Source organism: Sminthopsis crassicaudata, chromosome 3 (genome assembly GCF_048593235.1).
Source record: "Sminthopsis crassicaudata isolate SCR6 chromosome 3, ASM4859323v1, whole genome shotgun sequence".
Taxonomy (NCBI): Eukaryota; Metazoa; Chordata; class Mammalia; order Dasyuromorphia; family Dasyuridae; genus Sminthopsis; species Sminthopsis crassicaudata.
In genome coordinates, this window is record NC_133619.1 from 646,985,727 (window position 1) to 647,129,905 (window position 144,179).

A 144,179-nucleotide genomic window follows, 5' to 3' on the forward strand; every position below is an offset into this window, starting at 1 on the left:
CTCTCTCTCTCTCTCTCTCTCTTTCTCTCTCTCTCTCTCTCATTATTCCTCACCTGATCTTGGTTTCCTGTCACCTAGTCCCCCAGCCCTTCCCCCAATAAGGTCTAGAAGCTCACAAGCTGCTGGGCTGCTAAGGCTGGATGAGCCACAACATGACTGTTTCTAAGATAAACAACTGAATTCATGTTATTTGCTAATTTTCTCTCTTGTTTCAAATACATTCATGCCACTATTTTTATCCTGATTTTTCTCATTTTGGAATTTAGGGGAAAATATTTTCTCAGAAAAACTATTATTGCAAAAAATAATTTCTAGGGGATTATGTAAATGTGCCCCTAGAAAATGAACTGTTCTCCTCATCTGGACTCTAAAATTAACATGAAAAATTGTAGCTAGACTATTTGAAAACTTACCTGTTTAGCATATTTTCCTTTGAAATGAATATTAAAAATTTTAACCAAATAATAATTTCTTATCCCCAAGTCTTTACTTTTTATATTTGTCAAATACAAGGTTGGAATTTGTTTGATATCTGACACTAGCCTCCCAATCTTTCATATAAACCCATTCCACTTAACAGTAACTATACATTACAAAGCTTTCTGATGTAGCAAATTTGTTTGTGCAAGACTAAGCAAGGTATAAGGGGAAGAGTTTTCCTGGAAATGTAGCCTAAACTGTGGCACTCTTCTGGGGGTCAGACTTCTGAAAAGACCTCACATCTGATCCAACTCACTCAACATAATTTAGCAAGATAAGTCAAAATGGAGACCTAAGCCACAAATATTTTAAAAGAAAATTAGAACATGTAACATATAACTTATTACACAGATGGAAAGTCAAAGAATTTAGGAATAAACAAGAGAATGAAGAGGAAAATTAAGTCATAAAAACAATTTAAAATCAGATTTTAAAATCTCTTAATTATTGATAGAGAAAAGAGATTAAAACAATTGGTTCCCCCCATTATAAAGACCCTTCTCTGGATACCAATATTGGGATTTCAGAGAAAAACTCAAATCTTTTTTCTGATCTTTATACACAGTATAAAATTTAAATGTCTAATGAGATCTATGCTGTAGGAAGAGGCCTTCCCTTCTTCATTATATTCACATTTCATCTGCAGCAAGATTTGTACACAAAGGATAAGATCCAGCCTTTCTGCAAATCCCTTTCTCCCCCTGTATCTGACCAGACCTTTGGGGGATGTATAAAGGAAGAACAAGGGCCCACTTGCAGTACTGGGAATGTATGAGTTCCAGGGGCAGTGAGGTAAAAATGCAATTTTTTTTAACCTAAAAGAACAGTGCAAAGACAAAGTGGTTCCCCCCCACAAGGAAGAGGTTCCTTCGCCTATCCCATGTTCAGTGAAAAGAGGCAGGACCAGTTTTCAGAAGGTTTGCAAACACAACTGCCGGGTTCTCATCCTACAATGCAAAGACCACTCATAGAAGAACCAGGAAGCAGGAGGACTCTGTCTCTTGGGGACAGAAGGCAACCCTTGGGCCTTTCTAAGAACTGATAAAAGCCTGAAACTCTGAACCCTAGGGAGGGGACTATGACATTCCTTTTGATGGCAGTTCCAGAGTTCCAAGGGAAGCACTCCTTACCCAGGGAGAGCAAGTTCTCAACATTCTCCAGCATGACCTCCTTGTGCAGCTCTTTTTGATCCAGGTCCAACAGATCCCACTCCTCCAGGCTAAAGTCCACAGCTAGATCCTTGAAGGTCATCAACTCCTAAAACACCAAGATCCAAAGGACTTCAGAGTTGAAGTACACTTCATAACTGGCCTAATTCAATGCTCCTCAATTTAGAGAAGGGACCTGAAGCATGGAGGAGGAATCTGCCCAAGGTGACAGCCCTTACAGATTCAGAGCCAGAACTGAAATCAAAGTTCCCCAAAGACCAGTGGAATATAGAGAAACACATTTTATATGTTCAGTTGGAATAAAATGGAGAAATGCCTTACTAGGAAATTACTGCCTGTGGAATCGGGAAAGTTATGGCTTCTATCAGAGAGAGATGGGGATTTTTGAAGGTGAAATCAGACAGTGCTATGTTAAGAAAATGGCATCAAGTGTTTGTGTGAAGCTAGCAAGTATTATGTGTTGTACAGCTAAAACATTTCCATGATCACTGAGGAGAAAAAAATATCCTGTGAATTTTCCAAAGGCCAGAAATTAAGTCTTATCCCAGATGAAAACACTATCCTTCCCCCCCACCAATAATATTTTATTTTTCCAAATGCAAGTACAGATAGTTTTCAACACTCATTTTTGTAAGATTTTTTTGTTCCAAATTTCAGAATCATACACTTCTTAATGGATCTGGCCCAATGGTCATCAATTTTAAAAAGCAAACTGAAGCAGAGAGAAGGGATTTACCCAAAGGTCACATCCTGTATGAGAACACTTGGAAGCACAGTCATGCAAAGTGTTACACCCCTATGGACTATTCTAACCTGGTAGCTCCCCTTAGAGTTACACTTAATCCCATCTGTGGACGGCACGGCTAGGCTTTGGGCACCAACCTGGATCCCATAGAGACAGACCACTAGGAGGCAGGGGTGAAGTGAAAGAGAACTTTATTCTTAGATAGCATATATTTATACCCTCCTGAGGATGTGAAGGAAGGGGGAGGTTCTCTAGGAACCTGGCATGGTGGGATTGGCCCAAGAAGAAGACGGGAGGCATGCTAGGCTTTGAGAGCACTAAGGAGAGAGGCGTGGTACCTGGAATCAGACACTGCCTCTTGGGGCTATGCCCCACCTCCATGTAGGACTCACCTTCGACTCAGAACCTCTCATTCCTCAGGTCCTCCCACATGTCTTGAACTGCATTCCTTCCTTCTAGAGGCTTTTTAATCCTTACATCTCCCCCTCTTTTATTAATAAGACAGAGTGTTCCCATGTTGACAAATGAGAAGCTCTTCCATAAGTACCTCTAAAGAATTTTTTTTTTTAAAGAATACGCATCCTAGCAAAGTAGGCAAAAGCAAAAGAAACAACAATACAAAAATGGCTATATAGAGCCCATGGGATACAATAGAAGGGGTTGGGAAAGGAAGTATGTTGGATCCAATCATTAAACTGGTCCTGGCAAGGGTAGTCATCTCTCTGTTATGGAGCTGTTTTGGGCATCTCCTGGGTAGTGAAGATCAGATCCTGCATTATTTGTAGAAGGAATGGTAAAAGCAAATTTTTTTCTTATCCTCTGAGGCCAGAGGGATGGAGAAGAAACTATCTTGTATGTCTATTACTGTAACTAGCCAGCTGGTGGGTATAGATTAGGAGATGGGCATGCCAGTCTGTAGGGCTCCCTTAGGTTCAATAGTAGCATTAATAACCCTAAGGTCACTAGCATTATGAATTTTCCAGATTTTTTCTTCATAATAAATACAAGGCTATTCCATGGGCTAGACATTGATTCTATATGTTAGCCTCCAACTGTTGTTTTATAATTTCACATAATTTCACCTTCCCTCTGTTTGCTTTCTCCTCCCTCTGTTTTATCATTGTCCTTTACTTTAAGGTCATAAGTCTCTCTGTTTATTTTCTCATTACTCATCTTATCCCTGCCCCCTCCCCCTCTGTCATATCCACTTCCTGCTTCTTCCTTTCTACTTCTTCCTGTAATGTCACATGCACCTCCTTCATCTTCCTGTTTATTTCCTGATTCTTGCCCATAGCTAATTTCCACCGGCTCTATTTTATGGGCATTTAGGGTTGGTCCAGGTGAGTGCTGGTTTACTACCCTCATTTGTTTTATAACTTTCATTTGTTTTATGACTCTCCCTTTGCACTTCATTATCTACTTTTAATGGATTGCGGCTTGCACCTCTTAAAGTGCCCCCAATCACTTGATGCCATTCCAGGATGGCTTCTGGAGTTTTCTTATCATAGGAAGCCATCTGACTACCTATTATCTCCCACTTTTTAAAATTCATTTCCAATTCTGCTTGCTTTACTATTCTATAAGCTTCTTTCCCTGGTACTTCCTGCTTTGGGACCCTCATAATAATCTGTCCTATTTTCCTAACTTTCTACTCACTTTAGAGTAGAGTTCTGTCTCTCTTCCCACTTGTAGGCCTGCTACAAGGTGAGGTCCTAGCCAAAATTGTCCCTGTTCAGACACCACTGGTTGCACCCCTATGGACTACTCTAACCTGGTAGCTCCCCTTAGAGCTACTCTTAATGCTTAAAGGCACGGCTAGGCCACGCTTACTCATCTTTGGGCACCAACCCAGATCCCATAGAGACAGACTACCAGGAGGTAGGGGTAAAGCGAAAGAAAACTTTATTCTTTGAGATAATAAATAGATTAGAGAAACAGAAAATAGTCTACCTCTCAGACCTGTGAAGGAGGAAGGAATTTATGACCAGAGGAGAACTAGAGATCATATTGATCACAAAATAGAAGATTTTGATTACATCAAACTAAAAAGTTTCTGTACAAACAATACTAACGCAAACAAGATTAGAAGGGAAGTAACAAATTGGGAAAATATTTTTAAAATTAAAGGTTCTGACAAAGGTCTCATTTCCAAAATATATAGAGAACTGACCCTAATTTATAAGAAATCAAACCATTCTCCAATTGATAAATGGTCAAAAGATATGAACAAACAATTTTCAGAGGATGAAATTGAAACTATATCCACTCATATGAAAGTGTTCCAAATCACTACTGATCAGAGAAATGCAAATTAAGACAACTCTGAGATACCACTACACACCTGTCAGATTGGCTAAGATGACAGGAACAAATAATGATGAATGTTGGAGGGGATGTGGGAAAACTGGGACACTGAGTCATTGTTGGTGGAGTTGTGAAAGAATCCAGCCATTCTGGAGAGCAATTTGGAACTATGCCCCAAAAGTTATCAAACTGTGCATACCCTTTGATCCAGCAGTGCTACTACTGGGCTTATATCCCAAAGAAATACTAAAGAAAAGAAAGGGACCTGTATGTGCCAAAAGAAGAAGGAGGGAGGCGTGGTACCTGGAATCAGACACCACCTCTTGGGGCTATGCCCCACCTCCATGTAGGACTCAACTGCAACACAGAACCTCTCCTCCCTCAGGTCCTCCCACATGCCTTGAACTGAATTCCTTGCTTCTAGAGGCTTTTTAACCCTTACACAAAGGCCTCCCACCTCCACTGTAGACAGCTGGTGTGGACACAGCGGCTGACATGTTGTCTTCTATGCTAGAATAGAAGCTTCTTGAGGGGACAACTGATTTTTCCTTCTTTTTGTGTCCTCTATATTTGCACAGAGCCTCTTCTCTTTCTAAATACCTGCTATTTTGACCCAAGCAATGGTAAAGGGAGAAAAAGGCTAAGTATGAGCTGAGTATGATGGAGTGATTCTAGAAGTACCTAATTGCAGCTGAGAAGTCTCAGGAGATAAAGAAAATAACATGGAATAAAAGAAACCTTACTAGGAAGCAAAAAAACGCTGGACAGCTCCTGAACCATGGGTAGAATTTATTATGTAGGTTTGTTTTTTCAAATCTGCTCTTATGTTCTGCTGCTTATATGAAATTGTTTTTTCTTATTTTGTATTTAAGGTTAGAAGAAATTATAATAGGGGCTGCTAGATGGGTCAGTGGATAGAGCACTGGCCCTGAATTCAGGAGAACCTGAGTTCAAATCTCACCTCAGACATTTAATGCTTCCTAGCTGTGTGACCCTGGGCAAAGTCACACAACCCTAATTGCCTGGGACAAAAAAAAATAAAATAAAATAAAATAAAATAAATTATAATAACTACAAAAATGGTAAAGACAAGGGATTCAGAGAGATTTGGGAAGATCTATGTACCCTGAGGCAACAGAGCTGAGTAGCAGCAGGAGGACAACTTCTACTCTGCTACCAGCTAGGGAAAGGACAAGAGCTGGGGAAGCTTCCAGGGTTCTGCTCCAGACAAGGTCAAGGGTTTCCAGGAAAGTCAGTGGCTACAGGAGGTTGGCCACAAGACACAGAGAGTGGCTAGAAGGTGTGATTTTGTGTGTGTGTGTGTGTGTGTGTGTGTGTGTGTGTGTGTGTGCAGTGTGAATGTAGTGGGGAGATGGTGCTGGACCAAAGCAAAGTGGTGTTATTATGAGTGTTATTATTACTGCATTCACTTTCCTGCCCATTTTTGTAAAGGATCCACAGAAAGGGATGGCCAGGCTCACAGACCATCCTGCAGATTTGTGGAAATGGTTTCTTGAGCTGATGCTGGCCACATCTGTGGCCAGAATACACTCACCTGGATTAGAGCTCTGCAGCTCTCAGGGGCCATTCCCTCTGGCTCCAGGCTCCCTACTTGTGCCAGGCCTTGGTTTTCTGCAGGTTGTTGGGAGGAGATGATTATAACTGCACAGATGTTGTTTCCTTCTTTACCTGGACAGGAAGCTAGCCTACAGGAAATTACAGAGGATGAGATTCCAGGAAAGTTACTAAGCCCCTTGCCCTGCCCTTAGGGCACAGGCCCTAACCAATAGGGGAAGGGAGGCTGAAAGGAGAGGCAGGTTGAAAAATGAAAATGGTGGAGTCAAGATGGGAGAGAAAAGGTAGGATACTGGCTGAACTCTCTTCAGTTTCCTATGAAATAACTTTCAATGAAGAGTGCAGTGACAGAACCTACAAAAGGATGGTGAGAAAAATTTCCAGCCTTAGATAACTTATAAGGACTGCAGAAAAGATTGGTCTCACTTGGGTAAAAGGGGAACAAAGGCCCAGACCATACCAACAACAGAGGCCTACTGGCCCCTGGCAAGCCAAGATTGGGAAGTTAGTTAATTGAATTGGTTCAGGGAAGGAGAGGAAGGGGAGGTACAAAATCACCAGTTCAAACCTGTCTGGGCCCTAGCCCAGCAGGGAAAGTTTGTAGTAATTAGAAAATGGCAGATGCAAGAGAATGCCCAGAAATCTCAGTCCCAAGCCTTCCTGCTTCCCATTAATCTATTCCAGGAATGTCCTCTGAGGCTCAAAAGCCCCAAGCAGCTTAGTCCCTGAAGCCAGGTGAGTGGGAACTCACTCCCCAAATCATCCAAGATGATGACCTCTGAATGCTGCTTGCCTCACCTCCCCAGCCCTGATTATCATCACATAGCAAATGACCATTGGAATAGCTCTTTTCCAGCCTATATTCCTTTAAAAAAAAAAAAAGTCCTTGAAAAAAGGATTGAACCAGGGGAATTGCATGACCTTATGAGACACCAAAAAATAATGAAACTCAAAAAAAAAAAAAAAAAAAAAGCTATAGTTGGTCTTTTTTTTTCATTTTCCTGGTTATTGCCATTGGGTTTGTATTGTATATAGTACAAATGGTTCTAGGGGTTCTATTCATTTTCTCTCTTCCTTAGGTGAAGAAACATGAAAGAGAACAAACTAGATTAGAAACAAGACAAGAACTGAATGCAGTGGCCCAGGACTTGATAAATGCAAGAACATCAATGACTCCCTGTCCCCACCTGCTACTATGTTAAACTGAAAATGGAGACTTGATCTTCTGGTAGAGTCACCAGTTCAAGAAAGATGGAAAAGGAAAAGGAAGGAGAACCATTAACATAGCACACCCATACCTCCTGAAAACTGAGGGAAAACATTTTGTCCCAGCCTGAATCCTCCCTAGGCAATCCTAGAAACCGCACTGAGACCTTGTTCCAGACCCACTCCTCCAAGTGGTCACTGGCATAATAGGTGAACATCCAGTTCCAGATCCCCTGGCACAATTGGAAAGGAGACAGTCCCTGAGGCTCTGACTTTGATGCAGCAAATCAGTCACTGAAGTCCTGGCCCCAGAGCAAAAACCTTGGGGAAGTGTCATCTGTTCAGCATCAGAGTTCAGTCTTAAAAAGTCTCAAAATAGGCTGGAAAATGAAAAAAAAAAAAAAAAAGCAACAACAATAACAAAAATCCTGAAAATAGAAAATTACTGTGGTGGAAGAGAAGTTTAAAGACAAACTCAGAACAAGACAAGGTCAAAATGACTCTAATTCGGTCTCCAAGAGAAACATGAATTAGTTGTAGGTGTGAAAAGTTCTCCTGGAAGAGCTCCAAAAGGATTTTAAAAATCAGAGAAGTAGAATAAATTTAAGAAAAGAAATGAGAGTGGTACAAGAAAATCATGGGGGGGTGGGGGGGAAAGAGTCACCAGTTTGGTTTAAGGAAAGCACAAACATTCACTAAAGAAAACTCCTTCAAAAGAATTGGTCAAATTAAAAGGAAGGTACAAAAGTTCATTGAAGAAAATAATTCCTTAAAAATTAGAAATGGGAAAATGGAAGTTATGACTCAATGAGATAAAAAATGAATTTTAAAAAGTCAAAAGAATTTAAAAAAACAAAGACCAAAATAAACTAGCTGGAAAAAAGCAACTGACTTAGAAGCTAGATCCAAAAGAGATAATTTAAGAATTCTAAGACTGAAAGCAATGATCACAAAGAGAACAAACTGCCCTCATATCCTAGAGTAAAAAGGTAAAATATAAATAAATGGGTCCTCATGGGGTTCTAAATTATAAAGAGCTAGAGCCAAACAGAGCTGGACTATAGGCAGGTTTTAGAAAGTACCTATTTAAGATATCACTTTCACAGTGAGGAATACAATATGTAAACTGGAAGTTCTCCTGGGCAGGAGATTTCCACTTGTTACAGAAAAGGTACAGATTTTGATGTAATATGATTTTGTGGTCTCCTGATTTTAGGGATCTTCTGTTCTAACAATGTCGGGAAATCCTAAATCTTTTGATTGTGGAGTCTGCTTCAGAGTCCTCCCAATCTAATAACAACAATCTGTTTGATTCTGAATAGACTATTTCCCGATTCAGTTCAATGATGACTGATAATCTTGTCAATGGAAAGCAACTTCCAGAAATACTCCTCTGTTGATTGCTGACAGATGAGCTGATCTGTGATGATCAAAACTCTGAGACCACCCCTCACTTCCTTGCTGATTGATGATCTGGTTAGTAAAAACCAAATACTACAGACTACACTCTAGCCCTAACTTTAGGCCATAAAATTAGCTTATCTATGATCGAAAGTTGGATCACTATTATCTCTGTATAATTCACTGTTTCTCTGTATAATTCCCTTTGAATTTCAGCTGGCTTTGTAATGGTGTTACTATTTCAATAAAGCTTTTCCCCCTTAGATAGGAGATAAATTCAAGCTTATAAAGTCTTTTGAGAAACCTCAGGACACCAGTCTGAATTTGGGATCTCCCACCTAGGATTCCAGAGAAGGCCGAAGTGCTTTAGGGTAGCTTTTAACAAAGATGGGCCAGTCATCTTTCATGTCATTTTGTCTTTGTCTGCATCTCTGTGTAGAATGTCTGTTTCATGTTTGTTCTGTGAGCTACTTTAAAAGTACAACCAAAAAAATATTCCTGAAACACCTCAGTTATGGGGGTTAGCAAGATCAATATAGCCCGAGTCTCTGTTTGCTCACTCTTCTCATCTCAGAATTGGAGGAAATTTAAAATTCTGTCTCTCCTGCAGGAATAGGGGAAGCAATACTGTGGTGACCACATACAACCCTGCCCAGATATCCCCAAGCCAGCTTGGGGGGATGGGGATGTAGGGGGTCAGCCTCCATGGTCAGCATTCCCTGAGCCCTGGTACCTGAAACTACCAATGGGATATCCTGGCACCCCAGCATTCAGCAGGTTGTGTCTCGGAACTGCCTGGGAAGAATTTGGGTACCTCTGGCAGCACACAGCATGACAGTGTGAAGTGAGAAAACCAGGCAGCCTCTGCATTTGGTAAGATCACCATTTTCTGTCTCAATTATGGACATTTCTTAGCTATGAAATTTATGACAAACTTTTGTCCCTGCTCAATTTTCTGACTTGTCAAGAGAAATAATAGATATTATTGTAAAGTGCTTAGCAAAAAATATGCTATATGAATGTTAACTGCTTTACTGGATGTAATTGCTTCATATTTGATAACTTTAAAGCCAGCATATAGAAATGCTAGTGGCTATTTTATTGTTGTTATTATTACTAAAGTAACTTGCTGCAGAATCATGCCAAGGATTTCTATTTATATAGTGGAATCACATGATCAGTTTGGAACTTTGGAAAGGAAATGTTATCCTGGGTATTCATGTAAATACTTAATACATAAATGTGAAGAATATTATGAGTAGGAAAGTGAATGACTAAGGGGCTTCACAACACTAATTTTTTGTTCACAAAAGGAGTTCTAAAAACAAAACTTTAGAGAACTATTGCTTTGGAGTCATGGCTCCACCTTATTGCTCAGTGTTGCTACAATACAAACTGTTCCCCTGATTCTGCTCACTTCTATCTGAATCAGTTCAAACAACTTTCCCAAGGTTTTCTGACACTGTGCTTTTCTTATGTCTCCATAACCTTCCAGTATATTTCTAGATCATCATTGTTGATATATCTACCAACATATGAATGTCATCTTTTCTTTCTAGATCTTTTTTATCCCCTGAGGCAATTGAGGTTAAGTGACTTGCCTAAGGTCACACAGGGAGGAAGTGTTGAGAATCTGATACCAGATTTTAAAAAAATTATACCTTTTTATTTGTAAGATATATTCTTGGGTAATTTTTTAGCATTGATAATTGCAAAACCTTTTGTTCCAACTTTTCCCCTCCTTCCTCCCCACCCCCTCCCCCAGATGGCAGGTTGACCAATACATGTAAAATATGTTAAAGTATAAGTTAAATACACTATATGTATACATGTCCAAACAGCTATTTTGCTGTACAAAAAGAATCAGACTTTGAAATAGCTTACAATTAGCCTGTGAAGGAAATCAAAAATGCAGGAAGAGAAAAATAGAGTGATTGGGATTCCATGTGGTGGTTCATAGTCATCACCCAGACTTTTTTCGCTGGGTGTAGCTGGTTCAATTCATTGCTACTTTATTGGAACTGACTTGGTTCATCTCATTGTTGAAGATAGTCACGGCCATCAGAATTGATCATCATATAGTATTGTTGTTGAAATATATAATGATCTCCTGGTCCTGCTCTTTTCACTCAGCATCAGTTCATAAGTCTATCCAGGCCTTTCTGAAATCATCCTGCTTAATTTATGACCAAAGGAGAACTAGAGATCTGTTAGGTTCTTACTAAGTGCTAACGTGGGCCCGGCTAGCTCAGTCAGTAGAGCATGGGACTCTTAATCCCAGGGTCGTGTGTTCAAATGCCTTGTCATCTAATTAGTGACACACATGAATGGATGAACGAGATTCCCACTGTCCCTACCTACTATCTAGCGAAACCACAGCCAAGGGAACGGGCTTGGTGGAATCAGTGGGGAAAGAAGACCCTGTTGAGCTTGACTCTAGTCTGGCACGGTGAAGAGACATGAGAGGTGTAGAATAAGTGGGAAGCCTCCAGTGCCCCCTGGGGCCCCGTCCCCGGGTTCCCCAAGAAGGGTTCCCCCGGGTCGGCGGGTCCCCCCCAGGGTCGGTGAGCCGGCCTTCCGGGCCACCCGTGAAACACCAAGGGTGCCAAGTCGTATTCACCTTGTCCATCGGAGAGAGACAGAAAAAGAGAAAGACCTCAAAACAAAGGAGAAAATCTAAGAAACATCTGACACTGAAAGAGCATGGCTGATAAGAAGACTGTTAAAGAACTTTAAAAACCAGCAGGAATCATTGGATTTCCTAACACAAGACGAGACTAATGGACAATGGACTTATGGACATTTATAAATTCTCAATTTATGATTATTTGATCATGTTATTTGTTACATACTTCTAGCATGTATTATGTTACTATGTTACTATGTGTTTATGTAATCTATGTAATAATGTGTAATGCCTCCCATACTGATGGATTTATGTTTCAAGGTTATGACCACCCTATGTTCTAAATCAAAAGAAAGGGGGAGATCATTATTAATCACAAAATAGAAGATTTTGATTACATCAAATTAAAAAACTTTTGTACAAACAAAACTAATGCAAACAAGATTAGAAGGGAAGTAACAAATTGGGAAAATATTTTTACAGTTAAAGGTTCTGATAAAGGCCTCATTTCCAAAATATATAGAGAACTGACTCTAATTTATAAGAAACCAAACCATTCTCCAATTGATAAATGGTCAAAAGATATGAACAAACAATTTTCAGAGGATGAAATTGAAACTATTTCCACTCATATGAAAGAGTGTTCCAAATCTATTGGTCAGAGAAATACAAATTAAGACAACTCTGAGATACCACTACACTCCTGTCAGATTGGCTAAGATGACAGAAACAAACAATGATGAATGCTGGAGGGGATGTGGGAAAACTGGGACACTGATGCATTGTTGGTGGAGTTGTGAAAGAATCTGGCCATTCTGGAGAGCAATTTGGAACTATGCCCAAAAAGTTATCAAACTGTGCATACCCTTTGATCCAGCAGTGCTACTACTGGGCTTATATCCCAAAGAAATACTTACGATGGGAAAGGGACCTGTATGTGCCAAAATGTTTGTGGCAGCTCTTTTTGTAGTGGCTAGAAACTGGAAATGAATGGATGTCCATCAATTGGAGAATGGTTGGGTAAATTATGGTATATGAATGTTATGGAATATTATTGCTCTGTAAGAAATGACCAGCAAGATGAATACAGAGAGGTTTGGAGAGACTTACATGAACTAATGCTGAGTGAAATGAGCAGAACCAGGAGATCACTATACACTTCAACAACAATACTGTATGAAGATATATTCTGATTGAAGTGGATATCTTCAACATAAAGAAGATCCAATTCACTTCCAGTTGATCAATGATGGACAGAAATAGCTACACCCAGAGAAGGAACACTAGGAATTGAATGTAAACTGTTTGCACTACTGTCTTTCTACCCAGGTTGCTTATACCTTCAGAATCCAATTCTTACCGTGCAACAAGAAAATTGGATTTACACACATATATTGTATCTAGGTTAAACTGTAACACATGTAAAATGTATGGGATTGCCTGTCATCTAGGGGAGGGAGTAGAGGGAGGGAGGGGAAATTTTTGAAAAATGAATACAAGGGATAATGTAAAAAAAATTACTCATGCATATGTACTGTCAAAAAAATTATAATTATAAAAAAAAAAAAAGAAAAAGAAATCATCCTGCTTGAAGTCAGGTCCTCCTGACTTCAGGGCTGGTGCTCTATCCACTGCACCATCTAGCTACCCCCCCACCCTACCCCCAGCCCATTCTTTGAAATAACAATAATCCAATGGAAAATTTCATGTTTTGTATATGGGCCACATAACTTTTTTGTTTATAGGTCTACTGATTGACATTGGGTTAGAGGAGATACAGTAGAGTGAGTTTAGGGACCAAGCTCCAAAAAGTATTCTGGAACTTTCATCTTTTCATTTAAAGGCCATGTGAGTCTTTGTGTCAAGTGTGTTTCTTTTGCAGAATATAGGGTTCTACTTTCTAATGCATCATGGTACCCTTCTCTGTATTAAACATGTATCTCCTCATGTATATTTTATTATGAAAATTCTAATTTTCTCAATGATATTCTTTGATACTTCCTCATTGTCCCTACCCCTTCTTATCTTTACACTAAAACTAAGTGGGAAAAGGTAATGGGAACACCAAGCAGTAATTGATCACTGAAGTATTCTGAACCCTACTCTTCAGCCCACCTAAACTTCCATTAATTCCATTCCCAGATGAGCAGCTAGAACTTTAACTAAAGTCTCTTATCCATTTATCCCCTTATTTGAAGTTTTCATTATGGTGCAAAGTTACTTTTTATTACCAGGAGGCACAATGAACAGAGCATGAATCCTGGGATTACAGGAAGACTTCAGTTGAAAACCACTCAGTGACACTGGGCAAGTCACTGTACCTCTCTTTTCTTCTGTTACTTTTCTGTACACTTAGGATACTAATAGTACCTCCAACTTGCCATGGTTGTTAACATGAAATAAGATTTTTCTCTATCAACTGGACAATAGATGATACTATATGAAGGTTTGTGATGGGCCAGAACTTGAAACAAGCTGCAATTGATAGAGACATGCTTATGTACTTAGTTCACACCTTTAAAAGAGTTCACACATCAGAGTTTATACCTTTACAGAGCATATATAAGCTAGGAGCCTCAACTAGGATTGACTTCTGGAGAGTCACAAGTCAGAAGCCCATAATCCCACTCTTGGAGGCAGAGTCAGATTCATTCTATTTTCTACCTTTGTCCTAGCTGGAGGCTTTGCATTCAGAGGCAGCAAGAGGCAGAAGTTGTCAGAGACAAAGGACTAGCAGCAATAGCTCTAGAAACCAAGGAGAGATAGGCCTCTAAGACAGCTAACCAAACTATTTTTTTTCTATATATAAGAGTATTTTTTATATTCACTGTGTTGAATGCATCATTACAGGTATCCTGTAAAAGGCACATTTTTCTTTTCTTTTTTTTTTTTCATTATTTTTTTAGTGGTGGTTTTCTTTTTTTATTATTATTATACCATTTTATTTACAAGATATATGCATGGGTAATTTTTCAGCATTGACAATTGCAAAACCTTTTGTTCCAACTTTTCCCCTCCTTCCCCTCACCCCTAGACGGCAGGTTGATGAATTCATCTAACCAGGCTATTTTGAAGGAGACAATAAAGGATCTGGATTTTAACTGCTGGCTGCATTCAGGGTGATTATTCTGAACTAAAACTAATGCTGCCTCCAGAATTTCCCCAAGAAACCTGCTCTCAAAGAACATTAAACTTTAAAGAGAACATTACAAAGGTTATCTATTAATGCTGTGATTTAGAGGGAGAAAACTTTGGAACACAGCTTTGGCAATGGCAAATTTTGAAAACTATCTTTGCATGTATTTACAAAAATAAAATATACTACCAGTTTAAAAAAAAATCTAGATTGATTTTTGACCTTAAGCTAATTAAATTAGGAGTCAAAATTAGAAGCAGAAGAAAGTCCCAGTTTCCCTTCATAAAACTCAAAAACCTTTCATAGAAAAACAAACATTAGGACCCTGGGAAGAAACCAGCACTTTTGCCTTTCAAATAATTATCTTACATGTTCATTGTAAGACATCTAGAATCAGAAAACTGGTTGAAGATATTTAAAAGACATTCTGGGACAGAAGGGCCTGAGGTTGATTGACCTCAAATTTTTTTTTTTTTTTACATTGAATACTACTTTTTTCCCCAAATACATGTAAAGACAATTTTTGACACTTTCAAAAAAATTGGGGGGGTAGCTAGTGGTGCAGTAGATAAAGCACCAGTCCTAAAGTCAGGGTGGCCTGAGTTCAAATCCGACCTCAAACCACTTTGCAGCTCTGTAATCCTGGGCAAGTCACTTAACTCCAATAGCCTCAGGAGGAAAAAAAAATTGAGTTCCAAATTCTCTCCCTCCCCTTTTCACTTCCTCTCATCTAAGATGATAAGCAATTTGCAAAGGGTATATAGGTGCAAAAATGTAAAACACATTTGCTCAAGAATTTTCACCTTATGAAAACTGAGTAGAGCAAGATTGAAGGACCCTACTTAGAGCTAGGAATGCTGATCAGACATTATGCTGGGCTGTGGCTGTGGACAAGGAGGAATGAGCATTTCCTAGGAAAGTGCAATATTTTAGGGAGCAAAAACATTTCCAGGACAGCAATTGACAGACCTTGCTTGCATGTGACTTAGATGAGAACAGTTTCTGAGGTTGAGCCCCTGGACAGAATTCAGAACATAACAGGCAGGAGGAACTGAGGCTTAAGGCACAATAAAGCAGAAATAAGAATTCAAACTTGACTATAATAATAATCATTATTATAAGCTATTAAAAAATAAAATAAAACCAAACCAAAATTCAGAATGAGTAAGCAAAGCAAAAAGAACCTGACAATAGCTACTTTGGTATGAGAGAAGATCTGGGTTGATATTGAGAAGAATATTGTGAGGTTAAAAAAGAAAAAAAAAAAAAAGCCACTTTGTCCCAAAGAGTAACTTCAAAGCTATACCAGCCCAAAAAGAATGCTTGGAAGAATATAAAAAGGAATTCAAAAATCAAATAAGAGATCAAGTAAATATTGGGGGAGGGGGGAAGGAATGGAGGGGAATGAAAGCAATCCAAGAAATTAAGAAAATTAACCAATTGGAAAGAAGTTTTATAAATATAATTAACAAGAGGAATCTAGTAATATTATAAGATACCAAACAAAATAATTAAACTTGAAAAAATAGAAGAGATATAGTTGATTATGCTGATTTCCTAATATTGAACTAGCTCTGCACTCCTGGTATAAATCCTTGTTGGTTATAGTTTATTAGCCGGGGAATGACTTTCTGTAATCTTGTTGCTAATATTTTATTTAAGCTTTTTGCATCAATATTTATTAGGGAAATTGGTGTATAATTTTCTTTCTCTGTTTTCACCCTACCTGGTTTAGCGTTCAGCCACATAGCTGTGTCATAAAAGGAATTTGGTATTACTCCTTCTTTCCCTAATTTTTCCAAATAGTTTATATATTATTGGAAATAATTGTTTTTGAATGTTTGGTAGAATTCACATGTAAATCCATCTAGCCCTGGAGATTTTTTCTTAGGGTGTTGATTAATAGCTTGTTCTATTTCCTTTTCTAAAATAGGACTATTTAAATAATTTATTTCCTCTTCTATATACCTGAACAATCTATATTTTTGTAGATATTCCTCTATTACATTTAGATTATCAAATTTGTTGGCAACTGGAGTATGATTGAATAAATTATGATATATGAATGTTATGGAATATTATTGTTCTGTAAGAAATGACCAACAGGATGATTTCAGAGAGCCTTATATGAATTGCTGCTAAATGAAATGGGCAGAAGCAGGAGATCATTATACATGGCAACAAGATTACTCGATGATCAATTTTGATGGATGTGGCTCTTTTCAAAAATGAGATGATTCAAACCAAAATGTAATATTCTCTCTGGAGGTTTTCTTGGTGTTTCTGGAGGCAGCCTTCCTTTCAATTCAATAATCACAAAAAGTGCAGCCAGGGATGAAGTTCTAAATCCTTTATTGTCTCTTTCCAAGTCTTGTCTACTTTCCTGTGGCCTAGTTAGTTTTCTTATACTCCAGATCCTTTATTATCTTCTTCCTGAGGATAGACAGCTTTCTGGAGAGCATTTCAGACTGGCTTGGTTCCAAGAGCTTGAGCTCCAGCCTGCCTTCTCTGGCTTCTCAATCTCCCCAACTGAATCCTGGCTGAGGCGCCTAGAGTTTCTAGTATATTTGTCTTTCTGGCCCTGAAAGCTTCTTGTTTATATGCCCCACACTGAGTATACACCAATCCTTATATCACTAGGAAACTATTATTTGTTGTAGGATTAAATCAATGCTAAACTAGATTTAACCATTGTCTCCTCAATTCCATTTAGTACCTTGTTTCAAATTCTGACCCATAACATCTCCTTTTAGGATTAAATCAATCATACTGAACTATGCTAAATTAGATAACTATTGTCTGTATCAATTCCAATGATTACTTGGTACCTTATAAGAATCCTTTGTTTCAAATTCAGAGTTCTGGCCCATAACAAATTCCAATTATTCAATGATGGAGAGAGCCATCTACACCCAGAGAGAGGACTGTGGGAACTGAGTATGGACAACAACGTAGCATCTTCACTCTTTCTGTTGATGTTTCCTTGCATTTTGTTTTCATTCTCAGGTTTTTTTTCCCATTCTATACCCGATTTTTCTCGTGTAGCAAGATAACTGTATAAATATGTATATATAGATATTACATTTAACTTATATTTTAACATATTTAGCATGTATTGGACTATCTGACATTTAGGGGAAGGTTGAGGGGAAGGAAGGAGAAAGTTTTGCAAGGAGCACTGCTGAAAAATTACCAATGCATATGTTTTGTAAATAAAAGCTTTGATAAAATTTTTAAAAAGAAAAGAAAAATAGAAGAGAATCTGAAACATCTCATTAGAAAAACTGGAGAACAGATCAAGGAGAGACAATATAAGAATTGTTGCACTACCTAAATAAATAATAATAAAATTATTATTTTAAGAAGAATCTGAAGATAATATTTCAAAAAATTATGAAAGAAAACTGCTCTGAAGTTCTAGAAAAGGAGGGTAAAGAAAAAAAAAATCTACTGTTCACTAACTGAGGAGATCACCTGAGGAAACCTTACAAGTATATCCTAGCAAAGCATCAAAATTCCCAGATTAAGAAGAAAATATTGCAATCTAACCAGAAAATAAGACAGAATAAAATACTGCAGAAACAGTCAGAATTTCACAAAATGCAACAGTTTCTACTCTAAAAGACCATAGGTTTGGTTACATTAAATTTTACAGAACAAAAGAACTGCAATTGCATCCAGAATAACTTACCCAGAAAGTTGGATATAATATGGAATGAAGGGGAAAAATGGATGTTTGATAAACTGAAAAGCTTTCAATATTTGTAACAAAAAAGAGCAGAACTCAATGGAAAATTTAATATAAAAGATTCAGAAAAAAGGAAAACATTAAAGACTAATTCTAAGACATTCCTTAAGGCCAGCTATTTACTTATATATCTGAAAATGGGGCTGAGTCTTGTGTGATGGGGTAGGAAAAGATGAAAGGAAACAATTATAAAAATTGGGCAAGAGGAGGAAGGGATACTGAGAAAGCAGGTTGGGGGGTAGGGAGTGGGGTGGAAAGCTGCTAATATAACTTTACTCTCTGAATTTCCCAGGAAACAATGTATACATTCAGAAGGATGTAGAAGCCTTCTGAATATATAGAGGTGAGGAAACTGGGGGATGGGGGAGGGGAGGGACTTTTAGCTGGATGGGATGGGGAATGGAAGTGTGGGAGAGATCAAGTGACAGGGATAGGATAAAAAGAAGATTGAGAAAGGGAATGTTGAGCAAATACAAGATGGAAGGATGATCAGTTGTTTGGATGGGAAGTTTAAAGTGGCTCTTTGTGATAGCAAACACCTGGAAATTGCAGTGATCCCCCTTCATTCCATATTTTATTTATTTATTTATTTACTTACTTATTTATTTTGAAGGCTGGGATTAAGTGACTTGCCCAGGGTCACAAGCTAGGAAGTGTTAAGTGTCTGAAACCATATTTGAACTCGGGTCCTCCTGAATTCAGAGCTGGTGCTCTATCCACTGTGCCACCTAGCTGCCCCCCCCATATTTATTTTAAATATAAAATTCCATTATTAGAAATTAGAGGCAGTTGGTCTTTCAGTACTAAGAATCCTGAGACTGGACTTAAGAAAGGTTGATTTCAAATCCATCCTTATTCTTACTTGCTGTGTGTCCTAGGGTGCATTAATTCATAGATGTGTGCCTCAGTTTCCCCAATTATTAATAGGGAAAATGATAGGACCAAAGTCACAGGTATGTTGTGTTTGTCAAATGAGAAAATATTTATTTACTTAGCACAGTACCTACCACATAATAAGTATGTATAGATTATTCCTTTCCCTTTTTTTCCCACTAATTGTGCTGGAATTTGAGGGACCCAGGAAGGAAATATAAGGAAAAATTTCTTATACCAGGCAGCATTAGAAACAAGGAGGGCCAATTTATGCTTGATAACAAGAAGACCTTTCTAAAGTCTAGATCTATCCCAACAAGGAAGGGGTTGCCTTGACAGGGACAGGGTTTCCTTCACTGCACAACTTCAAGAAAAGGCTGTACAAGAAGTTTTCAGAGACTTTGTAGACAAAATTCACCTGGATTAGACCTGGTCAGAAGTTAGAAGTTAGATTAGATGTCATGTCTAAGATTAGCTCCTATTAATAAATTCTTTACTGATGCTGAGTGAAATGAGCAGGATGAGGAGAAACAGTATCCAGCCCAAGTCTCATGTCTGTCAGTGGCATAAAACTAGACTTTCATACAAAAAAAAGACCCTGAAGTTCTCTGAGTCTGGACCAATATAGTTTTCTAGCTGGCTTAAAGAGACTGAATCCATCAATATTCTTCTCAAACTCTACATGGGGGAAATCCAAACAAATACAAACACAAGTTAGGATTTTGAGAACCACAATGAGAAAGGGGAGAGGAATGTTCTACCTAGCATTGAACGACTAAAGGACCCTAGCAGAAGGTTTGGTTTTGTTTTTATTTGTTTTTGTTTTTATTTTATTTTGTTTTGTTTTGTTTTGTTTTTGTTTTTGTTTTTGTTTTTTGATATCCTGGGAAATTTCAAAACTCATTACCCCATGAAAGAACAACAGGAATATCATGGACAAATGTCCAGATATGGGAGAGTAAAGTCTTAGGTCAGAAAGGATCCTGGAAGAATAAGTAGACAATAAGTAATAGCTCCCCAAATGTTATGTTGAGGACAAGGTAAACTTGGAAGAAGAGATTAACTCCAAACATACGAAGTTTGCTTTTATATGGACATGCTGTCAGAATTCTTCAAGCTATCATTATTACTGAGAAGATTGAAAGAAAGGTGAGGGCTAAGTTGTGTATGATGGAGTGATTCTAAAAAACAAAACTGGCTAGAAAAGGGTAAAATGGAGCAATCACCTCATAAATTTAGGTGTGAAAGAAGGAACTGACACAGGGCCTGTAGGTGGAGTATGTTGGAAATGTTGGAACCTTGCTCTCCTCAAAGTTGAAAAGGAAACAACCTCCAAATCTAAAAGTGTGTCCTGAGGTTCTAGAGAGGTGGAAAACTGGGGGAAGGATAGCAGCAGGACTTTTAGATAGAGTAGGGGAGAAGATATGGGAAGAACTACTAGAAGAACAAGTAGGAAAGATAAGATAACAGAGATAGGGTAAAAAGAAAGGCTGAGAAGAACAATATTGAGTAACTGTAGAATGGAGGGAACTTCACAAAGTATAAGTATACAAAAATAATAAAATAGATAAATCATTGTTTAATTTGACTTTAAAATATAGATAAGAAAACCAAATCACAAGAATAAAAAATGAAAAGGGTGTATATATCACTATGATGAAACCAAAGCAATCATAAGAAATTATTTTGCCTCATTTTATGCCAGTAAATTTAACAATTTAAGTGAAATGGAAGAATATTTACAAAATTGAAAACTACCAAGATTAGTAGAAGAGGAAATACGATGTCTAAATAGAGGTATATTAGGGAAAAAAAGTAAATTGAATATGACATAAATGAGTTCTTAAGAAAAAAGCACCAGGACCAGATGGATTTACAATTTGTCACTCCCTCCATAAAAAGATAGATCCAGCAAGTGACTTAAATCTATGCCCATTCTAAGCAGGAAGTAGTTTCAGATGATGAAATCACCTCCCCACCCCCACCTCACCCCGCCCCCTCCCTGCTCCAGAGGATGTTGAGTCACATTTGTTTAGAGGGGGAACTGGAACTGACTGTGAATGAACCCAAATTACCAGTCTCTGGATGGGTCTCCTATTACAATGTATTTGGGACTTAGAATGGCACAAAATTTTACATTTTAGATATGGGATTCCATGATGTTTTCAAGACCTTCAGAGATATACTTTACAGTATGTTTAACAATAACCACAGATATTTCTAACTGCAGACACTATTTTAAGGAGAATCTGGAGAGCCTAAAGACAAGAGTGTCAGGAAAATAAAGCTAGATGGGATTCCAGGAAGAAGTCTCCTTTGACCTAGGAGAAAAGTTAGAAAAGACAAGGGCCGATGAGAAGTCAAGACAAGGATCTCAGTCCTTGTATTTGTGAGAGGAGTAGGAGAAATTTAGTAAACCTCTTCTGAAATGTGTAGAACCTTTCCTCCATCCCACCCTTAAACTATGAGGCCTGGGGAACTGGAATAGTCATGAGTGTCTCCTCTGAGACAATGTATTTCAGGTTGGTTATTGTCTTTAGTTTTCCAAGAGGATCAAAATAACATGTTAGAAGCTTCATTTTCCCACTTTTGAAGATCATAGGGTCATTTTTTTTTTCTTACAACCAATGCCTTGTTAATCTGTTTTCTATGTCTTTGCATCATTTTTTTTTTTTTAGCCAGGACTTAGAATGCTTCCATATGCTACATGACCTCTTATTGACTTTCTTTTTAAATTAATTAGTTAAATGATTGAATTTTATGCGTAGGTAATTTTCCAGCATTGACAATTGCAAAACCTTTTATTTCAACTTTTCCCCCCTTCCCCCCACTCCTTTCCCCAGATGGCAGGTTGACCAATACATGTTAAATATGTTAAAGTATAAGTTAAATATAATATATGTATACATGTCCAAACAGTCATTTTGCTGTACAAAAAGAATTGGATTTTGAAACAGTGTACAATTAGCCTGTGAAAGAAATAAAAAATGTAGGCAGACAAAAATATAGAGATTGGGAATTCTATGTAGTGGTTCATAGTCAACTCCCAGAGTTCTTTCGCTGGGTATAGCTGGTTCAGTTCATTACTGATCTATTGGAATTGATTTGGTTCATCTCATTGTTGAAGATGGCCACATCCATCAGAATTGATCATCATACAGTATTGTTGTTGAAGTATATAATGATCTCCTGGTCCTGCTCATTTCACTCAGCATCAGTTTATGTAAGTCTCTCCAGGCCTTTCTGAAATCATCCTGTTGGTCATTTCTTACAGAACAATAATATTCCATAATATTCACATACCACAATTTATTCAGCCATTCTCCAATTGATGGGTATCCACTCAGTTTCCAGTTTGTGGCCACTACAAAGAGGGCTGCCACAAACATTCTTGCACATACAGGTCCCCTTCCCTTCTTTAAAATCTCTTTGGGATATAAGCCCAGTAGTAACACTGCTGGATCAAAAGGTATGCACAATCTGATAAATTTTTGAGCAGAGTTCCAAATTGCTTTCCAAAATGGCTGGATGTATTCACAATTCCACCCACAATGTATCAGTGTCCCAGTTTTCCCACATCCCCTCCAACATTCTGCATTATCTTTCACTGTCATTCTAGCCAAACTGACAGGTATATAGTGGTACCTCAGAGTTGTCTTAATTTGCATTTCTCTGATTAATAAGGACTTGGAGCATCTTTTCATATGGCTAGAAATAGTTTCACTTTCTTCATCTGAGAATTGTCTGTTCATATCCTTAGACCATTTATTAATTGGATAATGGCTTGATTTCTTATAAATTAGAGTCAATTCTCCATATATTTTGGAAATGAGGCCTTTATCAGAACTTTGACTGTAAAAATGTTTTCCCAATTTATTGCTTCCCTTCTAATCTTGTCTGCATTAGTTTTGTTTGTACAAAAACTTTTTAATTCGATATAATCAAAAGTTTCTATTTTATGATCAATAATTATCTCTAGTTCTTCTTTGGTCATGAATTCCTTCCTCCTCCACAGGTCTGAGAGGTAAACTATCATATGTTCTTCTAATTTATTTATAATCTCATTTTTTATGCCTATGTCATGAACCCATTTTGACCTTGGTGTACAGTGTTAAGTGTGGGTCAATGCCTAGTTTTGTTATACTAATTTCCAATTTTCCCAGTAGTTTTTGTTAAACAGTGAGTTCTTATCACCAAAGCTGGGGTCTTTAGGTTTGTCAAACATTAGATTATTAAAGTTATTGACTATTTTGTCCTTTGAGTCTAACCTATTCCACTGATCAACTAGTCCATTTCTTAGCCAATACCAAATGGTTTTTGTAACCGCTGCTTTATAACATAATTTTAGATCTGGTACAGTCATGCCACCTTCATTTATTTTTTTTTCCATTAATTCCTTTGAAATTCTTGACCTTTTGTTTTTCTATATAAACTTTGTTGTTATTTTTTCTAGGTCATTCAAATAGTTTTTTTGGAGTCTGATTGGTATGGTGCTAAATAAATAGATTAGTTTAGGTAGTATTGTCATCTTTATTATATTTGCTGGCCCAATCCAAGAGCATTTAATATTCTTCCAATTGGTTAGATCTGACTTTATTTGTGTGGAAAATGTTTTGTAGTTTTGCTCATTTAGTTTCTGATTTTCTCTTGGCAGATAGATTCCTAAATATTTTATACTATAAGTAATTAACTTTAAATGGAATTTCTCTTTGTAGCTCTGTTAGATTTTGTTAGTGATATATAAGAATGCTGATGATTTATGTGGGTTTATTTTGTATCCTGCAACTTTGCTAAAGGTGTGGATTATTTCTAATAGCTTTTTAGTAGAATCTCTGGAATTCTCTAAGTATACCATCATATCATCTGCAAAGAGTGATAGTTTGATTTCCCCATTACCTATTCTAATTCCTTTAATTTCTTTCTCAACTCATTGCCAAAGCTAGCATTTCTAATAACAATATTGAATAGTAATGGTGATAATGGACAACCTTGTTGCATTCCTGATGTTATTGGGAATGGCTCCAGTTTATCCCCATTACATATGATGCTTACTGATGTTTTTAAATAGATGCTACTGATTATTTTATTTATTATTTATTTATTTATTACTATACTCTCAAGTGTTTTTAATAGGAATGGATGTTGGATTTTATCAAATGCTTTTTCTGCATCTATTGAGATGATCATATGGTTTTGTTAATTTGATTATTAATATGGTCAATTATACTAATAGTTTTCCTAATATTAAACTAGCCCTGCATTCTTGGTATAAATCCTAATTGGCCATAATGTATTATCCTGGGGATGATTTTCTATAGTCTTTTTGATAATATCTTATTTAAGATTTTAGCATCAGCCCTTTTTGTGGTCGCTAGAAACTGGAAAATAAATGAATGCCCATCAATTGGAGAATGGTTGGGTAAATTATAGTATATGAATGTTATGGAATATTATTGTTCTGTAAGAAATGACCAACAGGATGAATACAGAGAGGCTTAGAGAGACTTACATCAATGGATGCTGAGTGAAATGAGCAGAACTATGAGATCATTATACACTTCAACAATAATACTGTATGAGGATGTATTCTGATGGAAATGGATATCTTCAATATAGAGAAGAGCTAATACAATTCCAATTGATCAATGATGGACAGAATCAGCTACACCCAGAGAAGGAACACTGGGAAATGAGTGTAAACTGTTAGCATTTTTTGTTTTTCTCCCCAGATTATTTTTACCTTCCAAATCCAATTCTTCCTTTGCAACAACAACAAAATTCAGTTCTGCACATATACATTATACCTAGGATATACTATAACATATTTAATATATATGGGAATGCCTGACATCTAGGGGAGGGGGTGAAGGGAAGGAGAGGAAAAATTTGGAACAGAAGGGAGTACAAGGGATAATGTTGTAAAAAATGACCTATGCATATGTACTGTCAAAAAATGTTATAATTATAAAATTAATTTTAAAAAAAGATTTTAGCATCAATATGCATTAAGGAGATTAGTCTATAGTTTTCTTTCTCCATTTTCAACCTACCTGGTTTAGGTATCTGTACCATGTCTGTGTCATAAAAGGAATTTGGTAGGACTCCTTCATTCCCTATTTTTTCAAATAGTTTATATAACATTGGGGCTAATTGTTCTTTAAGTATTTGGTAGAATTCACATGTAAATCCATCTGGTCTTGGGGATTTTTCTTAGGGAGTTGATTAATAGCTTGTTCTATTTCTTTTTATTAAATGGGACAATTTAAGCAATTTAAATTGCCTCTTCTGTTAATCTGGGAAGCCTATATTTTTGGAGGTAGTCATCCATTTCACTTAGATTTTCAAATTTATTGGCATAGAGTTGGGCAAAATAACACCTTATTATTGCTCTAATTTCCTCTACATTGTTGGAAAGTTCCCTCTTTTCATTTTAAAGACTAACAATTTGATTTTTCTCTTTCCTTTTTCTGATCAGATTTACCAAAGCTTTATCAATTTTTTTTGTTTTTTTTCATAAAACCAACTCTTTATTTAATTCAATACTTTTTTTTTTACTTTTAATATTATTAATTTCTCCTTTTAATTTTAGAATTTCAAGTTTAATATTTGATTGGGGGGGTTAATTTGTTTTTTTTTTCTAGCTTTTTAAGTTGCAAACCCAATTAATTGATCTTCTCTTTCTCTATTTTATTCAAATAAGCCTCTAAAGATATACTATTTCCCCTTATTACTGCTTTGGCTGCATCCCACAGATTTTGGTATGATGTCTCATCATTGTCATTATCTTAAGTGAAATTATTAATTGTATCTAGAATTTGCTGTTTCACCAAAGTATTCATTAAGATGAGATTATTTAGTTTCCAATTACTTTTTGGTCTATTTACCTCTAACTTTTCATTGAATGTAGTTTTTTTTTGCAGTGTAATCTGAAAAGAAAGCATTTACTATTTCTGCCTTCCTGCATGTAATTTTGAGGTCTTTATATCCTAACATATGGTCAATTTTTGTATAGGTTCCACGAACTGCTGAGAAGAAAGTATACTCCTTTTTATCACCATTCAGTTTTCTCCAAAGATCTATCATACCTAATTTTTTCAATATTCTATTTACCACTTTAATTTCTCTCTTATTTGTTTTGTGGTTTGATTTATGTAATTCTTGGAGTACAAGTTGAGATCTCCCACTATTATAGTTTTGCTGTCTATTTCTTCTTGCAACTCTCTTAACTTCTCCTTTAGGAAGTTAGATGGTATACAACTTGGTGCATATATGTTTAGTATTGATATTGCTTCATTGTCTATGCTACCCTTTAGCAGGACATAGCTGCCTTCCTTATCTTTTTTAATTAGATCAACTTTTCCTTTTGCTTGACCTGAGATAAGGATGGCTACCCCTGCTTTTTTGACTTCACCTGAAACATAATAGATTCTGCTCTAGCCTTTTACCTTACTCTGTATGTATCTCCATGCTTTAAATATGTTTCCTGTAAACAACATATTGTAGAGTTCTGACTTTTGATCCAGTCTGTTATCTGTCTCCACCTAATGGGAGAGTTCATCCCATTCACATTTACAGTTAAAATTACTAATTCTATATTTCCTGCTATCATATTATCCCCAGATTATGCTTTTTTTCCCCTTGCCCCCCCTGAATCCCTTCCTCAGTATTAAACTTATGGGCCCCACTTGTGTCATGCAGCCCTCCCCTCCCTCTTTAGTATCCCTCCCTCTTCCCTTTAAATCCTTCCCCCTTTCTTGTACCCTTCCTTTATTACTCTTTTCCTTTTCCCTTTTCCTCTCCCACTTTTTAATGAGGTGAGAGAGAATTCTCTTTAAAACAAATATGTCAATTATTTTCTCTTTGAACCAACTCTGATGAGAGTAAGATTAACACAATGTTCCTCCCTCTCTCTAAATTCCCTCAGATATGATAGGTTATCTTTGCTTCTTCATAGGATATAGTTTCCCTCTTTTTATCTCCCCTTTTCCCTTTTTCTGACACCATCCCCTTTCCATTTCTACTTCCCTTTTTTATGTTATATCAGTAAAATCAAATTATATATGTGGTCTTTATGTATATCCACAACAGAAATACAGTTCTCAAAAGTTCCTTTTACCTTTTTCTGCTTCTCTTCAGTCCTATGGTTGGAGATCAAATTTTTTGTTTAGATCTAGTTTTTTTCCTTAAAAACAAATGGAATTCATCTGTTTCATTAAATGTCCATCTTCTTCCATGGAAGAAAATGCTCACCTTAGCTGGGTAGTTTAATCTTGGCTACATTCCAAGTTCTTTTGCTTTTTGGAATATCAGATTCCAGGCCCTTTGATCCTTTAATGTGGAGGCAGCCAAATCTTTAGTGACCCTTATTGTGGCACCTCAGTATTTGAATTGTTTTTTCCTGGAAGCTTGTAATATTTTTTCCTTTGTCTGATAGTTCTGAAATTTGGCCACAATATTCTGTGGAGTATTTTTTTAGGGTCTTTTTCAGACGGTGTTCAATGAAGTCTTTCAATGTCTATTTTACCTTCTGGTTCTATTATCTCTGGGCCATTCTCTTTGATGATTTCTTGTAAAATAGTGTCTAGTCTCTTTTTTTCATCATAATTTTCAAGAAGTCCAATAATCCTCAGATTATTTCTCCTAGATCTATTTTCCAAGTCTGTTGTTTTTCCAAGTAGGTATTTAAGTTTGTTTTTATTTCTTTTCTTTTCTTTTTTTTTTGGGGGGGGGGTTGCTTGACTGATTCTTGGTGTCTCAATGAATCATTTATTTCTGTTTGTTCAGTTCTGATTTTTAATGAGTTATTTTCTTCATTAGCTTTTTTTTTTTTTTTTTTTACTTCTTTATGTATATGTCCAATTGAGTTTTTAAATGAGTTGTTTTGCTCTATGGAAATTTTTTCCATTTCACTAATTTTTTTTTTTAGTGAATTATTTTCTTTTTCTAATTCACAAATCCTATTTTCATGGGAGTTCTTTACCTTTTCTGATTCATAAATTCTGTTTCCCTGCACTTCCTGGGAGTTTTTTTACCTTTTCCAATTCACATTTCAGGAAGTTGTTACTATCTTGTATAGCTTCTCTTTCCTTTCCCATTTTTCTTCTAGCTCTCTTTTAAGGTTTTTGATAGTCTATTCTTGGAGAGCCTTTTGTGTTGGGGACCAACAATTGTCTGGAGACTGCTATTAGTCTCCTTGGGGTTGAAAACCTGCTCTCTTTCTGTATAGAAGTATCCATCAAACTTTTGATTTTTATACTCATCTTTAAAGCCTGTAGGGTCTCCTTTCAGGCCCAGGAGGTTACCAGCTTCCTCTGCAGAAGAGAGATAGGTGTATGGACGGCCTGCCAACCAGCTACAAAGAGTGGCCAGGTACATGAGTGCTATGGAAATAGTTCCCCAATGGAAGTGACTCAGGTCTGCATGGGCAAGCTTCAGAGGTGCCCTGTAAAGAACTCAACTGTCCGGATTAACAACTGCCCTGGGGCAATAGGCTAAGCAGTCAAAGTGTCACTATTCCAAGCCAAAGACCACTGTGGGGCTGTGAGTATTAGCAGTTGCCCAGCGGAATAGGCACCAAAAGTGGCTCTGCCCAGGGAAGCACAGTCTTGCTGGTGAAGTTCTATTGCCCTAGGATGAGCTCCTCACTGTGCAGATTAGAGGCTGCACCCCCCTGCTGTGTAGATTTGCAACTGCCCTGGCCGTGCTGCAGAATGCAGCTGCACAGTTGTGCTGGTGTATGCTGAGTCACTTCCGGTTTCGGGTGGGTACAACCAGATCCTATTAGGTTCTGGTATTTTTAGAGCACCCTCTACTTCTGGCTCTAATCTCTCTGCTGGTCCACTACTTTAAAATCAAGGCTATGGCAGAGTTTTTTCCAATACTTTTCTAGCCACAGAGGCTATCCCTGTCCCTGGTCCACTTAGGATGCCAGTCTTTCCTATCTCCCTGCCTGCTACTGGTCTGTTCCTGCCCCTCAGGACAAACCTGCTCTGGCTGTCCTCCAGATTATCTTCAGCTGGTAAATTGTTATACTTTTAATCTTCGTGAATTTCACAAGTCAAGCAGTATTTTTGAGGCAGAATTCAAAGATTGGTCGTAAGGACATGAGAGGAGCTTAGAAAGTCATGTGCCATCTTGACTCTGCCCCTTCAAATGTGCTATTGACTTTCTCCAGCTTTTCAATGTAAAGTCTCAACTGTGACATTAAGAAGAGCAACATACTGTGGGACTATCTCTTTATTCTTTAATTATGCACCTTTTACTATGACCCAGAATCACATGAGTTTTTGACTGCCATATCATCATATGATTGTGTACTTCATGTGCCAAGCTGTTTGTTTCCTCTAGAACTCATTCTTTTTCTTTCATTTACTGTCAGTATGTAACATTCATGGCGTTAATTTTTGTGCCTTCTAGCATTGCATGATTTTACTCCTAACTTCATTTTCACTTGTGATCAAATTGTCTATATACAGGAGAAAAAAATTAGAATTAAGACGAGTTTGTGGGCCATCAACCTGCCCCTGCTATGTTCCTGTACTCTGATACCCTTAAGGATCTCACAGTGCAGAAGCAGATGTTGCTAAGGGAGTATCTCTAGGTGGTGCCTTCTTTATGATCTCCACAACAACTTCCACCTTGGGTCAAGGACTTATTTTAAGGGGTGATGTCAAGGCCTAAGCACTCTTGATATCTCCAGACAGAAGTCAAAGATAAAAATATTTTAAACTTAGAATAGAATAAATTCTATTTATTGTCTATGAAACTGTAGATGTGTATTATAAAGATTAAATAGTGTCTGGTCACTGGTTTTTGGTTTTGTATTGAGATACTAGCACAAACCATCACAGAATGCTAGGGAATTATCTGTGAGAAAAATGTTTTGCATTTTACCACTTCTTACGTCTGCACCATTTTATAAGATAATTCATGGTTGCTTGCTAAGGAAAGTGCAAATTATTAGAATTAACATCTTTCCATACAACTTATACGAGAAAAGTGTTATTTTTAGCAATCTGCATCAAAAGATTAGTTTTTGGTGGTTGAGGGAAGCTGATGCTCTTGTTTCCTAGTTTCAACATATCAGCATAGATTTTTGGCCCTTTGCAAGCAACATTATCCCTGTGAAAATTGAGCTCAATTTTCTGTAATATTCTTCACTAAAATGTAATGTTCTCTGGGAGCAAGTTTCTTGGGGACCTTCTGTAGGCAGCCTTAGTTTCAGTTCAGTGTAATAACCACCCCAAATGCAGCCAGGAGCTAAAAGTTCAGATCCTTTATTGTCTCCTTCAAAATATCCCATTTAGTTTTCTTATGGGCCTATCTCTCTCCTTGGTTCTGAGAGCTCTTGCCACTAGTCCTTTGTCTCTTCCAGCTTCTGCCTTTAGCTCCTTCTAAATCCAAAGCCTCCAGCCAGCAAAAAGGTGGAATATGGAATGAATCTGACTCTGCTTCCTAGAGTGGACTTGTGGTTTTGTGTGGCTCTGAGAGGTTCTTGCTTATATGCTGTGCACTGAGTGTACTCCAATCATTCCATCACTAGGATATCATTATTTGTTGTAGGATTAAATCAATGCTAAATTAGATTTAATCATTGTCTCCTCAATTCCACTTAATACCTTGTTTCAAGTTCTGGCCCACAACATCTCCTTGTAGGATCAGATCAATCATACTGAACCATGCTTAATTAGGTAATTATTGTCTATCAATTCCACTGTCATAGTACATTGTAAGAATCATACCAATTTTCAAAAATTGCCTCCAGCACTCCCATTGATAAATTGATAGGTTTTTTGTTTAAAAAAATTTGTTTTTAACACACATTGCTTTGTGAATCCTGTTCGGAGAGCAAAATCAGTGTAAAAGGGAAAAACCATGACTCCTGTTTAGTTGATGGAAATGCTTTTCAACTTGAAAATACATGAAGGCTTCTAGGAATTCTTGAGCTGTGCTTTACTTGAGGTCTTTTTTGAGAGCTTTTTCGCTGGGCCATCTAGTCCCTCAGTCCCAGCCCCAGCCCCAGGCCCACTCCAGGGTAGGAATGTTCAATTAGAAACTTGTTACACTTGGGAACATGATTACCATTATTCTTTTATCTGTATAACTCCTTATGTATATTCCAATTCTAACAATTGAACTATTGAGCAAATATCGAACAAACTATAGGGTGCTGCATTCTGAAAATATTACATGGGAAATTAATCAATTATCTAAGATACAACATGAAATCACTGATTCTCAGATTGATGATATTGATCCTCATAATATTGCAAATGGGTTGTTCAACTGGATCAATCAACCCAATCTTCTTAATAATTAAGCTTGCTGTTGCATTTTCTGCCTTGGATATGTTTTGTTACCCTGGCATGTTTCCTCCTGTCCTGTTTTCTAAGGCATGCTTGCCACTCCTTAGATGAGCTTCAAGCATCCATTCTTTATCTCAAGGTAGCACAGAAGAAGGAGAGGTTGAGGGCTAGCTCCAAGGAGGCAGAGGATCCAGACCAGCTCAGGTTTTCCCTAAAGCTTGATCCCTGTTTCATGGCTGTGAGAACTCAGAATGGTGGCTCACCGCTCCTCTGTTCTGTCTCTAGGGAAAAGGATGTCCTTGGAAATTGCAACAAAGGGAGGAAACTGGGTGATTTCATAGCTTATAGTCCCATGAGAAAAGACTAATGTTCCCAGGAGGATACACTATTGGCTCTGTTTAAAATACACACACACACAGAAACACACAGACTTTGCTCTTATCTCCCACCTGAACTGTTTCCTGTCAGCTTGTCCTCCAGTCCTTCCCCCACCAAGGTCTAGAAATTCACAGTCTACCTGGCTGCTAGGGCTGGATGGGCAGAAACATAAGACAATTCTAAGATAATCAACTGAGTTCATGTTATTGGGCAATTTTCTCTCATGTTTCAAAAATATTCATGTCACTATATTTATTCAGATTTTTCTCATTTTGGAATTTAGGGGGAAATATTTTCTTTGAAATAATGGCATTTGAAAAAATTTCTAGGGGATTATGTAAATGTGCCCTCAGAAAATGAACTCTTCTGATCTGGACTCTAAAATTAATGTGAAAAATTTTAGCTAGAATGTTTGAAAATTTATCTGTTTAACTGGCATATTTTCCTTTAAAATGAATATTAAACTTTTTAACCAAATAATTCTTTATCCACAAGTCTTTACTTTTTATATTTGTCAAATAAAAGATTAGAATTTATATGATATCTCACATTGGATTCCCAGTCTGTCATAGGAACCCATTCCACTTAAGAACAGTAACTATATATTACAAAGCTTGCTGATGTGGCAAAGTGGTTTGTGCAAGACTAAGCAAAGTATAAGGGGGAGAGTTTTTCTGGAAATGTATCTCTAAACTATGACACTCTTCTGGGGGTCAAATTTCTGAAAAGGCCTCACGTCCTCTCCAACCCACTCCACATAATTTAGCAAAGTAAGGTCAAAATGGAGATCTAAGCCACAGATATTTTAAAAGAACATTAGAATGTGTAACATATAATTTATCACACAGATGGAAAGTCAAAGAATTTAGGAATAAACAAGAGAAAGAAGAGGAAAATTAACAAAAACAATTTAAAATCAGATTTAAAATCTCTTAATCATTCTTGATAGAGAAAGGAGATTAAAAGGATTGGTTCCCTCCATCATAAAGACCCTTCTTTGGATACCAATCTTGGGATTTCAGAAAAAAATGCAAATCTTTTTTCAGATCTTTATATATAGTATAAAATTGCAATGTCTAATGAGATCTGTGCTGCAGGAAGAGGCCTTTTATATTATATTCACATGTTTCATCTGCAACAAGATTTCTACACAAAGGATGAGATCCAAGTGAAAGCATTTCTGCAAATTCATTTTGTATAATGTTTCTTTGCAGTGTGAATATTGAGATTTATATTGACCCTTCTATTCCAGGTAAGGGCATGTCTTCTTTCAGCACATTTGTAAGTCTTCTCTCAATTCAGTATCTTCAGATGAACCTGGGCTGAAGACCTTCCACCACCAAGTCCATAGGAGACTTCTTCCCAAGGAGAAAGTCCCTGCTGACTAACGAGCTCTATCCTCCATTTTTATATCTTTATCCATGATTTCAATCTACTAGGAATTTTCTGGAGGCAATTCATGGATGAGATGAGCCTGAATGTTTTTCCACATGGATTATATAAATGAGGTTTTACATCTAGTATGGGATCTCCCATTCTAGTCAGGGACTAATATATATTAAAAACCCTACCATGATCCAGACACTCAAAAGTTTTCCTTTAATGTGCACTCTCAATGGTTAACCAAGACTTCAGCTTTGTCTGAAGGTTTCCACATTCATGAGATTTCTGTCCAATGTGGATTTTCTCATGTTTACCAAGACTTTCGCGCCGTGTGAAAGCCTTTCCACAGTCATTACATTCATAAGGCTTCTCTCCAGTGTGGATTCTCTGATGGACAGCAAGATGGGAGCGATATATGAAAGCCTTTCCGCATTCATTACATTTATAAGGCTTCTCTCCAGTGTGGATTCTCTTATGTGCATCAAGATGGGAGTGCCTTGTAAAAGCCTTTCCACATTCATTACATTCATAAGGCTTCTCTCCAGTGTGGATTTTCTGATGGACAGCAAGGTAGGAGCGATCTATAAAAGCCTTTCCACATTCATTACATTTATAAGGCTTCTCTCCAGTGTGGAGTCTCTGATGTACTTCAAGGGAGGAGCGTTTTGTGAAAGCCTTTCCACATTCGTTACATTTATAAGGCTTCTCTCCTGTGTGGATTCTCTTATGTACTATAAGGCAGGAGCTCTTTGTGAAAGCCTTTCCACATTCATTACATTCATAAGGCTTCTCTCCAGAGTGGATTCTCTGATGTACTTCAAGGGAGAAGTGCTTTGTGAAAGCCTTTCCACATTCATTACATTCATAAGGCTTCTCTCCAGTGTGGATTCTCTGATGGACAGCAAGAGTGGAGTGAGATGTGAAAGTCTTTCCACATTCGTTACATTCATAAGGCTTCTGTCCGGTGTGGATTCTCTGATGGACAGCAAGGTAGGAACGATCCTTAAAAGCCTTTCCACATTCATTACATTCATAAGGCTTCTCTCCAGTGTGAATTCTCTGATGTGCTACAAGGTAGGAGCGTTTTGTGAAAGCCTTTCCACATTCATTACATTCATAAGGCTTCTCTCCAGTGTGGATTCTCTGATGGACAGCAAGACTGGAGTGTGATGTGAAAGTCTTTCCACATTCATTACATTCATAAGGCCTCTCTCCAGTGTGGATTCTCTGATGGACAGCAAGGTAGGAGCGATCCATGAAAGCCTTTCCACATTCATTACATACATGAGGCTTCTCTCCAGTGTGAATTCTCTGATGTGCTACAAGGTAGGAGCGCTTTGTGAAAGCCTTTCCACATTCATTACATTCATAAGGCTTCTCTCCAGTGTGGATTCTCTGATGGACAGCAAGACTGGAGTGAGATGTAAAAGTCTTTCCACATTCATTACATTCATAAGGCTTCTCTCCAGTGTGGATTCTCTGATGTTCACGAAGATTGTCACTCCGTGTGAAAGTCTTTCCACATTCATTACATTCATAAGGCTTCTCGCCAGAGTGGATTCTCTTATGTGCATTAAGATAGGAGTGATATATGAAAGCCTTTCCACATTCATTACATTTATAAGGCTTCTCTCCAGTGTGGATTCTCTGATGTTCACAAAGATGGTCACTCTGTGTGAAAGTCTTTCCACATTCATTACATTTATAAGGTTTCTCCCCAGTGTGGATTCTCTGATGTTCACGAAGACTGTTACTCCATGTGAAAGCCTTTCCACATTCATTACATTCATATGGCTTCTCTCCAGTGTGGATTCTCTGATGGACAGCAAGGTAGGAGCGATATATGAAAGCCTTTCCACATTCGTTACATTTATAGGGCTTCTCTCCACTGTGGATTCTCTGATGGACAGCAAGGTAGGAGCGATCTATGAAAGCCTTTCCACATTCATTACATTTATAAGGCTTCTCTCCAGTGTGAATTCTCTGATGTTGAATCAATTTGGAATAACATTGGAAATCCTTTCCACATTGATTACATTTGTAACATTGTTTTGCTGTGTGAATTCTCTCACGTTTAGCAGGAGTAGATCGCTCTCTCAAAGTCTTTCCATGTTTCTTACATTCATAAGGTTTCTCTCCAGCATGGATTCTCTGATGCTTGGCAAGGGAAGAGAAGACAAAAGGTTTATCACATTCATGACACTCAGGTATTTTCTCTTCAGGATGTATATTCTTATCTTTAGCAACACTGGAACTCTTTCTTAAAGCTTTTGTGTGTGTATTCCATTCACAAAATTCCTCTCTAATGTGGTTTCTTTTGTGATTAGAAAGAAGAACCCTGTGTTCACTATATTGAAAAAGGTCTTTCCAGGAGATCATTTTCAGATTTGCACTCATCTCCTTTATATGAAACCACGTCTCTGCATCTGAAAGAAACAAACACACATGTATAAATATACCCTCTAATGCTGGCTGATAATAAAATCATTGACTTAATTTCTCCAGACAAAAGTTTTCAACCTGAAATGGACAGACTCAATCATTTTTAAATGCTTTTTGCTTACACCAATAAAGTGATTCTATTAACACAGAGTTCCACACAAAATACAATGACATTGGACCCCCAAAGCAAAGCTCAGACAAAGGCAAAGTGAAGGATCTCATAATTTAGAAACCAGGCTATAAGCTCTGGATCCAAATCCCTGCAGCAGAGATCAGAATTGGACCCAGGAAACTGAGGCTTCTCAATCCATTGCACTAGACAGATGATCTCCATTTTACTTTCAGTCCTTTCTTTCAAACTCAATTTCAGGTATCACCTACCTCTGCACCACTGGGAATTTGCTTGCCTCAGTTTTTTTGTAGAGTGAAGGTAATAATTTTACCCACTTCCCAGGCTGTTGTGAGCATCAAAAGAAATAATACCTATAAAATTTTTGGCACAAAAGTATGCCCCATGTGCTTGTTAACTATCGTTGTCACTACGATTTGGATTCTCTGCACCTCAAAACTTCCTTTCTTCATAAACTTCCCTTCCCCTCTCTTTATATACATATGTCTGTTGAACATGATGCATTTCCATAAAAAAACACTTTCCTTTGCCTGGATTAGTTAGGAATAAGGTTCATAAACTGTTGCTTATTCTCAAACCATCTCCAAGTTTCTATGCTGGATTTAAAACTTGACAGCTTCTCTTTGTGTAGCCAAGGCTTAATGCAATTCATAGAAGAGACCAGGTGCTTAATTGATGTTTATTGATTGGTTGACATTATCCAGGGCTGATCATATGACCTAACCCTACCTCAGTGCTTGCATGCTGGTCCCTCTGAGTGGCCAAATCTCTGTTTCTACTTCTGTCTCTTTCCTGCTCCCTCTCACCTATGAACAAATCCCATAGTGAAGATAACAAGGCCTAGGGCTCCTGGTGCTGTTATGGAATAATCAGGAGTCTTTTCCTCCATATCCCTAACCTAAGGGAAGCTGTCAGTTATGTAGTGAGTGACTTGGTTTAAGTGAGGGAGGGTGCCCAAGTCACCAGCCTCACTTTCTCCCCCAGAGCCATCTGGGTCCAGTGGCCAGATACATATTAGGATTACTGCAGATGGGTCTGGATGCAGGGAGAGACCTGGGCCTTTTAAAAGTAAGGTCTCCAACAGGTCTCCTGTGACTGAGGCTGCCCCCATCCTGTAATTAAAGCTAGGGAGCAGTAGAGGCAAAAAAACTCCTCTCTCACCTAGGCCAAAAAAACCTCAATAAATAAAAATGAATGATAAAAGACTCTGGGAAGAACCTTAGGGTTTCTGGCCAAAGCAGAAATGACTGTGATTTACACTCAATCTGAGTGTATCAGGACCCAAACAAACACCAAATGGGATTTAGCAAGGGACTTATATAGGCAATTAATGACACTGATTTTGATTTAAGGTTTGTTCCTTAAGAAAGTCATTGGAGAACAGTGGAAAGAGTACCAGTCCTGAAGCAAAGAGAACCCAAGTTCAAATCTGGCCTAAGACACACTTCCTAGCTGTGCTTCCCTTGGCAAGTCACTTAACCCCAATTGCCTCAGTAAAAATAAATAAATAAATAAATAAATAAATAAATAAAGTAAAAATTGGAAAAAAAAAAAAAAAAAAGGAAAGAAGGAAAAGAAAGCAAGAAGGAAATTTGTCCAGTGATGATTCAGTGGTGAAGAAAGAGGGGACAAATGCTATTTAGAGCATTTGTAAGTAAGGGTATATTCTAGGTGAGCAGAAGGAAGGAAGGAAACAAGAAAAGAAAGAAGGAAACAGGCCAGGAAGGAAGAAGAGAGGAGAGAAAGAGAGAGAGAAGGGAGGAAAGGAGGGAAGGAGGCAAGTAGAGAATCTTCCAACTCATCAATTCCAGCTTGTAGCCAGCTTTCCTCAGAGGCTGTTGCTTTTCCTATGTATCTGTGCTCAACTGCAGCCTGCATTGGGGAGTTGATAGAGGATGAGAGGGGGTGGGGGGAGAAGAATAAAGTAAAAGCACACAGCAGAGAACAAAAACTACAAGAAAACAAAAAGTGATGAACAGTTCTGAATACAGTATCTTTCATTTATAGTTTATGTAAATTTATTATTACGTATTTTGAATCCTCCCTTATGTTCTGCTGAACATAAAACATTTTTTTAAAAGTTTTTCTTTTCTGTCTTTTTCTATTTTGTTTTTAGTTTTAAATAAATATCAAAAAAGTAAAAATAAATGCCTTTTGGCTTAAGAAAGGCCTAAGACAAGTCATATTACACAGAATGACTGCTCTTTCTTTGGTTGTAAATACTTGGATGGGCCGAAATTTCCAACAAAGACTTCCACTAGAATCACTGATTCTTCATTAGAAGGGAACTGAATTGCCATGAAGTCCAGCCCCCTCATTTTATAGAAGAAGAGACTAAGGTTCAGAGGTTCAGTGAGGTGCTCAAGATCTCCCTACCACAAGAGTCTGAAAAGGGATTCCAAGTCAGTTTTCCCACTAGCCCTCCCATAACATTAAGAAGCCTCTGGGATAGCAGCCTACACCCCAGCTTGCAACTCACTTACCAGGACACGAGTTCTTCAGGCCCCCTCTCTCCACTTGGGAGATGAAATCTTCTCTGGAAACTGGAAGTCCTGGGAGGAGGAAGATAGTGGGTGTGAGTCTTGAAACTTGTCATTTATCCAGCCATTCTGGAGAGCAATTTGGAACTATGCTCATAAAGTTATCCAACTGTGCATACCCTTTGACCCAGCAGTGTTACTACTGGGCTTATATCCCAAAGAGATCTTAAAGAAGGGAAAGGGACCTGTATGTCCAAGAATGTTTGTGGCAGCCCTCTTTGAAGTGGCTAGAAACTGGAAACTAAGTGGATGCCCATCAATTGGAGAATGGCTGAATAAATTGTGGTATGTGTTATTGAATATTATTGTTCTGTAAGAAATGACCAGCAGGATGATTTCAGAAAGGCCTGGAGAGACTTACATTAACTGATGCTGAGTGAAATGAGTAGAAACAGGAAATCGTTTATACACTTCAACCATGATACTGTATGATGATCAATTCTGATGGACATGGCCCTCTTCAACAATGAGATGAACCAAATCAGTTCCAATAGAGCAGTAATGAACTGAACCAGCCACACCCAGCGAAAGAACTCTGGGAGTTGACTATGAACCACCACATAGAATTCCCAATCCCTCTGTTTTGTCCACTTGCATTTTTGATTTCCTTCACAGGCTAATTGTACACTATTTCAAAATCCAATTCTTTTTGTACAGCAAAACAACTGTTTAGATATGTATATATATATATATGTATATATATATTGTATTTAATTTATACTTTAACATATTTAACATGTATAGGTCAATCTGCCATCTGAGGGGGAGGAAGGAGGGGAAAAATTAGAACAAAAGGTTTGGCAATTGTCAATGTTGTAAAATTACCCATGCATATATGTGGAAAATAAAAACTATTAATAAAAAAAAAAAAAGAAAGAAAGAAACTTGTCATTTATTCCTCATTGGAATAGGGCGAGGGTGCAAGGCCCACGAGGTGGTTCCAAGGACAATTCATAAATTGTTTTCAGGGTGCTTATTGCCAGGGTAAGGGGGCAGAGAGGTAAGGAAGCCATGCAAGCAATCTGGAAGCAGATGATCCTAATTTTGCTGCCTCCTTTCCAGCAGGATGGCCACATCCCAGAGCCTCCATTTTCTGGGCATTAGAAGCAGCTGGTCGCACAGAGAAGGGAGCACCAGATTTGTACTCAGGAAGCCCCGAGTTCAAATTTGAATTTAGACATGTCCTGGGTATGTGATCAAGTAATTTCCTGTTTCCTTCACCTTCCAGACCTGTAAAATGGGGTCAAGCTGGTGCCCAAAACAAAGGGTTGTGGTAAGGATCAAGTGCTATAATGCGCCTGAAGCTCTGAGCACAAGGCCTAGATCCCAGCAAATGTGTGGAAAGAGCTCCTCCCTTCCCTTTCTCCCCCTGTATCTGTATAGGGCTTTGGGGGGATGTATGAAAGAAGAACAAGGACACATTTGCTGTGCTGGGAATGTATGAATTCCACCAAGGGCAGTGAGGTAAAAATTTATTTTTTTTTTTACCCAAAAGAACATGGCAAAGACAAAATAGTTTTCCCCAAGAGGAAGAGGTTCCTTCTCCTATCCCATGTTCAGTGAAAAGAGGCAGGACCAGTTTTTAGAATGTTGTAGACACAACTGCTGGGTTCACATGCTACAATACAAAGACCACTCATAGAAGAACCAGGCAACAGGAGGACCCTGTCTCTTGGGGACAGGAGGCAACCCTTGGGCCTCTCTAAGAGCTGATAAAAGCCTGAAACTCTGCACCCTAGGGAGGGGATGGTGACACCCCTGTTGATGGCATTGCCAGAGTTCCAAGGGAAGCGTTCCTTACCCAGGGAGAGCAAGTTCTCGGCATTCTCCAGCATGACCTCCTTGTGCAGCTCTTTCTGCTCTGGGTCCAACAGACCCCACTCCTCAGGGCTGAAGTCCACAGCCACATCCTTGAAGGTCACCAACTCCTAAAGCACCAACACACAGAGGATATGAGTGGAAGCATGGTTCATAACTGACCTGATCCAATGTTCCTCAATTTACAGAAGGGACCTGAAGCATAGAGGAGGGATCTGCTCAAAGGTGACATCCCTTATAGGATTCAGAGTCAGCACTGAAACCAAAGTTCCCCAAAGGCCAATGGAATATAGAGAATATAGAGAAATATATTTTCAGGTGGAATAAAATTGAGAAATGTCTTACTAGGAAATTACTGCCTGTGGAATCAGGAAAGCTATGGGTTCTATCAGAGAGAGGTGAGAATTTTTGGAGGTGAAATCAGACAGTGCTATGTTAAGAAAATGGCATGTAGTGTTTGTGTGAAGCTAGCTAGTATTATGGGTTGTAGAGGTAAAACATTTCCATGATCACTGAGGAGGAAAAAAGATCTTGTGATTTAAATTAAGTCTTATCCAGATGAAAACACTATTTTGTTTTTCCAAATGCAAGTACAGATAGTTTTCAACATTCATTTTTGTAAGATTTTTTCTTCCAAATTTCAGAATCACACACTTCTTAATGGATCTTGCCCCAAGCTCATCAATTCACAAAAGTTAACTGAAGCAGAGAGAAGTTATTACCCAAAGGTCACATCTTCTATGAGAAAACTTGGAAGCACAATCATGCAAAAGCCTCCCACCTACACTGTACACAGCTGGTGTTGTTTTCATTTTTAGAATGGAAGCTCCTTGAGGACAGGGACTTATTTTTCCTTCTTTTCATGTCTTTTATACTCACACAGAGCCTCTTTCCTTTTTAAATGCCTGTTGCTTTCACCCAAGCAATGGTAAAGGGAGAGAAAGGCTAATATGAGTTGAGTTATTCTAAAAGTACCTAATTATAGCTGAGAAGTGACAGAAGATAAAGTAAAATGGAATAAAAGAAACCTTACTAGGAAGCAAAGAAACACTGTTCAGCTCCTAACCCACGGGTAGCATTTATTATGTAAGTTTATTTTACCGAATATGCTGCTATGTTCTGCTGCTTATCTGAAATTTTTTTTTCTTCTCTTGTTTTGTATTTAAGGTTAAAACAAATTATAATAAGGGATGCTAGATGGGTCAGTGGATACAGCACTGGCCCTGAAGTCAGGAGAACCTGAATTCAAATCTGGCCTCAGACACTTAACATTTCCTAGCTGTGTGACCCTGGGCAAAGTCACTGGACCCTAATTGTCTTGGGCAAAAATATATATATAATAATAACCACAAAAATGGTAAAGACAAGGGATTCAGAGAGATGTAGGAAGATCTATGTGCCCTGAGGCAACAAGAGCTGAGCAGCAGCAGGGGGACAATTTCTGCTCTGCTCCCAGCCAGGGAAAGGACAAGAGCAGGGGAAGCTTCCAGGGTTTTGTTCCAGACAACAAGGTCAAGGGTTTCCTGGAAAGTCCGTGGCTACAGGAGGGAGCTTGGCCACAGAATGGCCACAGTGTGTGTGTGTGTGTGTGTGTGTGTGTGTGTGTGTGTGTGTGTGTGTGTGTAGTGGGGAGATAGTGCTGGACCAAAGCAAAGACATGATATCCACAGGACAGACACTAATGAGTGAAGTTGTCACCCTTGTCAGTGACCTATATTGAGGGAAAATTAAAAAAAAAAAAAAAAAAGTGGGCAGCAACTGGGGGGAGGGAGTTAGTGCTCAAGATGCCAAAGGGACAGTGAATCATTCTAAAACATAGCAGAGAGGAGGACAGTGTTGTTATTACTGCATTCACTTTCCTGCCCATTTTTTTAAAGTAAGCATCCACACATAAGAGAGATGGCCAGCCTCACAGACCCCCCTCCAGATCCATGGAAATGGCCTCTTGGGCTGATGTTGCCATATCTGTGGGCAGAATACACTCACCTGGGGTGGGGATCTGCAACTCTCAGGGGCCATTCCCTCTGGCTCCAGGCTCCCTGCTTGGGCCAGGCCTTGGTCCTCTGCAAGCTGTTGGGAGGAGATGATTATAACTGCACAGATGTTGTTTCCTTCTTTTCCTGGACAGGAGGCAAGCCTATAGGAAATTACAGAGAATGAAATTCCAGGGGAGTTACTAAGCCCCTGGTCCTGCCCTTAGGGCAAAGACCCCAATCCACAGGGGGAAGGAGGCTGAAAGCAGGGGCAGGTTGAAAAATAAAAACGATGGAGTCAAGATGGGAGAGAAAAGGCAGGATATTGCCTGAACTCTCTCCAGTTTCCTATGAAAAAGGGGAACATAGCCTCAGGACAGATCAACAACCAGAGGCCCACTAATCCCTGGAAAGCCAAGATTGGGAAGTTAGTTAATTGAATTGGTTCAGGGACAGAGAGGAAGGGGAAGTACAAAGTCACCAGCCTCTCCTCCTTCTTCAGAGCTACCTGGCTCCAATGGCCAGATGTAGATCAGGATGATTGGAGATGACCCTGGAAGCAGTGGAGACCTTGACCTTAAGCTAAACTCTCAGTCTCAACACCCAATGAGTGATTAAAGTTGGGGAAGAAATGAAGCCAAGAATGTTCTCTTTTATCTAGTCAAAAACAAGTCCAAACAATTATTTTGCTGTACAAAAAGAATTGGACTTTGAAATAGTGTACAATAAGCCTGTGAAGGAAATCAGAAATGTAGGCAGACAAAAATATAGAGATTGGAAATTCTATGTAGTGGTTCATAGTCATCTCCCAGAGTTCTTTCTCTGGGTGTAGCTGGTTCAGTTCATTACTGCTCTATTATAATTGATTTGGTTCATCTCATTGTTGGAGAGGGCCTCATCCATCAGAATTGATCATCATATAGTATTATTGTTGAAGTATATGATAATCTCCTGGTTCTGCTCATTTCACTCAGCATCAGTTGATGTAAGTCTCTCCAAGCCTCTCTGTATTCATCCTGGTCATTTCTTACCAAACAATAATATTCCATAATATTCATATACCACAATACCACAATTTATTCAGCCATTCTCCAATTGATGGGTATCCATTCAGTTTCCAGTTTCTGGTCACTACAAAGAGGGCTGCCACAAACACTGAATATTTTTTCCCCAAATACATGTAAAGACAATTTTTAACATTTTCAAAAAAATTTGGGGGGTAGCTAGTGGTGTAGTAGACAAAGCACTAGCCCCCTTTTCACTTTCTCTCACCCTAAGATGATATGCAATTTGCAAAGGTTATATAAGTGCAAAAGTGTAAAACACATTTGCTCAAGAATTTTCACCTTATGAAAACTGAGTATGGGAAGACAGAAGGATCCTAGTCAGACCTAGCAATGTTGGCCAGACATTATGCTGGGCTGTGACAGTGGACAAGGAGGAATGAGTACTTGCTAGGAAAGTGCAGTATTTTAGGGAGCAAAAACACTTCCAGGGCAGCAGTTGACAGACCTTGCATGTGACTTAGGTGAGAACTGTTGCTGAGGTTGAGCCCTTGAACAGAAGTCAGAACATAACAGGCAGGAGGAACTGAGGCTTAAGACACAATTAACTAGAAATGAGAATTCAAACTTGACTATGATAATGATCATTATTATAAGCTGTTAAAAAATAAAATAAAATTAAATGAAAATTCAGGATGTGTAAGCAAAGCAAAAAAACCCTGACAACAGCTACTTTGGTATGAAAGAAGATCTGGGTTGATATTCAGAAAATTGTGAGGTTAAAAAAAAGCCACTTTGTCTCAAAGAGTAACATCAAAGGTATACAAGCCCAAATATAATGCTTGGAAGAATAGAAAAAGGAATTCAAAAATCAAAAAAGAGATCAATTAAATATGGGGGGGGGGGGTGAGTGGAGGGGAATGAAAGCAATCCAAGAAATTATGAAAAGAAAGTTAAGCAATTGTAAATTAATTTTTCAAAAAGTCTTTGAAAAATAGAATTGAACAAGATGAATCTAGTAATATTATAAGAGACCAAACAATATAATTAACCTTGAAAAAATAAAAGTGATATAGTTGATTAGACTGATACTTTTCCTAATATTGAACTAGCCCTGCACTCCTGGTATAAATCTTTCTTGATCATAGTGTATTAGCCTGGGAATGACTTTCTGTAATCTCGTTGCTAATGTTTTATTTAAGATCAATTGGCCTATAATTTTCTTTCTCTGTTTTCACCCTACCTAGTTTAGCTTTCAGCTCACTCTGTGTCATAAAAGTAATTTGGTATTACTCCTTCTTTCCTTATTTTTTTTTTAATTTTAAAATGTTTACTAATTTATTTAATATAACAATAGTGAACTCATTATATATTAAAAATTTTTATTGGAAAAACATTTTCCAAAACAAAAAAAAAATGTTGTTGAGAAAAGCAATATTGTTTTTCACATTTTTGCAAATCTTTTTTTTTAATTTTATAATTATAAAAAAATTTTTGACAGTGTATATGCATGAGTAATTTTTTTTTATAACATTATCCCTTGTATTCATTTTTCCAAATTATCCCCTCCTTCCCTCTACTCCCTCCCCTAGATGACAGGCAATCCCATACATTTTACATGTGTTACAGTATAACCTAAATACAATTTATGTGTGTAAATCCAATTTTCTTGTTGCATGTTAAGTATTAGATTCCGAAGGTATAAGTAACCTGGGTAGATAGACAGTAGTGCTAACAATTTACATTCACTTCCCAGTATTCCTTCTCTGGGTGTAGTTGTTTCTGTCCATCATTGATCACCTGGAAGTGAGTTGGATCTTCTTTATGTTGAAGATATCCACTTCCATCAGAATACATCTTCATACAGTCCCTATTTTTTCCAAATAGTTTCTATACTATTGGAATTATTTGTTTTTGAATGTTTGGTAGAATTCACATGTAAATTCATCTTGCTCTGGAGATTTTTTTCTTAGGGGGTTGATTAATAGCTTGCTCTAGCTCCTTTTCTAAAATGGGACTATTTAAATAATTTATTTCTTCTTCTATATACCTGGACAATCTATATTTTTGTAGATATTCCTCTATTACATTTAGATTATCAAATTTGTTGGCAATTGGAGAATAAATTATGCTATATGAATGTTATGGAATATTATTGTTCTGCAAGAAATGACCAACAGGATGATTTCAGAGAGGCTTAGAGAGACTTATATGAACTGCTGCTAAGTGAAATGAGCAGAAGCAGGAGATCAGTATACATGGCAACAAGATTACTCGATGATCAATTTTGACAGATGTGGCTCTCTTCAACAATGAGATGATTCAAACCAATTCCTGTAATATTCTCTCTAAAATGTAATATTCTCTGTTGAGGTTTTCTTGGGGTTTCTGGAGGCAGCCTTCCTTTCAAGTCAGTAATCACCACAAGTTCAGCTAGGAGTTAAAATTCAAATCCTTTATTGCCTCTTTCCAAGACTTGCCCAGGTAGCTTTCTTATACTCCAGGTCCTTTTTTATCTCCTTCCTGGGGATAGGCAGCTTTCTGGAGAGCCTTTCAGTCTAACCTTGGTTCCAAGACCTTGAGCTCCAGTCTGCCTTCTCTGACTTCTCAATCTTCCCAACTGAATCCTGGCTGAGGCTCCCAGAGCTTGTCTTTCTGGCCCTCAGAGCTTCTTGCTTATATGTCCTACACTGAGTATACACCAATTATATATCACTAGGAAACCATTATTTGTTGTAGGATGAAATCAATGCTAAACTAGATTTAACCATTGTTTCCTCAATTCCACTTAGTACCTTGTTTCAAGTTCTGGCCCAAAAACATCTTGTAGGATTAAATCAATCATACTGAACCATGCTAAATTAGGTAAATATTGTCTCTATCAATTCCACTGACTTAGTACCTTGTAAAAATCCTTTGTTTCAAATTCAGAGTTCTGGCCCATAACAAATTCTAATTATTCAGTGATGAAGAGAGCCATCTACACCCAGAGAGAGGACTGTGGGAACTGAGTGTGGACAACAATGTAGCATCTTCACTCTTTCTGTTGATGTTTCCTTGCATTTTGCTTTCATTCTTAGGTTTTGTTTTTCCCTTCTATATTCAATTTCTCTTGTGTAGCAAGATAACTGTATGAATATGTATATATAGATATTACATTTAACATATATTTTAACACATTTAGCATGTATTGGATTACCTGCCATCTAGCAGAGGGTTAAGGGAAAGGAGGGAAAAACTTGGAACAGAAAGTTTTTCAAGGGTCACTGCTGAAAAATTACCAATGCATGTGTTTTGTAAATAAAAGCTTTAATAAAATAAAAAAAAGAAATAGAAGAGAATCGAAACATCTCAGAAAAAAACTGGAGAATAGATCAAGGAGAGACAATATTAAGAATTGTCGGACTACCTAAAAGTTATTTTTAAAATAATTTGGATACAGTATTTAAAATTATGAAATTATGAAAGAAAACTGCTCTGAAGTTCCAGAATAACAAAGTAAAGGGGGAAAGAAAAAAATCTACTGTTCACCAACTGAGGAGATCACCTGAGGAAATGTTACAAGTATATCCTAGCAAAGCATCAAAATTCCCAGATTAAGGAGAAAGTATTGCAATCTAACCAGAAAATAAAACAGAATAAAATACTGCAGAAATAGTCAGAATTTCACAAAATGCAACAGTTTCTACTCTAAAAGACCATAGATTGGTTACATTAAATTTCATAGAACAAAAGAACTGCAGCTGCATCCAGAATAATTTACCCAGAATGTTGAATATAATCTGGAATAAAAGGGAAAAAATGGACGTTTGATAAACTGAAAAGCTTTCAAGTATTTGTAACAAAAAGATCAGAGCCCAATGGAAAATATAATACAAAAGATCCAGAAAAAAAAAAAAGGAGAAATTTAGAGACTAATTCTTTAAGGCAAACTATTTACTTATATATCTGAAAAGGTTATCAGTTTAAGGGTAGGTAGTTTAAAAGACTGGGGCTGAATCTTGTATGGTGGAGTAGGAAAAGGTAAAAGGAAACAATTCTAAAAACTGGGCAAGAGGAAGAAGTTGAGAAAGCAGGTTGGGGGGGAAGGGTGGACATCTAGTAATATTGTAACTTTACTCTCTGAATTTCCCAGGAAACAATGTATACATTCAGAAGGATGTAGAAGCCATCTGAATATATGGAGGTGAGGATGGAGGAATATATGGTGATGGGGGATGGTGAAGGGACTTTTAGCTGAATGGGATGGGGAATAGGAGAGTGGGAGAGATCAAATGACAGGGATAAGATAAAAAGGGGATTGAGAAAGAGAATGGAGAATTAATATAAGATGGAAGGACAATCATTTGTTTGGATGGGATGTTTAAAGTGGTTCTTTGTGATAGCAAACACCTGGAAATTGCAGTAATCCTCCTTCGTTCCACATTTATTTGAAATTTAAAATTCCATTATTAGAAATTGGAGACTATTGGTTTTGCAGTGATAAGAATCCTGAGACTGGACTCAAGAAAGTTTGATTTCAAATCCATCCTCATACTCTTACTAGTTGTGTGTGCCAAGGCACATTACTTCATAGATGTGTGCTTCAGTTTCCCTAATTATTAATAGGGAAAATGATAGGACCAAACTCACAGGTATGTTGTGGGGCTCAAATGAGAAATTATTTATATACTTAATACAAGACCTGGCACATAATAAGTATGTATAGATTATTCCTTTCCCTTCTTTTCCTCACTGACTGTGCTGGAATTTTAGGGGCCAAGGAAGGAAGCATAACTATAAATTTCTTATACCAGGCAGCATTAGGAACAAGCAAGGACAATTTATGCTTGATTACAAGAAGACCTTTCTAAAGGTCCAGACCTATCCCAAGGGGTTCCCTTGACAGGGAAAGTGTTCCCTTCATTGCACAACTCCAAGAAAAGATTGAAGGAGCAGTTTTCAGAGACTTTGTAGACAAAATTCACATCTGGTTAGAAGTTAGACTAGATCAAAGGATATGAACAGACAATGTTCAGATGATGAAATTGAAACTATTTCCACTCATATGAAAGAGTGTTCCAAATCACTATTGATCAGAGAAATGCAAATTAAGACAGCTTAGAGCTACCACTACACACCTGTCAGATTGGCTAAGATGACAGGAAAAAATAATGATGAATGTTGGAGGGGCTCTGAGAAAACTGGGACACTGATACATTGTTGAAGTTGTGAAAGAATCCAACAATTCTGAAGAGCAATCTGGAATTATGCCCCAAAAGTTATCAAATTGTGCATACCCTTTGATCCAGCAGTGCTACTACTGGGCTTATATCCCAAAGAAATACTGAAAAATTGAAAGGGACCTGTATGTGCCAATATCTTTGTGGCAGCCCTTTTTGTAGTGGCTAGAACCTGGAAAATGAGTGGGTGCCCATCAGTTGGCAAATGGTTGGGTAAATTGTGGTATATGTATGTTACGGAATATTATTGTTCTGTAAGAAATGACCAGCAGGAGGAATACAGAGAGGATTGGAGAGACTTACATCAACTGATGCTGAATGAAATGAGCAGAAACAGGAGATCATTATACACTTCAACAACAATACTGTATGAGGATGTATTCTGATGGAATACACAAAGCACAAAGGGTTTTGAGTTCTTTAATATAGGTTCAAGTCCTATTATCCTAGAAATAAGGGGCCTTACACTCCTATTTTTTATCCTATCAATATAATTATTTTGTCAGACATATTTCTATATTTGTGGGGTATACATGATAGAGTAATGGGTAAGGAGATGAATCAATCAAGTGCCAATGTCGACAAAGAGAAGATCTAATTCAGTTCCAATTGATCAATGATGGACAAAATCAGCTACACCCAGAGAAGGAACACTGGCAAATGAGTATAAACTGTTTGCACTATTGTCTTTCTTCCCAGGTTACTTTTACCTTCTGAATCCAATTCTTCCTGTGCAACAAGAAATTCAGTTCTGTACACATATATTGTATCTAGGATATACTATAACACATTTAACATGTATGGGAATGCCTGTCATCTAGGGGAGGGGATAGAGGGAAGTAGGAAAAAATTCGGAATAGAAGTGAGTATAAGGGATGATGTTGTAAAAAAAATAAGAATAAGAATACCCATGCATATGTACTGTCAAAAATTATAATTACAAAATTAATTTTAAAAATTTATATATATATAAAATATATATAGACTATATGTCATGTCTCAGATTAGCTCCTATTAAGAAATTCCTTAAGGCTGTGTTGCTTTTTGAGCATTGCAGAAACTAGGCACTGTCCAAGATCTAACACTCTGTACCGAGATAAGGTCAGAATGAGATTCAGATATAGTGGGATGATACTATAATCAAATTAGAACAAGGGATAGTCTGCCACTCAGATCTGCGGAGAAGAAAGGCATTTCTGACCAAAGAAAAGCTAGAGGATATTATCAAATACAAAACAGATAATTTTGATTACATTGAATTACAAAGGTTTTGCGCAAACAAAAAGGCTAGCAGTGCTGGCCAGACATTATGATGGGCTGTAGACCAGGAGGAATGAGCACTTGCTGAGAAAGTGTAGTACTTTAGGGAGGAAAACCATTTCTTGAAGTAGAGGAAGCCTACATGTGACTTAGGTGAAAAGTGCTGCTGAGGTGGAGCCCCTGGACAGAATTCAGAACATAATAGTAAGGAGGAGCTGAGGGTTAAGGCATCATTACCCAGAGCTCAGAAATCATAATGTGCAATGACAGTAATAATGATCATTGTTATAAGCTGCTAAAAATAAAACAAAACCTTCAGGTTTATTTAGCCCTCTGAGGCTGATTTTCAGGGCCATACATACCAATTTTACACATGAAGACCAGCCGATGTTAAGGTGCCAACACTTTTTCTTTGATGGTAATCTCAGCAGGGGTTAGCAGGAAGCAAGAGCAAGAGCATATATATCTCTGGGTCTCTCTGACATTCTCTGCCTCTCTCTACTTCTCTCTGTACCCTTCTTGCCTATGGACTCAAGCTGGTTATTTACATTTACTCTTCTATGGGATTATCTTGTGCCTAGCGAACTCAGCACTTCGTGGGTGGATCAGCAAAGACACCTGGAGTTAGTGGTACATCCTAAGAAAAGATTAACACCTGCAAGACACAGCCTCCGGCCTCAGAGGCCAAGCCCCTTCTACCTCCTGGATCCACCCCACCAGCTGACATGGCATATAGGGCAATCCCCAGAAGGAAAGTCCCTAACAAAACCCAAATGCTTCAGAACGAGTAAGCAAAAGCAAAAGAACCTCACAATAGCTACTTTCATTTAAAAGAAGATCAGAGTTAATATCCAGAAAATAGTAAAGTTAAAAAACAACCCATTCCTATCCCAAAGGGCAACATCAAAGGTACACAACAAGCCCAAAAGGAGTTCCTGCAAGAACATAAAAAAGAATTCAAAAATCAAATAAGAGATCAAGGAAATATGAGGGGAGGTAATGAAGGCAATCCAAGAAATTATGAAAAGAAAGTTAATCAATTTGAAGAGGTAACAAAAACTGCTTGAAAAGTACAAGAGGAATCGAGTGACATTATGAGACACCAACAATGAATTAAACTAGAAAACATAGAAAAGAATTTGAAACATCTCGTTAGGAAAACATCTCATTAGGAAAAAAAAAAAAAAAAAAGGAAAACTGGAGAACAGATCAAGGTGAGACAATACAAGAATTGTTGGACTGCCTAAGTTATTATTTAAAGAACAATCTGGATACAATATTTCAAGAAATTATGAAACAAAGTTGCCCTGAAGTTCTAGAACAAGCAGGGGGAAAGAAAAAAAAAAAATCTAATGTATACCAACTGAAGAGATCACAGGAGAAAACCTTACAAGAATATCCTAGCAAAATTTCACAATTCCCAGGTGAAGGAGCAATCCAACCAGAATATAAGACAGACTTCAACACTGCAGAAATAGTCAGAATTTCACAAAACCCAGCAACTTCAACTCTAAAAGACGAAAATGTTATCAGTATAGCTCTAAGGGGGAGGGCGGGGAGACCTGGTAACAATAGTAACCTTCCTCTCGAAATCGAAACAATGTGTACAGGGAACGAAGTTGAAAGCTTGTGATTATATAACACACACTGGGGATGGAAGGATGGCTCTGGATGGAGGCGCCAGGGGAAGGTGGGGAAGCCTGGGATCTGGACTCCTGGGGTGGGGATAGTGAGGGCTTTAAAAGAGGGGGCAGGGAAACAGGAGGAAAGGAGAGCCCAGGTCAGATCTGGGAGAGAGAAATACTGACCCAGCTCAGGGTAAGATCGGGGCACTGGAGGGGAGGCGGGGCACGGATCCTGGGAAAGCAGCGTGACTGTGCCCTGAGTCTTCCTAGGAGCTGGGGAGGTTGTCTAGGAACCTGGTAGAGCTTAGACTTTGGTGACTAAAGAGAGCCAAGACACAGGGAGTCAAGGCCTGGGGTCTGATCCGCAAGAGCTTGGGGGATAGGGGGGAGCCAGGCAGAGGCAGGCAGGAGTTTTGGGGCCCGCGTCCAGAATGGGTCCTCGGGGCAGACAGAAATCTTGAATCTATCAGGGGCCCAATTCGGAAGGCAAAAGCACCACGTTTCTAACCGGGATCCAGGAACAAGGAGGGACTCCTGGGTCTTTGTGGGCAAGGTCAGAAATTGGGGAAATGTGAATCCGAGATAAATCCGGGGACGGTAACGTCAGACATTTAGGAGTATTTGGGATGGGAAAAGTAGAGGTGGCGGGGGGGGGGGGGGGGGGGGGGGGGGGAGGGGAAGAGGGCTAGTCCAATAGCCGAGTCTGGCAGAGCAGCTGGTTCCTGGAGCTGCTGAAGAGATGATCCCCCATCAGCAAAGACAAAGGCAACTAGCGAAAGCTCAGAGGTGGACAAGGAAGTGGGGATAGATACGCCGGAAGGTGGACGGACCTACCTGGGACCTGCCCCTACAGAGCTGCCTTGCAAGAAGCAGAGAGATCTCAAGTCCAGAAGTCCCAGTTTCCAGCCAGCTCACTGGAGGAGATTTCTCCTGGACACAAGAATTCTCATCTTAGCCAGCCATTGAGACTTCCCAAAATGAGCTGTCTCCTATCACGCACAAGCAGGATCTCAGGCCCAGAGCTGCTTCCCCGCCCCAAACTCCGCCCTCCAATCACGTGAAACTTCTTCACCATTAGAGAGGCCCAACGTCTGCCCTGGACTCCTCCCAGGCTTCCAAACTTCACCCCAAGGGCTCCTATTCCACCAGTATCACCACCCACCAGGCTGTTCCGCTAGGAGATCTCCTCCTCCCCCCAGGCCGCCTCCTTTTCCCACTCTCATTCCCAGCTTTGGGACTCCCTCCTTCCCCTCTGGAGCTGAAAGGGTGGCGAGATAAAACCTGGGCCCCAGCCAAACAGAAAGTAGTGGGTCCCATGTTAGAGGTGCTGACTGCTACTCGACTTTGGGAACATTGGGGATCCTATTTACCTTCAACTGTTAACCCAGATTGGATTGGATTTTCTCCCAATCTAAATTAGACTTTACTATATTACATTACAGTAATAGCGATATTTGAGCCTCTATAGGGAGATCACTAAAAATTGCTCAAAATGATAAATATTTTACTCTGGAAGATAATTCAGAAATTCATTGATGCTGTTTCATTGGCAATTTTTTTTCATGTTTTTAAAACAAAAACCTTATTTTATATTATTGTTATGTTTCTAGTTTTTCTTATATTGGGATTTGGGGAAACCACAGTATAAAAAATACTAATCTAAAAAATGATTCTGAGAGTGTGATATGATTGCCTACTTAGAGAGTTAACAAAAATTTTGATCTGGTAGAGGCAAGAGCTGATATAGAAAAAACAACTACAACAACAACAACAAAACAGAACCTTTAGGAAGTTTTACATTAATAGAGTTCAAAACCAGGAAGAAGATAACACCAGCTTTAGTGCTCAGCTTGAAGCAGTTTCCCAATACAGCACACAGGTTGTGAAAAGGTAGATCTCAGAAAATTTGTTGCCCCATTGTCTGGATCACCCTCCCTACCCCACAAAGGCTCTGGGATCAGGGTGACCAGCACATCCCGATTAAGCAACACATCTAGTCTGAAAGCTTCAAACAAACCTACTCTCTATGACACACAAGGCAAAGTTCAACCATGGCAATTCCATTTTTCCAAAGGTTCTAAATTACTTTCAAGGAAAAACTGACCACAAGGGTATCAGTAACTCGCAAAGATTTCTGTTAGAGTCAGACTGGCTCAGAGTGCTCTCCCAAGATTCTGGGGCTGGGCTTTCCACCAGCATCCCAGAAATGAGGCAGATCCAAAATGGGGGCTTTCCAGGTGTCAAAAGATTGTTCCAGGGGGAGGAGAAGATGTTGGACCCTAATTTGGGTATTAAGCAAGGAATACATTCAACTCAAGGAGCAAACGTGGAGTTCTGATCTGAAAGTGAGCTTTCAGATCCAGCCTCCAGCCCAGCCTAATAACTGTGGCAGAAAATTAGATGACTTTCATACAAAAAAGGTTCTGAAGTTCTCTCAGTCTGGACCAATATAATTTTCTAGCTGGCTTAAATAGACTGAATCCATCAATATTCTTCTGAAACTCCACATGGGAGAAATCCAAATACAAACACGTCAGGATTTTGAGAATCACAATGAGAAAGGGGAGAGAAAATGAGACCATCTACAGAGCATTGAAAGACTGGAGGACTCTAGCAGAAGATTTGTTTTTGTTTTTATTTTGTTTTGTTTTTGTTTTTTTGATATCTGTAAGGGTCCTTTAAGTGGGCGGGCACAGCACAACGGGAGATTTGAGTGTCCCAGAAGTATTCTCTGTGGATATAGGACTGCCCTGTGGGTGGGATCCTGGCCATATTGAGATAGCTTCCTAATGGGTGATGGCTCTCTCACTGGTTGGCTGTGTGTGTGACCTCACAGGCCCTTTATAAGCCCACTGCAGACAGCAGTCGCTCTCTTTGACCTGGCGCTCTTTAACCTGGCTCCCTAGCCTGGGGTAGCTGAGCCAAGCTGATGGAGCCATGAGAGGTAAGAAGTTAACAAGTGAGGGCATTATGTGAGTAAGTATAATAAAGGCTTTTAAGATTACATGTGGCTGTCCTTGAGTGTGCTACTGGTTATTAAACTATAGATTCAAGAAATCATGGCCAGAAACCTTTGAAGGCTTTGAGAGGAGGCAAGCCGGGTAGAGTTGACATTGCAAAGGTCAGTGGTCAAAGGTACTCTGGTGGGCATAGGATAGACTAGTAATTGTAACTGCCAAAAGGGCATGTTACAGATATCCGGGGAAATTTCAAAACTCATTACCCCAAGAAAGAACATGAATATCATGGACATTTCCTCCAGATATGGGAGAGCCAAGTCTTAGGTCAGAAAGGAGCCTGGAAGAATAAGTAGACAATAAGTAATAGCTCCCCAAATGTTATGTTGGGGACAAGGTAAACTTGGAAGAAGATTACCTCCAAACACACATAGTTTGCTTATATATGGACATGGTGTCAGAATTCTTCAAATTATCATTATTACTGAGAAGTTTGAATAAAAGGTAAGGGCTGAGTTGTGTATGATGGTGTGATTCTAAAAAAACAAAACTGGGTAGAAAAGGATAAAATGGAGCAATCATCTCATAAATTTGGGTGTAAAAGAAGGAACTGACACAGAACCCACAGGTGGGGTATGTTGGAAATGTTGGAATCTTGCTCTCCTCAGAGTTGAAAAGGAAACAACCTCCAAATCTAAAAGTGTGTTCTGAGGTTCTAGAGAGGTAGAAAATGTGAAAATGGATAGCAGACGGACTTTTAGAAAGGTGGGAGAGAAGATAAAGTAGGAATTCCTAGGGGAGCAATGGGGGAAAGATAAGGTAACAGAGATAGGGTAAAAGAAAGGCTGAGAAGGACTATATTGATTAACAGTAAGATGGAGGGAGCTTCAAAAGTGTAATTATACAAAAATAATAAAATAGATAAATCATTGTTTAATTTGATTTAAAAAATATAGACAAGAAAACTAAATCACTAGAATTAAAAATGAAAAGGTTGCATAAATCACTATGATGAAACCAAAGCAATCATAAGGAATTATTTTGATTCATATTAAGCCAGTAATTTAACAATTTAAGTGAAAAGGAAGAATACTTACAAAACTTACCAAGATTAGTAGAAGAGGAAATACAAGATTAGTAGAAGAGGTATGTTAGACAAAATAAATTGAACAAGACATAAATAAGTTCCTAAGAAAAAAGCACCAGGACCAGATGGATTTGCAATTTGTCACCTCCTCCATAAAAAAGATGGGATCCTTCAAGTGACTGAAATCTATGCCCATTCTCAGCAGGAAGTAGTTTCTGATGATGAAATCATCACCTCCACCTGCTCCCAGAGGACTTTGAGTCACATTTATTTAAAGAGGGGAAACTGGAACTGACTAGTGAATGGACACCCAAATTAACCAGTCTCCTCTGATTGGGTCTCCTGTTACAATGTATTTGGGACTTAGAGTGGCACAAATTTTCCCATCTCAGATATGGGATTCCATGATGTTTTCAAGATCCTCAGCAATATACTTTACAATATGTTTAAAAATAACCACAGGTATTTCTAACTGCAGATATTGTTTTAAGGAGAATCTGGAGAGCCTGAAGACAGGAGTGCCAGGAAAACAAAGCTAGATGGGATTTCAGGAAGAAGTCTCCTTTGACCTAGAAGAAAAGTTAGAAAAGACAGAGGCCCATGAGAAGTCAAGACAAAGATGTCAGTCCTTGTACTTGTGAGAAGAGTAGGAGAAAGTTAGTAAACCTCTTCTGAAAAGTGTAGAACCTCTCCCCCATCCCACCCCATAGACTATGAAGCTTGGGGAACTGGAATAGTCATGAGTTTCTCCTCTGAGACAATGTATTTGAAGTTGGTTAATGTCTTTAGTTTTCCAAGAGGATCAAAATAACATCACTATGTTAGAGGGATCCATTTGCAGCTGATCATACCAATATGAGCTCAGATGGCTCTGCCATGGGTTGAGTACAAATAGGTGCCATGAAGATTTGGGGTAGCTTCTCTAACTCAGCTTATCTAGATTTCTTCTGAGCTAATTTACATCTGCTTTGCTCAAAGAGCACAGCACCTTTTCTTAGAAGGGTACACCATGCTGGGCAGTCTGGTGCCAGTGTCTCCCACCTCATACAATCAATTCTAAAGGTTTTCAGAGAGACCTTGAGGATGCCTTTGTATTGCTCTTTCTGACCACCTTGTGGCCAGATCACTTGCCCTGTGTGAGTCTTTCTGACAAGGGAACATTTGACATTCAAACAATGGCCAACTCATTGGATTTCTGCTCTTTGCAATAGAGTTTGAGTGTTTGACAATTTAGTTCAATGTTAGGATTCTTACAAGATGCTAAGTCACTGGAGTGGGTATAGACAATAATTAACTAATTTAGCATGGTTCAGTGTGATTGATTTGATCCTACAAGATGTTATGGGCCAGAACTTGAAACAAGGTACTGAGTGGAATTGAGGAGACAATGGTTAAATCTAATTTAGCATTGATTTAATCCTAAAACAAATAATGGTTAATGATTGATGTGTACTTATATGCTGTACATATAAGCATATAAGCAAGAAGCTCTCAGGGCCAAGGAGAATTTAGGGAGATTCAGAGTCAGGATTCAGTCAAGGAGATTCACAAGTCAGGCAGAAGGAAGGAAGACAGCGAAGTGGTGGCAGGCTGTTCTGTGGAGAACACTGAAACCAAGATCTGGAAGGCCTCCAGAAAACTATCTGAGCCCCAAGTAAAGGAGATAAGATTTGGAAAGAGATAGTAAAGAATTTGGATTCCTGGCTGCATTTGGGATTATTGAACTGAACTGAAACTAAGGCTGTCTCCAGAAGCTCTCCAAGAAACCTGCTCCAAGAGAACGATTATATTTTTATTTTTTTATTTATTTTATTATTTTATTTTATTTAGAATTTTTTCCCACAGTATATATGCATGAGCAATTTTTTTATAACATTATCCCTTGTATTCATTTTTCCAAATTATCCCCCCCCTTCACTCCCTCCCCATGATGACAGGCAATCCCATACATTTTACATGTGTTACAATATAACCTAGATACAATATATGTGTGTAAATACCATTTTCTTGTTGCACATTAAGTATTAAATTCCAAAGGTATAAGTAACCTGGATAGATAGATAGTAGTGCTAACAATTTACATTCACTTCCCAGTGTTCCTTCTCTGGGTGTAGTTGTTTCTGTCCATCATTGATCAACTGGAAGTGAGTTGGATCTTCTTTATGTTGAAGATATCCACTTCCATCAGAATACATCTTCATACAGCATTGAAGTGTACAGCGATCTTCTGGGAGAACGATTATATTTTTAGAGAAAGAACATTACAGTTCAAGAAAGGACCTTAGTGTTTGGTACTTTATCCTGCCAGGAGATCTTCAAAATCTTTTAAAGAAAATTTATATGGAAACAATTCAGTTTCCCAGCATGGCGCTGGTGGACTGTCCAGGTTTCCCAGGCCTACGACCATGAGGTCAGGACAAGGTCTCTTTAGGATTTTGGTTTGATAATCAGTCTAATACTTCTCCTCTCCCCCACTTTCCTTTGGAGCCTCACAACCTATCTCTGGCAATCCATGCATCAACCTCATTATCATTGTGATATCCCTGGAAAGTATACTGCCAACACAAGTGAACTTATCCACAGCATTCAGAACTTCTCCACTTGCTGTAACCAAGGTTCCACAGATGACTGGTGTGGTACTGGCTGATGGAGGACCTGGTTTTTTTGGTATTTAATTGTTGGGCCAAAATTAGCAGGAAAACAGAGATTTGATCCATCCTTTGTGGCATCTCAGTTTCAGAAGCTGCACTGAGGGCACAATCATCTGCAAACAAAAAAATCAGGCACCAATATTCCCTTTAGTTTTGACTTGTAGCCTTTTCAAGGAGAATAATTTACCATCACTGTGGTAGCTGACTTTGATGCTATGTTTGTCCTCCTTGGAGGGGGTTTGAAAGCATCAGACTGAAAAGCCTGGGAGCAAGCACACAGCCTTGTTTCACTCCACTGGGAAAGCTGAAGAGCATTGTCCATTGTCCAGAGTGGCAATCATGTCATACTGAGAAACAATACTGATGATGAACTTCTCTGGGCACTTACATTTTGAAATAATTTTCCATGAACCCTTGTGACTGAAAATATTAAAGCCCTTGATCAAATCTCCGGATGTTGTATGCAGATTTGTGTTGTCCCTCCTGGCATTTCTCCTGGAGTTATCGAGCAGCAAACACCATATCAACTGTTCCCTGGCCCCTTTAGAAGTCACTCTGGGTCCCAGGAAGATGACTTTTTTCCAGGTGGAGCTTCGGTCTTTTAAGGAGAGAGAGAGAGAGAGAGAGAGAGAGAGAGAGAGAGAGAGAGAGAGAGAGAGAGAGAGAGAGAGAGAGAGAGAGGGAGGGAACAAGGGAGGAAGGGAGAGAGAGGGAGGGAACAAGAGAGGAAGGGAGAGAGAGGGAGGGAGGGAGGGAGAGGGAGAGGGAGAGGTAGAGAAAAGGAGGGAGGCATGGAGTTTGTTAAGGGCTAAAGTAGTACTTCAGCTAAAATGGGACAGATGTTTAGAAAACAGCTTTCTTTTCCAATTCAAGGAAAATGTGTAGAGATCATTGTCAGATTTATGAAAAGCCAAGGTTTGATTATAATTTGGGAGCAGATCACACCTTCATCAATCATAGTGAGTTAAGACTTATTTAAAGGAAATTAAGGACACAAATGTGAATGTTTCATGAATGTTTTGTCACTCTGGATGATAACAGATTTGTTATTTTACATCTAAGAGATAATTACATAGAAACTAGCTTGAAAAAAGTAGCAGTGAAATTCTAAAGTGAAAGCAAAATAAGTTTCAACATTCATTTTAAATACCTATGAACTTTAGAAATTACGTGCCTATTATTAATTCTTTCCTGAATTGCAACAAAAAAAAAGTTCATATAAATAAAGAACAATTAAAAAGTTGAAAAGTTTTATTGGAAGGGTAAATATAGTTCAAATTATGTTTCTCAGTTTACATTTATTTAACTATTGAAACAATTGGTTCTAGAAATAGTATTGGGAGAGAAATGCTTATTGTCAATCTAAACTCCTGGATAACCCATCCTTGAGTACTTCTAAAGGAAAATTTATTTTCAACTGGAACGACTGAGATGAAAATTAAAAATTATAACTAAAAAGTTAAGAAGAATGAATTTAGGTTTATGTTTTAAATCAAAGATACTGTTGATGTTATAATTTCTTTAAATTTTACTTTATACATACTGGGAATTCATTGTATAAGAAATGCTATTAGGAAGACAATACAAATGTATCACTTAAATTATAACATTTTTTATGTGGTCATGTGAAGACTGAGTACCTGGATACCTTAGAATCAGCTGGCATCCTTGGTCTTTAGGGGTAGAAGTGAAGGGAATGGATGCAGGATCTCTACTACCTTCCTTCTTTTCCTCCACCACCAAAGGTGACTCTGGCTAGTCCCTCCTACAATTCTCTGTATACACCAAACGATTGAGCCAGCACAAAATAGTGGGAAGGGCCATTTTCCAAGCATATTCTATTAGAGTATTGTCAAATAAGTAATTAGGCTTAAGTGCTCAGTTGTCCAAGTGGAACTACTCAGAGTTTCAGTTCTTTACATCTCCTACTTTCTTTTGTTTTAGAACACAGGTGGTCACACCATCCCTGATTTCTCAGGGAGGTGAGAAACCTGACTTCTCATGAAAGAATGTGAAAATGCTGAAAAGGAGGTGATCTTTCTTTTTTTTTTTAATTAATTAATTAAATTATTTATTTTTAATTTAAATTTTATTTTATTTTATAATTATAACTTTTTTTTGGACAGTACATATGCATGGGTAATTTTTTACAACATTATCCCTTGTACTTACTTCTATTCAGATTTTTTCTCTTCCTCCCCCAACCCCCTCCCCCAGATGACAGGCAGTCTTTCACATGTTAAATATATTACAGTATATTCTAGATACAATATATGTGTGTAGAACCGAATTTCTTGTTGCACAGGAAGAATTGGATTCAGAAGGTAAAAATAACAGTTTACACTCATTTCCCAGTGTTCCTTTTCTGGATGTAGCTGGTTCTGTCCATCATTAATCAATTGGAATTGGATTAACTCTTCTCTATGCTGAAGATATCCACTTCCATCAGCATACATCCTCGTACAGTATCATTGTTGCAGTGTATAATGATCTTCTGGTCCTGCTCGTTTCACTTAGCATCAGTTGATGTAAGTCTCTCCAAGCCTCTCTGTATTTCTCCTGTTGGTCATTTCTTACAGAACAATAATATTCCATAACCTTCATATACCATAATGTACCCAACCATTCTCCAATTGATGGACATCCATTCATCTTCCAGCTTCTAGCCACTATGAATAGGGCTGCCACAAACATTTTGGCACATACAGGTCCCTTTCCCTTCTTTAGTATTTCCTTGGGATATAAACCCAGTAGTAGTATGGCTGGGCCAAAGGGTATGCACATTTTGATAACTTTTTGGGCATAATTCCAGATTGCTCTCCAGAATGGTTGGATTCTTTCACAACTCCACCAACAATGCATCAGTGTCCCAGTTTTCCCACATCCCCTCCAACATTCATCATTATTTGTTCCTGTCATCTTAGCCAATCTGACAGGTGTGTAGTGGTATCTCAGAGCTGTCTTAATTTGCATTTCTCTGATCAATAGTGATTTGGAACACTCTTTCATATGAGTGGAAATAGTTTCAATTTCATCATCTGAAAATTGTCTGTTCATATCCTTTGACCATTTATCAACTGGAGAATGGCTTGATTTCTTATAAATTAAAGTCAATTCTCTGTATATTTTGGAGATGAGGCCTTTATCAGAACCTTTAACTGTAAAAATGTTTTCCCAATTTGTTACTTCCCTTCTAATCTTGTTTGCATTAGTTTTGTTTGTGCAGAAACTTTTTAATTTGGTGTAATCAAAATTTTCTATTTTGTGATCAATAATGGTCTCTAGTTCTCCCTTGGACACAAACTCCTTCCTCCTCCACAAGTCTGAGAGGTAAATCATCCCATGTTCCTCCAATTTATTTATGATTTCATTCTTTATGCCTAAATCTTGGACCCATTTTGAGCTTATCTTAGTATGTGGTGTTAAATGTGGGTCCATGATCTTTCTTTTATTTTTGGAGGAGTGTCTTTATGTCTCTGTTTCTCCTCTCTACTATTGCCTGTCCTTGAGGATCAAAGGGTATGCCAGTGGTGTGTAAAATCTTATACTGTGCACGAAAGTGTGCAAAATGTTTAGAAATATATGCAGGTCCATTGTCTGTTTTTATTGCTTGTGGCACACCCAAAATTGTAAAATTGCACATCCATTTGCCAAATTTTATTGAGTCTCAAATCATGAGGGTTCTTCCCTGGAGGGAGTATAGGAGTGTGGAATGAAATGCAAGCTGTACAGGCTTTTACTATGCTCCTAGCTTCCTCTCCTGATATTCCAAATTGTAAAATAAAGCTCAAGCAGCCTGATGATATTTAGAATGAGATTCTTAGGCTTCCTGAAATAAAGGAGTATTGGCCAACATGGTTAGAAGGCTATCTGCCTTTGAATTACTATAAAAAATAGGATCTGGAAGTTCACTATGAGAGTAGACATGGAGGATATAAATCTTACCTGGATACTTTCTCACTTGCTCTTGAAGTTCCTTAAAAAGCTGATAAATACTAGAGGCTACAAATTTTATTTAGGCTGTGGCAATTCTTTGTACCACACCTACTGAATAGGCCAAATCAGATATTATATTTATATCTCCTGGATAATAAGTAAGAGCTAGAATTATTGCATACAATTCATTCTGCTGAGTGGACTGAAAAGGAGTTCTGACTACTATATAGTTAAGTCACAAGAGTATACAGCACAAATGTAATGTTTGGATTATCTGTAAAGATAGTTTGTCCTTTAAGAGAAACTTTAAAAAACCTTTTCTTCAAGAGTCCTTCACCAATTATATAATAGTCTGGTTATCTTTAATGGATACCTGTATGTAAAATTTAGTGCTGTGAAATTTGCCACTCTGGGATTGTTTCACAGCATACATTAATTTGTGCATTAGTATAAAAGGTGTATATCTTGCCAGGTCTTATCCCAGATAATTATACTGCTGGCTTAATGGCCTTTAATAAAATTCTAGCCTCAAGCATTGGGTAAGGAATGAGACTTTGTTCTGGTTGTGCGGGGAGGTTCACCCACTCTATCACACTGTGGGTGCCTCTTGTGTAGCAAAAACTGGTATTTCCAAGGGTTTTTGAGTGACTCTTTCAACCACATTGGAGAAAGCCAATTCAACTTCTCTCAAAGCCTCTTGAGCTTCTTTTGTAAGCTGGTGTGGTGAGTTTAAAACACTGTCTCCCCTTAAAATGTCATATAAGTTTTATAATTGGTAGGTAGTCAAGCCTAACACTGGATGCATCCATTGGATATCTCCTATCAGTTTCTGAAAGTCATTTATGGTGTTTAGCTTTTGTGTTGTTAAGGAAAGTTTTTGTACTTTTACATGTGAATTCTACCAAACATTTAAAGAACAATTAGCCCCAATGTTATATAAACTATTTGAAAAAATAGGGAATGAAGGAGTCCTATCAAATTCCTTTTATGACACAGACATGGTACTGATACCTAAACCAGGTAGGTTTCAAACTGAGAAAGAACACTATAGACCAATCTCCTTAATGAATATTGATGCCAAAATCTTAAATAAGATATTAGCAAAAAGATTACAGAAAATCATCCCCAGGATAATACACCATGATCAAGTAGGATTTATACCAGTAATGCAGGGCTGGTTCAATATTAGGAAAACTATCTGTATAATTGGCCATATTAACAACCAAATTAACAAAAATCATATGATCATCTTAATAGATGCATAAAAAGCATTTGATAAAATCTAGCATCCATTGCTATTAAAAACACTTGAGAATATAGGAATAAATGGGCTTTTCTTAAAATAATTAGTAGCATCTATTTAAAACCATCATAAGCATCATATGTAATGGGAATAAACTTGAACCATTCCCAATAAGATCAGGAGTGAAACAATGTTTCTTACTATCACCATTACCATTCAATATTGTATTAGAAATGCTAGCTTTGGCAATAAGAGATGAGAAAGAAATTAAAGGAATTAGAATAGGTAATGAGGAAACCAAACTATCACTCTTTGCAGATGATATGATGGTATACTTAGAGAACCCCAGGGATGCTACTAAAATGTTATTAGAAATAATCCACACCTTTAGCAAAGTTGCAGGATACAAAATAAACCCACATAAAATATAATGGCTAAACTCAGTTTTGGGTCATGGATTTTAGGAAACCCAGTTCTTAATTATTTTTTCTCCTTGATATTTTCCTGATTGGTTGATGTATAATTTCTCCCATTTTTCAATATTTGATCTTGTTGTAATTTTTTCACTTTCTCCAAAAATCATTGATTTTAATTGAATATAGTCTAATTTTCAAGGAGTTTTTTCATTCAAATATGATTGTGTACTTCATGAGCGAAACTTTTCATTTCAAGAATTCATTCTTCCTTTGCTCTCATTTACTGTGAGTATGTAACATTCATGGGGTTAATTTTTGTGCCTTCTAGCCTTGCATGATTTTACTCCTAACTTCATTTTCACTTGTGATCAGAAATTATCTATATACAGAAGAGAAAAAAATGGAATTAAGACGAGTTTGGGAACCATCAACTTGCCTCTGCTATGTTCCTGTGCTCTGATACCCTGTAGAATCTCAGACGGTGCAGAAGCAGATGTTGCTGAGGGATTATTTCCAGGTGTGCATTCTTTATGATCTCCAACAACTTCCACCCTGGGTCAAGGACTCATTGTAAGGGGTTGTTAGGATTACAAGGGATGATTATCAAGGCTGAAGCAGGCTTGATATCTCCAGACAGAAGTCATTAATGGTACAGCAACTTCTCCTTTGGTTTTCTGAAAGGAGCAAGTATAGAGGCACCATCATCTGACAGAAGGCAAGGTAAGATAAAAATGTTTTAAATTGAAGAATTTTATTTATTGTCTATATACTGTATATTCTGCATTTTATAAAAATTATATATATTTTATAAATTTTAATATAATTTATATATATAATTTTAAATTATATAATGTTTATTAAAAAAAGTGTCTGTTCAGTGATTTTTGGTTTTGTTTTTATATTGAGATGCTAGCACAAAACATCACAGAATGCTAGGAAATTTTCTGTGAGAAAAATGGTTTGCTAAATTACGACCTCTTGTGTCTGCACCATTTTACAAGATAGTTCATGGTTGCTGTGCTATGGAAAGTGCAAATTATTAGAATGAACATTTTTTAATAAAACTTGCATGAGAAGTGTATTTTTAGTGATCTGCATCAAAAGATTAGTTTTTGGTAGTTGAGGGAAGCTGATGCTCTTGTTTCCTAGTTTCAATATATCAGCATAGAATTTTGACCATTTGCAAGCAACATTATCCCCGTGAAACTTGAGCCTGAGCTCGATTTTCTAAAATTACCTCCAGCACTCCCATTAAATTGATGTTTTGTTTTTGTTTTGAAAAACCTATTTATTTGTTTTTAACACACATTTCTTTGTGAATCTTGGTGGGAGAGCAAAATCATTGTAAAAGGAAAAAATATATAATTCCCATTTAGTTGATGGAAATGCTTTTCAACTTGAAAATACCTGAAGGTATCCAGGAATTCCTGAGCTGTGCTTTACTTTAGGCCTTTTTTGCAAGCTCTTTTGCTAGGACATTGGGCAAAACCAAATTTTCACATAGCCCCTCAGTCCCAGTCCCAACCCTAGGCCCAGCCCCAGCACAGGGTAGGAATGTACAATTAAAAACTTGTTTCACTTGGGAACATGATTATCATTATTCTTTTATCTGTGTAATTTCTTATGTATATCCAACCCTAACAAGGGAACTATTGAGCAAATATTGAACAAGCTATAGGGTGCCGCATTCTGAAAATATTACATGGAAAATTAGTCAATTGTCTAAGATACAATATAAAGTAGCTGATTCTCATATTGACAATATTGATCTTCATGATATTGCAAGAAAGTTGTTGAACTGGATCAATCAACCCAATTTTTTTAATAATGTATGAAGCTTGCTGTTGTATTTTTTTGCCTTGGATATGTTTTGTTACCCTGGCATATTTACTCCTGCCCTATTTTCTGAGATACACTCTACACTCCTTAGATGAGCTTCAAGAATCTCTTCTTTTTCTCAAGGAAGCACAGAGAAACAAGGAGAAGTTGAGGAATAGCTCGGAGGAGGCAGAAGATACAGACCAGCTTAAGTTTTCCCTGTTTGATGGCTATGAGAACTCAGGATGGTGGCTCAACAATCCCTCTGTTCTGTCTTGAGGGAAAATGATGTCCTTAGAGATTGCAAGGAAGGCAAGAAACTGGGTGATTTTGATGAGGGTTGAGGTCCCTTTAAGAACCCCCCCCAATGGCTGACCTTTGATTTACAAATCCTGGTCACTGGACTGTTACAGCCCCCACTGGATCTGAGCTAACTTGGGACATCACCCACAAGCCCCTTTAGGTATAAAAGAGCCAAACTGGAGCTCTCTCTTTGCAGGAGCCCTTCCCCCCAAACATGGTATCCTTCTGGCCATGTAAGAGTTCCTGCCCACCTAGCGACCACCTCTGGCCCTGGCATCTTTCAACCTTTAACTTTACTTCCAAATCTCTACAATAATTTTTTTTTTTTTTAATCAATCTAGGATCTTCCGGCCTGTAAATTCCTTTTACAGGGGACTCTGCATTGTCATGCGACTATCTTTGTGCCCCTTTCCCTAACTCTCATCATTTGGTGACCCTGTATGGGGACCCCGAAAACTAACCTTAACCTTTTCAGGTCTCTCAAAACCAATTTGGGTTCTTAGCTATTCGCACAGCTTCCAGGAAGAATGTCTGTGTTTCTACCCTCATCTCACTCTATCTCTAAAACATAGAAGGCGTCCAGACCAGGTCTGGGCTGCAAGCAAAATTCTCCCGTGGAGACTACTTGCATTTCAGGAAAAAAGTCCTCTTTTTGTCACACTCTATTTTTAGGGATACCAGGACCAAGGAACCCGGAACTCTGGATGAAAAATGCTTCCAGAGACAAAAGACCTTCTTTTCTAAGGCATTTCCAATATTTTGTATCTCACCAGAAAGCTGGCTCCGAGACACACAGGAGAAAGTATCTCTTTTTCACCCTCCCCCCACCACATAGCCATTCTGAGGACTCCATCCCTCTCGGGGGTACAAGGCCAGCAGTCTCCTTGACCTGTTCTGGGGGAGAAATCTGTGTTTGAGAACCTCTTGCACTCAACTGTAGTGGTCAGGCTGTAGCCACGAGACTCTGGATTGGGGTGAACTTGGAGATGTGTCTCTACCTGACCTTGTGAGCCCTCATCATCGCCACAGGAGAAGCACTGTGTAAGATAACATCTCTCCCTTCCCCCATCCTCTCTCTTTTTGAACCTCTCCCATGTGGCTTGGCAACCTGCCATTTATATGCTCCCATCCTGTCCCCTTTTTGGGGTACAGTGGGGAGATTGGGGACTCAGTCTTTTCAAGATCTATAGAAAAGTTTCACATTAAAACTAGCTTGCTCCATACAGCTTTTCACTTTAAAAAATTACGCCTTTCTATGGTCAGGAGGCTGTCTACAAAGACAGAGAATTTAAACTGCTCACTTTTTTTCCTTATGCCTCAGGGCACACTTACCTCTCAGACAGATAAAGCCTAGACATCTGCTCAGCTTTTCTCTGTCTCAGTAACTTTGCAGGTGGGAAAATTCTGACTTTTCTCTCAGTGCAGGAACTCCTAGTGAACTTAGCTCATATTTTTCTTGATTGGCATTCTATGCCCCCTGCCAACAATTAGGCTCCCTTTCTAGTTTTGCTCCTGGCCAGACTAGATATTCAGAAAGAAGACCTTTGTAATGTTAGCTGGGGAACAAAATTCCAAATCAAGGGAAATTAAAATTATGAATTGGAAACTATTTTACTCTTTGCTTAAAATTTACTAGACTATGATTTGCTGGGTTGTGTTTTAACTTTGAAATACCTTATTCAGTCTTTGGGATTATTCTTTAGAAACAACCAAAAATCAGACACCTGTCCAAGGACTGGCAGCCTCTCTAATCTGTTTCTTCATACCTGTTACCCCAGTTCCTTAATTACTACTTCAGCATTTTGATATCAGGACTCTAATGGTTTGGGGTGGCCTGTCTTGGTCTAATTGTATAATTTACTTAGAAATCTGTCTCTTGCTAGCAGCTCCTGTTCCAGAGAGAGGGGATAGGTGGAGTCCTCAAAACCCCCTTTTTTCCCTTTTTTGGAGCCTCTGACAGATGTGGGTGCTCCTCTTAGGGCAGCAGGACTGCCTTGAACATTGCTACTCAACAGAGGCTGAGTTAAATGCACAAATGACCACAGACCTAAAGACTCAACCATCTCTGGTTGAGATGCCCCTCAACTGCAGAGATTTGAACAGGGAGGCCTCTGTGTCTCCAGAAATGAGGAAAACTGTTCTGATGCTGCTAATTCTGGGGTTATCAGGGAGAAACTGGTCCTTGCATTTTCTAGTTTTAGTCTGATTTATTTGCTTTATTGTCCTGCCTCAGTTTCCCTGCTTCTTCGTTCTGCAAAACTTCCCCTGCCTCTTTATCAGAATACTTGATAAGGGTAAAAGAACTTATGTTTCAGAATAGCAGAATGTCTCTTCTATCCCAAGCTATTGGAATGTCTTATCAAGATGCTGTCCCCACTGATTATTTCATCTCTCTAGAGACCTACTCCAATAGTCTGATTGCTCTTGCCTCTATACTCTATACATAAACCCCACACCCTCTATCAGTGAGGTGGACAGCTCAATTTCCTGGCACTTGATTGACGCTGTCTGGAACTCAAAACGCTCAGCTGGATATTTCAATTATAAATATCTCTGCAAAATAGAGACAAAAATTAAAAGTTTTTGTTGTATCTCTCTCTCTTAGGGACACCTATAGAGAACAAAAGCTATAGAGTTGGGGTCCAGTTACCACCTCTCAATAAACTCCACTGACCAGATTAACTAATCTCTACCGACCTTGAAAGGGCTTCCTTTGTTGTTAGGAGACACATCCACCAAAGCTAACTCCTTTTGAAGTAAAAGAGGTTATGAAAGAGCAATAAAATTCAAACAACCTACATTTAAAAGTTTAACTGCTAACTTCTTGAATTTTCTTATGTGGAATTGCACATTCTGTATAAATTTAAATTGATTGTATTGCATTGGGTCAGAGCCTCTAAAATATATTTTTTTTTCTTGTCCTTTTGAAAATGTTTCTGTTAAGAACAGTATGCAAGTTGGGATATTTTTCTATGTATTGAGTATTTTAAAAGCAAACTGATTTGTATGAATAATGTTCACTTATGAAACATCTACTTGGATATGATAATTGTTTAAGTTATGAACTTATTGGGACAATTCCTTACTGCTACCAATACAAGGTTATGATAAATATTTGTTTAGAATTTATGTTCTTGCATTTTTTTCCCTCCTGTAACCGATTTCTAAGATCAGAGAAATAGTCAATAGAAATTGTTAATGCAATTCAATTATGTCATACCTTGCTGTTTCCAGCCTGATTATATGTAATCATTGTATCCTAAATGCTTGGGCAAATAAGTATTTAGCCTGGTCATCTGTCTGCTACTGGACAATTAATAGAGATCTGTAAGACCAAAACTGATTTCTAACACCTGTTGGTTTCCCTTTATCTCGATAACCTGAGACTCTCAGTTCTCCTCTAAGGGCAACTTCTGCCTCCTGAAAGAAACACTCGGAGCAGATGTGCTTTTTAAAATCTCTCCCAGACTTAGACTCCTGTAGGAAACTATCTGAGAAGACCCCAGTCTCTGTCCTGAGCTCGAGCAGGAGGGAAACTGGAAAAACTACACCACAGGGGCTGAACTGGCCCCCCAGTGTCCTGATCCTTGGTAGGAATTTGAGGTCTGGCCCTGTTTCCCTTTATCTCAGGACAGCCCGAACACCTCAGGGACCGGTAAGCTGGGTAGGCTATGCTGATACTGTGCACCCCCTCTGACTCCTTTCACCCCTCCCCCATGAAGAGTGGGGAAAACTAGGAAGGAAAAGATTCAGGATCTTTGCTTATTGAGGAACCAACTCTCTTCTTTTCAAGAAAAACAGTACAGTTTTTCCAACATTTCCAAGACCTTAAAGTACATTGTTTTCTTGATTTGCAGCCCTGACAATTGGGGATACACCCATCCCTAGACTCTGCCTCAAAAAAAGAGCAGTGGCTCATTAAATCTACTAGATATTAAGGCCTCTTGCCTCCCCTGACTTCTGAGTCCACACCCTTTAATTCCCAACCCCAGGAGGAATTAGGGGTGAAAGGGCTAGGCTACAAATACTCTTTTCTTTCAGCATTTTCTCCTATTTTTCTTTGATAGTTAGATGGGCCATCAGACAAGCAGCCCACAGAAGGGCCCTGATGCATTTCTTGCTAAAGGCTCATTCCCCTGTCACCATCTCCACCCTGGATGACACCCCACTTTTAATCTGATTGTGAGATCTGTTTTCTCTAGGCTTCAAACTTTGGATTCTCAGCCATGCTTCAACCTGGAGAACATTAACTGGACAACTTACTGGGGACAATTGACTGGGACACCCCCTAGATGCCCTGCTGCCATTCCCCACATCTCATACCTCACCTCCTGGCAAGAAACCCCAAATCTTTATGACCCTTGTCAGCTCAAAGCAGTTAAGAGGAGATTGTCACCCCTTTTCCCACATGCACCTGGAGGTGACACTTTGAGGGAGGAACAAGAAGACGGCATCCCGCTACTCTGAAGATCTTTGGAGAAAATCTTCAGCCTTGCCTTAAATGAGGGACACTGCCCCAAATTTTTTTCTTAAATGAATTTAAGCCTTAACTATTTGAGGGGGGGGAAATGATGGGGGTTGAGGTCCCTTTAAGAACCCCCCCACCCATGGCTGACCTTTGATTTAAAAATCCTGGTCACAGGGCTGTTCCAACCCCCACCGGATCTGAGCTAACTTGGGACACTACCCACAAGCCCCTTTAGTATAAAAGAGCCAAACTGGAGCTCTCTCTTTGCAGGAGTCCTTCCCCCCAAACATGGTATCCTTCTAGCCATGTAAGGGGTCCTGCCTGCCCAGAAACCACCTCTGGCCCTAGCGTCTTTCTACCTTTAACTTTACATCCAAATCTCTACAATATACTTTTTTTTTTTTAAATCAATCTAGGTTTTCCAGCCTGTAAATTCCTTTTACAGTGGACTCTGTGCCATCACGTGACTATCTTTGCGCTGACCAAAAGGAGTTCCCCCTTCCCTCTCATCAATTTCATAGCTTATAGTCCCATGAGAAAAGACTAATGGTCCAAGGAGAACACACTATTGGCTTTGTTAAATACACACACACACACACACACACACACACTTATCCTGAGATGAATAAATGGAATTTGCTCTTATATCCTATTTGACCAGTGTTTCATGTCAGCTTGTCCTCCAGTCCTTTCCCCACCCCCCAAGGTCTAGAAGCTCACAGGCTGCCTGGCTGCTAGGGCTGAATGGGCAGCAACATGAGATAATTCTAAGATAATCAACTGAAATCATGTTTTTTGGCAATTTTCTCTCATGTTTCAAAAACATTATTCATGACATTACTTTTATTCTGATTTTTCTCATTTTGGAATTTAGGGGAAAATATTTTCTTAAAAATACTGGTATTTTAAAAATAATTTCTGGGGGATTATGTAAATGTGCCCTCAGAAGATGAACTCTTCTTTTGATCTGGACTCTGTAAAATTAATGTGAAAAATTGTAGCTATAATGTTTGAAAACTTACCTGTTTCACTGGTATATTTTCCTCTAAAATGAATATTAAATCTTTCTAGCCAAATAATAAATTCTTATCCCCAAAACTTTACTTTTTATATTTGTCAAATACAAGATTAGAATTTATATGATATCTCACACTTGCCTCCCAATTTGTCATAGGAACCCATTCCACTTAAGAACAGTAACTATACAAAGTTTGCTGATGTGGCAAAGTGGTTTCTGCAAGATTAAGCAAGGTATATGGGAGACAGTTTTTCTGGAAGTATAGCTCTAAACTATGGCACTCTTATGGGGGTCAGATTTCTGAAAAGGCCCCACATCCCCTCCAACCCACTCAACATAATTTAGCAAAATAAGGTCAAAATGGAGACTAAGCCACAGATATTTTAAAAGAAAATTAGAACATGTAACATATAATTTATCATACAGATGAAAAGCCAAAGAATTTAGGAATAAACAAGAGAATGAAGAGGAAAATTAAGTAATAAAAACAATTTAAAATCACATTTAAAAATCTCTTAATCATTATTGATAGAGAAAGAAGATTAAAACAATTGGTTCCCCCAATTATAAAGACCTTTCTTTGGATACCAATCTTGGGATTTCAGAAAAAAACTCAAAATCTTTTTTCTGACCTTTATACACAGTATAGAATTGCAATGTCTCATGAGATTTGTGCTGTAGGAAGAGGACTTCCCGAATTCATTATATTCACATGTTTCATCTGCAGCAAGATTTCTACACATAGGATGAGATCCAGGTGAAAGCCTTTCTGCAAATACATTTTGTATGTTTCTTTGCAGTGTGAATACTGTGATTTATAGTGACCCTTATGTTCCAGGTAAGGACAAGTCTTCCTTCAGCACATTTGTAAATCTTCCCTCCACTCCATATCCTCAGATGTAAACTTAGAGATGAACCTGGGCTGAAGACCTTCCAATGCCAAGTCCATAGGAGGCTTCTTCCCAAACAAAAAATCCCTGCTGGCTAACAAGTTCTGTCTTCGATTTTTATGCTTTTATCTATGATTTCAATCTTCTAGGAATATTCTAGAGGGAATTCAGGGATAAAGTGAGCTTGAATGTTTTTCGACATGGATTATATGAATGAGGTTTTACATCTAGTATGGGATCTTCCATGTCTAGTAAGGGACTAATATATATTAAAAACTACAATGATCCAGACACTTAAAAGTTTTTCTCTAATGTGCATTCGTTGTTGTTAAGCAAGATTTGAGCTTTGTCTGAAGGTTTCTGTCCAATGTGAATTTTCGCATGTTTACTAAGACTTTGGCGCCATGTGAAAGCCTTTCCACAGTCATTACATTCATAAGGCTTCTCTCCAGTATGGATTCTTTGATGGACAGCAAGATGGGAGCGATATATGAAAGCCTTTCCACATTGATTACATTCATAAGGCTTCTCTCCTGTGTGGATTCTCTTATGTGCATCAAGATGGGAGTGCCTTGTGAAAGCCTTTCGACATTCATCACATTTGTAAGGCTTCTCTCCAGTGTGGATTCTCTGATGGACAGCAAGGTAGGAGCGATCCACGAAAGTCTTTCCACATTCATTACATTCATAAGGCTTCTCTCCAGTGTGGATTCTCTGATGTACTTCAAGGGAGGAGTATTTTGTGAAAGCCTTTCCACATTCACTACATTCATAAGGCTTCTCTCCAGTGTGGATTCGCTGATGTACTACAAGGCAGGAGCGTTTTATGAAGGCCTTTCCACATTCATTACATTCATAAGGCTTCTCTCCAGTGTGGATTCTCTGATGTACTTCAAGGGAGAAGTGCTTTGTGAAAGCCTTTCCACATTGATTACATTCATAAGGCTTCTCTCCAGTGTGGATTCTCTGATGTACTACAAGGTAGGAGCGCTTTGTGAAAGCCTTTCCACATTCATTACATTCAAAAGGCTTCTCTCCAGTGTGGATTCTCTGATGAACTACAAGGTAGGAGCGATCCATGAAAGCCTTTCCACATTCATTACATTCATAAGGCTTTTCTCCAGTGTGGATTCTCTGATGCACTTCAAGGGAGGAGCGCTTTGTGAAAGCCTTTCCACATTCATTACATTCATAAGGCTTCTCTCCAGTGTGGATTCTCTGATGAACTACAAGGCAGGAGCGCTTTGTGAAAGCCTTTCCACATTCATTACATTCATAAGGCTTCTCTCCAGTGTGGATTCTCTGATGCACTTCAAGGGAGGAGCGCTTTGTAAAACCCTTTCCACATTCATTGCATTTATAAGGCTTCTCTCCAGTATGGATTCTCTGATGTACTTCAAGGGAGAAGTGCTTTGTGAAAGCCTTTCCACATTCATTACATTCATAAGGCTTCTCTCCAGTGTGGATTCTCTGATGTACTACAAAGTAGGACCGATCCATGAAAGCCTTTCCACATTCTTTACATTCATAAGGCTTTTCTCCAGTGTGGATTCTCTGATGTACTATAAGGTAAGAGCGCTTTGTGAAAGCCTTTCCACATTCATTACATTCATAAGGCTTCTCTCCAGTGTGGATTCTCTGATGGACAGCAAGACTGGACTGAGATGTGAAAGTCTTTCCACATTCATTACATTCATAAGGCTTCTCTCCAGTATGGATTCTCTGATGGACAACAAGGTAAGAGCGATCCATAAAAGCCTTTCCACATTCCTTACATGCATAAGGCTTTTCTCCAGTGTGGATTCTCTGATGTGCTACAAGGTAGGAGCGCTTTGTGAAAGCCTTTCCACATTCCTTACATACATAAGGCTTCTCTCCAGTGTGGATTCTCTTATGTGCATTAAGATAAGAGTGATATGTGAAAGCCTTTCCACACTCATTGCATTCATAAGGCTTCTCTCCAGTGTGAATTCTCTGATGTTCACGAAGATTGTCATTCCGTGTGAAAGCCTTTCCACATTCATTACATTTATAAGGTTTCTCTCCAGTGTGGATTCTCTGATGTTTAGCAAGACTGAAGCGGTCTATGAAAGCCTTTCCACATTCATTACATTCATAAGGCTTCTCTCCAGTGTGAATTCTCTGATGTTGAGCCAATTTGGAATAACATTGGAAATCCTTTCCACATTGATTACATATGTAAGATTGTTTTTCTGTATTAATTCTCTCACGTTTAGCAGGAGTAGGTCGCTCTCTCAAAGTCTTTCCATGTTTCTTACATTCATAAGGTTTCTCTCCAGCATGGATTCTCTGTTTCTTGGCAAGGGAAGAGAGGACAAGAAAAGGTTTATCACATTCATGACACTCAGGTGTTTTCTCTTCAGGATGTTTATCTTTATCTTTAGCAACACTGGAACTCTTTCTTAAACTTTTTTTGCGTGTATTCGATTCACAATGTTCCTCTCCAATGTGGTTTCTTTTATGCTTAGCAAAAACAGCCCTGTATTCACTATATTGAAAAAGATCTTTCCATGAGATCATTTTCAGATTTGCACTTATCTCCTTCATATCAAACCGTGTCTCTGCATCTGAAAGAAACAAACACACATGTATAAATACACCCTCTAATGCTGGCTGATAATAAAATCAGACTTATAATTTCTCCAGATAAAAGTTTTCAAACTGAAATGGACAGATTCAATCATTTTTAAATGCTATTAGCTCACACCAATAAAGTGACTCAATTAACACAGAGTTCCGCACACAACACATTACAATGACATTGGACCCCCACAACAAAGCTGGGACAAAGGCAAAGTGAAGGTTCTCATAATTTAAAAACCAGGCTATGAGCTCTGAATGGCTGATTAACCTGATCCAAATCCCTGCAGCAGAGATCAGAATTGGACCCAGGAAACTGAGGCTTCTCAATCCATTGCACTATATAGATGTTCTCCATTTTACTTCCAGTCCTTTCTTTCAAACTCAATCTCAGGTGTCACCTAGCTCTGCACCACTGGGAATGTGCTTCTTTGTCTCAGTTTTCCTGTAGAGTGAAGGTAATAATGGTACTCACTTTCCAGATTGTTGTGAGCATCAAAAAAAAATAATACCTTTAAAACTCTTGGCACACACTAGGCACCATATGCTTGTTAACTATTATCGTTGTCACTAAAATTTTGATTCTCTCCACCTCAACATTTCCTTCCTTCATAAACTTCCCTTCCCCTCTCTTTATATACATATGTCTGTTGAACATGATGCATTGCCATCAAAAACACTTTCCTTTGCCTGGATTAGCTAAGAATAAGGTTCATAAACTGTTGCTTATTGTCAAACCATCTCCAGGTTTCTATGCTGGATTTAAAACTTCTTGACAGCTTCTCTTTGTACACCCAGGGCTTAATGCAGTACATAGAACAGAAGAGGTACTTAATCAATGTTTACTGGTTGGTTGACATTCCCCAGGGCTGATCATGTGGCCTAACCGCACCTCAGTGCTTGCATGCTGGTCCCTCTGAGGGGCCAAATCTCTTTCTATTTCTGTCTCTTTCCTGCTCCCTCTCACCTATGAACAAATACCATAGTGAAGATAACAAGGGCATAGGGCTCCTGGTGCTATTATGGAATAACTACAAGTCTTTCCCTCCCATATCCCTAACCTAAGGAAGAGGTGAGAGAGCAAAGGGAGGAAGGGAGTATTCCAACTCATTGATTCCAGCTTGTGGCAGCTTTCCTCAGAGTTTGCTGCTTTTCCTATGTATCTGTTGCTTAAATGTAGCCTGCATGGGGGAGTTGGCAGAGGATGAAAAGGGGGGGGAGGGAGGAAGAATAAAGTAAAAGCGCACAGCAGAGCAAACAAGAACAACTACAGGAAAGCAAAAAACAATGGACCGCTCTGAATACAATATCTTTCATTTATGGTTTATGGGAATTTAATATTATAGATTTTGAATCCTCCCTTATGTTCTGCTTAATATAAAACATTTTTTAAAAATTGCTCTTTTCTGTCTTTTTCTGTTTTGTTTTTAATTTTAAATAAATATCAAAAAGTACAAATACATGCTTTTTGACTTAAGGAAGGTCTCAGAAAAGTCATATTAGACAGTCTGAGCCCTCTTTCTTTGGCTGTAGATAATTGAATGGCTCCAAATTTCCAACAAAGTCTTCCACTAGGACCATTGATTCTTCATTAGAAGGGAACTGAATTGCCATGGAGTCCAAGGCCCTCCTTTTACAGATGAAGAGACTGAGGTTCAGAGATTCAGAGAGGTGCTCAAGATCTCCCTACCACAAGAGTCTGAAAAGGGATTCTGAGCCAGTTTTCCTACTCCCACTTCCATCACATGAAGAAGGATAGCAAACTGCACTCCAGCTTCAAACTTACTCACCAGGACAGGAGTTCCTCAGGCCTCCTCTTTCCACATGGGAGATGAAATCTTCTCTGGGAACTGGAAGTCCTGGGGAGGGGGGAGATAGTGGGAGTGAGCCTTGAAACTTGTCATTGGAATAGGGCCTAGGTTCAAGGCCCACTGGGTGGTTCCAAGGACAACTCAAAGATGGTTTTCAGAGTGTTGTTTTTTTTTCCAGGAGAAGAGGGCAGAGCAGAAAGGAGGCCATGCAAGCAATCTGGAAGCAGATAATCCTAATTTTTCTGCCTCCTTCCCAGCAGGATGGTCACATCCCACAGCTTCCATTTTTTGGACATTAGAAGCAGCTGGGAGCACAGAGAAGGGAGCACCAGATCTGTGATCAGGAAGCCCCAAGTTCAAATTTAGTCAACAAAAGGTTGTGATGAGAATCAAGGGCGACAATGCACATAAAGGAAGCTCTGAACACAAAGCCTGGAACCCAGCAAATGTATGGGAAGACCTCCTCCTTTTCCCTATTTCCCCCTGTATCTGTACAGGACTTTGGGGGATGTATGAAGGAAGAACAAGGGTCCACTTGCTGTGCTGGGGAGTTATGACTTACACCAGGGAAGGGAGGTAAAAATTTATTTTTTTTACCCAAAAGAACATTACAAAGACAAAATGGTTCTTCCCAAAAGGAAGGAGTTCCTCCTCCTATCCCATGTTCAGTGAAAAGGGCAGGAATAGTTTTCAGAAGGTTTGCAGACACAACTGCTGGGTTCCCATCTATAATGCAAAGACCACTCATAGAAGAACCAAGCAGTAGGAGGACCCTATCTTCTGGGGACAGGAGGCTGCCCTTGGGCCTTTCTAAGCAGTGATAAAAGCCTGAAACTCTGCACCCTAGGGAGAGGATGATGATACTCCTATTGATGGCAGTTCTAGGGTTCCAAGGGAAGCACGCCTTACCCAGGGAGAGCAAGTTCTTGGCATTCTCCAGCATGACCTCCTTGTGCAGCTCTTTCTGATCCTGGTCCAACAGGCCCCACTCCTCAGGGCTGAAGTCCACAGCCACATCCTTGAAAGTCACCAACTCCTAAAACACCAACACCCAGAGGACTTAAGAGTGGAAGCACACTTCATAACTAGTCTAATCCAATATTCCTCAATTTACAGAAGGGATTTGAAGTATGGAGAAGGGATGTGCTCAAAGATGACAGCCCCTACAGATTCAGAGCCAGAACTGAAACAAAAGTCCCCCAAAGACCAGTGGAATATAGAGAAACACATTTTATATTTTCAGATGGAATAAAATTGAGAAATGTCTTATTAGGAAATGGTACTGCCTGAGAAATCAGGAAAGTAATGGGTTCTATCAGAGAGAGATGAGGACTTTTGGAGGAGAAATCAGACAGTGCCATGTTAAGAAAATGGCATGAAGTGTTTGTGTGAAGCCAGGAAGTATTATATGCTCTAGAGCTAAAACATTTCCATGATCACTGAGAAAAAAAAGATCCTGTGAATTTCCCAAAGGCTAGAAATTAAGTCTTATCCACATGAAAACACTATCCTTCCCACCCCCCAATATTTATTTTTCTAAATGTAAGTACAGATAGGTTGCAACATTCATTTTTGTAAGATTTTGTGTTCCAAATTTCAGAATCACACACTTCTTAATGGATCTGGCCCAATGGTCAATTTACAAAAGGAAACTGAAGCAGAGAGAAGGTTTTTACCCAAAAGTCACATCCTTTATGAGAACACTTGGAAGCATAGTCATGTAAAGGCCTCCCAACTACACTGTACAGAGCTGGTATGGCCACAGCTGCAAACATGTTGTTTTCCTCGTTAGAATGGAAGCTTCTTGTGGGCAGAGACTGATTTTTCCTCCTTTGCATCTCCTCTATATTCGCACAGAACCTCTTCCTCTCTAAATGCCTGTTCCTTTGACCAAAGCAGTGGTAAAGGGAGAGAAAGGCTAAGTATGAGCTGAATATGATGGAGTGATTCTGGAAGTGCCTAATTGCAGCTGAGAAGTCTCAGGAAATAAAGAAAATAAAATAGAATAAAAGAAAACCTATAAAGAAGCCAAGAAATGCTGGACAGCTCCTGAACCATAGTTAGCATTTATTATGTAGGTTTATTTTACCAATATGCTGTTATGTTCTGCTCCTTACCTGAAATTATTTTCTTCTCTTCTTCTCTATTTAAGGTTAAAACAAATTATAATAGGGGCTGCTAGATAGGTCAGTGGATAGAGCACTGGCCCTGAAGTCAGGAGAACCTGAGTTCAAATCTCACCTCAGACACTTAATACTTCCAAGCTGTGTGACCCAGGGCAAAGTCACTCAACCCTAATTGCCTCTGACAAAAAAACAAACAAACAAACAAACAAACAAAATATATATATATATATATATATATATAAATAACCACAAAAATGGTAAAGAGAAGGGATTCAGAGAGATTTGGGAAGATCTATGTGCCCTGAGGCAAAAGGAGCTGAATAGCAGCAGGAGGACAACTTCTGCTCTGCTTCCAGCCAGGAAAGGACAAAAGCAGGGGAAGCTTCCAGGGTTCTGCTCCAGACAACAAGGTCAAGGGTTTCCTGGAAAGTCAGTGACTACAGGAGGAGCTTGATCACAAGACACAGAGTAGCCAGAAGGGCTGTGTGTGTGTGTGTGTGTGTGTGTGTGTGTGTGTGTGTGAGTGTGAGTGTAGTGGGGAGATGGTGCTGGACTAAAGCAAAGACATGATACCCACAGGACAGACACTAATGAGTGAAATATTCATCTTTGTCAGTGATTTATATTCAGGGAAAATTTAAACAGCAACTGGGGGAAAGGGGTTAGTGCTCAAGAAGTGAAAGGGACAGTCAATCAGTTCAAAACATAGGATAGAGAAGAGCAGTGTTATTATTACTGCATTCATTTTCCTGCCCATTTTTGTAAAGGATCCACAGATAAGAGAGATGGCTAGCCTGCCAGACCATCCTCCAGATTTGTGGAAATAGCCTCTCGGGATGATGTTGCCCACATCTATGCCGAATACACTCACCTGGGGTGGAGGTCTGCGGTTCTCAGGGGTCATTCCTTCTGGCTCCAGGTTTGCTGCTTTGGCCAGGCCTTGGTCCTCTGCAGGCTGTTGGCAGGGGATGATTATATCTGCACAGATGTTGTTTCCTTCTTTTCCTGGACAGGAAATTACAGAGGGTAAGGATCCAGAGGAGTTACTAAGCCCCTGGTCCTAAACTTAGGGCAGAGACCCCAACTCACAAGGGGAGGGAGGCTGAAAGGAGGGGCAGGTTGAAAAATGAAAATGGTGGTGTCAAGATAGGAGAGAAAAGGCAGGATATTGCCTGAACTCTCTCCAGTTTCCTATGAAATAACTGTCAATGAAGAGTGCAGTGACAGGATCTACAAAAGGATGGTGAAAAACCATTTTCTAGTCTTAGATAATTTAGGACTGCAGGAGGGATCTGTCTCACTTGGGTAAAAGGGGAACAGAGCCCCAGCACAGATTAACAACTGAGGCCCAGTGGTCCCTGGCAAACCAAGATTGGGAGGTTAGTTAATTGAATTGGTTCAGGGGAGGAGAGGAAGGGGAGGTGCCAAGGCACCAGCCTCACCTCCTCCTCTAGTCACCTGGCTCCAGTGACCAGATATACATCAGGATGACTGGAGATAACCCTGGAAGCAGTGGAGACCTTGACCTTAAGCTAAGCTCTCAGTCTGAAGGAAGCAACACCCATTGAGTGATTAAAGTTGGGGAAGAAATTAAGCCAAGAATGTTCTCTTTTACCCAGTCAAAACAAGAAGTATGGGAGGGAAAAGTCTCCAGGGCTATTGGCCATAGGGACAGTCAGGAGTTTACAAGATAGAAAGGACAGGGAATAAGATAACTGGAGTGGGATGGTATAAACTTGCAGATGAGCTTACCTTCTCTAACTCTTACTCTTCTGACTCCTTTCCTCTCCCCCACATTCCTACAGACACAAGAGGCAGGAATGGATTTAAAGTCCCAGATGGGATGAGAGTGTGTAGAACCTCAATGTCCCCTGAGTCAGAAATCTCCCTGATACTTGGTCCTCCCAGCATCCCTTCTTCCCAACAGACATGTTATCTTTTTTTTTTTTTTATAATTTAATAATTTAATAATTTTTAATAATTTAATAATAATTTTTATTATAACTTTATTTTATTATAACTTTTTATTTACAAGTTATATGCACGGGTAATTTTTTAGCATTGACAATTGCAAAACCTTTTGTTTCAATTTTTTCTCTCCTTCTTCCCATCCCCACCTGTAGATGGCAGGCTGACCAATTTAGGTTAAAGTATATGTTAAATACAATATATGTATACATGTCAATACAGTTATTTTGCTGTACAAAAAGAATCAGATTTTGAAATAGTGTACAATTAGCCTGTGAAAGAAATAAAAAATGGAGGCAGACAAAAATAAAGAGACTGGGAATTCTATGTAGTGATTCATAGTCATCTCCCAGTTCATTACTTCTCTATTGGAATTGATTTGGTTCTTCTCATTGTTGAAGATGGCCACATCCATCAGAATTGATCATCATATAGTATTGTTGTTGAAGTATATGATGATCTCTTGGTCCTACTCATTTCTCTCAGCATCAACAGACATATCATCTAGAAAATAAACTGATTGAATGATCCAGTAGGGAGGAAAGGGCTCTGAGGTGGAGCCCGAAGACAATCTAGTTTGGGATTCAGCTTCCAGAACCTATGGTAAGGGAAGGGGCAGGAAACAGGGAAGCTTGGGTAAAAAAGAAGAAATTTAAGTGTCCAGAAGTGATTTAGGTGAATAGTTGAATCAGGAAAAACAAGATGGCTGAGTCCCGAAATCTAAGCAGAAGATGGAGGAAGGTTCCCAAGATTAAAAAAAAAGTATAAAATATAATCATCATCAGAAACTTCTTGGATTCAGAAAAATGAAAACTTTCTAGAAGCCTTTCCACAGTGAAACCATTATTATTTCATTTTATATTTGTAATGAATACTTTATATTATAGTCATAATGAATGTACTAATAATTTAGATTTCTCAGAGCTGCCTTTTCTAGGTTGGGAGGCAGGACTCACAATGCAAAGTAAAATTATCCAACATTTTGATAATGTATATTCTTGTGCTGTACTGTACTTATATAGAATCAGTGAATTGACTGGAAAATTACAGGAAATTTTTCTTATCACAGAACTCTGTACTTTGGAGAGGGGGTGGTCACAACCCTCAAGATTTGAAACAATCCAAGAACTGTTGTATCTTCTTCCATTGGGAAACCAATCAAAGTTGGGAAATGATTGTATTGTAACTGACTTTCCCCCACCCTTCCCACTTAAGATTTGTGTATAAAACCTCTGCCAGTTCTGCAAAAAGTGGAGATCTACTTAGCAGGAGAACTTCCAATTTACAAACTGTATTCCTTGCTGTGAAAGTGATAACTTAATTTCTAAAACCTGCCTCTAGTCCAACTGCCCACACATTCATTACATTAAGAGGCTTTTCAACAGGATAAACCTAATAAGATTTGAATTCCAACCAACGACCTTCCTATAGTGATTGAAAAAAAAAAAAAAAAAAAAAAAAATATATATATATATATATATATATATATATATAATTGCTTTATATAACTATTATTTTGGCTATTATTTTAATTTTTTTTGAATAGTTCTCACAGAAAATTCCACATAGGATTTTCTTAATCATTACTTTGGGTTTTATAATTGTATAATTACTAATGAATCTGTCTGCCTCCATTTGTATATTTTAGAGAATGAGGAAAATAACAAACCTAAGCTGTAAGGCTAAATCAGTCCAACATAAATGCCTCCTTTGTGTCAGATGCAGAATGACAGGGATTCTCAAAAAAAGGTAAATAACAATCTCTGCCCACAATAAGCTCACAAAATAATGGGAGAAACACAAACTAAGAAATAACTTGCAAACAAGCTATAGGTAAGATAAATAGGATATCATTTAAACAGAAGGAAACACTGAAAGCAAGAGAGTGCTTATGAAGTGAACTGTCTCAAAGATGGAGATAGTATTCTAAAAATTGAGTAAAAATTGCTACACCCCAGGGCCAAGTTTTTTTTTCCAGAGATAACTAATTTTGCAAAGAATGGGACCATATTACCCTTTTCTTGTGGGACTAACTTAGGGCTATCTTGGTATTAAAACTTTCATATAACATAATTTAATAATCCTAGAGATGTGATTGGGTTAGAAGTTTTTCCTCATTTATAACTTAGAATGTGAGGTCATTTTTGCTGACTAATCAGGGCAAAGGTCCAACCTATAGGACCATCCCCTATAGGGAATGTTACCCCAGACCCTTATATAATCCTTGTCTGCTGTCTCTTCCCTCTCTTCACTGCCAGACCACTCTAGGTGGTGGGGAGATGCTCAAATCTCCCAAGCTCTGGCAAATTAAAACTTCTTTGTTTTCTACCTTAAGATGCCTCCGATTTATTGAAGTTGAAGGTCTTCTGCCCCACAGAGTTAAAGTTTCCTATAAAAAGAAAGCTTTTAGTTGGAAAATGAAGGTAACTAGGAAGTACAAATGAGGGAGAGCACATTGCCAGAGAAATTTCTTTAAGGCTAGAGATAGGGTGTTATGGGCCAGAACTCTGTACTTGAAACAAGGATTCTTACAAGGTGCTAACTCAGTGGAATTGATAAAACAATAGTTATTCTAGTTTAGCATGGTGATTAAATCTATTAACTCTAGTTCAGTACATGTACTTAGTACTTAATATAGTTCTACAAGATTGACACCTATGATGTAATTATAATAGAACATGTAAGCTGGGACAAACTCAGCCAGATTCATTCACTCCACCTCACACCACTTTGGTAGCTGGCCTGTCCTCCTGCATTTCCTCCACTGAGACCAAGGTAGCCCAGGCCCCAGGCAAGGAGACAATAAAGAATTTGGATTTTAACACCTGGCTATGCTCTTGGTAATTACTCTACTGAAACGAAGGCTGCTCCAGAGACCTCCAGAAAACCAACCAGAACATTACAATAGGGTATCAGCTTCCTGGAATAGCAAGGAAGCCATTGTCATGAGAACCCAAACAACTAAGGTGTAAGAACCCAGCCTATAATCATTGAGGAATAGAAAGCTTTCACATTTGCAGGTTGGTAGAAAATTCCTGGTGTTTACTGAGTCTGGAAAAATTGGATCTTTAGGAAAATCAAGGAGCAGCTAGGTGGTCCAATGGGTAGAGCACTAGCCCTGAAGTCAGGAGGACCTGAATTCAAATCTGGGCTCAGACATTTAATACTTCCTAGCTGTGTGACCCGGGGTAAGTCACTTATCCCCAATTGCCTAAGCAAAAAAAGGAAAATCAGCTTGCTTGCTAAATGAAGGATGCATTGGAGTCAGACAGCCTGGAATCAGGCCAACCCATAAGCAGGCTGCTGCAGTACTCCAAGGGTGAGATGATAAGGATCTGCAGCAAGAAGGTTGAAACATCAGTGGAGAGAAGATGGATGGCAAAGATGTTGCAGGGTTGACATGATGCATGTGGAGATAAGAAATAGGATTCATGGAGGACTTCTTGGTTGTGAGCCTGAGTGAATGAAAGAATAATAGGGCTCTTATCAGGAAGAAGAAAAAGACAAAGAATAGAAAATGAGTTCAGTCTTACAAGGTAATTAATTGTAAGACATCTCAAGTCAGAGAACTAGTTCGATATGTAACAGAAGGGATTGAGGTTGAGTGACTTCATTTTTTAAGTATCAAATAGTATTGTTTTCCCAATTACATGTAAAGACAATTTTTTAACACTTTCAGTTCCAAATTCTCTCCCTTCCCTTTTCACTCTGTTGATGTTTGCTTGCATTTTGTTTTCATTCTCAGGGTTTTTTCCCCTCCTTGTACAGCAAGATAACTGTATAAATATGTATATATAGATATTGCATTTGACATATATTTTTTTCAACATATATTTTAACATGTATTGGACTACCTGCCATCTAGGGGAGGTGTGAAAGAAAGGAGGGAAAAACTTGGAACACAAAATTTTGCAAGGGTCACTGCTGAAAAATTACTAATGCATATATTTTGTAAATAAAAAGCTTTCATAAAATTTAAAAAGAAAAAATACAAGAGAATCTGAAACATCTCATTAGAAAAACTGGAGAACAGATCAAGGAGAGATAATATAAGAATTGTTGGACTACTATTATTTAAAGAATCTGGATACAGTAGTTCAAGAAATTATGAGAGAAAATTGCTCTGAAGTTCTAAAATAAGAGAGTAAAGGGGGAAAGAAAAAGTTGACTGTTCACTAACTGAAAAGATCAGAGGATGAAAACTTAAAAGAATATCCTAGCAAACACTCAAAATTCCTAGATTAAGGAGAAAATATTGCAATCTAATCAGAAAGTAAGACAGAATAAAATACTGCAGAATTAGTCAGGATTTCACAAAACCCAACAGTTTCTGCTCAAAAAGACCATAGGTTTGGTTACATTAAATTTCACAGAAGAAAAGAACTGCAGTTGCATCCAGAATAATTTACCCAGAAAGTTGAAATTTAATCTGGAATGAAGGGGAAAAAATATGGACTTATGATAAACTGAAAAGCTTTCATGTATTTGTGACAAAAAGAGCAGAACTCAGTGGAAATTTTAATATAAAAGATTCAGAAAAAAGGAAAACATTAAAGACTAATTCCAAGGCATTTCTTAAGGCCAATTATTTCCTTATATATCTGAAAATGCTATCAGTATAACTGTAGGTAGTTTGAAAGACTGGGGCTGAGTCATGTGTGATGGGGTAGGAAAAGGTAAAAGGAAACAAGTATAAAAACTGGGCAAGAGGAAGAAGTAATACTGAGAAAGCAGATGGGGAGGAGGTAGGAGAGTTTGTAATATTGTAACTTTACTCTCTGAATTTCCCAGGAAACAATGTATACATGCAGAAGGATGTAGAAGCCTTCTGAATATATAGAGGTGAGGAAACTGGGGGATGGGATGGGGAGGGACTTTTAGCTGGATGGGATGGGGAATGGGAGAGTGGGAGAGAAGATCAAGTAACAGGGATAGAGTTAAAAGAGGATTGAGAAAGAAAAGGGTGAGTAAATATAAGAAGGAAAGATATTCAGTTGTTTGGATGGAATGTTTAAAGTGGCTCTTTGTGACAGCAAACACTTGGAAATTGCAGTGATTTCCCCCCCCCCCCTCTTCATTCCTTATGTATTTTAAATTTAAAATTCCATTATTAGAAATTAGAAACAATTGGTCTTGCAGTGCTAAGAATCCTGAGACTGTTCACCAACTGAAGAGATCACAGGAGAAAACCTTACAAGAATATCCTAGCAAAATTTCACAATTCCCAGGTTAAGGAAAAAAAAAATCCTGCAATCCAAGCAGAAAATAAGACAGACTTGGACACTGCAGCAATAGTCAGGATTTCACAAAACCTGCAGCTTCAACTCTAAGACCATGGCTTTGGTTACATTAAATTTCATAGAACAAAAGACCTAGACTTGCATCCTGCATAATTTACCCAGAAATCTGGAATCTGGAATGAGGGGGCAAATAGATATTTGGCAAACTGAAAAATTTTCATGTTATTTGTAACAAAAAGAGAAGAATTGAATGGAAAATTTAATATAAAATCCAGAAAAACAGAAAACACTAAAGACCAATTCTAAGGCACTCTTTAAGGTCAGTTATTTACTTCTATAGGAGAAAATGTTATCAGTATAGCTCTAAGGGGAAGGGCGGGGAGAGCTGGTAACATTGTAACCTTCCTCTCAATTCCTGAGGAAACAATGTATAGATCGGGAAGGCTGTGGAAGTCTCGTGGTTATGTAACACACACCGGGGATGGAAGGAGGGCGCTGGATGGAGGCTCCAGGGGAAGCCTGAGATCTGGTCCGGGGAGGGAGGGGGCAGATGAGGGGAAGTTTCAGGGCTTTAAAAGAGGGGGCAGGGAAGCAGGAGGAAAGGAGAGCCCAGGTCAGATCCGGGAGAGAAATTCTGACCCAGCTCAGGGGAGGGAGATCAGGGGCACTGCAGGGGCAGAAGGCTTGGGGGGGGGGGCGGAGGGGGGGAACTCGGATCCCGGGAAAGCAGCGTGACTGTGCTCGAGTCTTCCTAGGAACTGAGGAGGTTGCCTGGGACCCTCTGATAGAGCTTGGGCTTGGAGACTCTAAAGGGGGCCTGGACACAGGGAGCAATGGCCTGGGGTCTGATGGGGCAGTAGCCCAAGAGCCTGGGGAATTGGGGGGTGGGGGGAGCCAGGCAGGAGTGTTGGGGCCCACGTCCAGAGTGGGTCCTCGGGGCAGGCAGAACTCTGGAATCTATCAGGGGCCTAAGTGGGAAGGTAGAAGCACCACGTTTCTAACCGGGATCCAGGAACAAGGAGGGACTCCTGGGTCTTTGTGGGCAAGGTCTGAAATTGGAGAAATGTGAATCCGAGATAAATCCGGGGACGGTAACGTCTGACGTTTGGGAAATATTGAGGTGGGAAAAAAAGGAAGGCGAAGGAGGGGAGGAGGGGCTGGGAAGGGAGGGCTTCTCCGATAGCCGAGTCTGGCAGAGCAGCAGGTTCCTGGAGCTGCTGAAGAGAAGATGCCCCATCAGCAAAGACAAAGGCAACTAGCAACAGTTCAGAGGTGAGCAGGGAGGGGGGGGGTAGATATGCCGGGAGGTGGACGGACCTACCTGGGACCTGCCCCTACAGAGCTGCCTTGCAGGAGGCAGAGAGATCTCAAGTCCAGAAGCCCCAGTTTCCAGCCAGCTCTCTCTCGAGGAGATGTCTTCTGGGCCCAAGAGTTTTCATCTTAGCCAGCGCCTGAGAATTCCCAAAATGAGCTATCTCCTAAGATGCCCAAGCGCAGATCTCAGGCCCTGAGCTGCTTCCCTGCCCCAAACCCCGCCCTCCATCACGTGAAACTTCTTTACCATTTGAGAGGCTCAACGTCTACCCTGGACTCCGCCCAGGCTTCCAAACTCCACCCCAAGGGCTCATATTCGGCCTGGATCACCACCCACCATTCTGCAGGAGATCTCCTCCTCCCCCCAGGCCGCCTCCTTTTCCCACTCTCATTCACAGCTTGGGGGCTGACTCCTTCCTCTGTGGAGCTGAAAGGGTGGCTGGAATAAGCCTGGGCCCCAGCCAAACAGAAAGTAGTGGGTTCCATGTTAGAGGTGCTGACTGCTACTCGACTTTGGGAACATTGGGATTCTATTTACCTTCAACTGTTTACCCAGATTGGATTGGATTTTCTCCCAATTTAAATTAGAATCAGGGCTCACTTAAAGAAAGACTTGTTCTCCCATTACAGTAAATAGCGATGTTTGATCCTCCACAAGGAGATCACTAAATATTTGGTCAGAATGATGAAGATTTTTTATGGAAGACAATTCAGAAATTCATTGATATGGTTTCAACTGGCATTTTTTCTTCATGTTTTAAAACGAAAACCTTATGTATGTTATTGTTATGTTTCTAATTTTTCTTCTATTGAGATTTGGGGAAACCACAGTATAAAAAATACTAATCTGAAAAGTGATTCTGAGAGTGTGATATGATTGCATATTTAGAAAATTAACTAATATTTTGCTCTGGTAGAGGCAAGAGCTGAAATAGAAAAAACCAGAACGGTTAGGAAGTTTTACATTAATAGACTTCTCATGGAGCACAGCACCTTCCCTAAGAAGGTTACACCATGCTGGATGGTCCTGTGCCATTGTCCTCCACTTCATACAATCAATTCTAAAGTTCTTCACAGAGACCCTGAGGATGTCTTTGTATTGCTCATTCTGACCACCTCATGGCCAGATCCCTTGCCCTGTGTGAGTCTTTCTGACAAGGGAACATTTGACATTCAAACAATGTGGTCAGCCCATTGGAGTTCTGCTCTCTGCAATAGAGTTGGAGTGTGTGACAACTTAGTTCAAGAAAGGCCCTTAGTGTTTGCTCCTTTATCCTGCCAGGAGATCTTCAAAATCTTTCAAAGAAAATTTATATGGAAACAATAACAATATAACCCCAATTGCCTCAGGAAAAAAAAAATCGGCATGAGGGGAGATAATAAAGACTAATGTTCTGATCACAAATAGGCCACCACCCAGGGCTGATGTCTCAAACTATTGAGCAGCGAATGTGAGTTTCCCATGAAATATATACAGATGGCCCTAAGTGGCCGGGGTAGACCAAGGCAAGAGGGTAGAGTCTGAACACTGAGAGTGGGGACAGACCAAAAATCTGATTCTGGCAGGTGGGAATAAGACCATAAATTCTTACAAATTGGGAGGACTTAAGAGGTGTCCAACTAGAGCCAAGAATTCTGGAACTTAAGAGATAAAGGATGCCAATTAGGTATCTGAGATAGGACATCTGAAGTTTTATGATTCTTGGAATGTCAGAGTGGACAGCTACAGACTTAATTATCTCAGTTCTAATGATCAGGAAAGGGGGGTTGCAACCAGCAGGATTGAGGCAGAATAATTCAAGGAACTGAGGCAAAATAGTTCAGGCAAATTGGACAATTTAGGGAAAATGAGGGAGGAAAATAAAAAGGAACGATGGCACAGCATTGGCATATGAGGTAATGGATATTATTGGGGTATAAAAAATGATAAGTGATATTTCAGAAAGATCTAGAAAGACTAATCTGGCCTGACAGAAAGTGACCATAATTAGGAAAATATTGTATACAGTAAAAACTATATTGTACAGAGAACTATGGATGACTTAACTGTTCTCAGCAACACAATGATCCAAGATAACTCCAAAGAACTAATGATGGAAACTGCTATATACTTCCAGAAAAAGAATTAATGTTGTCTGAATATAGACTGAAGCATACTAATTTTTTTCCTTCCTTCCTTCCTTCCTTCCTTCCTTCCTTCCTTCCTTCCTTCCTTCCTTCCTTCCTTCCTTCCTTCCTTCCTTCCTTCCTTCCTTCCTTCCTTCCTTCCTTCCTTCCTTCCTTCCTTCCTATCTTTCTTTTTATTTGAGTTTTCTTACAAAAAAAATGCTACTATGGAAATGTTTTACATAATTGCACTCATGTAACTTTTATTATTATTAATTGCTTATCATCTTAAGGTGAGGAAGGGAGGGAAAGAGGGAGAGATCAAATTTAAAACTCAAACCGTTTTTAATATTGTTTTAACATGTAATTGGATTTTAAATGTATTTTTAAAAGAACATTTCTTTTTAATTAAAGATTTTTATTTTTCAAAACATATGCATGGACAATTCTTCAACATTAGCCCTTGCAAAACCCTTTGTTCCAATTTTACCCCTCTTCCTCCATGCCCTCCACTAGATGGCAAGTAGTCCAGTATATGTTAAACATGGTAGAAACATATGTTAAATCCAATATATGCATACATAATTATATAATTATCATGTGGCACAAAAAAAGAGATGCAAAATAAAATGCAAGTAAATAATAACAAAAAGAGTGAAAATGCTATGTTGTAAACAACACTCAGTTCCAACAGGCCCCTCTCTGGGCGTAGATGGCTCTCTTTATCACTGAAAAATTGGAACAGGTTTGAATCATCTCATTGTTGAGGAGAGCCACATCCAACAGAATTAATTGTCCTATATTCTTCTTGTTTCTTTGTATAATGATCTCCTGTTTCTGCTCATTTCACTTAGCATCAGTTCATGTAAGTTTCTCCAGTTTCTCTCTGAAATCATCCTGCTGGTCATTTCTTACACAACAATAATAATGTTACAAACAGTAACATTCAAATACCACAATTTATTCAGCCATTCTCCAATTAATGGGCATCCACTCAATTTCCAATTTCTTGCCACTACAAACAAGAATGCCACAAACATTTTTGCACATGTGGGTCCCTTTCTCTCCTTTAAGATCTCTTTGGGATATAATCCCAGTAGAAACACTGCTGGGTCAAAGGGTATACACAGTTGGATAACTTTTTGAGCATAGTTCCAAATTGCTTTCCAGAATGGTTGGATCCCTTCACAGCTCCACCAACAATGCATCAGTGTCCCGGTTTTCCCACGTCCCCTCCAATATTTGTCATTATCTTTTACTGTTATCTTAGCCAATCTGAGAGATGTATAGTGGTATCTCAGAGTTGTCTTAATTTGCATTTCTCTGATCAATAATGATTTGGAACACCTTTTCATATGAGTAGAAATAGTTTCAATTTCATCATCTGAAAATTTTCTATTTATATCCTTCGACCATTTATCAACTGGAGAATGGCTTGAATTCTTATAAATTTGAATCCATTCTCTATATATTTTAGAAATGAGGCCTTTATCAGAACCTTTATTGAAAGGTTCTGAATGTAAAAATATTTTTCCAATTTATTGCTTAGGGTGATTTTTCTTAAAAAAAAGTGGGAAAAAAGACATAATATATGACATGGGTGCTATAAGTTTTCACCTAATATGCTATAGCAAAGAATAATATCAATAAATATTAGGCAAGCACACAATCACATCCTTTATAGACTATAATGTGGTAAAACATGAAAGATAACACACACAAAACATCCCTGTTTCAGAGTTCTGGCCCATAACTTAATGGAATGTAATGATGTAATTAATCTAGTTGGCATATACTTAAGGTAATATGGTAATGTAAAGTTCTACAGCTGCACATGCTCAGTGTGTTGCACATGCTCAGTGTGAGGTAGTGACATAATCATACTGGAGTATTTAAAGGGAATGTCAAACTCAGAATGCCCTCTCAGCAGCAACTTTCAGACAGCTCTCAGACACAGACATAAGAGAAGAGACCAGATTCCAGACTCCATCTTTGACAGCCACGTGGCAGCTCTCCTGTCTCTTTCACTCCTCCACTAAGACCAAGGACTCAGGCTAATCCTGAGGTCCTCCAGACAGCTAGCCCCAGATGTTACACTTACTTGGGAATAAATTTTGAAACATTGATCAGGAACTTGCTTGGTACCAAACACTTTACTAAGTGGTAGGAATGCAATTCCTGTTATCAAGGAGTTTAAATTCAAATGGGATAAAATGGCACATAAAGAAGAGTTGGAGGAGGGAAGAGAAGATGGAAGGCTTTGGAAAAGTTCAGGAAGAGATATGGAAACAAAAAACTTCAAAGCCAACATATTAGACCCTAGGGAAAGAGAAACAAAATCCAGGCAAATAGCCCACAATAACTCTCAATCTGTTCTCTTCTTTCTATTCATATTGTCTCTTCCCATCCTCATTTTTTCTTGTTATTTATTATTTTGGTAGGAGGGGATACCCGGAGAAGGGGATTTTGCAGGCCATTCCCTTTTTTCCTAAACTTTGGATTATTGCCCATTGACTATATGAAAATACATCTCTGATCCCATTTATTTCTGAAAATTTCCATGCTTCTTATTTAGGAACATGCTTGTAAATGTTTAACAACCATTTCTTTTTCTAGTTTCCATTTAATCTTTACATTTTGTCTACCATTTTCTTAAGTCTAGATTATCAGGAAATCCATAAAACAAATTCCAAATTTACTATTTATTGAGCATTTACTAACTTCTGAGGTATAAATGCTCAACCCTAAAAACTTCACAATTGTCTCTGGCTCTAAAATCCTCATCCGTCTTTTCACTCTATAATGAGACTTTAATTTTAGGTTTGGTAGTAAAGCTAATAAAATCAGTTTTGGCATGTAAATTCCATATGCTTAAGATATGTAGTCTAACATGAAGACTGAATACATAGATCTGAAAGACATTCACACAGAGATAATTCATCTCCTGGGAATATTAGAGATGATCAAATGAGAGGATGTAAAGAATAAAGAAGGCTTGCTACATAGCTTTGATAACGGTAGATCCATAGATGGGGGAAGAAAAAAGAGATGAGAAGGAATGCTGAGAGGCAGAACTAAGAGAATGCAGCACCAAAAAAGGGAGTGTCCATTGGATGTATCCCAAAAGAAGAAGGTGGCCAAAAGTGTCAAATGCTAGAGAGATCAAGAATCACGTAGACTCAGGAAAGGCCATCATTGTGTATGGTTATCAAGTGTTCTGTGAATGTTCTTCTTCTTCTTCTTCTTTTTTAAAGGCATTTAGGAATGCCTAATGTTTATTGCTGCTATTATATGAGCCATTAGGGCCCAAATCTCTCTATCCAGCTCCCAGTCTGCTGGAGAGGAATCCTAATTTTTTTTAATAAAGCTTTTTATTTTCAAAACATGGATAATTTGACAACATTGACCCTTGCATAGCCTTGTGTTTCAGATTTTCTTCTCCTTCCCTCCACTCCCTCCCCTAGATGGCAAGCAATTCAATCAATATATGTTAAACATGTTAAAATATATGTTAAATCCATTATGTATAACATATTTGTACAATTATCTTGCTAAAAAAAATTATCTTGCTGCACAAGAGAAATCAGACAAAAAAAAAAAAAAAAGAAAGTAAATGAGTAAGAAAACAAAATGCAAGTAGAATAATAAAAGAGTGAGAATGTTAGGTTGTGGTCCACACGCAGTCCCCACAATCCTCTCTCTGGGTATAGATGGCTCTCTTCATCACAAGATCATTGGAACTAGCATCAATCATCTCAGTGTTGGAAAGACTCTCGTTCATCAGAATTGATCCTTGTATAATATTGATGTTGTCATGTACAATGATCTCCTGGTTCTGCTCATTTCACTCAGCATCAGTTCCTATAAGTCTCTCCAGGCTCCTCTGATATCATTCTCCTGACCATTTCTTATGGAACAATAATATTCTTTAACATTCATATACCATAACTTACTCAGCCATTCTCCAACACTCAGTTTCTAGTTTCTTGTCATAATGAAAAGGGCTGCTACAAACATTTTTACACATCTGGTCCCTTTCCTTCCTTTAAAGTCTCTTTGGGATATAGGCCCAATAGAAACACTGTTGGGTCAAAGGGTATGCACAGCTTGATAACTTTTTGAACATAGCTCCAAATTGCTCTCCAGAATGGTTGGATCTCAAATCAGTTCCAATTAATCAATGATGAACAGAACCAGCTACACCCAGTGAAAGAACACTGGGAGTGTGGACCAAACAGCATTTGCACTTTTTCTGTTGTTGTTAGCTTGCATTTTTGTTTTTCTTCCTAGATTATTTTTACCTTCTTTCTAAATCTGATTTTTCTTGTGGAACAAGATAACTGTATAAATATGAATATTTATATCATATTTAACATATACTTTAACATGTTTAACATATGAGACTGCCTGCCATCTAGGCAGAGGGTGAAGGAAGGAGGGGAAAAGTTGGAACAGAAATTTTGCAAGAGTCAATGTTGAAAAATTACCCATGCATATGTTTTGAATATAAAAAGCTATTACAAAAAGAGAAAAAACAAACAAGCAAACAACAACAACAACAAAACCCAGAATGGCTGAATCTGTTCACAATTCTACCAGCAATGTATCAGTGTTCCAATTTTAAGACATCCCCTCCAACATTCATCATTATCTTTTCCCTGTCATCTTACCTAACCTGAGAGGTGTGTAGTGGTATCTCACAGCTATCTTAATTTGCATTTCTCTGATCAATAATGATTTAGAGCACCTTCTTATATAATTAGAAATAGTTTTAATTTCTTCATCTGAAAATTGTCTATTCATATGCATTCACCACTTATCAATTGGAGAATGGCTTGGATTCTTATAAATTTGAGTCAATTCTCTATGTATTTTAGAAATGAGCCATTTATCAGAAGCGTTAAATGTAAAAATGATTTCCCAAATTATTGCTTCCCTTGTGATCTTGTCTGCACTTGTTTTGTTTGTACAAAAACTTTTTAACTTAATACAGTCAAAATTATCTATCTGATGTTCAATTATGAGTTCTTCTTTGGACACAAATTTTTTCAGTCTCCACAGATCTGAGAGGTAAACTATTCTATGTTTCTCTAATTTGATCATAATATATAACTCTTTATGTCTAAATCATGAACCCATTTCAACCTTATCTTGGTATAAGGCATGAGGTATGGGTGGGGCCCTAATTTTTTTCTACACTAATTTCCAATTTTCCTAGCAGTTTTTGTCAAATAATGAGTTCTTATCCCAAAATGTGGGGTCTTTGGGTTTGTCAAACACTAGATTAATATAGTTATTGACTATTTTGTCCTGTGAACCTAACCTATTCCACTGATTGACTACTCTATTTCTTAGCTAGTACCAAATGGTCTTGATGACTGCTGCTTTATAATATAATTTTAGGTCTGCCACAGCTAGGCCACCTTCATTAGCATTTTTTTTTCATTAATTCCCTTGAAATTCTTGACCTTTTGTTCTTCCAGATGAATTTTGTTATTATTTTTTTTTAGATCTGTAAAATAATTTCTTGGGAGTTTGATTGGTAAGGCACTAAATAAGTAGATTGATTTAGGTAATATTGTCATTTTTTATTATATTTCGCTCAGCCTTTCTATGAGCCATTTTTCCAACTCATTAGGTCTGATTTTATTTGTGTGGAAAGTGTTTTGTAGTTGTGTTCCTATAGTTCCTGACTTTCCCTTGGCAGATAGATTCCCAGATTGTAAAGGGCAGACCTCTGGAGAAGTATACTTGAAACAAAGTGTTAACTCAGAGGAATTGATAATACAATGGTTTTTCTAGTGTAGCATGGGAATTCTCTAGTTCAATATGATTGAGGTGTTAACTCAGTGGAATTATGATTCTCTAGTTTACATGTGCTTAGTACTTAGTATAATTCTACAAGCTTGACACCTATTCTACAAGATTGACACCTAAAACTTTGTTTTCTGTTTTCACTTTATTCATTGATCCTCTTCTGAACCACTCTGGGGTTCTTGAGTATCCTCTGTGGGCTTTGAGAATTCTTAATTTATTGGAACATCTCCTTCTTCCTCTTTCTTAGGAGATTGTTTTTACTCAAGTTCCTTTGTTGTGCATACTTGTGCATTGAAATAACTCTTCCTCCAGTGCTTATGGCTTTCTTCTTCTGTGAGTTTCTGTCTTAATGAAGCTGCAGACTTATGCATGTTATCCTTGCTATTTTGCATGGGAAAGAATCTCTCAGATCATTATGAGAGAAATAATAATTACTGCATTTGTTTTCCTCCCTCTTCCCTGTCTTATCTACTCATCTCTAGAATGCTCCACTTTTGACCCCTTTTCTTCTAAACTCTCATGGCTAGTCCCAACTTAGCTTAGTTATCTGTTTAGTCCTGTAAGACCCCCCCAAGGTTTCCCCACAAAAGTCAGGTAAGGGTGAAATAGCTGCCAGTGTATCAAAAAATTACCTTTTGGAGGGATGAGTTGATTACAATAATTGTGATGTATTGTTCATATTTTAAATTATCTGTTAATTTGCTTATGGGTTGTTGTTTTTTTTGCGTGTTGTAAGTATTCTTTATTTTCTCGTAGAGAAAAAAAAAACAAACTGTCTCAGCTCTGTTACCTGCTTTGAATGTCTGAGTATTTTTCTGAAAGTGAATACACTGATTCCTTCTGTGGAGACTGTAGACATGAGCCACATCTAAACCTTATGTTAAGATACATTCAATGGAGTTTCAATCTGGTTTCAAAAAGTTAAAGTATGGGAAAAAACTAATTGAATTTTTCTTTGTGATCAAGTTGTCCCCCAAGTGAATTCAGATTCACTTGATCTCAGAAATGATATCCTCCTGAAATAAAAGTTTCCCTTTGGGTCATGGATGATGTATCAAAATATGCATAGCTGCCCTTTTTGTGGCAGGATAGACCTGGAAATGATGTGAGACTATCGGTTTCAACATAAATGTAATGATATGTGATTATGTAATAATAAATGACAAATATGAGCAATTGGAAAGAGATGAAATTGAAGCTAGTCCAAATAACTGTAAGAGGATTCTGGGTCTGTTTTGACAGTTCTGGCTTAAATCCTTTTAATTAGTTTTTCACTTTGACCAGAGACTGTGATGATATTGAGAACAGACTCTGCAGTTACTTTTCAGGATGATGACTTTTTCCTCCATGGAATGCCTTGTATTGCTTTAGCATTTGCTAGTCAGCACAAAGGGGCTAACCATTGGAAAACAGGAAGCTAAGAAGACAGAGCTATGCCACAGCCAGGGTCTAGTTATCATTGAGTGCATGCATGCAGTCAAAATAGAATTGAGTAAGTAAAAAGTGATAAAGGTGCTCACCAGTAGGAGGATCATTTGTGTGGCTCGGGTCTCTGAGAATGCTCTAGGGAGAAATCTGTCACAGTGAAGCTGCTGGACTCTCTTGTAGTGTTTGTACAGGAGATAAACCTTGTAGCCACTGGAAAAGCTGATGAAGGTTATACACACAGCATCAGGGAGGGAGAACACAACTGCATGGAGTGAGGCACTAACATTAGCAGCACCATTAATAGAGCAGTACCCATAATTTTTTATTTCTGAAGTGTTTCTGGTGCTCCTTGGTCCTTCAAGGTCATAAACCTTCCAGCCATTCCTTTTCATAGACATACAAACTTGTTGACTAGATTAAGCTTAATTGCAAAATCAGTGTGGGCTTCTAAGTATTCCTTAGAATACTCTCTAGTTTGAGTGGAGTACTCTACCTTAACACTTCCTAGCTGTGTGAGCCTGGGCAAGTTACTTAACCCTAATTGCCTCAGGGAAAAAAATGGGAAATAGTTTACAAAAATGAATAGTAATACCACAAAAAGATGTTAATTTGTAGCTTTCTAAATTATTCCGCATGCCACACGGATCCTTATAGATGCTTCATTTTCCTCTATTTCTATTTGAGTTTGACACCCTTGTTCTAGACTTGTCCTATAGCAGGGCTGGTGGGGGGATGTTCTTGATCACCCTCACATTCCAGTTGAAAGCCAAGCTCCTAATCCACTGACAATATCAATAGTGCTTCAAGAAAAAAGAGAGAGAGAGAGAGAGAGAGAGAGAGAGAGAGAGAGAGAGAGAGAGAGAGAGAGAGAGAGAGAGAGAGAGAGAGAGAGAGAGAGAGAGAGAGAGAATGTTTTGCAATGAGTAAAGAAACCTAGTCTGAAGATTCTCCAGATTTTGGCATATTGCAAGAATCTCATGGCCTAGGCTGAGGGGATGGCATTGGGTCCTTCTTATAAGAGTTTGTTCATTTCATTTCTTATAATTTTAACAAATATATAGCAAACATCTTTTTGGAGTGAAGTTATTAAGAGGATGTTTTGCTATGATGAATTAAATGTTTTTGAATAGTGAATAATCAATAAAATACATTTCAATGTACTCTAAATTCTTCTGTTTCTTAAAGGCTATAAAATATAAAATAAATCCTAAAATTCTGGATTTATTCATTTGAAACCCTGTTTAATTCTTTCTAATCATTCTCTATATAATTAATGCACCACAATATCATTCTCTGTATGACTGCTTTTTGAATAATTGATTCATTTTATGACTTTATTAGAGAAATATATGCATGTGCATATTCTTATATTTGAAAAATATGATTTTTTTTGGTCAATCATGTGCAGCTCTTTGTGCCCCCATTTTGTGTTTTTTGGGCAAACATATTAGAGTGGTTTGCTATTTTCTTCTCTGGCTCATTATAAATAAGGAAACTGAGGTAAATAGGGTTAAGTGACTTGGCCATAGTCATAGACCAAATGAATGTCTGAAATAAGATTGAAACTCAGGTCTTCCTGATTCTAAAAAGGGTAATTTTATCTACTATGCCACTAAGCTAGTGATTATATTATTTATGTTTTCCTATTTTACTTTTACTGGATAAAAAAAAGGTCTTAGATTGTCAGTACGCCTTTTAAATCATTATTTCCTTTATTTATATATTGATACCTACGTATACCTATACTTCTAGCTAACTAGCCGGTATCTATCTATCATTCTATATATTTGTTTAGTTCTTTGAGAGTCTTTTGAAAAACAAATCAGACATCTGAATTTCCTAAAGTTTTGGAGGCCTGAATTTTAAACAGCAGACAGTCAAAGGCAAGTTTATGCCTATCAACTTGTACAGACTAAATTTAACCTGTGATTCCCTATCATGAGAATTTATGGAGTTCTGGTAGGGATATCCATGGAGACAGTCAATTCAGAAGTGACTCCTTCATTGATCAATGTGGCAGAAAACTTATGTTCATCAAAGGTTGAGGTGACCTCGGTACTGCCTCTTAGCAGAATCTCATAACTTACCAGTGTCTCGTGTACCTAACTCATGTCATTGATCCACTACTCTTTTTCTTAGCCAGTCCCAAAAGGTTTTTTTAAATTGTTTTAATTTTATAATTAGAGCTTTTTTTTTTTTTTGACAGTACATTGCATGGATAATTTTTTACAATATTATCCCTTGCACTCACTTCTGTTCCTTCCCTCCACTCCTTTCCCTAGATGGCAGGCAGTCTTATACATGTTAGATATGTTATAGTATGTACTAGATGCAATATATGTGTGTAGAACTGAACAGTTCTCTTGTTGCACAGGAAGAATTGCATTCAGAAGGTAAAAATAACCTGGGAAGAAAAACAAAAATGCAAACAGTTTACACTCATTTCCCAGTGTTCCTTCTCTAGGCATAGCTGATTCTGTCCATCAGTGATCAATTGGAACTGAATTAGATCTTCTCTTTGTCAAAGATATCCACTTCCATCAGAATACAAAGTGCCAAAAGTTTTTGATGGCTAATGCATTATTATATAATTTGAGGCCTAGTACAGCTAGGCTACCTTTGCATTTTCCCCTCATTAATTATTTTGATATTCTTGACTCATTCTTTCAGGTGAATTTTGTTACTTTTTTTTTTTTTTTAACTCTACAAATTTTTTGGCAGTTTGATTGGTATGGCACTAATAAGCAGATTAATTTAGACAGAGTTGCCATTTTATTATATTGGCTAGGCTTTCCATGAACAAATGATATTTTTTTCCAAATGTTTAGATCTGACTTTATTTGTGTGAAATTGTAATTGTAATTGTTTATGTAGTTTCTAACGTTGTCTTGGCAGGTCAACTTTGAAATATTTTATACTGTCTCCAGTTATTTTAAGTGGAATTTCTCTTTTATATTTTGGGCTTTGTGGGTAACATATAGAAATGTCAATTTTTTAATGTAGGGTTATTTTATATCCTAAAATTTGGCTAAAGTTGTTTATTGTTGATAGTAGTTTTTCAGTTGAATTTCTAGCATACTCTAAATATACCATCATATCATCTGCAAATAGTGATTGTTTTGTTTCCTCATTACCTATTCTAATTCCTTCAATTTTTTTCTTCTTTTATTGCTAAAGCTAACATTTCTAATACAATATGAAATTATAGTCATGATAGTGGACATCCTTGTTTTACCACTGATCTTATTGGAAATGCTTATAACTTCTTCCCTTTACATATTATGCTTGCTACTTATCATTTTAAGGAAAACTCTACTTATCCCTATACTTTCTAGACTTTTTTTTAAAAATTAAGAATAGGTATTGTATTATGCCAAATGCTTTTTCTATGTCTGTTGAAATAATCATATTATTTCTATTAGTTTGTTATTGATATAGTTGATAGTTTTTCTGATATTGAACCAGCCCTGACTTCTTGATACAAATCCCACTTGGTCATTGTGGATTTTCCTGGTGATATCTTTTGAATTACTCACACATATACATAAACACACACCATAAACACTCATTTATATATATTTATCATCTATATCTCTGTCTCTAACTTTCTATACCACTAGATAGAAAAAGGCAATATACATCAACTATGGATGTAAGACAAATAAATTATGTGATGCAAAGCATATTAAATAAAATGAAATTTTTAATCTTCATTTCCTAGATTCTGTAGGGAGAATAAAATGAAAACAAACAAAAAAAATTAGGTTGTTCAGTAACCTAGATACAAGGTGAAGAGAAATATCATACATGTTATTGTTGAAGAAATATAAAGGAAGTAATGACCTAGAAAAAATAACAACAGAATTCATATGGAACAACAAAAGGTCGAGAATTTCAAGGGAAGTAATGAAAAAAAAATTAAATGAAGGTGATCTAGTTGTACCTGATCTAGAACTATATTATAAAGCAACAGTCACCAAAACCATTTGGTATTGGCTAAGAAATAGACTAGTTGATCAGTGGAATAGGTTAGGTTCACAGGGCAAGATAGTGAATAAAAATAGCAATCTAGTGTTTGACAAACCCAAAGATCCCAAATTTTGGGATAAGAATTCATTATTTGACAAAAACTGCTGGGAAAACTGGAAATTAGTATGGCAGAAACTAGACATGGACCCACATTTAACACCACATACTAAGATAAGATCAAAATGGGTCCAATATTTAGGCATAAAAAACAAAATCATAAATAAATTGGAGGAACATGGGATGGTTTACCTCTCAGACTTGTGGAGGAGGAAGGAGTTTGTGTCCAAGAGAGAACTAGAGACCATTATTGATCACAAAATAGAACATTTTGATTACACCAAATTAAAAAGTTTCTGCACAAACAAAACTAATGCAAACAAGATTAGAAGGGAAGTAACAAATTGGGAAAACATTTTTAAAGTTAAAGGTTCTGATAAAGGCCTCATCTCCAAAATATACAGAGAATTGACTTTAATTTATAAGAAATCAAGCCATTCTCCAATTGATAAATGGTCAAAGGATATGAACAGACAATTTTCAGATGATGAAATTGAAACTATTTCCACTCATATGAAAGAGTGTTCCAAATCACTATTGATCAGAGAAATGCAAATTAAGACAACTCTGAGGTATCATTACACACCTGTCAGATTGGCTAAGATGACAGGAATAAATAACGATGAATGTTGGAGGGGCTGTGGGAAAACTGGGACACTGATGCATTGTTGGTGGAGTTGTGAAAGAATCCAACCATTCTGGAGAGCAATCTGGAATTATGCCCAAAAAGTTATCAAAATGTGCATACCCTTTGACCCAGCCATACTACTACTGGGCTTATATCCCAAGGAAATACTAAAGAAGGGAAAAGGACCTGTATGTGCCAAAATGTTTGTGGCAGCCCTTTTCATAGTGGCTAGAAGCTGGAAGATGAATGGATGTCCATCCATTGGAGAATGGTTGGGTAAATTATGGTATATGAATGTTATGGAATATTATTGTTCTGTAAGAAATGACCAACAGGAGGAATACAGAGAGGCTTGGAGAGACATCAACTGATGCTAAGTGAAACGAGCAGAACTAGGGGATCATTATACACTTCAACAATGATACTGTATGAGGATGTATTCTGATGGAAGTGGATATCTTCAACATAGAGAAGAGCTAATCCAATTCCAATTGATCAATGATGGACAGAATCAGCTACATCCAGAAAAGGAACACTGGGAAATGAGTATTAACTCATTTTGTTTTGTTTTGTTTTGTTTTGTTTTTCTTCCCAGATTATTTTTAGCTTCCAAATACAATCCTTCCTTTGCAACAACAACCACAAAATTCAGTTCTGCACATATATATTGTACCTAGGATATACTATAAGATATTTAATATGTATGGAAATGCCTGCCATCTAGGGGAGGGGGTGGAGGGAAGGAGAAGAAAAATTTGGAACAGAAGGGAATACAAGGGATAATGTTGTAAAAAAAAAAATTACCTATGAATATGTACCGTGAAAGAAAATGTTATAATTATAAAAATTAATAAAAAAATTTTAAAAAAAGAAATATAAAGGAAGTATGTGTTCATGCAGATATCATGAAAGATTCTTTAACTCAAAGATGAATTGAATGGGGTATGGGGAAAGGAGAGACACCATATTACTATCAAGAAGTGATTCAGAACAAAACAAGCATATTTGGTTCTTTGAGTTACCACCCTACCAAGCTTTGGCAACCAGCAAGGAAACTTGGCTGAAGAATCTTTTCCTACACATTCAGAAAGAGCTCAAATCTTTGACTATTAACCTATTCTCACAACTTTGAAATTATTCTCTTTGTACACTTGCTTCTTAAAATATAGTTTCAATTTGTCTGTATTCCTTTGTGAACAAGCAAAAATGAAAAGGCTTAATTAATATTGCCATATTTTTTCCAATGAATGCTTAAGCTACTAAAGCCTAAATGATTTAGAGTAAAATAAAATGTCACATTATTAGGGAGAGTCTCGAGGATATTTCAGAATGATTCTTGACTCAGAATGATTCTGGCATTATTCTTTAAACTTTTCTTGGTGTTTGTAATTGGAGAAGAATCACATAGCATTTGGGGATAAAAAATACAGCTTAACAAGCCAGCACTGGAGCTTAAAAAGGAGAAAACCTCAACAGTTACTACCATCTTTCCCTTGGTGTTCTGGTAAGTGGGGAGGAAGGAGACCCAGACACCACAGAACACCATCATGCTGAAGGTGATGAACTTGGCTTCATTGAAAGTGTCATGGACATGAACTGATGCTGAGTGAAATGAGCAGATCATTATACACTTCAACAACAATACTGTATGAGGATGTATTCTGATGGAAGTGGAGATCTTCAACAAAGAGAAGATCTAACTCAGATCCAATTGATCAATGATGGACAGAATCAGCTACACCCAGAGAAGAAACACTGGGAAATGAGTATAAACTGTTTGCGTTTTTATTTTTCTTCCAAGGTAATTTTTACCTTTTGAATCCAATTCTTCCTTTGCAACAACAACAAAAAAATTCGGTTCTGCACACATATATTGTATCTAGGATATGCTATAACATATTTAACATGTATGAGAATGCCTGCCATCTAGGGGAGGGGGTGGAGGGAAGAAGGGGAAAATTCTGCACAGAAGGGAGTACAAGGGATAATGTTGTAAAAAATTACCCATGCATCTGTTCTGCCAAAAAAAAAAATGTTATAATTATGAAATTAATTTTAAAAATAAATAAAATTTGCCTAAATTTAAAAAGAAAGAAAGTGTCAGGGAGATTTCTGGCTAGAAATGAAATGGAAGAATACCTTCAAAAATATAGCTTGCCCAGATTAACAGAGGAAGAAGTAAGTAGTCTAAATAGTCCCATCTCAGAAAAAGAAATAGACCAAGCTATTAACCAACTTCCTAAGAAAAAGTCACCAGGGCCAGACGGATTTACAGGTGAATTCTACCAAACATTTAAAGAACAACTAACTCCAATGCTATGTAAACTATTTGAAAAAATAGGGATTGAAGGAGTCCTACCAAATTCCTTCTATGACACAGACATGGTACTGATACCTAAACCAGGTAGATCAAAAACTGAGAAAGAAAACTATAGACTTAATGAATATTGATGCTAAAATCTTAAATAAGATATTAGCAAATAGACTTCAGAAAATCATCCCCAGGATAATACACTATGACCAAGTGGGATTTATACCAGGAATGCAGGGCTGGTTTAATATTAGGAAAACTATTAGTATAATTGACCATATTAATAATCAAATTAATAAAAACCATATGATCATCTCAATAGATGCAGAAAAGGCATTTGATAAAATCCAACATCCATTCCTACTAAAAACGCTTGAGAGTATAGGAATAAATGGACTATTCCTTAAAATAATAAGGAGCATATATTTAAAACCTTCAGTAAACATCATATGTAATGGTGATAAACTAGAACCTTTCCCTGTAAGATCAGGAGTGAAACAAGGTTGCCCACTATCACCATTACTATTCAATATAGTACTAGAAACTCTAGCCTTGGCAATAAGAGCCGAGAAAGAGATTCAAGGAATTAGAGTAGGAAATGAAGAAATCAAATTGTCACTTTTCGCAGATGACATGATGGTATACTTAGAGAACCCCAAAGACTCTGTTAAAAAGCTATTAGAAATAATTCAGAATTTTAGCAAAGTCACAGGATACAAAATAAATCCACATAAATCCTCAGGATTTTTATACATTACAACACAATCCAACAGCAAGAGATACAAAGAGAAATTCCATTCATAATAACAGTCGATAGTATCAAATATTTGGGAATATATCTACCAAAGGAGAGTCAGGAATTATATGAGCAAAATTACAAAACACTTGCCACAAAAATAAAGTCAGATTTAAATAATTGGAAAGACATTCAATGCTCTTGGATAGGCCGAGCGAATATAATAAAGATGACAATACTCCCCAAACTAATCTATTTATTTAGTGCTATACCAATCAGACTCCCAAGAAACTATTTTAATGACCTAGAAAAAATAACAACAAAATTCATATGGAAGAATAAAAGGTCGAGAATTGCAAGGGAACTAATGAAAAAAAAGTCAGAGGAAGGTGGTCTAAGTGTACCTGATTTAAAGCTATATTATAAAGCAACAGTCACCAAAACCATTTGGTATTGGCTAAGAAATAGACTAGTTGATCAGTGGCATAGGTTAGGTTCACAGGGCAAGATAGTGAATAAAAATAGCAATCTAATCTTTGACAAACCCAAAGATCCCAAATTTTGGGATAAGAATTCATTATTTGACAAAAACTGCTGGGAAAACTGGAAATTAGTATGGCAGAAACTAGGCATGGACCCACATTTAACACCACATACTAAGATTAGATCAAAATGAGTCCAAGATTTAGGCATAAAGAACGAAATCATAAATAAATTGGAGGAACATGGGATGGTTTACCTCTCAGACTTGTGGAGGAGGAAGGAGTTTGTGTCCAAGGGAGAACTAGAGACCATTATTGATCACAAAATAGAACATTTTGATTACACCAAATTAAAAAGTTTCTGCACAAACAAAACTAATGCAAACAAGATTAGAAGGGAAGTAACAAATTGGGAAAACATTTTTACAGTTAAAGGTTCTGATAAAGGCCTCATCTCCAAAATATACAGAGAATTGACTTTAATTTATAAGAAATCAAGCCATTCTCCAATTGATAAATGGTCAAAGGATATGAACAGACAATTTTCAGATGATGAAATTGAAACTATTTCCACTCATATGAAAGAGTGTTCCAAATCACTATTGATCAGAGAAATGCAAATTAAGACAACTCTGAGATATCATTATACACCTGTCAGATTGGCTAAGATGAGAGGAACAAATAACGATGAATGTTGGAGGGGCTGTGGGAAAACTGGGACACTGATGCATTGTTGGTGGAGTTGTGAAAGAATCCAACCATTCTGGAGAGCAATCTGGAATTATGCCCAAAAAGTTATCAAAATGTGCATACCCTTTGACCCAGCCATACCTGTATGTGCCAAAATGTTTGTGGCAGCCCTTTTCATAGTGGCTAGACGCTGGAAGATGAATGGATGTCCATCAATTGGAGAATGGTTGGGTAAACTATGGTATATGAATGTTATGGAATATTATTGTTCTATAAGAAATGACCAACAGGAGAAATACAGAGAGGCTTGGAGAGACTTACATCAACTGATGCTGAGTGAAACGAGCAGAACCAGAAGATCATTATACACTTCAACAATGATACTGTATGAGGATGTATGCTGATGGAAGTGGATTTCTTCAACATAGAGAAGAGCTAATCCAATTCCAATTGATTAATGATGGACAGAACCAGCTACATCCAGAAAAGGAACACTGGGAAATGAATGTAAACTGTTATTTTTACCTTCTGAATCCAATTCTTCCTGTGCAACAAAAAATTCGGTTCTACAAACATATATTGTATCTAGAATATACTGTAATATATTTAACATATATAAGACTGCTTGCCATCTGGGGGAGGGGGTTGGGGGAGGAAGGGAAAAAATCTGAATAGAAATAAGTGCAAGGGATAATGTTGTAAAAAATTACCCATGCATATGTACTGTCAAAAAAATGTTATAATTATAAAATTAAAAAAAAAAAAAAAAAAGGATTACAAGGTGAGAACTCTGGTTGTCTGGGCATTCTCTAGCTCAGAATTCACACCTTTAGTTCCGGCCTTTAGGAGGAGTTTGTAGCGAGCTGTCGTCTCCAGAAGCTGCCGGATCGCTCTCTGGGAAGAGATCTGCTGTGTCTACTCAAATCTCTCAAACAGATTCTTCTTCCTGTAATGAACCGTTGTCTCCATGCAGTTACTGTTAACTCTTGTCCAGAGAAGTGACTTCCCTTCCTGCAGAGAGCCGCGTCAAGCCAGATGTAGTTCAGAGTCTTCTCTTCTTTAACTCTTGTCCTTCTCCAGTCCAATCTGCTCTCTGGGCCCAATGTTGTGTCTTTTATCCTCCCAGAGAATGGGCATGGGATAATGCAAGGGCATCTGGGAAGAACCACTTCAGCCAATATGCTTGCTCCTTCTATCAAGTCAACCTGAGTTCTCACCTTGTAATTGTCCAGACAACCTGAATTCTCACCTTGTCACTGTCCAGACAACCTGAGTTCTCACCTAGTAATCCTAACAGGAGTTTACATGTTTAAAGAAGTTTTCACCTTTAAGAGGAGCAAGTTCATTGGTTGAAGTATTTCCCCAGGCCCCATTGAGTTCTCACATACCTATTCTCTGGGAGGATAAAAGAAGACAACATTGGGCCTGGACAAGCAGTCTGCATTGGGGAAGGACAAGAGCTGGAGGAGATTCAGAGCTCCCAAGAAACCTGCTCACAGAGAAAAGATTATACAGAAAAGAGATCTCCTCCCAGAGAAGGATTTCAATTGAGAAATGACAAGAACTTTACAATTTGGCGCCCACAACGTGGGGCAAGGACTTTTGCTTATCCTGACAAGGACTTATTATGAGCCCTTCAGAGGAGCTAGCTGGGACCTTCGCAGATTCACTCTCATGCATCCTGTCACAGGAATCTGAAATGACCAGAAATGAAATAAAACATCTTGAGTCCACTGTGCAGAGATTACTCACTGAAAAAAATGGGCAAGTAGCATTGATAGTCCCTTATCTCTTTTGTGAATATGACAGTTCCCTCAATCAGAGATTTGAGCTTCAGTGCTTGGGAGGGAGGGGAGAGAAAAGAGAATATTTTACCTTCCAGAAGTAAACAATCCTGTTGTCTCCATCTATACTGGATTCCATTTCCGATGTTACCAGGAACATTTCATAAAGAGCCCAGGCTATAGCATACACAGCATTGTAGACGGTGTTACTCTGGTCAGACATAGTGTCAAAGGTACTGTGTCTAAAGAGGCATTCGGTGAACATATTCCTCCATCTCCCCCTTCATGTTTATATACAGATCCAAAAGTGGAATTCCAGAAATTTTTAAGGAAAATATCCCCTGGGTGTTTGTCAGGGGAATGATTTTCAGATAAGGTTTAAACACAGGTATCGGGGCAGCTAGGTGGCACAGTGGATAGGGTACCAGCCTTGAATTCAGGAGGACCCGAGTTCAAATCTGGTCTCAGACACTTAACACTTCCTAGCTGTGTGACCCTGGGCAAGTCACTTAACCCCAGCCTCAAAAAACAAAACAAACAAACAAAAAAAACCCCACAGGTATCCTACTTGTCTGATAAGAAAATATTGGAGAAATAAATGAAAGAGAAATAGTTATTTTTTTTAAACGATCCCAGTGACTGCTAGTGATCCACACTCTTTGTAGAAGGTCAGGATGAGTCATGGTAAATAGGCGTAGGAGGGAATTTGCATTTCTGTAAAGGGCAATCACACTGGCTTCAGAATCTAATATTCTGTTCACGAAGCTTATATACAAAGTCAAATCCAATGACTCACCAGGGACAATCTTTTCTACATAGGCCACAGAGATATCATTCCTGGCCATTTCTTCTTGAAGATTTCTGAGAAATTTCTCACTTCTTGAATCATCTGAGGCAATAAGATCAACCATTTGAAGTTGCAACATTAATGGAGCCATTGCAAGGGGCCTTGGGGCCCATGTGATAAACAGAAGGAAACTGAAGTGGGTCAATTGTAAGTGGATCTAAAAGATAATAACTTATCTAAATAGGAAACAAATATGAGCTTTTTTCAATTTAATGAGATTATTTTGGCAAAAATTTCCCCACTCCACCATTCTACACCTGAACCTGCTCCCTTCATTCCCTTCTATCTAGAATGGACTCATTCTTTATTTCTACCTAGTAAATTACTTCTGACTTTTCAGATCTCCACCCAGGGTGATCTCTTCTAGCAACCCTGCCCAATTGATACAGATATGAATATTTTCTGATTTCCACTTCTTTATATCTCTAACATTGAACATGGACTTGAAACCATTAAATGTTTAATAAATGTATGGAGGATTCAATTGCAAAATTTTTAAAGCTGTGAAGGCTGCTTGCTATAAGACATGATGAAAAGAACAATTCTGATTTCCTCAATCTTAGTGTTTTCTATTTCTTCTCTGAGTCACTTGAAAAGTAAGTTAGATACCAGAATTTCCCAAAGCTATTTGGGGCAATATTGTGGCAGACCCTTCAAGGCCTGCCTCTGCCTTTCAACCAGTGTAGACTGAATTGAGATTATTATTTCCTACCTGTGGCAATTTATAGTGTTCCAGTATGGTTCCCATGGAGAAAGTCATTTCAGAAGTTCCTCCTCCAATGACCACTTACAGACTTGCCCAACTTCTCACAGTTGTTATTTAGAATGGTCTGTCCCTGGCCTGAGAGCCACATATGGGAACTCTCCAAGGTCCTCTTATCATTGTGATAGGCATTATACATGTGGAATCCCAGAGTAACATTGGGCCACAGATTGAAGTTCCTGTTGATCTCTTCTACAGAAAATATTGAGGCGAGAAACTGATAATAGTGTTTGGGCAGCAACCTGCAGTGGCAAGGAGATTGTCAGGGATAAGGATTATTTCTGGTTCTATCCTCCCCTGAACAGAAACTGAAAATTCCAGAAATAGAATTTCCTCAGTCACAAGAAGGTACAATTTTAGACCCACAATATGTGGCAAGTTACCTTTTAATTCCATTTTGTAATGATATATTTTTTTTTTATCCTGAATAATTTATTCTATTACTAGCAATGAGGCCTTTACCATCTTATCCATAACTGGCTTGAAACATCAGGAGCAGTATTAGAGAGTCTGCTCCCATTCACCTCTATTCACATTTATGAGAACATTTAAATCACAGCTAAAAGCTACCAGTTCATCTCCAAAAATTGCAAGCTGTTATTCCATGGACTACCAATTTTTTAGATAATCAATTACTTAACTTTGAAAAAGAGGAACAATTTAATACAATCATAAAAAAGAAGACACATTTTTCAGAAAACTGGTCATTAGTTTGGTAGAACTCTCTAAAAAGATATTTCAATATAATCTACAAATGTTACATAACTTAGAAAGAAAAATACCTAACATAATAAAAACTTAGAAAAAGTAATACTGACTGAGTGGCCAATATATGAATGATTTTAATCTCCTGCCCCAGACTCTCAATTTTGGAAGCCCTACAACCTTGAGTTAATCTTTAAGTAATGTTCTCTGGCATAGATCCTCTTCCAATTATTTTTCACTAGTTCTTCCAGTAGCATATAGAAATTTTTCCTGCAGTTATTGTCTGGTAAACCCCACCTCCCCAGGGCAATTGAATTTTTAACTAGTTCTGCTGCATAAGAGCTTACCTTTTATTTCTGTAGTCACTGAATTCTCAGCCCTTCAGTTTAGTGCATGCCCAATTTTGAAAAAGGACCATATAATATCACTTTAGTTCCACAAATACCATACATTTTTATACTTTGATCATCAGTGATACAATGAAATGAGTCATTTAAACTTATGACAGAATTCAATAAACTAAAACCTTAATAGCAACTTAACAGCTGTAGAATTATAGTAAGTACTAAATACATGTACTGAACTACCATTGTTTTTATCAGTTCCACTGATTTAACACCTTGTAAGAATTTTTGTTTCAGAGTTCTGGCCCAGAACACATTCCTATTAAAAACATTTGAGAGTATAGAAATAAATGGACTTTTTCTTAAAATAGTCAGTAGCATCTATTTAAAGCTGTCAGTAAGCATCATATGTAATGGGGAAAAACTGGGACCATTCCCAATAAGATCAGGAGTGAAACGAGGTTGCCCACTATCACCATTACTATTCAATATTGTATTAGAAATGCTAGTTTCCACAATAGGAGTTGAGAAAGAGATTAAAGGAATTAGAGTAGATAATGAGGAAACCAAATTATTACTCTTTGCAGATGACATGCTAGTATACTTACAGAACCCCAGAAATTCTACTAAGAAGCTATTAGAAATAATCCACAACTTTACAAAGATGCAGAATACAAAACAAATCCACATAAATCATTTGCATTCTTATATAATACCAACAAAATCCAACAGCTAGAAATACAAAGAGAAATTCCACTTAAAATAACTGCTGGGGGGGCAGCTAGGTGGTGCAGTGGATAGAGCACCAGCCTTGAATTCAGGAGGACCCGAGTTCAAATCTGGTCTCAGACACTTAATACTTCCTAGCTGTGTGACCCTGGGCAAATCACTTAACCCCAGCCTCAGGAAAAAATTAAAATGTTTGTTGCAGCCCTTTTTGTAGTGGCTAGAAACTGGAAAGTTAATGCATGCCCATCAATTGGAGAATGGTTGCGTAAATTATGGTATATGAATGTTATAGAATATTATTGTTCTGTAAGAAATGAATAGCAGGATGAATACAGAGTGGCTTGGAGAGACTAACATGAACTGATGCTGAGTAAAATGAGCAGAACCAGGAGATCATTATATACTTCAACAACAATACTGTATGAGGATATATTCTGATGTAAGTGGATATCTTCAACAAAGAGAAGACCTAATTAAGTTCCAATTGACCAATGATGGACAGAATCAGCTACACCCAGAGAAGGAACAATGGATAATGAGAGTAAACTGTTTGCATTTTTGTTTTTTGTCCCAGGTTATCTTTACCTTCTGAATCCAATTCTTCCTGTGCAACAAGAAATTCAGTTCTGCACACATATATTGTATCTAGGATATACTATAACATATTTAACATGTATGGGACTGCCTGCTATCTAGAGGAGGGTCTGGAAAGGAGGAGGGGAAAATTCGGAACAGAAGTGAGTGTAAGGGATAATATTGTAAAAAATTACCCATGTATATGTACTGTCAAAAAATTATAATTATAAAATTAATTTAAAAATTAAAAATAAAATAAAATAACTGCTGATGGTATAAAACATAAGGGAATCTATCTGCCAAGGGAAAGTCTGGAACTATATGAGGAAAACTACAAAACACTTTCCACACAAATAAAGTCAGCTCTAACCAAATAGAATTATTTTAAGTGCTCTTGGATAGGTCCAGCAAATATAATAAAGATGACAATGCTACCTAAACTTATCTATTTAGTTTTATACCAGACTCCCAAAAAAACTATTTTAATGATCTAGAAAAAATAACAAACCATCAAGACTTTCAAAGAAACTAATGAAAAAATAAAAAAACTAATTAAAAAAAAATCAAATGAAAGTGGGCTAGCTGTACCAGAATCTAAAATTATATTATAAAGCAATGGACACACACAAAAAAAAAACATTTGATATTGGCTAAGAAATAGACTAGTTGATCAGTGGAATAGGTTAGGTTCATAGGAAAAAATAGTCAATAATTATAGCAATCTAGTGTTTGACAAACCCAAAAACCCCAATTTTTGGGATAAGAATACACTATTTGATAAAAACTACTGGGAAAATTGGAAATTAGTATGGCGGAACCTAGACATTGACCCACTAGGCATTGACCCACACTTAATACTGTACACCAAGATAAGGTCAAAGTGGGTTCATGATCTAGGCATAAAGAATGAGATTATAAATACATTAGAACTTAGGATAGTTTACCTCTCAGACATGTGGAGTAGGAAGGAATTTGTGATCAAAAAAGAACTAGAAATCATTATTGATAACAAAATAGAAATTTTGGAATATATCAAGTTAAAAAGTTTTTGTACAAACAAAATTAATGCAGACAAGATTAGAAAGGAAGCAATAAACTTGGAAAACATTTTTATAGTCAAAAATTCTGATAAAGGCCTCATTTCCAAAATATATAGAGAATTGACTCTAATTTATAAGAAATCAAGCCATTCTCCAATTGACAAATGGTCAAAGGATATGAACAATTTTCAGATAAAGAAAAGGAAAGTATTTCTAGCCATGTGAAAAGATGCTCCAAATCATTATTGATCAGAGAAATGCAAATTAAGACAACTCTGAGATATCATTACACACTTCTCAGATTAGCTGGGATGACAGGAAAAAATAAAGATGAATGTTGGAGGGGATATAGGAAAACTGGGACACTGATACCTTGTTGATGGAATTGTGAATGCATCCAATCATTCTGGAGAGCAATTTGGAATTATGCTGAAAAAGTTATCAAACTGTGCATACTCTTTGATCTAGCAGTGTTACTACTGGGCTTATATCCTAAAGAAATCTTAAAGAAGGGAAAGGGACCCACATGTGCAAAACTGTGGCAGCCCTTTTTGTAGTGGCTAGAAACTGAAAAGTGAATGAATGCCTGTTATGAGCCACAACTCTGTACTTGAAACAAGGATTTTTTACAAGGCACTGAGTGAAATTTATAAGACAATGGTTATCTAGTTTAGCATGGTGATTAATAGTCTAATTCAGTATGATTGATTTAATCTTACAACAAATAATAGTTCTAAAGTGATATAATGATTGGTTTATTCTTAGTATACTGCATATAAGCTGGGATAAATTCAGCCACCTTTCACCACCCACCTTTGTGATGGCTGGAGGCTGGAGCACAAACTCTTGGACTCAGAGAGACATTCCATTTTTGGTCAGGCTCCTGGTATCTCTCCTGAGAGACTGGTTTGGATTTGAGACAGGTTTCAAAACAATGACCATCCTGGTGTTCTCTTGCCTCCCCCACAGAAACCAAGACACATTCCAGAGGACCTCAAGAAAGCTGGCCCGGGCCCCAGGTAAGGACACTAGTCTGTGAAGGAGATAATAAAGAATTTGGACTTTAACACTTGGGTATTCTTGTGGTGATTACTCTGCTGAAATGAAGGCTAGTCCAAAGATTTCCAGAAAACCAATCAGAACACTACAGATGCCCATCAATTGGTAAATGGCTGAATAAATTGTGGTGTATGAATGTTATTGAATATTATAATATTATTGTTATGTAAGAAATGACCAGCAGGATGATTTCAGAAAGGCCTGGAGAAACTTACATGAACTGATGCTGAGTGAAATGAGCAGGACCAGGAGGTCATTATATACTTCAACAATAATACTATATGATGATCAATTCTGATGGATATGGTTCTCCTCAACAATGATATGAACCAAATCATTTCCAACTGTTCAATAATGAAGAATCTTCAACAAGCTACAATCAGCGAAAGAACTATGGGAAATGAGTGTGGACCCTAACCTAACATTTCCACTTCTTCTGTTATTGTTTACTTGAATTTTTTTTATTCCTTCTCATATTATTTTTACTTTGTTTCTAAATCCAATTTTTCTTGTGCAGCAAGATAACTGTATAAATATGTATACATACATTTAACATATTTAACACGTATTGGTCTACCTGCCATCTAGGGGAGGGGATGGGGGGAATGAGCAGGAAAATTGGAACAGGTTTTGCAAGGGTCAATGCTAAAAAAAATTTTACCCATGCATATGTCTTGTAAATAAAAAGCTATGACTATATATATATATATATATATATATATATATATATATATATATATATATATATATATATATATATATATATACATAAAACCATGAAAAGTAAAAATAAAAAAAAGAGTACCATACTGTGGAACTATCACTTTATTCTTCACTTATGCACCTTTTACTATGGCCAAGAATCATAAGAGCTTTTTGCCTGCCATTTTATCCTGTTAAATTAAACTATGGTACATTTGAATGCCTAAAACTTTCAAGATTGTTGGTCTGTTTCTCCCCACTGGAAAGTCACAAGTCTGTATATTTTAGCAAAAACAAATATCTCCATTTGCCATTTCCAAACATAATTAAGTCTGTTTTTACTCTAGGTCTATCATTTCCCTGTCAGAAAGGTGTAACAAGTTTCATCACAAATCATTTGAATTAATCTTTCTAAATATCTAGAATTAATTTTCTAATTATTCATTCCAGAATTTCCCACAGAAATTTGAAGAAATTTTACTGGATCCTATATCCTGCCTCATGCTTATACTTTTGAAAGTACATTTTTGAGCTTGTATAAGAGTTTATATACATTTTTGAGCTTGTATAAGAGTTTATATACATTTTTGTTTCATTCCATTTTCTTAGATTGACAGCAATATTATCTTTCAAGATCTTTTTTTCTCAACAAGGATGCCAACTATAACTTCTCATCAATTTGTAATATGTTCAGCATCTGAGGCTAAACACAGATCCACTAGAAATCTTTTTCTAAGTTGATTTAAGTTATTAAAAATTTGTTTTGGAATCAAAGAATTTCAATTCCTTGTAGCAGATTCTTGCCTACACATCAATATCTTTTAAAAATACTAGTAGTAGATGCTGAAATACCCAGGCAAGAGAAAATACAGGATAGCCAAAACAATGTAAATTTAAGAGCGTTTATTGCTGGCCAGCAACTGAGCATTTTCAGGGACATATATTTATAGAAAACCACAAAACCATTCCTGAAACATTTATCACACTAAAAAATTCCATTCCCAGATAGGTGGCAAAAGTTAACAGGGAGACAGTATTTATTTAAGTTGTATGCTTGTGAAGTTATCAAGGTCTTTGGTGATGGATAAGGTTTAAAGTGGCATATCTGGGGGCCATGTATACCCACAATAGGAAACAGAAAAGATCACCTGCGTTAAGGAGTGAAAAGCTGGTGACATAATTCGGACTGCAGACAGAGTTCAAAAATAATATTCTCATGGTCTCAGGAGTGCAGGACAGGGGATAGTGTCCCTCCATTCCAATGCTTTCTCAAATGCTGTTAATTTTTTATTGTTTGAATAAGCACATAAGCACCTAAATACACATACATACATATATAAACATAAATCTAATTTTTGAAGAGACAAAAAAACCTACACATTATAATTACTTCCTTCTGCAATTTTAGTCAAGGTCGTCTATGCCTTTAACTCGTTCAGTTATAAAATATCAAACTTCTCAGGGCAAAAGAAACCCAACTGAAGTCTCTTCCCACACTTATATCAGTTGCATTTCAGAAGATAACTGCGGATTTTATATATCTGTTTTGTAGGCTGGTTGTAAGAGATCTTGGGAGTTTTAACATTTTCTTTTTCTTTTGGTGAGTGTTAAGTTACTTGCCCAGGGTCACAGTTAGAAGTATTAAGTATCTGAGTCAAATTTGAACTCAAGTCCTCCTGAATTCAGGGCTGGTGCTCTATCCACTGTGCCACCTAGCTGCCCCAGATTTACAATTTCTTAAAATATAATAACTAAATTCTTTTTTTGGGTCATGGATTTTAGGAAATCCACTTCTCCTTGATATGTTTTCTTGGTTGGTTGATGTACAATTTTTCCTAGTTTTCAATGTTTGATCTTGTAATATTTTTTCATTTTCTCAAAAGATCATTGATTTTAATTGGGTATATTCTAATTTTCAGGATATTTTTTTCATTCAGATAAGATTGTATACTTCATGTGCCATGTTGTTCATTCACTCCAGAATTCATCCTTCCTTTGCTCTCATTGAATGTCAGTATTTAACATTCATGAGGTTAATTTTTGTGGCTTCTAGCCACAGCTAGGGCTTGATGGGCAGCAAGGTAAGATAATTCTAAGATAATCAACTTAATTCATGTTATTTGGCAATTTTCTCTCATGTTTCAAAAACTAACATTATTCATACAATTATTTTTATTCTGATTTTCCTAATTTTGGAATTTAGGGAAATATTTTATTAGAAATGCTATTCTACCACTACATAGAATTCCCAATCCCTCTATTTTTGTCCACCTGCATTTTGGATTTCTTTCACAGGTTAATTGTATACTATTTCAAAGTCTGATTCTTTTTGTAGCAAAACAACTGTCTGGATATGTATACATATATTGTATTTAATTTATACTTTAACATATTTAAGATACACCCAGTGAAAGAATTCTGGGAGATGAGTATGACCACTACATAGAATTCCCAATCCCTCTATTTTTTGTCCACTTGCATTTTTGATTTCCTTCACAGGCTAATTGTATACTATTCCAAAGTCCGATTCTTTTTGTACAGTAAAATAACTGTTTGGACATGTATACATATATTGTATTTAATTTATACTTTAACATATTTAACATGTATTGGCCAACCTTCCATCTTTGGGGGGGGGGGGAGAGGAGGGAAAAAAAATTAGAACAAAAGGTTTGGCAATTGTCAATGCTGTAAAATTACCCATGCATATATCTGGTAAATAAAAACTATAAAAAAAATTTTTTTTAATGAAAAATAATTTTTTTTTAAATCAAATACTAAATTCTTATCCCCAAGTCTTTACTTTTCACATTTACAAATACAAGTTTGGAATTTATATGTTATCTCCCTCATATGGGACATCTATCCCAATGTGTCACAGGAACCCATTCCACTTAACAGTAACTATATGTTACAAAGCTCGCTGATGTGGCAAAGTGGTTTGTGCAAGACTAAGCGAGGATACAATGGGGTGAGTTTTTCTGGAACTGTAGCCAACTATGGCACTCTTCTGGGGGGTCAGCTTCCTGAAAAGACCTCATTTTCCCTCAAACCCATAAACACAATTTAGCAAGATAAAGTCAAAATGGAGACCTATGACACATTTACAGATATTTTAAAAGAAAATTATAACATGTAACATATTACTTATCACACAGATGGAAAGCCAAAGAATTTAGGAATAAACAACAGAATGTAGAAGAAAATTAAGTAATAAAAACAATTTAAAGTCAGATTAAAAAAAAAAAAATCTCGTCATCATTAATGATTGAGAAAGGAGATTAAAACAATTGCTTTCCCCCATTACAAAGACCCTTCTTTGGATACCAATCATGGGCTTTCAGAGAAAAACTGTGTTTTCTGACCTTAATACACAATATAAAATTGCAATGTCTAATGAGATCTATGCTGTAAGAAGAGGTCTTCCCTCATTTATTAGATTCATATATTTCATCTGCAGCAAGATTTCTACACAGAGGATGAGATCCAACTGAAAGCTTTTGTGCAAATACATTTTGTATAATGTTTCTTCGAAGTGTGAATATTGTAATTTATAGTGACCCTTATCTTCCAGGTAAGGGCAATTCTTCCTTACACCTTTTTAAGTCTTCTGTCCACTCCATATCCTCAGATGTAAACTCAGAGATGAACTTGGGCTAAAGACCTTCCCGTGCCAAGTCCATAAGACACTTCCTTCACAAGCAGAAAATCCCTGCTGACTAACAAGCTCTGTCTTCCATTTTTATGTCTTTATCCATGATTTCAATCTTCTAGGAATTTTCTGGAGGCAAATCAGGAATGAAGTGAGCCAGAATGTTTTTCCACATGGATTATATGATAGAGATTTTACATGTCTAGTCAGGGACTAATATATATTAAAAACTTTATCATGATCCAGACACTTAAAAGTTTTTCTCTAATGTGCACTCTCTGTTGTTAAGCAAGATTTGAACTTTTGTCTAAAATTTCCCATATTAATGAGGTTTCTGTCCAATGTGGATTTTCTCATGTTTACCAAGACTTTGGCGCCGTGTGAAAGTCTTTCCACAGTCACTACATTTGTAAAGCTTCTCCCCAATGTGGATTTTATCATGTGCTATGAGACAGTTTTTGTATTTGAAAGTCTTTCCACAACGCTTACACTCATAAGTCTTCTCTGCAGTGCGGATTGTCTGATGGTAAGTAAGACTGCTGCGACTTGTGAAAGTCTTTCCACATTCATTACATTCATAAGGCTTCTCTCCAGTGTGGATTCTCTTATGGATAGCAACATGGGAGCGTTGGGTAAAAGCCTTTCCACACTCATTACACTCATAAGGCTTCTCTCCAGTGTGGATTCTCTGATGTGCATCAAGGGTGGAGCGCTTTGTGAAAGCCTTTCCACAGTCATTACACTCATAAGGCTTCTCTCCAGTGTGGATTCTCTGATGTGCATCAAGGGAGGAGCGCTTTGTGAAAGCCTTTCCACATTCATTACAGTCATAAGGCTTCTCTCCAGTGTGCATTCTCTGATGGACAACAAGACAGGAGGGATATATGAAAGCCTTTCCACATTCATTACATTCATTAGGCTTTTCTCCAATGTGGATTCTCTGATGTGCATCAAAGTAGGAATGGTTTGTGAAAGCCTTTCCACAGTAATTACATTCATAAGGCTTCTCTCCAGTGTGGGTTCTCTTATGGATAGCAACATGTGAGCGTTGTGTAAAAGTCTTTCCACAGTCATTACATGCATAAGGCTTCTCTCCAGTGTGGATTCTCTGATGGATATCAAGCTTGAAACGTTGTGTAAAAGCCTTTCCACAGTCATGACATTGAAAAGGCTTCACTCCAGTGTGGATTCTCTGATGTTCACAAAGATTGTAACTCCGTATGAAAGCCTTTCCACATTCATTACATTTATAAGGTTTTTCTCCAGTGTGAATTCTCTGATGTTTAATAAGACTGCTGCGATTTGTGAAAGCCTTTCCACATTCATTACATTTATAAGGTTTCTCTCCAGTGTGCCTTCTCTGATGGTTAGTAAGATTGGCATGAGATGTGAAAGTCTTTTCACATTTGTCACATTCATAAGGCTTCTCTCCAGTATGGGTTCTCTTATGTGCTTTAAGATAGGATTGCTTTGTGAAAGACTTTCCACATTCATTACATTCATAAGGCTTCTCTCCAGCGTGGATTCTCTGATGTTCATGAAGAGTGTATCTCCGTGTGAAAGTCTTTCTACAATCATTACATTCATAAGGCTTCTCTCCAGTGTGGATTCTTTGATGTTTAACAAGACTGGAGCGATCTATAAAAGCCTTTCCACAGTCATTACATTCAAAAGGCTTCTCTCCAGTGTGGACTCTCTGATGGACAGCAAGACTGGAGTGACATGTAAAAGTCTTTCCACATTCATTACATAAATAAGGCTTCTCTCCAGTGTGCATTCTCTGATGTTGAGCCAAGTTGGAATAACATTGGAAATCCTTTCCACATTGATTACATTTGTAACATTGTTTTGCTGTGTGAATCCTCTCATGTTTAACAGGAGAAGATCTCTCTCTCAAAGTCTTTCCATTTTTCTTACATTCATAAGATTTCTCTCCAGCATGGATTCTTTGATGCTTGACAAGGGAAGAGAGTACATGGAAAGCTTTATCACATTCATGACACTCAGGTGTCTTCTCTTCAGGATGTATATTCTTATCTTTAGCAACATGGGAACTATTTCTTAAAGCTTTTTTGTGTATATTCCATTCACAAAGTTCCTCTCCAATGTGGTTTCTTTTGTGCTTAGCAAAAACAGCCCTGTATTCACTATATTGAAAAAGGTCTTTCCACGAGATAATTTTCAGATTTGCACTTATCTCCTTCATATCAAACTGTGTCTCTGAATCTGAAAGAAACAAACACACATGGATAAATATACCTTCTAATAATGGCTGATAATAAATCATTGACTTTTAATTTCTCCAGGCAAAAAGTTTTCAAACTGAAATGGACAGATTCATTTTTAAATACTATTAGGTCACACCAATAAAGTGATTCAATTAACAGAGTTCCACACACAATACAATGACATTGGACCCCCACAACAAAGCTGAGACAAAGGCAAGTTGAAGGTTCTCATAATTTAGAAACCAGGCTATAAGCTCTGAATGTCTGAGCAACCTGATCCAAATCCCTGCAGCAGAGATTTAAACTGGAACCTGGTAAAGTAAGCTTCTCAGTCTATTATACTACAAAGTTGTTCTCCATTTTTCTTCCAATGCTGTCTTTGAAATTCAATCTCAGGCAGCACCTAGCTGTGCACCTCTGGGAATATGCTTCTTTGTCTCAGTTTTGCTGTAGAGTGAAGCTAATAATTGTACCCACTTACCCAAGTTGTTGTGAGCATCAAAAGAGGTAATACCTATAAAACTCTTGGCCCACAGTAGGTACAATTAACTATTATCTTTGTTACTATGATTTTGATTCTCTCCATCTCAACTTTTCCTTCATAAACTTCCCTTCCCCTCTCTCTTTATATGCATGTCTGTTGAACATGATGCATTTCCATAACCCCCCCAAAAAAACCAACCAACTAAACAAACAAACAAAAACACTTTCCTTTACCTGGATTAGCTAAGAATAAGTTTCATAAGCTGTTTTTTATTCTCAAACCATCTCCAAGTTTTTATGCTGGATTAAAAACTTCTTGACAGCATCTCTTTGCATACCCAGGGCTTTATGCAATGAACAGAACAGATGCTTAATCGGTTTATTGAGTGATTAGTTCACATTACCCAGGGCTGGTCACATCACCTAAACCTATCTCAGTGCTTGCATGCTGGGCCCTCTGAAGTGCCAAATGTATGTTTCCATTTCTTTCTCTTTCCTTCTCCCTCTCACCTATGGATAAATCCTATAGTGAAGATAACAAGGGCCTAGGGCTCCTGGTGCTGTTATGAAATAACCAGGAGTCTTTCCCTCCATATCCCTAACCTAAGGGAAGCTGTCAGTTATGGAGTGAGTGACTTGGATTTAAGTGAGGGAGAGCTGCCCAAAGTCACTGGCCTCACTTTCCCACACATTGTATCCTTTGGCCAAGTAGATCAGGATTGCTGCAGATAGCTCTGGATGCAAATGGCCAGGGGAGTCCTGGGCCTGGTTAAGGTAAGTTTCTTGTGACTGAGGCTGCACTCATCCAGTGACAAAGAGCAATGAAGGCAAAGAATCTCCTCTCTCACCTGGGCTAAAAAAATCTCAATAAATAAAAGGGAATGAATGACTCTGGGAAGAAGCTCAGGGTTTCTGGCCAAGGCAGAAATGTTTGTGATTTAAACTCAATCTAAGTCAATGAGGACCCAAACAAAGAACAATTGGGGTTTAGCAAAGGACCTATGGGTGGTCAATGAGATTCAGACTGATTTTGATTTATAATAGAATTGATAAGGTTTGTTCCTTAAGAAAGGAATCAGAGCAGGTAGGTGGCACAGTAGATAGAATACCAGACCTGAAGTCAAGAGGAACCCAGTTCAAATCTGTCCTTGGACACTTAATGCTTCCTAGCTCTGTGTCCCTGGGCAAGTTACTGAAGGCCATTAGGTAGGTAGGTAGGTAGGTAGGTAGGTAGGTAGGAAGGAAGGACGGAAGGAAGGAAGGGAGGGAGGGAGGGAGGGAGGAAGGAAGGAAGGAAGAAGGGAGGGAAGGAAGAAGGGAGGGAAGGAAGAAGGGAGGAAGGAAGGAAGGAAGGAAGGAAGGAAGGAAGGAAGGAAGGAAGGAAGGAAGGAAGGAAGGAAGGAAGGAACCTATCCAGGGATAATTCAGTGGTGAGGAAAGGGAGAGAGAAATGCTTTTAAAAGCATCTGTAGGTAAGAATATGATATCAAAGGTGGACAGAAGGAAGCAAGGAAAGAAGGAAATAGGCAAGTAAGGAAGAAGAGAAAGGAGAGAGAGTGAAGTGAGGAAGGGAGAGAAGGAGGCAAGAATAGTCTTCCAAGTGATTGATTCCAGCTTGTGCCCAGCTTTACTCAGAGGATGTTATCTGTCCTATCTCTCTATGCTTATCTGTAGCCTGCAAAGGATGGGGGCTGGGGAGGAGAAGTGCACAACACAGAACAAAAGGAAAACTACAGGAAAGCAAAAAGTGAAGGATGGTTCTGAATACAATACCTTTCATTTGTGGTTTATGGAAATTTATTGTTACAGATTTTGAATCCTCCCTTATGTTCTGCTGAACATAAAACATTATTTTTAAATTATTCTTTTCTGTCTTTTTCTAGTTTGTTTTTAGTTTTAAATAAATATCAAAAAATAAAAAAAAAAATGCTTCTTGGCTTAAGCAAGGCCTAAGAAAAGTCATATTAGACAGCCTGAGCCCTCTTTATTTGGTTGTATATAGTTTGATGGCTCCAAATTTCCAACAAAGACTTCCACTGGGATCCTTGATTCTTCATTAGAAGGGAACTGAAAGGCCTTGGAGTACAAGGCCCTCATTTTACACATGAAGATACTGAGGTTCAGAGATTCAGAGAGATGCTAAGGATCTCACTACCACAAGAGTCTGAAAAGGGATTCCAAACCACTTTTCTTGTCCCCATGCCCATCACATGAAGAAGCCTCCTGGGATAGCAGCCTGCACTCCAGCTTGCAACTCACTCACCAGGACAGGAGTTCCTCAGGCCTCCTCTTTCCACATGGGAAAAGAAATCTTCTCTGGGAACTGGAAGTCCTGGGAGGGGGGAAGATAGTGGGTGTGAGCCTTGAAACTTGTCATTTATTCCTCAATGGAACAGGGCTGGGGTGTGAGGTCCACTGGGTGATTCCAAGGACAACTCAAAGATGGTTTTCAGGGTGCTTATTGTTAAGGAAAGAGGGCAGAGGGGAAAGGAGGCCAAATGAGCAATCTGGAATCAGAAGATCCTGATTTTGCTGCTTCCTTCACAGCAAGATGGCCATATCCCACAGCCTCAATTTTCTGGACTTTAGAGGCAGCTGGTAATACAGAGAAAGGAGCACCAGGCCTGTAGTCAGGAAGCCCTGAGTTCAAATTTAAATTTAGACATGTCCTGGCTATGTGACTCTGGGCAAGTAATTTCATCTTTTTGCTTCAGCCTCCAGACCTGAAATTGGGGATAAAGATGGCACCCAAGACAAAGGGGTTTGGTGGGGATCAAGTGCAATAATGTGCATGAAGGAAGCTTTGAGCATAAGGCCTGGATCCCAGCAAATGTATGGAAAGACCTCCTCCCTTCCCTTTTTCTTCTGTATCTGTACAGGACTTTGGGGGATGTATGAAGGAAGAAAAAGGGCCCACTTGCTAAACTGGGGGTTTATAAATTACACCAGGGGCAGTGAAGTAAAATTTTATTTTTTTTACCCAAAAGAACATTGCAAAGACAAAGTTTCCCAAGAAGAAGGGAGTTCCTTTCATTGCTCCTGTTCAGTGAAAAAGGCCAGGACCAGTTTTCAGAAGGTTTCCAGACAAAACTGCCGGGTTACACTCGTACAATGCAAAGACCACTCATAAAAGAATCAGGCAGCAGGAGGACTCTGTCTCTTGGGGACAGGAGACAGTCCTTGGGCCTTTCTAAAAACTGTTAAAAGCCTGCAACTCTGCATGCTAGGGAGGGGATGGTGACATCCCTTTTGATGCCATTCCCAGAGTTCCAAGGGAAGTGCTCCTTACCCAGGGAGAGCAAGTTCTTGGCATTCTCCAGCATGACTTCCTTGTGCAGCTCTTTCTGATCTGGGTCCAACAGACCCCACTCCTCAGGGCTGAAGTCCACGGCCACATCCTTGAAGGTCACCAACTCCTAAAATGCCAAGACCCAGAGGACATAATAGTTGAAGCATGATTCATAACTGACCTAATCTAATGTTCCTCAATTTTCAGAAGGGACCTGAAGTACGGAGAAGGGGTCTGCTCAAAGGTGACAGCCCCTACAGGATTCATAGCCAGCACTGAAACCAAAGTCCCCCAAAGACCAGTGGAATAGAGAGAAACACATTTTATATTTTCTAGTGGAATAAAATTGAGAAATGTCTTACTAGGAAATGATACTGCCTGTGCAATGAGAAAAGTTATGGATTCTATCAGAGAGAGAGATGGGGATTTTTGGAGGTGAAATCAGACAGTGCTATGTTAAGAAAATGGCATGAAGTGTTTGTGTGAAGCTAGTAAGTATTATGTGTTGTACAGCTAAAACATTTCCATGATCACTGAAGAGGAAAAAAGATCCTGTGAATTTTGCGAAGGCCATAAATTAAGTCTAGTCCAGATGAAAACACTATCCTTCCCCCCAAATAATATTTTATTTTTGGAAATTTTTCCAAATGCAAGTACAGATAGTTTTCAACATTCATTTTTGTAAGATTTTGTGTTCTAAATTTCAGAATCACACACTTCTTAATGGATCTGGCCCAATGGTCATCAATTTACAAAAGTGTGAAGTTCGAGCTAGCTCCCTGGCTGCCTCAGGATCAGCCAAAGTCAGGTAAGCAAAAGTCCTTGGTCTTTGGAGGGAGAAATGAAAGAGATGGACAAACTGCCATAAGCTCTCTACCAACCTTGCTTCTCCTAGTCCTGCTGCAAAGTGAATTTGGTTTGTTTCACTCCACCCTCTAATCCTTCCTATGATTATCTGCATATACCAAAAGATCCAGCCAGCAGGGAATAGTGAGAAGGGCCATTTTTCCAAACATATGCTAATAGAATCATTATCTAATAGGTAATTAACCTTGAGTGCTCATTTGTCAGATTCAAGAACACCTTTTAGAGTTTCAGCCCTTTACACAAAAGCAAACTAAAGCAGAGAGAAGGGAATTTACCCAAAGGTCACATCTTGTATGAGAATACTTCCCTTTCTAAAGGCCTTTTGCTTTTGACCCAAGCAATGGTAAAGGGGGAGAAAGGCAAAGTATGAGCTGAGTATGATGGAGTGATTCTAGAAGTACCTAATTGCAGTTTTGGGGTATGGAGGGGTCTCAGGAGATAAAGAAAAAATGGAATAAAAGAAAATCTACCAGGAAGCAAAGAAACGCTGGATAGTTCTGATCCATGGGTAGCATTTATTATGTAGGTTTGTTTTATTGAATCTGCTCATGTTCTGCTGGTTACTGAAATTTTTTTCTTCTCTTATTGGGTATTTAAGGTTAAAACAAATTTTAATGTGGGCTGCTAGATGGGGCAGTGGATAGAGCACTGGCCCTGAAGTCAGGAGAACCTGAATTCAAATCTGACCTCAGATACTTAATACTTCCTAGCTGTGTGACTCTGGGCAAAGTGACTGAACCCTAATTGCCTCGGGCAAAAAAAATTGTAATAACCACAAAAATGGTAAAGACAAGAAATTCAGAGAGATTTGGGAAGATCTATGTGCCCTGAGGCAACAGGAGCTGAGCAGCAGCAGGGGGACAATTTCTGCTCTGCTACCAGCCGAGGAAAAGACAATAGCTGGGAAAGCTTCCAGGATTCTACTCCAGATAACAAGGTCAAGGGTTTCCAGGAAAGTCAGTGGCTACAAAAGGGAGCTTGGCCACAGGACACAGAGGCTAGAAGGGGTGTGTGTGTGTGTGTGTGTGTGTGTGTGTGTGTGTGTATGTCTAGTGGGGAGATAGTACTGATATCTGCAGGATAGACACTGATGTGTGAAGTGGTCACCCTTGTCAAGGACCTATATTGAGGGAAAATTTAAAGAAACATGTGGGGGCAGCAACTGGAGGAAGGGAGTTAGTGCTCAAGATGCCAAAGGGACAATGAATCAGTTTAAAATATAGTAGAGAGGAGGGCAGTGTTGCTATTACTGCATTTACTTTCCTGCCCATTTTTGTAAAGGATCCACAGATAAGAGAGATGGCTAGCCTGACAGACAATCCTCCAGATTTGTGGAAATGGTCTCTTGGGCGGATGTTGCCCACATTTGTGGGCAGAATACACTCACCTGGGGTGGGGCTCTGTGGTTTTCAGAGGCCATTCCCTCTGGCTCCAGGCTCCCTGTTTGGGCCAGGCCCTGGTCCTCTTCAGGCTGCTGAGAGGGAATGATTATAGCTAAACAGATGTCATTTCCTTCTTTTCCCGGAGGTCTGAGGTCAGCTAGTCTACAGGAAATTACAGAAGGTGAGGTTCCATGGAAGTTACTAAACCCCTGGCCCAGCCCTTAGGGCAGAAACCCCAACCAACAGGGGGAGGGAGGCTGAAAAGAGGGGCAGGTTTAAAAATGAAAATGGTGGAGTCAAGATGGGAGAGAAAAGGCAGGCTATTGCCTGAACTCTCTCCAGTTTCCTAATGATGGGGGTTGAGGTCCCTTTAAGATTCCTTTCTGATTGCCCAACCCCCATAGCTGACCTTGATTCACAAATCCTGGTGAAAAGCACCCCTTTGAATATCCGGGCCCAGCCCCCACTATCAGCTCAGCTTCCCCCAGCCCCCACCGGATCTGAGCTAACTGAAAAGCCCCCCAAGAACTTGGGGTACTGCCAACAAAGCCCCTTTTAGGTATAAAAGAGCCAAATAGGAGCTCTCTCTTGGCAGGAGCCCTACCCCCCAATGCATGGTATCCTTCTGGCCATGTGGGGGTTCCTGCCCGCCCAGTGGCCACCTCTGGCCCTGGCTTCTTTCTAACTGAACTTTACTTCCAAATTCCTACAATAAACCTTTTATTTATCGATCTAGGTTTTCGGGCCTGTAAATTCATTTACAGGGGACACTGCACCTCATGGAATCTTTGCACCAACATACGGGGTTCCCCCTTTCCTTTCTCTTATCACTAAGAAATAACTTTCAATTAAGAGTGGAATGACAGGACCTACAAAAGAATGGTGAGAAACCATTTTCTAGCCTAAGATAATTGAGAAGAACTGCAGAAAAAATCTGTCTCACTTGGATAAAAGGGGAACAAAGGTCCAGACCACAACAACTGAGGCCTACTGGTCCCTGGCAAGCCAAGATTGGGAAGTTAAGTTAATTGAATTGGTTCAGGGGAGGAGAGGAAGGGGAGGTGCAAAGTTACCAGCCTCACCTCCTCCTCCAGAGCCACTTGGCTCCAGTGGCAAGATATAGATCATAATGACTGGAGATGACCCTGGAAGCAGTGGAGACTTTGACCTTAAGCTAATCTCTCAGCTTGAAGGAGACAATACCCATTGAATGATTAAAGTTGGGGAAGAAATGAAGCCAAGAATGTTCTCTTTTGCCCAGTCAAAAACACAATTCTGGGAGGGGAAAGTCCCTAGGGCTATTGGCCATAGGGGCAGTCAAGAGTTTACAAGATAGAAGGGACAGGAAATAAGATGACTGGGGTGTGATGGGATAAACTTGAAAATGGACTCACATTCTCTTACTCCTAATCTTCTGACTCCCTTCCTCTCCCCCACCTTCCTACAGACCCAAGAGTTGGAGGGATTTAAGGCCCCACATGGGATGAGAGTATGTAAAACCTCAATGTCCTGAGTCAGAATCTCCCTGCCAGTGATGCTTGGTCCTCCCAGCATCCCTTCTCCCCAATAAACATATTATCTAGAAAATAAACTGACTGAGAGATCCAGTAAGGAGGTAAGGGATCTGAGATGCTCCATCTCATCCTCCAGGGAAACATCAGAGGAAGCCTAAGGCTGGGAGACAATCTAGTCTGGGATTCAACTCCCAGTGATCAGAAGTCAAGGACCTTGAACCCAGATTCCTTAATCCTATCTCACCCTACAAGCCAACCCCACTAATTAATCTTTCTATAGAGTTCAGCAGACACAAATCAAGTTTTCTATAGAGCTGAACTAAAGCTAAGTACCACTACTTAACTTTCAAAAGAAATGAATTAATGTTAAGTACCACCACTTAAGCTTTCTATAGATTTGAACTACCTACCACCAATTAAACTTTCAATAACTTTACAGAAACCTACTCAAGCCTAAAACTTCTCTATTGTTTCAAAAGCCCCCCAAGACCTAAACTCTAATCATTTAACTAAGTACTCTGGCTGTACCAAGAACTATAATCTCATCTAAGAGTTTTTGTCCACAGAGAGACAGGGATCTCTCAGTGATTTAAAATAAACTTTTACTTTTTTATTTTAGAAAATTGAGTAAATTATTTTACTAAACCCACGCCTTATCTCACACATCATAAGCCTGGATCCCCAACACCAGGACCAGTGGTGAAGGAAAGGGCAGGGAGCCAGGAAGCCTGGGTAAAAAAGAAATTTAAGTGTCCAGAAGTAATTTAAGTGAGTAGCTGAATCAGGAAAAATAGGATGGCTGAGTCCTAAAATCTAAGCAGAAGATGGGGGAAGGTTCCTAAAACTCTTGGGTAAATTTTAGGCTTAGAATCCTGAAAGAGAATGTGGAAACAGTGAGCCACATGCCTGGGAAGGAGCCCAAGATGTGTGGGTGAGAGAAGTTGGCCCAGTTAACAGCTTCAGTTCTACAACCAAGGAGGGTTCCTAGGGGCAAAAAAAGCAGAGCCTGTGGAACCTCATAAGAAATCATGTCTAAAGGCACACAATCAATTCACTAGATAAGAGCTGGAGGCAGAGATAGGACACCAGGGTCTAAGAGGGTTCGCAGTAAGTAGAAAATGGCAGATGCAAGAGAATGCCCAGAGATCTCAGTCCCAAGCCTTCCTACTTCCCATCAATCTATTCCAGGGGAGGCAGCTAGGTGGCGCACCAGCACCAGCCTTGAATTCAGAGGACATGAGTTCACATGTGGTCTCAGACACTTAACACTTCCTAGCTGTGTGACCCTGGGCAAGTCACTTAACCCCAGCCTGGGGGGGGGGGGGGGAGAACCTATTCCACGAAAATCCTCAGGGTCTTAAGAGTCCCAAGCAGCCTAGCTCCTGAAGCAGGGAGGTTGGGACTTCACTCCCAAAATCATCCAGGGTGGTGACCTCAGATTGCTGCCAGCCTCCCCTCCCCTAGTCCTGTTCATCATCATGTGGCAAATGGCCATTGGAAAGGCTCTTCTCCACCCCTAAGACTCTTGTTTCACCAGGCCACTTAGCCACCAGGCTGCTCATCTCATCTCCCATGAGCTCTTCCTCCCCCATGTTTCTATCACCTGATGTTTTGTGGAGGAAGAATTCAGGACTTTTATCTTGCCACTGGCCTTGGCAGAGCACTGCCTCCCTTACATCCCGTTGGAACACAAATCAAGACATCTCCCTTTTACCAGTGGTCCTCTTCTAGAATAAAACATCATCATCAACAGAAATTTCTTAGATTCAGAAAAATGAACACTTTCTAGAAACCTTCCCACAGCGCAATCATTATGATTTTCATGTTCTTCGATTTCATATTATATTTGTAATGAATATTTTATGTTATATTCCTAATGAAGATACTAATAATTTAGATTTCACAGAGCTGCCTTTTCTGGGTTAGGAAGCAGGACTCACAATGCAAACTAAAATTATTAAACATTCTGATAATACATATTTTTATGCTGTACTGTACTTATGTACAATCAGTGAATTGACTGGAAAACTACAGAAAACTGTTCTTATCACAGAACTCTGTGCTTTGGAGAGGGGCTGGTCACAACCCTCAAGATTTGAAACAATCCAAGAACTCTGGTATCTTCTTCCATTGGGAAACCAATCAAACTCGGAATGATTGTATTGTAACTGACTTTCCCCCACCCTTCCCACTTAGGATTTGTGCATAAAATCTCTATCTCTTCTGCAACAAGTGGAGATTTCCTGCCCAGGAGAATTTCCAATTTGCAAACCGTATTCCTCACAGAGAAAGTGATAACTTAAACAGATACTTAATTTCTAAAACCTGCCTCTAGTCCAGCTCTCCACACATTCATTACATTTATGAGGCTTTTCAACAGGATAGACCTTCTATCTAATAAGATTTGAATTCCAACCAAAGACTTTCCCATACCGATTTAATATGTACATATATATATATATATATATATATATATATATTCCCCCCCCCCCCCCCGCTGGGGTTAAGTGACTTGCCCAGGGTCACACAGCTAGGAAGTGTTAAGTGTCTGAGACCAGATTTGAACTCGGGTCCTCCAGAATTCAAGGCTGGTGCTCTATCCACTGCGCCACCTGGCTGCCCCTGAATATGTATATTTTTATTGCTTTATATATTATAACTATTATTTTAAAATTTTTGAACAGTTCTCAAGGAAAATTCCAACATAGAATTTTCTTAATTGTTACTTTGGGTTTTATATAATTACTAATGAATCTGTCTGCCTCAGTTTCTATATTCTAGAATGAGGAAAACAACAAACCTAAGCTGTAAGACAAAAATCAGTCCAGCATAAATGCCTCCTTTGTGTCAGATGCTGAATGACAGGGATTTTCAAAAAAGGTAAATAACAATATCTGCCCACAACAAGCTTACAAAATAAGGGGAGAAGCAACAAGCTAAGAAATAACTTGCAAACAAGCTATAGGCAAGATAAATAGGATATCATTTAAAAGAAACACTGGAAGCAAGAGAGCTTATGGATAAAGTAAACTGTGAAAGCTGTCTCACAAGGTGGAGACAGTGTTCTAAAAATTGAGTAAAGGTTGGCTACACCCCAGGCCCAAGTTTCTTTCTCCAGAAATCACCAGTTTTACATAGAATGGGATCATATAACCCTTTTCTTGTGAGACTAAGGATACCTTGGTATTAAAACTCCCATATAACATAATTTAATAATCCTAGAGATAAGATTGGGTTAGAAGTTTTTCCTCATTTATAACTTAGAATGTAAGGTCATTTCTGCTGACTACACAGGGCAAAGGTCCAACCTATAGGGAGTGTTACCCCAGACCCCTTATGTAATCATTTGTCTGCTGGACTATCTCTTACTTATCTTCGCTGCCAGACCACCTAGGATGTGGGGAGATGCTCAAATCTCACAAACTCTGTCAAATTAAAACTTCTTTGTTTTCTACCTTAAGATGCCTCTGATTTATTGAAATTGAAGGTCTTTTGCCCCACAGAGTTAAGATTTCCTATAGAAAGGAAACTTTCCATTGGAAAATGAAGGTAACTGGGAGGCACAAATGAGGGAGAGCACATTGCCAGAGAATAGCCAGGAACATTTCTTGAAGTTAAGAAATAGGGTATCATCCTGGAATAGCAAGGAAGCCATAGTCATGAGATCCCAAAGATCTAAGGTATAAGAACCCTGCCCATAATCAGTGAGGAATAGAAAGCTTTCACATTTACAGGTTGGTAGAAAATCCCTGGTGTTTACTGAGTCTGGGAAAATTGGATCTTTAGGAAAATCACTTTGTTGATTAAATTAAAGATGCATTGGAGTCAGACAGTCTGGAATCAGGCCAACCCACAAGCAGGCTGCTGCAGTACTCCAAGGGTGAGGTGACAAGAAGCTAGAGCAAGAAGGTTGAAACATCAGTGGAGAGAAGATGGATTGCATAGATGTTGCAGGGTTGACATGATGTAAGTGGGAATAAGAAACAGGATTCACTGAGGACACCTTGGTTGTGAGCCTGAGAGACTGAGAGAGTAGTGGGGCCCTTATCAGAAAGAAGGAAGAGACAAAGACAAGAAAATAAGTTCAGTCTTACAGGGTAATTGTAAGACATCTCAAATCAGAGAATTAGATATGTCTAGAAGACATTTGGAACAGAGGGGATTGAGATTGATTGACTTCATTTTTTTATTGAATAGTATTTTATTTCCCAATTACTTGTGAAGACAATTTTTAACACTTTAATTTTTTTTCAGTTTCAAATTCTCTTCCTCCCCTTTTCACTTTCTCTCACCTTAAGATGATAAGCAATTTACAAAGGTTATATAGGTGCAATGATGTAAAATACATTTCCTCAAGAATTTTCACCTCATGAAAACTGAGTAAGGCAAGAGTGAAGGATCCTGGACTATTTTGCAATTCACTGTTGACTGATAATCTTGTCAATAGAAACCAATATCCAGACCCACTTCTCAGTTGATCACTGACCCATGATCTGGTCAGTAAGAACCAAGTACCAGAGACTACTCCCTAGTCCTACCCTTAGGCCACAGAATGAGCCTATCTATGATTGAAAGTTGGATCACTCTATCTCCTTGTTTTTGTTTCTTTGTAGAATTCCCTCTGAGTTTTAGCTGGCTTTGTAATAGTGTACTATTATTGCAATAAAGCTTTCCCTCTTGGCTAGGAGATGGGTTCAAGTCTGTAAATTCTTTTCAGACACAGGTTACACCAATCTGGGACTGCAAACTTTTGGGGTCTCTCAGTTGGGATATCAGAAAAGGGTAGCTTTTGACAAAGATGGGACAGTCATTTTTCATGTTGCTCTGTCTATGTATGCACCTCTGTATAGAACATGTTTTATGTTTGTTCTGTGAGCTGCTTTAAAATTGCAACCAAAAACATATTCCTGAAACATCTCAGTTATGGGGATTGTTAGCAAGATCAGTATAGCCTAGGTGTCTCTGTTTGCTCACTCTTCTAATCTCAGAATTGGAGGGAAATTCAAATTCTGCCTCACCTATAGGAATAAGGGAGGCAAAACTGTGGGGACCACATGCAACCTTGCCCAGATATCCCCACGCCAGCTTGGAGGAATGGGAATGGGGATGGGGGGGTCAGGCTCCATGGTCAGCATTCCCTGAGCCCTTGCATCTGAAACTACCATCAAAGGGTTATCCTGGCACCCCAGCATTCAGCAGGTTTTGTTCAGGAACTGCCTCGGAAGAATTTGGGGACCTCTGGTAGCACCCAGTCAGCCTCTGCATTTGGTGAGATCACCATTATCTGTCTCAGTTATGCATATCTCTTAGCTATGAAATTTATCACAAATTATCTCTGCCCAATTTTCTGATTTGTCAAGAGAAATCATAGACATTCTTGTGAATTGCTTAGCAAAAAAACATGCTTTATGAATGTTAACTGCTTTACTGGAAGTAATTGCTTCATATTTGATAACTTTAGAGTGAGCATATAGAAATGCTAGTTACTATTTTATTGTTATTATTATTATTACTAGATGAACTTGATGCAGAATCATGTCAAGGATTTCTACTTATAAAGTGGAATCAAATGATCAGTTTGGAACTTTGGGAAGCAAATGTCATGCTGGTCTTCATGTAAATATTATGAGTAGGAAAGTGAATGACTAGGGGGCTTCACAACACTAATTTCTTGTTCACGAAAGGAGTTCTAAAAACAAAACGTTAGAGAACTACGGCTTTGGAATCATGGCTCCACCATATTGCTCAGTGTTGCTACAGTACAAACTGTTCCCCTGATTCTGCTCACTTCTCTCTGAAACAGCTCAGACAACTTTCCTAAGGTTTTCTGACATTGTGCCTTTCTTATGTCTCCATAACCTTCCATTATATTTCTGGTTCATCATTGTTGACACATTTTCCTACACATAGGCACCACCTTTTCTTTCTAGATCTTTTTTGTCCCCTCAGGCAATTGGGCTTAAGTGACTTGCCCAAGGTCACACATCTAGGAATCCTTAAGTATCTGAGACCGTATTTGAACTCAAGTCCTCCTGACTTCAGGGCTGGTGCTCCATCCATTACACCACCTAGCTACCCCCTCTAGATCTTTGCAGTAACAAAAATCCATTGGGAAATTTCATGTTGTGTATATGGGCCATAAAACTAAAAAGTTATAGGTCTACTGATTATTGGGTATGGGGAGATACAGTAGAGTGAGTTTAGGGGCCAAACTCCAAAAGGCATTATGGAACTTTGATCTTTTCATTTGAAGGCCATGTGAATCTTTGTGTCAAGTGTGTTTCTTTTGCAGAATATCGGGTTCTGCTTTCTAATGCATTGTGCTACCCTCCTCTGTGTTAAATGTGTACCAACTCATATACATTTTTATTATGAAAATGTTCATTTTCTCAATGATATCCTTATTGTCCCTACTCCTCCTTACCTTTAGACAAAAACTAAGTGGGAAAAGGAATGGGATCAACAGCCAGTAACTGATCACTGAAGTGGCCTAACCTCACTCTTCAGCCCACCTAAATTTCCATTCATTCCACTCCTAGATGACTGGCTAGAACTTTAGCTAAAAAGTCTCTTATTCACTTATTTCTCTTATTTGAAGCTTCCCTTATGGTGCAAAGTTATTTTCCACCACCTAGGAGGCACAATGGACAGAGCATACTGCCTGGAGTCAGGAAGACTTGAGTTGAAAACCACTCAGACATTTTTCACCTGGGTGACACTAGGCAAGTCACTGTCCCTCTGTTTTCTTCTATTACTTTTCCATACAGTTAAGACACTAATAGTACCTCCTACTTGCCACAGTTGTTGTGAACATGAAATAAGATTTGTCTATCACTTGGAAAATAGATGATATTATATAAAGGTTAGCTATTAATGCTGTGATTTAGAGGGAGAAAACTTTGGAACACAAGGTTTGGCAATGGTGAATGTTGAAAACTATCTTTGCATGTATTTACAAAAATAAAAAAATACTACTAGTATTCTGGATTTATTTTTGACTTAAAACTACCTAAAATAGGAGACAAAATTAGAAGCAAGAGAAAGTCCCACTTACCCTTCATAAAACTCAAAGACCTTTCATAGGAAAATCAACCAGAAGGACCTTGGGGAGAAACTAGCACTTTTACCTTTCAAATCATTGTCTTACATGTTCATTGTAAGACATCTCAAATCAGACAACTGGTTCAAGATGTCTAAAAACCAGTTTGGGACAGAAGGGTTTGAAGTTGATTAACTCATTTTTTTTTTTTTAAATATTGAATGTTACTTTTTTTCATAATTACATGTAAAGACAAATTTTAACACTTCCCCAAAATTGGGGGGGGGGCAGCTAGGTGGCACAGTGTATAGAGCATCCCTGAAGTCAGGATGGCCTGAGTTCAAATCTGCCCTCAGACATTTAACACTTTTGAGCTGTGAGATCCTGGGCAATAGCCTCAGGATTAAAAAAATAATTTTTTTTTTAAAGTTCTAAATTCCCTTCCCTTTTCACTTCATCTCACTCTAATTTAATAAGCAATTTTGCAAAGATTACATAAGTGCAAAAATGTAAAACACATTTGCTCAAGAATTTTCACCTTATGAAAACTGAGTAGGACAATATTGAAGGATCCTAGTCAGGACTAGCAGTGCTGGCCAGACATTATGCTGGGTTGTGGCTGTTGACAAGGGGGAATGAGCACTTGCTAGAAAAGTGCAGTAGTTTAGGGAGCAAAAACATTTCCAGGACAGCAGTTGATAGACCTTGCATGTGTCTTAAGTGAGAACTGTTGCTGAGGTTGAATTCAGAACATAACAGGCAGGAGGAACTGAGGCTTAAGGCACAATTACTCAGTACTCAGAATTCAAACTTGATCATAATAATGATGAGCTTTGTAAGCTGTTAAAAACCAAATGAAAATTCAGGATGATTAAGCAAAGAAAAAGAACCTGACAATAGCTACTTGGGTATGAAAGCAGATCTGGGTTGATATTGAGAAGAATATTGTGAGATTAAAAAAAAAAAAAAAAAAGCCAGTTTGTCCCAAAGAGTAACATCAAAGGTATACAAGCCCCAAAAGAATGCTTGGAAGAATATAAAAAGGAATTCAAAAATCAAATAAAAAAGGAGGGGAATGAAAGCAATCCAAGAAATTATGAAAAGGGAGTTAATCAATTGGAAAGAAATGTTTTAAAAGTCCTTGAAAAAAGGGACAACTAGGTGGGGCAGTGGATAGAGCACCAGCCTTGAATTCAGGAGGACTGGAGTTCAAATCTGATCTCACACTTAACACTTCCTAGCTGTGTGATCCTGGGCAAGTCACTTAACCCCAGCCTCAGGAAAAAAAAGTCCTTGAAAAATAGTATTGAATGAGAGGAATCTATTAACAATTTAAGACACCAAAAAATAATTAAGTTGTAGAACAAGCCGGTAAAGGGGGAAAGAAAAAATCTACTGTTCACCAACTGAAGAGATCACCCAAGAAAACCTTACAAGAATATCCCAGGAAAATTTCAAAATTCCCAGATTAAGGAGAAAATCCTGCAATCCAACCAAAAAATAAGACAGACTTCGATACTGCAGAAATAGTCAGGATTTCACAAACCAGCAGCTTCAACTCTAAAAGACCATGGGTTTGGTTACACTAAATTTCAAAGAACAAAAGACCTGGACTTGCATCCTGAATAATTTACCCAGAAATCTGGAATCTGGAATGAGAGGGGAAATAGATATTTGACAAACTGAAATTTGTAACAAAAAGATAAATCAATGGAAAATTTAGTATAAAAGATCCAGAGAAAAGCAAAACATTAAAGACCAATTCCAATGCCCTCGTTATTTACTTCTATAGGAGAAAATGTTATCAGTATAAATTGTAGATAGTTTTAAAGACTGGGACTAAAATGTGTGTGACGGGCAGGAAAGGGTAAAAGGAAACAATTACAAAATTGGGCAAGTGGAAGAACTAATACAGAGAAGGGGGGGAGGGGAGGAGTTGGAGCGCTGGTAACATAGTAACCTTTTGGTCTGAATTCAAGAGGAAACAATGTATGCATCGGGAAGGATGTAGAAGCCTAGTGAATATGTAACAAACTTTGGGGATAGAAGGATGGCTCTGAATGGAGGCACCAAGGGAAGCCTGAGATCTAGCTCAGGGGAGAAAGGGGGAGGGGGAGGTGAAATTTTAAAAGAGGGGGAAGGGAAGCAGGAGGAAAGGAGAGCCCAGGTAAGATCTGGAGAGAGAAATTCTGACCCAGCTCAGGGGAAGATCAAGGACACTGGAGGGGCAGAAGGCTAGGGGGGGAGGGGAGAGACACGGATCCCGGGAAAGCAGCGTGACTGTGCCTGAGTCTTCCTAGGAGCTGGGGAGATTGTCTGGGTGCTGGTAGAGCTTAGACTGGGCGACCCTAAAGGGAGCCTGGATAAGGGAGCCAGGTGCTGGGGTCTGATCGGGCAGCACCCCAGGAACCTGGGGCATTGGGGGAGTCAGGCAGAGCCAGGCAGGAGTTTTGGGGCCCACGTCCAGAGTGGGTCCTCAGGCAGAACTCTATCAGGGGCCTAAGTGGGAAGGCAGAAGCACCACGTTTCTAACCGGGATCCAGGAACAAGGCGGGTCTACAGGGGCCTAGTGGGCAAGGTCTGAAATTGGGGAAATGTGAATCAGTGATAAATCCAGGAACGGTAACGTCTGACGTTTGGGAAATTCTGGGGTGGGAAAAGCAGGGATGGCGAAAGAGGTGGGGGGGGCGGGAAGGGAGGGCTTGTCCTATAGCCGAGTCAGGTAGAGCAGAACGTTCCTGGTGCTGCTGAAGGTCAGATGATCCCCCATTAGCAAAGACAAAGGCAACTAGCAAAAGCTCAGATGTGGGCGGGGGGCGGGGGGGGGTAGATATTCCGGGAGGTGGACGGACCTACCTGAGACCTGCCCCTACAGAGCTGCCTTGCAGAGGTGGAGAGATCTCAGCTCCAAAAGTTCCAGTTTTCAGCCAGCTCTCTCGAGATTTCTCCTGGCCCCAAAAGTTCCCACCTTAGCCACCTCCTGAGACTTCCCAAAATGAACTGTCTCTTTCAGTCACACCAAGATCTCAGGCCCTGAGCTGCTTTCCCGCCCCAAAACCCGCCCTCCATCACGTGAAATGTCTTGACCACTGGAGAGGCCCAACTTCTGCCCTGGACTCCTCCCAGGCTTCCAAACCCCACCCCAAGGGCCCATATTCCACCTGGGTCATCACCCACCGGGCTGTTCAGCTCTGAGATTTCACAAAGATCTAGAAAGACTAATGTGGCTTGAAAGAAAGTGACCATAATTGGGAAAACACCGTATACAGTAAAAACAATATTGTACAATGAAGAACTATGGGTGACTTAACTATTTTCAGCAACTCAAGATCCAAGACAATCCCAAAAGACTAATGATGAAAAATACTATTCACCTCCAGAAAAAGAATTAATGTCTCAATACAGACTGAAGCAATGAAGCATACTAGTTTTTCCTTCCTTCCTTCCTTCCTTCCTTCCTTCCTTCCTTCCTTCCTTCCTTCCTTCCTTCCTTCCTTCCTTCCTTCCTTCCTTCCTTCCTTCCTTCCTTCCTTCCTTCCTTCCTTCCTTCCTTCCTTCCTTCCTTCCTTTTTATTTGAGCCTTCTTACAAAAAATTACTATTATGGAAATATTTTGTGTAATTGCACTCATGTAACTTGTATTATTAATTGCTAATCATCTCAAGGTGAGGAAGAGAGGGAAGGAGAAATCAAATTTGAAACTCAAACTGTTTAATATTTAAAAATATTATTTTTACAAGTAATTGGAGTCAAAAATAAAATGTATTTTAAAAAGAACATTTCCATGGGAAAAAAGACATATGCCTGTAATATATGACATGGGTACTATAAGTTTTCACCTGGTGCAAACCATGCATATTGCATGGAATAATATCAATAAATATTACAAGAGCACACAATCACATCCTCTATAGACTGTAATGTGGTAAAACATGAAGATAACATACAAAGATCATGAATCTCATCAGAATCTGAATACTAACAACCTGAATGATAGATAACTGGATAAAAGCATAGAAACAGTAACTATATATAAGACAACAATAATACATCTTATCTGAATTTCCTAGATGAAGCTAAATCATTCCTTACAGAAAAAGTGCCATCTTGAAAACATGCATTAAGAAAATGGAAAAAGATGGGACTGGTGAACTTAAAATACAATTATACATATATTGGATTACTTTCTATCTAGGGGACAGAGTGGGGAGGGGGAACAAGGAGGGAATTAGAACACAAGATTTTGCAATAGTCAACAGTGAAAAATTATCCTTGCATATGTTTTGAACTTAAAAAGCTTCAATTAAAAAAAAAAATTCACCTCCAAAAAAAAAGTTTTAAAATTAGCAAGACCAGAATAAATGCACCAAAAATAAATACCAAAAGGGCATTTTAAAAATTAAAGAAGGTATACTTGGAAAATGAAAAAGGACACTACTGAATTGAATTGCTTCTGAAATTCTAGACTTTGCCATAAGCTGCAGCTGCCTTCTCGCTTTTGAACATTCCTATATCCCATAACCCCCATCTACCATTAGTAAATTCCTCCCAAAATTTCCAATTTCTTATTTTATATTTTTGAAGGTATTCTTTTATTTCCCTTCTGTTTTCAAGTTTACTAAGATAGGCCTGTATCTAATTATCCTTTTTTTCTGTTAATTTTGCTGTGATTTCACCTTATTTCCTATTTTATTAATTTAATTTTCTGTTCTGCTTTAATCAGATAAGCTAAAGCTTTATAAATTTTGTTAGTCTTTTCAAAAGCCAGATTTTAGTCTTATTTTTCTATTTCTGGAAAGAATTTCCAATTTATCTATTTTCCCTCTACTTTTTGTAACTCCTTTTTGTCCTTATTTTAGATTTATTTGTCCATTTTCTAATTTTTAAAATGCATATTCAGTTCATTGTCTTCTCTTTTTATATTTTGTTAATCTATAATTGTAAGTATATTAGTTCTCCCCAGGGACTGATTTAACTGCATCCCAAAAATTTTGCTATGTTGTTTTATCACTATTCCTTGGTTTCTCATCATTGTTAATTATTTCTCTGATTTCTTCTTTGATCCACTCAGAATTTAAGATTTCATTGCAAAGTTTTCTTTTAGATCTTTATCTTTTGTTTTTCATCCCTGAAATGATTTCTATTCTGAATATATAATGATCTATAAAGTATGTAATAGCTACTTTGGTCTTCTTACATTTGTTTGTAATATCCCTATGTCCTAGTATATGGTCCTAGTTTATGCAACTTTTATATGGTACAGAACATGAACTTTCTTTTGCAGTACTAGTTAGAACATGACAAAAGTTTTTTTTTTTGTTTTTGTTTTTTAATATCCCTAGTTTCTCTAGAAATTGGTTCAGTTCCACATTTTCCCTTTTATTTATCTTTCTGATAGACTTATTCAAATCTGGTTGCTTGTTGTCCATTCCCAAATTGGACCAAAATGACATCATTATGTTGAGGTCAAAATGCAGTGTGTCCAACTGTGGCTGATCAGACCAGTACAAGCTCAGAAGACTGAGAATGTTGGGCACAAATAGTCCATATGAGCATTTGGAGTGGAAATGTCCCTAACTTTGTACATCTCACATTTCTTTTGACTCCTCCAATTCTGAGTACAATGGTTTCTTTGTTATAAACATGCCTTGTTGAACAGTCTTGTGTCAGTGTCTCTTATATTTCACAATTGATTCTAAAGTTATACAAACAGACCTTGTGACTATCCCTGTAATGAGGGGATAGTCTCTCTCACTCTCTCAGACTTTGGGGGGAAAGCTTGGGAAACTCCCTCAGAGAAGCTCTCCCCTGAGAGACCTGCCCCAGGGAATCAAGATAAAGTGGTTTTATTCTCTTATCTGGGTGGGACTAGTTGAGTCCAGGACCACTCCTATTTATCCTAAGCTGGAGATCTAGATTTCTATCCAGCTCTCTTGAGTTGGAAATTAGTCTAGGGACACTCATTCAATTTGAAGATTCTCTATTCTGATTCCAACTCAAACTGCTCCCAGCCCCCACCAAGAGCTTACCCATATAACAAGCTTCAGCTCAATTCCTTGTAGAGGGCCAAAAGCAGGAATCATACCAAGGAACCTCTCTCTCTCTCCTTGGCATAGCTGTGACCCTCTGCCTGCTGAAAAGCCATTCTCTTTTCAGCATTACTCCCTCTTTATCTCTCTCACCTATCTCCCTAACAGAACCCTCTTTACCTCTCTGTCGGGATTTCTCTTGCTAGATCTTTATTTCTCTGTTGGGACCCTGCCACTAAGGAAGTCAGTCTGAAAAAGCTGACTTCTCTGTTCTAATAATAAACTTCTTTTGCCAGTTTAACTTTTCGGATTCTGAAATTCATTTACTAAGGATATGTGCCAAACAGAAGGGGATTCCGACAATTTTCTGCCCTGTGCTGAACCTCATCACCTGCATCACTTCTTTTGATCTCGGAGTGAGTGCTTGCCCGCTGTGAATTCTCTTAAAATAATCTTTTAGGTAAACATATGTTTGGCATTGAAACAGCATGGACAGACCATCATAGTTGTGATCTTTGCAGTAGAGTTTGAACACTTAGTAGTCCAGCTTGAAAAATTATCCAGTCCCTTATCTTAGCAGGTGACCTTCAGAATCTTCCTCAGGTAATTCAAAAGCAAGCCATTCACTTTCCTGGCATGGTGCTGGTAGACTGTCCAAGTTTCATAAGCATGCAATGAAGTCAGCACAATGGCTCTGTAATCCTTCTGTTTGGTAGGCAGTCTAATACTTCTCTCCTACTTTTCAATTCAGAGTCTCCCAAACACAAACCTGGGGCATCTCTAAATCTCCTGTCACCATGATGTTACTGTCCATGTCTTCTTGAAGCTCAGATACCGTTTCTCTTATGAACTTGAATGCTAAGGCATTTGGAATATCCATTTATTACTGATATTGATTTGTCATCTCTAGTTCCTTTCAGCATAATATAGTTTCCTTGTTTATATATTTATATTTTTGAATGTTTGCTTTTGCTTTGATGGTTATTTTTTTAAAAATTCACTTGATGAATAATATATATATATATAAATGTGACTCTTGAAAGTATTAGAATGCAAGATTTTGTTTTTTTATCCAATCTGCCATACTTTTTCAGGGACCTCCAAAAGTATACTACACTAGTCCAGTTTGATTGATATGGCACTGAATATATAAATTAGTTTAGGCAAAATTGATAAACTGGATAACAGAACCAGGTTCCAAAAAGTTCTCACCTGGCTAAATGTTTGGGCCAAATCTCAAGATGGAAGTAGGCATTTTTCAATCTGGAACAAAAGAGGATTTTTTCTCTGTTTGGTGAGAGTAGAATTGGGAAGGAAGGAACAGAATGAGGGCTCGTGATACTGATTTAGAGTAAGTGGGATGCTTCAGAGCTCATCTCTAAAATTAATCAGACTGTTTCCAATACAATTCATCAAGCATTTATTGCCATTTAATAAATGCCCACTATAATGTCTGGGCTAGCTCTCTGGAGGGCCTTAGGATGAGTCAGAGTCAGGATCAAAGTCCTTGGTCTTTAGGAGGAGAAATGAAGGAGGTAGGCAAGCTGCCTGACAAGCTGGCTTGTCAAAGATGGACTCTGGAGTCTGGAGTCTGGAGCCTGCTCACCACAACACTTCAGCAAGCACCAATTGTGAAGAAAGCCATCACATCATCATATCATTTAAATATATGTTTATAGAACCATTATCTCACATTGAATATGTAATTAGCCTTAAGTACTCTGCTGTCTTAGATTCAAGTTTTAAGTTCCAGCACTCTACAATCCACTATTTGCCAGTCACTTAATTTGACAAAATCACATGAGTTTGCAAGCCATGCTGGATTCTTAAGGTGTAATATGAAAATAATAACTACTAACCATCAAGAGCTTTACATTTTACATTTTGAGGATGCATTACTGAACCAGATGATTAAATGCAGTATGATTCTAGAGAAAGGAAAATACTACCAAATTGGAAGGGAAAGAGTACATTTTTATATTGCATCTACTATGTCAACACATGGTCCTAAGTAGTTTTTTTTGTTTGTTTGTTTTTTCACCAATATTATCTTATTTGACAAGGGAATTCAGAAAGAATTTCTTAAATGGCAGCACAGAATCTGAGCCCACGAGGAAGTCAGAGATTCTAGGAGCCAGATGTGAGGTAGCAATATGTCTCAGGCTTAAGTGATTGTGTTGGTTGTTGGAGTTGGTTGAAGTAGCTAGCTAGAGTTACATCAGAGTATATCTAGTAGGGTAGTTTTGCTGAATCATAAAAAATGTCAACAGGAGATTAAGTTGGTAAGCTAGAATTAAAGAATATAGGACTTTGAATTCCAAGATGAGAATTTTATTTTCTTTTATAGGTTATAGGAAGTTGTCTATGGTTCTTGACCAAGAGAATTTTATATGTGGTCAAGAGAGAGACACGGTCAGATATTTTTTAGGATAATTACTTTGTTGATCTTTGTCATCCTTTCCCAACAATATTATAATTATTGGTGCTTATATTTTTGTTTTATACATATTTATATTTATTTTATAGCCCTATATAAATATTATATACCTATAATATTGTTCCATATATATTTTATATTCACTTTGTATAATATTCACAATACATACATCTATAATTAGATATATGTGTATAGAAATATAGATGTATTTAAATACATTTATTTTTGTTGCCTTCTATTGTCATATTTTTGAGAGGAAAGTATTTTTATCTCTGTATTCATTTTTCCATTGTATGTCTGTTAGGTTCTTACTAGGTGCTAAATCGGTACTTAACAATTCTCTAGCTCAAGGTTCACATCTTAGTCCACACCTTTAAAAGGAGTTATGAAAAGGAGTTTACACACCTTTAAAAGGAGCAAGTTCATTGGATGTAAGTAGTTCCCACAAGTCCCTGGAGTACTCACAAGCCCATTCTCTGGGAGGATAAAAAGAGGCAACATTAAGTCTGGAGAAATAGTCGGGATTGGAGAAGGACAAGACTTCCCAAGAGAACTTCAGAGAAGCTGGAGGAGATTCAGAGCCAGGATTCAGGAAGATGAGGATTTGAGATTCTACCTTTGCTCTGGCTGGAGGCTCCAGAAGCCTCCCAAGAAACCTGCTCACAATTCATTATTTGACAAAAACTGCTGAGAAAACTGGAAATTAGTATGGCAGAAACCCATGGACCCACATTTAACACCACATACTAAGATTAGATCAAAATGGGTCCAAGATTTAGGCATAAAGAACGAAATCATAAATAAATTGGAGGAACATGGGATGGTTTACCTCTCAGACTTGTGGAGGAGGAAGGAGTTTGTGTCCAAGGGAGAACTAGAGACCATTATTGATCACAAAATAGAACATTTTGATTACACCAAATTAAAAAGTTTCTGCACAAACAAAACTAATGCAAACAAGATTAGAAGGGAAGTAACAAATTGGGAAAAAATTTTTACAGTTAAAGGTTCTGATAAAGGCCTCATCTCCAAAATATACAGAGAATTGACTTTAATTTATAAGAAATCAAGCCATTCTCCAATTGATAAATGGTCAAAGGATATGAACAGACAATTTTCAGATGATGAAATTAAAACTATTTCCACTCATATGAAAGAGTGTTCCAAATCACTATTGATCAGAGAAATGCAAATTAAGACAACTCTGAGGTATCATTACACACCTGTCAGATTGGC

At 38.2% G+C, this 144,179-nt stretch overlaps 3 protein-coding genes across 4 annotated transcripts; all 3 read right to left on the reverse strand.

The window, feature by feature from the left end:
* Positions 1-27,950: 27,950 nt before the first annotated feature.
* On the reverse strand, positions 27,951-52,382 carry LOC141564567 (uncharacterized). Its single transcript, XM_074307188.1, has 5 exons — positions 52,178-52,382; positions 42,246-42,396; positions 40,243-40,369; positions 38,385-38,453; positions 27,951-35,755 (listed from the first exon to the last, which is right to left on the reverse strand). Exons 2-5 carry the CDS (start codon positions 42,276-42,278, stop codon positions 33,546-33,548), a joined length of 2,439 nt encoding a protein of 812 aa, XP_074163289.1. The 5' UTR covers positions 42,279-42,396; positions 52,178-52,382; the 3' UTR covers positions 27,951-33,545.
* Positions 52,383-66,667: 14,285 nt separating this feature from the next.
* LOC141564565 (uncharacterized) lies at positions 66,668-87,395 on the reverse strand. Of its 2 annotated transcripts, XM_074307176.1 has the most exons (6): positions 87,198-87,316; positions 80,421-80,467; positions 79,540-79,673; positions 77,452-77,578; positions 76,522-76,590; positions 66,668-74,718 (listed from the first exon to the last, which is right to left on the reverse strand). In XM_074307176.1, exons 3-6 carry the CDS (start codon positions 79,570-79,572, stop codon positions 72,425-72,427), a joined length of 2,523 nt encoding a protein of 840 aa, XP_074163277.1. In that variant the 5' UTR covers positions 79,573-79,673; positions 80,421-80,467; positions 87,198-87,316; the 3' UTR covers positions 66,668-72,424. The 2 variants fall into 2 exon arrangements, with proteins under 2 accessions (XP_074163277.1, XP_074163276.1); XM_074307175.1 differs by lacking the exon at positions 80,421-80,467 and having other exon boundaries at positions 87,198-87,395.
* A 29,268-nt stretch (positions 87,396-116,663) lies between these two features.
* Positions 116,664-122,713, reverse strand: LOC141564568 (uncharacterized). Its single transcript, XM_074307190.1, has 2 exons — positions 122,650-122,713; positions 116,664-119,901 (listed from the first exon to the last, which is right to left on the reverse strand). The coding sequence occupies exon 2, from the start codon at positions 119,879-119,881 to the stop codon at positions 117,998-118,000; it is 1,884 nt and encodes a 627-aa protein (XP_074163291.1). The 5' UTR covers positions 119,882-119,901; positions 122,650-122,713; the 3' UTR covers positions 116,664-117,997.
* Positions 122,714-144,179: the final 21,466 nt, after the last annotated feature.

Bases quoted from the DNA above. Each gene is read 5' to 3' on its own strand.
- LOC141564567 (XM_074307188.1), bottom strand. From the start codon at position 42,278: ATGGCCCCTGAGAGTTGCAGATCCCCACCCCAG. The intron at 40,370-42,245 runs GTGAGTGTATTC...TTGGTGCTTTAG, and splicing joins GTTGCAGATCCCCACCCCAG to GAGTTGGTGACCTTCAAGGA. The intron at 38,454-40,242 runs GTAAGGAACGCT...TCCTCCTCCCAG, and splicing joins CGAGAACTTGCTCTCCCTGG to GACTTCCAGTTTCCAGAGAA.
- LOC141564565 (XM_074307175.1), bottom strand. From the start codon at position 79,572: ATGACCCCTGAGAACCGCAGACCTCCACCCCAG. The intron at 76,591-77,451 runs GTAAGGCGTGCT...CCCCCTCCCCAG, and splicing joins CAAGAACTTGCTCTCCCTGG to GACTTCCAGTTCCCAGAGAA. The intron at 74,719-76,521 runs GTGAGTAAGTTT...TGTTTCTTTCAG, and splicing joins CCTGAGGAACTCCTGTCCTG to ATGCAGAGACACGGTTTGAT.
- LOC141564568 (XM_074307190.1), bottom strand. From the start codon at position 119,881: ATGAAGGAGATAAGTGCAAATCTGAAAATTATCTCGTGGAAAGACCTT.